Source organism: Patella vulgata, chromosome 2, assembly GCF_932274485.2.
Source record: "Patella vulgata chromosome 2, xgPatVulg1.2, whole genome shotgun sequence".
Taxonomy (NCBI): domain Eukaryota; kingdom Metazoa; phylum Mollusca; class Gastropoda; family Patellidae; genus Patella; species Patella vulgata.
This window is the reverse complement of record NC_065880.2, coordinates 79,010,179-79,152,678: the sequence shown is the minus strand read 5'-3', so window position 1 is coordinate 79,152,678 and position 142,500 is coordinate 79,010,179. Positions and strand designations below refer to the sequence as shown.

The following is a 142,500-nucleotide window of genomic DNA, read 5'->3' as shown; positions in this document are numbered from 1 at the left end:
ATGAAGAAAATAGGCCTACATCATTGCTAAAGACCTCTACGTGACTTATTAAATGAAATTGTCGAGTGGATGTAAAATTTGAATTGTTAAAGATACGTTATTCAAGAGCTAAATTTGCCTATTGCTGCTCTTTCTTTGGGCCTTAAATGTTATATAAATTATTGATTAGGCATTCATTAACATGACAAGATCGAACTAAGCTCTCAATGCCATCGGATACTCAAGATTTTAACTAGATTAGAACGATACGGCCATTTAATGATTTAATTTAAATATGAAAGATAGACTAAACCCCGAATATACCAGTACTGTGGTTATGATAATGCACAGTCAATATACACATCGTGTCAAAACTACAATCAGTGATAACTTGGCTCAGAATAAAGTAATTTGAATGATATTTTCAATATATTCATTTTGCATTATCTATTTTTGAACTATTATAGCAAGAATGGCGGGGGGGGGGGGGCACGGTGGCTAAGTGGGCGGGACGCTGGCGCTAGTCGATCCCTGCATTGGCCAAGAAAGTTCATCGGGATTTTCTGGTGTAGTTTCACCTTGTCAGTTGTGCAGGACGTGGGGCCTGACGTGGATAGTTGTCTAGTTGTTCGAATGGAAAGAAAAACCGGGGTCCTGTGTATACATTGGCATGCATGTAAAAGATTCCTTGGCAGTTGGAATTAGATATAAAGGTAAGCCATCGTGCCGCTCATAGCACACTGTATGGCGTATGATTGCCCGTCTGCATAATAACCCAGTCGGAACAGAACAGGAGGACGTTAAAGCCCATTTCATTTCATTTCAGCAAGAACGGACAGCTCTTTACCTAAATCTTACATAATTGCTTATAAAAACAATACGTTGAGTCATCGGATGGTGGGTGATAAAAAAAACTTCCTTGAGCCATTGCGGGTCAATGTAACTGTAGGGCCTTGCCTTCTTTATAGTCAGGAGGGTTGTGTGGCCGAATGGTTAACGCATGCTCGTTGGATAATAAGGTCTTTCATTGAGACAAGTGGCGTGGTTTTGATTCCCTGCTTTCCAAAATCATATCCTCCAAAAACTACCTCCCGACAAAGTTAAAACCTTATTTGCCACACCATCTTAGAATTTTCTTTTCCAACGGCTATATTTTACCATACTTAGATTACTGTTCCACGGTTTGGGGTAATGCCAATAAAGGTAAACTAGAGGTCCTGTATAAATTTCAAAAAGCGTGCGGCAAGGAGCATTTTGGATGAAAAACCTGATTCACTTTCGGCACCTTTATTTGAATCTCTAAATTGGCTTACAATCTACCAACGCATTCAATACAACCAAAGAATGCTCACCTTCAAAATTCTAAGAGACAAATTGCCATCATATTTATATAACACATTCTGTGAAATTTCTAAATTGACTGAAATTATACCATGACATTGAGATCAGAAAGTCAACATAAATTAGAAATTCCAAAAAGTAAGAAAAAGGCAATGACAAGAACATTCCAATATACCGCCTCTGTATTCTGGAATTAACTACCTCAAACTGTGAAACAGGCGTCCTCAAGTTTTATCTTCAGAAAGGAGTTAGTAAAACACGTTAATTACTGTTGTTCCCTGAATGTATGTTTATTTGCCTTTTTTTCCTTCTTTCTTTCTTGTTTGTGTGATATGTCTTTATTATAAGCTTATATATTATGATATATATGCACTTTGTAAATATTATTACTGTGTAGTTGCTAGTTTTATAGAGTAGAAAATTTATAGAAAATTAGAACTCGTGTACTAAATATGTTCCGTCAGAAAATAAAGTCATTATTATTATTATTATTATTATAAACAAATAAAAATATTATTGAAGAAATCTGACTGATCGGTGTTAATATCCCAGTGGGAACAACTGACCCACGCTACTGGTGTGGGATAACACGTTCGCCTGGCTCTCTCGACAGGATGGCATTTTATTGATTCTAAGAACTTATTCCCAGCTCATGCAAAATTATAAACTATACGCGCCTTAAGTAACCAAAGTACACATTGTCAAGAATATACATGCAACATTATTTAACATATGATAAAATTGACAAACAAAAGTATATTCTCATTTCGTTTAATAAGTCATAATTGTAATATAGTGACTCTTGGTCCATATATTTAGATTTCAGTTAATGACCAAGTAACTTTAGACTTGAGTATCTTTGAACCAAGCACATGATATAGGAATCTTGGTCATCAAAGAGATATGGGTGGTCTAGTAATTAAATCATTAACTGAGTTAGATAAAGTATCGTTAAACCTGAGTGTCTTATAACCAAGCACATGATATAGGAATCTGGGTCATCAAAGAGATATGGGTATAGTCTAGTAATTAAATCATTAACTGAGTTAGATAAAGTATCGTTAAACCTGAGTGTGTTATAACCAAGTACATGATATAGGAATCTGGGTCATCCAAGAGATATGAGTGGTCTAGTAAATAAATCATTAACTGAGTTAGATATAGTATCGTTATACCGGAGTGTCTTATAACCAAGCACATGATATAGGAATCTTGGTCATCCAAGAGATATGGGTTGTCTAGTAATTAAATCATTAACTGAGTCAGATATGGCCTTATCAACTTAATTAAAGTAATTAAGATTAAGAGAAGATTGGTTGTATTTGAATGTCTCTGTTCCCTAGAGCGGAGATTTTGCCATATAATCAGTACCGAACTGCCACCAAGGTATTCACACCCACTGATAACCTACAATCTAGAGGACCAAGACGAACGGCCAATTATACAACGTGAAGCATTATTATTGTAGAAGTTGAAGTGATTGTATTTCTTGTATGCAATAAACATATATTATCTCTAAGTACTAAAAGGAACCTGTTAGTATTCTAGGCTCTGCGTTACATAGTTGCATGCTATATATTCAAATTCGGCTATACAAGTAAATTTAAAGGGGATAATAATACTCAATAATATCAGACAATGTATTATGTTACATTTCCACTATAGATTATATAATAGGGATATAAACTAACTAATAGTACGATAAATAACAAGACGTGGGTTTCTTTCAAATTATAAAATTAAACATAATATATGGCAGATAGCAATATTATTATAATACTTAGAAAGAGTCTGTCAACATACTATTCATACAGTTATCAAATATCCAGTCCCTCACTATATATAAATAACAGTGACCTAAATCTAAATATAGCTGTTATTAGCCTCGACTATTTAGTCGTCTACAGACTATAAATAAAACAATACTAACAAAACGAAACTAGCCTTGCTACAACAACAAACTGGCTCGCCTATAACGAACAACGAACGACAAGCTAACTGGAACTGCAGGTCACGGAACACTTGACAAATCGATCGGGTTCACTCAGTGACGCTATAGACCGGGAGCCCAGGGGGCCAACCTAGTTGAAAAGTGTACCAATTTTTTCCTATATGTTATCAATGCATGTATATATCTGGTATCATCAGAATGTAAGTCTGCCGGGTTTCCGGTGGTGGGTGTGGTATTCCACGCCCAAAATGCCATGCACCCCAACTAGGCTAGATTAGCTCAAAAGTGTACCACATGAAAATTGTACAGCAGTATACCGTACATCTTCAGGTGTTACAAAAACACTCTAACAGACATTTCTAGTGGTGGGTTACAACTCCAAAGCTGTTTTAGGTGGTACAGATTTCAGCTTATCTAGCCTAGCTGCGGTCTGGAAATTAGATTACTCTTGTCAGGGATACTCTACCACTACAAATGTCTGACAATTACATAGCTCTGTCAGGGGTAACCCAACACTAGAAATTATAGCGGCATACTTTAAAATTTTAAAACTCGTGGAATAAACGAAGGCTTACCCTGGTCGGTAGAATCATTATCTTGGACGGTACAATCAGTTTTTGCTATGGTTGACTGCTGTGCCATTTCTTTATCACCCTGCCAGACGAGAACAGATTTCCAAATTTAGAATTCATTTAGCCTTTGAATTTATAATTTTCTATCCAAAATTGATGGATTTTCTCCAAATTGACCCAGATTCTTAACAATCTGCTCATCAGGTTATTAATTTAGCCCATTGGGTTTTACAATACCGAATACTGAACAGAACAGAGTAAAACACAGATCATATTACGTTTTTATGGTTTAAATTTCATCTTATGTGTACGTACTTGTCTTCACTACAGTAGGACAGTTACTGACATCTTAGACAATAAAATTTGTCAAGATGATACTTGGGGGAGAGGGTTGGCGCTGGTCTGGAGTGCAGCGACACCGTTTTTGTTTTTGTTTTTTGGTTGGCCTCGTATATGTTTTATAATCAACACCTCGTCTCTGCAGTGGGATATGTATGGTGGCTGTTAGCGGCCATTCTACATTCTCAACTTCTCGGGTTGTGAAGGCGACAGGTCGTGGCTCGACAAGTCTAAATAATTGTATTTTGTCGACGTGTCGACTAGTCGGATTGTGAAGGCGACAAGTCGTCAAAATCAACGCGACAAAGTCACAAAATAACCCGACAATCGTCGCCTTCATTGTGTCGACTTGTCGCCTTCTTGCTCATGTGCACTGATTGACATCCGTGGCGACAAGTCGCTACATGACAAGTTGAAATAATTATATTTTGTCGGGTTGGGAAGGCAACAAGTCGCGGCACGACAACTCGAAATAATTGTATTTTGTCGACTGGTTGGGTTGTGAATAAGTCGAATGCGAGAACACGAGGGAGCACAATTATTTTGAGTTGCCGTGCCGCGACTTGTCGCCTTCAGAACCCGACAAGTCGACAAAATACAATTGCCATTGCGCACGAGCATACATTCTTCGGCTAAGCATGGAACCTATTCCTGTAAGACCCTTGATCTTTTTGAGAGGGAGAGGCCTATTTATTATTCACAATTGCCAGGGTTATTGCCCTTGATGACTTTGAAAATCGTATGGTCACCATAAGGACAAAAGTTATCACCTGATCGACTGTAAATTTAAATACTTTGTTTAAGGTCTTGAGAAGAAATTCTGTTAATTTTCAACGATTTTTGATAACTTGAAAGGCTTATAAAGTGTTTAAGTCAAAGAATCCTATTGATTATTTTAACGACTGTCGAGAACATGAACAGTTAGATTCTAATGATTTCTTAATCAGTTTTTATTTGTCTTGTAAATTCTTTCATTACCGACAAAAAAAAACAAGTGACGACCCTTGTGGAGTGCGCAGGGCACATGTTTTTTTGCCTAGCAACCAATATTTTGTTTAAAAAGTTTATACAGATACCGTTCTGTTGTTGTTCAAAACGATCGATAAAACAGCAATTATTTAGCATTTGTATTTGCTTACCACACCCGATCTGATTGTAGCATAATGCCAATTGTTCGTTATCCAAAAAGCTATTTTCTAACACTTCGTAGCCGATGATTTTCTTTCAGATTTATTTTATTCGTCTAATTAAGATTGATTTCTAATATCATTTATTTTTGTCCCACTTTATATCGTCGAAAATCTCAGGGTCTGCCATTTAGTTAAGCGGTCTGGTTCAAGGAGTAGGGTCGCCCGACCAATCTCCTGGGTTTTCGCAGGATCCTCTGGTTTCCTATACCTAGTTTGACTCGAGGAGACGTTACCCCCCCCCCTCTCTCTCTCTCTCAAATCTATTACACCCGTCCCGCACGATACCCCATTGTGATTTTCAGTTGAACTGCCCGTTATTCAATAGAAGCTAGTCTCGTTTAAAGCCATAGCAACGTCCATTGTTCATGATCACAAAAAAAAAAGAATTCGACCAGCCAGGTCTACGACGATGATGTCACATATTTCTCTCCCTTCCTTGTGGATAACCGTGACTCAATTTAAACCAACCGGAACTTATACCTGGTATTAAAATTCTATACAAAATATCGATTTTTAAAGGCATTAGTCACACGAATAGTTTGACACTATAATTGATATCAGCGTGGTATCTCAAGTGTTAGTATGATGTACTACGTTACACAAACCCCCAGGGAGCCGCTAACTAGGAGGTCTCGTGTTCGATCCTAGTGTTGGTGGGAACAGTTCGCGAGAACGATTTTTATTCTGCTAGATTCCCATGCGTTACGATAGAATTGTCCCTATTGAGTCCACGATCTGGTACGTACAGATACGTTCGGATATGTTTCGATACGATCAATACGATTGCTACGACTGACCTCAATATATGATAAGTCCTGACCGGATCAGCACGATTACTCCTCGAGTTCGGGGTCAAAAGGCAACGATGATACGCGAAGCCGATCATCCAAGAGCAAAAGGATACGTAGGGGGTATGGTGTACCTTTTTCTAGAAAAAATGTGAAAGTGGTCCAAAAATAGCCCTGTTTATATGATTTTGCAAACGAAATCCCACCCTTCGCAGAATAGAATTCCAATCAACCAATCAATCAGACTGTTGCACCTACATTCACCGGCCACCAGAAAGTTAATTGTTCTAAATTTTACGATTCCCGAAAAGAAGATGAACCAAATAATTATCGATGCCCAGAAAATGTCGAAAAATAGAGTGTCTCTGTCGGTCTATGATATTCATGGCGAATCTCCATTCCGTATTATAATACTACTTTCTGTTTGTGATATAAACAACTATTATACTCTTCATAAATCATTACAGATTCCGCTTCTTAAAACAGGTTGATACTCACTAGAATTACAGCGGTCTGACTTTAATAAAATTAAATTTTAATGTCTTTTATAGGCCCACTAATAAGGAAGATGTTTTTAAAGGTTGGTTGCGTTTTCGTTGAGTGATGCCTTGACCTAATTGTTTTAGACCCTGGTCTCTTTCAAGGATCGGATTCTCAAACCCACAAACAACACTTATCTTATTACCTAATGCAGTCAATATGTCAAATAGATTTTAATCTCTATCATTTATAATTAGTATCATTCTTCAATATTTTGTTTAACGTATGGATAATTGTAATAATTGTAACATATAATATATACATTGTACTGTACATTTTCATCCCTTTGATTATATATTTATATGTGTTTGCCATTTTAACTGTGTATTAATATTATGTATATATATTATCTAGGGAGAGGGGTTTTACATAGGCTATGCCTGTTCCCCAATCCAATTCAGACATCCTGAATAAAAATATTGTTTAAAAAAAAACAGCAAGCAGTCATATAGGCGCGTTTGAATCATCGTTGAATGTGTATCGCCAAGCTCGTTAAGCTGCCGCGGAGTTATCGCCAGGCTTAAGACCGTTCTGCTGCTTACTTTTGACAGTATAGAGAAAGGCCAAACGAAGGTTACAAAAATGTTAGTCTTATCCACAGTCTCCAATCTCGCGTATTGAGCACGTAACCATAGATATAACAACATGTTTGTCACAAAAGTTCATAACTTTTGTCTTGTTGTGACATCTAACCCCATTCAATTTGATTCCATTCCATACCAAACAAAGTTCACCAACAAATCATTCAGATAATATAAACGATAGCTTAACGATAACGCGAACATCCAGCCAAAACTATCATTTTTTTTAATTGTCAGATATCCTCTCATCGTCTCATATAACTACTTTTCATCTTTAACGGAATTATCAGTGAAATGAAATTCGATCGTTTGTCTGTTACCGCTCGTTACTTCAGTCAGTTATATAGAAGGACAACTCATGTTTGTCATGTTTGACGTCACTTCCCGTTTCTTCACGTGCTTGTTACACAACTCCCGTAGCAATGATCTATGTGTTAAAATTATATTTGGGATGTATTTAACGAGCTCTTTCACATATTTTATAATGACTGACACCAATATTGTCCTTTAAAAGAGCGAAATCGCTAATATAACGCGAACATCCAGCCAAAACTATCATTTATTTTAAAGGAGCTAAATCGCTAATATTTGGGACCTAGAAATTGACAAAAATGGGTCGCAGAGCATATAATAATGTAATATGAATGTAAATAAACTGATTTACATTCAATGTTTCTGTTCTTACTGTGATTTCTAATTAGATATGTTCGGCGAAATACGCCAGAAGTCTCAATCGGATGGCAATCTCTAGCATCTGGTTATTCTAGTCTACGCCATTTATTGCGAATGCACTCCAGATAAGAATATGGCTTCACCATTTGACATGACCGTTTGACGTGGAATATGTCTAGCCTCGTTCTTCGAGTCCCTTGTTTTCCCGGTAAGATCAAAACATCAATAGTGATTTAAATTAACAAAATATTCGTATTTTCAATGTCTAAGACTTTGGCTGATATTGAGTTAGAGACTTAGCTACTTTAAACAAACAAACCATCTTGCAAATTCTTTAAAAACGACATTTACATGATAGAAGGCGAATGGTCAAATTATCAATTGCTGTAAATGTATTGTAATCTTAAAATACAATCACGTTATGCTGAAAATTGTAAATGACATTCTATTTAAAAAAAAAAAAATGTTTTGCCATTATTGTTTTTGGAATACTCTGTGCAATCAATAATAATCCCATTTAGTGATAACAATGTACCGATATTACCTGCCATATTTGTTTGATTGGGGGTACAACTTTCTAAAAGCTGAAAGAAATAGAAATTAGTTTCGAGAATCACAAAAGCACCAAATTTGTAATTGCCCTTGAGCATCGGGTGTCATAGAAACATAGGGTCTTGGTGATGGAGGGGTCAGAGAACACGACTCTCGAAGGGCAAATGGGACTTGTGCTTCGGATGGAACAAAAATACGCATTCCACACATGTACGTAAAAATACCGCGACAGAAGCGCTGCTGCATAGGCTCAATTCTCCTACCTGGCATCGCACATGTAACCACAGAAATATAACTTACAACCGTTACGTGCGTCTTAAAATAACCGAATAACTAACCATATACCTACTTTAGTGTCGAAATTACCGAATTATTGCGTTGACAAAACAGTAAACCCCACCCATTCGTTAAATAATATTATGGAATATGGTTTACCTGGTCAGACATGCTCTAAAATAGATTTCCTTGAACAAACTCTAGGCATAATATATCTGACTCACTATAAGCAGGAAGTATTGTTTTTAGTTAGTTTCGCTTTACTGACGTATAAACACTTATTATTCTATTTTTAGAGCTTACTTGATTGAAAAGGTACTTGCATTATATCCCAGGCATTTTAACTCAATTCCGTATCATCCCGGACAGTTGCTGCAATAGAATGAATGGAATGGAGGTTTATGGCACGTCAGCTCCAACTGGGCGGCTGCAATAGTAATGCCGACCACGGTTTATTATATTATTATTACAGCGTGTTTACAGTGCGCCCTTTCATGTAACATGTTCAGGGGCACATTACTATGGAAGCCTATAACTACCATTCATAATTTCTACTTTTCGCCTCTTCAAAACACGAAAGTTGAAAAGTCGAAAAGTAGAAATTACGACAAAATGTGAGGCGACAACACGCTATACAAGCCAAAATCAACTCGAAAATAGGAAATTAAGAAATAACACACAGCGATAATAGCGCCCCTCGTTTTTTCCTACTTTCTTATTTTCGACTTGCATTTTGGCTTGTATACCGTCTTGTCGACTTTCGACTTAGTTCGACTTAGTCATATTTTTGTATTTATTAATGTCAGTAAGAAGGCGCCAACGCGCTATACAGGCCAAAATGCAACTCGAAAAGTAGAAATTAGGAAATTAACACACCACGCTATTAGCGACTTTTCGCCTCGGATTTTGGCTTGTATACCGTCTTGTCGACTTTCGACTTAGTCATATTTTTGTATTTATTGATGTCAGTAAGAAGGCGCCAACACGCTATACAAGCCAAAATGCAACTCGAAAAGTAGAAATTAGGAAATTAACACACCACGCTATTAGCGACTTTTCGCCTCGGAAGTTGTTGTAGTCTCAGTTTTCCAGGTCGCATTTGAATACGTGCATTCAGGGCTCACACTGTATTTCATTCTTTTCCGTCAAAATGGATAATAATTTTTATATAAAAAAAATGTTCATATTTTTTTTCCGCCAACTGGGATATTTTATCTGCCAAAAATGTCTGATAAAAAAAGACACACCTTAGGCTACAACAATTTAATTTATTATATAGGCCTATTATAAAACAAATTTCCCGTACCGATATATACAATATACAACAACATGCATGGGGATTGGGTGGTCTAGTGGTTTAACACGTGCGCGTGAAATCACAAGGTCTGACATTGATTCAAGTGGTGTGGTTTCGATTCCCCGCTTAAACATGACAAGGGAGTAGGGTCGCTTGTCCAACCTTGTGGCTTTTCTCCGGATACCCCAGCTTCTATCTACTGCTCAAGATCCTTACGTGCAAACGAATTATTGAAATGATTTATTTTGCAACGAGTGGATGTTAAGTCAGCCTGGAGGTCGTGTGTTCGATCCCTGCATTAAATAAATGTGTTTTAATTTGTTGTTTTTTTTTTAAAAAAAAAGAATATAGAGATGTACAACATCTTAAACTAAATGGTAGATTATTCCATAAAACAGGTGCTTGATAACTAAAAGAGCGCTGAACATAAGAGACTAGTTTAACAGTTGTGGGTTTTAAAGTAGTTTATCACGTAATGTTCGGACAGGTCAATAAAGTTCTAAAAGGGCTGAGAGGTAAACAGGAGATAAATTATTTAAACATTTAAAAGTAAGTAATAAAATCTTAAAATCAATTCGACATTAACAGGTAACCAGTGTAAATTATATAAAACAGGAGTTATGTGGTCACATTTCTTAGTTAAATTAATAAGTCTAGCTGCAGTATTCTGTACTTTTTTGTAATTTATCTATAAGCTTTAAAGGTAAACCAACTAAAATTGAATTAAAGTTATCTAATCGAGAAGTGACCAGAGAATTAACAAGTGACTTAGTGGCCTCTACAGTTACACATTTACGTATTTTACCTATATTTCTTATATTAAAATAGCACAATTTTCAAATATTATTTACTTGAGCTTCCATAAGCATAAAACTATCAAAGATTGCGCCAATATTACGAGCAGAATAAGATGAAAATATATCACAATTACCAATTACAACAGGGGGGTTATCATGTGCAAATTTACTTAATTAAAGCCTATATATTATCAACAAAAAAAAGTCCCAGTCCGAAATCCGTGTCCAAATGGGTCAAACTGGCCAAAATTGAAAATGACCGCCAATTTCAGCTGGAAGATGCCAATTTTTCATGCAATTATCATAATTTGGTCGAGTTTGGCATCAAAATATATCCTTTCAGTGTCACTGAATCTATTTCCATATCAATGGTGGTCATTAGTTATACCTCGGAGTAAATATTGGAGAATAATTGAAGATGGCGGTCAGTTTTGGCTGGAAAATTCTAATTTTATAAAATGATCACATTTGGTGCCAAAATATACGTTATTAAGGTATTAATATAGGAGTAAATACCACTAGAGATTATAACGGAAAGATATCGGGTATTGGAAGCCTTAATAAGGCGGCTAAGCTGGGAAATGATGGTCGCGTTTTCGAGCTCGGTGATGAATACCATGTAGAATATCGCTAATTACTGCCACCGAACTAATATTGAAAAAGGTTGTAAAGCCATGGAAGTCGATGGACCGAGTGCTAGACGGTCCGTACGTTGTGTCAAAGTCGTTTTTGCGGACCATTGTTTATTAAATGGTCTGATGGTCGTTTTTTCGAGCTCGGTGATGAATACCATGTGGAATATCGCTAATTACTGCCACCGAACTAATATTGAAAAAGGTTGTAAAGCCATGGAAGTGGATGGGCCGAGTTCTAGAAGGTCCGTACGTTGTGCCAAAGTCGTTTTTGCGGACCATTGTTTATTAAATGGTCTGTAAGGGAAGAGTAAATGAAATGAAATGAAATGAAATGGGGTTTAACGTCCTACTGTTTTGCTCCGAACTGGGCTAATGAAGACGGGCATACGCCATACAGTGTGCTATGAGGAAAATTTTGCCCGGACAGCGGCACTACGGCCTACTCTTATATCGAATTCCAACTGTCAAGCGATCTTTTACGTGCACGCCAATGTGTACACGGGACCTCGGTTTTCGTCTCATCCGAATGACTAGACAGCTGTCCTTGTCAGGCCCTCCGCTGAAAGGGAAGAGTAGCAGACGGTGATCGCTGTTACAACAAAATGTTACAACAACTTTTCTTTAGGTATTCTTTCATTATCTAATGGTTCAATACATATCTGACAACCAGGCTTCAATAGGCATGACCAGCTTCCGCAGTGAGCTGGGTGGCCCTAGTCTACATGCCCGTTACGCTGCCAGAGAGTCCAAATGAAAGTTAGTTGATACAGTATTCGGTCGGTAATCCCTAATCGGTAACCAACATCCCTAATTGGAGTTCCTCCTATATATTGACACATGGAAATCACGTAATCACCAAAATATGTCCGAAATGGATTCAGCACCTCGAAAACACATAATTTGACACCAAGTTTGGTCCTTATGTAAAATTCGAATCCCCCCCCCAAACTGGCCGCCATCTTGAATTAGTGTCCCCCACAGGAATCTGCGCCCTTGAACTGGGGAGTACGGTTGGATGTTGGATTATAAACATAAATACAGAATCGTTAAAAATACATTATGGGAGATTCGATGACGAGTTGGCAGTTAAAAACTAGATAATCTAAAAGCAATTTGCTGAAAATTTTATTCAAATTGATCCACTATGAACCGAGAAATAAGGGATTGAAATTTCCGCCTAGCCTCGATCATCATTACTAAAGTCAGTACGATAAACAGCATAGTCTCGATTATCCAATTAATCGTTAAATCGTGAAGGAAAGTTAGGCAGTAAATCGGCCCATAATCTAATAAAGATCGCAGGCTAGCGATGCCATCTAGAGTTGATAATGGTCTGGTAGGTGAATTAATATCTAATTAATAATTTAGATAACATTTCAGGCCTAAAGAAAGACCTGCAATAGACAGATTTAGCTCTTGCATAATATATGTTTAAGCTGTTCCAACCTAGCAAAATTCTAATCCGTTGAAGTGAAGTGGACGCAATTACGCACACGCAGTTTACGTCATGGGTGTACAGTTTTAGCGTCCTTCTCAAATAATCTAAGCTTCATGATATCATAATCATACACCACGATCCAGATATGCTACAAATGTTATATTATCTACCTTAGTTATATTACAGTATAATGATGTGGTGGTATATGTCTACCTTAGTTATGTTACTGTATAATATGGTGGTATGTCTACCTTAGTTATATCACATTAACAGAACACAGTTTTTATGGGATACAATCACTAGTTTATTTAAAAGAACGACGTTTCGACAAGTATCCTCTTATCGTTATCAAGCACAAATGACAATTTTGTCGTCACTGCTAATGATACTGGAAGAAAAAAAAAACACAGACTAGGATAATGACGTCATCTTTGAAATCGTCCACGACTTGCATATAATGGTCTTTCCATATCTTGTAATGTGCATCAATCATTGTACCATACTCCAACTTCTTTGTAAAGAGAACAGATTAGGAAATGCAGCGTAATCTATAATCTATTGGAAGCAACATATACTTTATCACCCAATGTGCTCCTAAAGGCCCGGCCCCAGTGGCCGATGGACACAAAACGTATGCAAAAAAGGACACAGCGGACGGGCAAACTTTCGGGGGTGGCTACATCCGTTTTCATCCGCTCCAGAAATGGACAAAATTGACGAAAATTTGCGAAAACAGAACGGAAATGAACGAACGTGGGAAGTATGTAGCGGGGATGTTAAATGGATGTTCATGAAAGCGGATGGAAGTGGATGACAGCTCCGAAGGGTCTAGGCAAACTCCAGACATCCTTCAATATACCAGATACATCCCAGATACAAACGCTTTGTCCGTTTTGTTTTGAAAACTTTATAAACGAGATGCATACGCTTACATCCTTTCTATTTCCGTGCTACTAACGATGTATAGACGTTCCATGTACCTTATCTTTCCTCCCTCATTCCGTTTTCAGCTGGAGCGGATGTGAGTTGCGAGGATGCCCAGAGGATGCAGAGAGGATACAGTGGGCGTTTAATGGATGATAACGGACATGGAACGTTTGGTGCTCGTATATGTCGCGCATTTACATCGTACACGGCAGAAAGTTCATCCGTTATAAAAGTTTTGTGCGGCTCAAAACTTTTTGCGCGGATGAAATCAAAGTGAACAGATGCTCGATGGATAGAGCGTATGAAACACGTATGCAATGAGTACACAACGGATGCATGGCGTTTTCAAACGGAGGGCACGTTTATTTTCCCCATTTACATCCTCTTTGCATCCGTAAGTGCAGTGGGACCGGGCCTCAAGTAATCTATTCTACAATTGAAAATATACACACTAACACTATTTATGGAATAACAATTACTGGTTTATTAACATGCAACGTTTCGACGATGATACTCTCGTCTTTATCAAGCAAATGATACACCACCTATTTATTCAAATTTTATATTCCCAAATAATACGGCCGAAACTACATGGAATATAGATCTATAATCATATTATAGATTATCGTCGTTACACAAACTATAAACGACTGATAATCACCTCGATGTTTACCAATGCTAGTTCAGAGAACTATTTCCTATATTGATTAACATACTATGCGTTGAAATAAAATTGAACCAAATATTAGTCCCGAAATGGTCTAGTGTGAGTATATAGACATGAAATATAGCCACATATGGCCGACCCAACATACACATTTAAAGCGATAATTGTTGGTTATCTTATACAGTGACGCTCCAAAATGGTCACGCGTGGTTGTATTAAATAATTGAAAAGGATCTTCTGATTTTTGGGGAATGGTTCAAAACGTAAATGGAATGCAGAAGTATTATATGAAAATAATTACTTACTACAGTCATAATATATATCATGCTTTATGAGGCTAGGGGATACTTGATATACATCATTCGAATGTTGTCTAGCTTTAGTTTGTACTTAAATCGTAATTTATAGATAAATGAAACACTTTCAAACTTGAATCCGGAATAACGAGATGAAAAAACAATAACAAACAACTCGTTATTCGCTACTTGAATACCAGTCTGGTTTGTTTATCGGCTAAAAGCCATTTTGCTGTTTATGCTACTCGGTGATATCATTCTAGTGATATCTAACTTTATATTTGAATCCCTAATAACAAGCTGAATAACAAATAACGAGGCAAGTCATTTCGTTATTCGCAAAAAAACGATACGAGTCATCTCACTTATCGTCATTGGTGAATAACGAAAAACGATAAAACGTCACTCCACTAAAGGCTAGAGAAACGGAGTCGAAACGTCTCTCAATAATACACATTAACAATGATAAAGACTAGAGAAACCGAGTCGAAACGTCTCTTAATAATAAACATTAACAATAATAATGACTAGCTAGTGAAACAGAATCAAAACATCGCTCAATAATAAACACTGGTTGTCTTCTATAGAATTTCCAGTCAAATTTCTAAATGTCATTGAAATAATTTATAGATCTGATGGGGTTAACGAAAATATATTTTATCACAATATCACAGTCCAAAGTAAACAGTAAAAACAGATAACTCTAATATTTACAAATTCTTAAACTCCTGGAATGGACGAATACTTACCCTCGGTGGTAGAATCAGTTTTAGAGAAGTTTAACTGTGCCATAATTTCTCTATTACTCTGAAAGATGCGAACAGATTTTCAAATTTAGAATTCACTTAGCCTTTAAATTTATGATGTTCTATCGGAAATTGTTAGATTTTCTCTAGATTTTTGACAATCTGCTCATCGTGTTATCAATTTAGTCCATTGGGTTTTTACAATATTGACTACTGGACAGAGCAGAACCCAATATAATCAGAGTATAATACAGATCCTGTTAAGTTTTTATGGTTTAAATTTCGTTTTACGAGTATTTGTCTTCACTACAGTAGGCGCCGCAGATCCGGATTTTTGTCAATCATCAAGATGATACTTGGGGTTGGGGGTTCGCACCGGACGGGGTCTAGCGGCGCTTGGCCTCGTATCTGTTATAAGCCCCACATTGTTCCTGGAGTGGGATATGAAACAGTTTTTAAATAACTCAAGTTCTTTTTTTCTCTCAGAAAATTAGCCAATGTAATGGTCTGTTTAGTCTTAATTGCTTTACGCGAGCTGTGGGTTGAATTATGGGAGAGACATATTGCCCAGCAAAACAAAGGTAAAATATATTGGTTTCGGCATTCAGTCAAAGTTCAACGCAATCCGATCAGATATATATGTGGTAGGGCCGATTTAATATATAAAAAAGAAATAAAATTTATTTAAATCTGATTGCAGCATAATGGCAATTATTCGTTAACTAAAACGCCATTTTTCTTTCAAATTCTAAATTCATTTATTTTTCGTCGCACTTTATATCTCCAATGATCTTTCCCTTTTATTAATTAAAGGGAAAACAGGGTGAGGGTTCGATTTACAACATCCCATCCTAAAACTCAACGGAATCACTTATCTGCGCGTGGACTTTTAAATTCCCATGATTCACAATAAAACTTAGTCCTGTATACTAAGATGTTCTGAACACTGACTTCAAAAAGGGGGATTAGGTGGCGGATGGTTAAACACGTGCGCGTCGGATCACAACGTCTGTCATTGAGTCAAGTAGCGTCGTTTAAGAAGGGGATTCGCTTGTCCATCATCGTGGAATTTCTCAGGATCCTCTGGTTTTTTATACCACAACTAACGACCTCTCCCCCCACCCTCATTGCTTAAAGCCAGCAACGTACATTGTCCCCGATAACAATAAAAGAAATTCGAACATCCAAGCTTGCAAAAATGACGTCACAAATTCATTTTATTTCCTTGTGGATAACCGTGACTCAATTTAAATCAACCGGAAATTATACCTGGTATTAAAATTCTATACAAAATATCTATTTTTAAAGGCACTAGTCGCATGAACATTTTAAAGGAGCTAAGTCTCTAACTCAATATTTTCCATAATATTCGAAATTAATAACACGAATTAGAATTCAATATTGATCATTTAAGACATAATTAACATTTTATAATCAGTACACGAGTCTTGTACGCTAATGCACAATTAAAACATATCCCACAACACAATGTGGAAGTGATTAGTAAAGGTTGATTCACAAACGATGAAACAATAATTTAACCAGCGGCTGCCAGGCAGGATACGCCTACATTTTGCAAGAGATAGATAGAGAACAAGCTAAAACAAACGGGATTTTTTGTACAATCAGTGGCAATAATCCAGAAAGTTATGGTCTGAAATGCGCAAATATCTTTGGGATATAAAGATATGTTTTAAGTTTCATCAAAATCGGATAAAAATTGTGACCTTTAGAGGGTTCACAACCTTCGTATTGCATAACTTTAGAGGGTCCACAACCTTCGTATTGCATACTTTTACACAATTTGCGTACAAAGAGTGGACATTTTGTCATTTCGATTTTCCCACAACTTTGATATACCAGACGTTATACACTATTTGCGTATGAGGGCCGGCAATTTTGTCCGGCAGTTTTAGTCCGATTTTCACGAAATTCAAACTCAGCCAAAATTACGGTGCAACGGTGATATGTTTGAACGTTTTTATAAATCGGATAATTGTGATCTCTAGAGGGACGTGAAGCTAAAAAAAAGCGATTTTTCGTACAATCAGGGGCCATAATTCAGGAAGTTACGACATGATATGCGCGAATATCGAAAGGAACCAATATAGTTGGGTTATAAACTTACATTTTATCAAAATCAGAACAAAACTGTGACCTCTAGAGGTTCCACAACATTGATATACCACATTTTTACGCTATTTGAGTACGAGGGGCGGCCATTTTGTCTGTCAGTTTTGTCTGATTTTTACGAAATTCAATCTCAACCATCCTTAGGGTGTAACGGTGAAATATTCAAACGTTTTTTTAAATTGGATAAAAATTATGACCTATATAGGGTCCACGGGCTAAAAACGTGATTTTCCGTACAATCAGGGGCAATAATTCAGGACGTTACGGTCCGATATGTGCGAATATCGAAAGGAACTGAGATCGTTGGGTTATAAACTTATATTGTAAGATTCGTCAAAATCAGAAGAAAATTGTGACCTCTATAGAGAGTCCACAACCTTGATATGTCATATTTTTACGCTATTTGAGTACGAGAGGCGGCCATTTTGTCTGTCAGTTTTGGTCCGATTTTTACGAAATTCGAACTCAACCATCGTTAGGGTGTAACGGTGATATACTCAAACGTTTTTTTTTAAATCGGGTGAAAATTATGATCTCTATAGGGTACATAAGCTAAACACGCGATTTTTTGTATAATCAGGGGCCATAAGTCAGGAAATTAGGGGCCGATATGCGCGAATATCGAAATCAACCGATATCTTTGGGTTATAAACTTATATTTGAAGTTTCAACAAAATCGGATAAAAATTGTGACGTTAATAGGGTCCAAACAATTAATTGTAGACGTCCAGACGTACAGGGGCGACGACAATATACGTCCACATGAAAATATTGGCATATAAAAAACGTAGAATGCATTAAGCAGGCTTAAACACTGCAGTTAAATTTGAACTATTCACGTAATTCACCGAACATAACTCAGGGCCGGTGGAAGCAATTCTTGATGGGGGGGGGGGGCTTCCATCCTAGGTCCTTATAGGCGTGGGTCCAGGGGCCGCAATAACCTGGAGAAAAGAGTACTTGCGGCCAAATTATTAGCCGCCCCCCCCCACCCATTCCGCCGGGCTTGTAACTGATTAGAAATTATATTTGTTTTCAAAAATTGAATATAAATCACTTTACATACATTCATATTTCATTAATATGTGCTTTTAGAAACATTTTTGTCATACGCCCTTTTAACGTAATATAATAATTGATATCAGCGCGGTGTCCCAAGACGTTATAGTTATTGGCTCATCGGGATTTTCCAGCGTGGTTCCCCTGTCTGTGCTGCAGGACGGTAGGTCTGGCGGGGCCAACATATAGTCGTTCGGATGGGACGGACAAGTCAGGTCCTGTGTACACACTGATATGCACATAAAGACCCTTTGCAGATGGAATTCGATATAAGAGTAGACCGTTGCACCGCTGTCCGGACAAAATTTGGGAACAGTTTTCATGAGCCAATCCTGTGTGTGTGTGATGTCAAAAGGCATACAGTCATTCAATGCTCCAGTTTCATCCGCTTCAGTAACGATGAGTCCCGAAAACCCCACTTAATGAACTGATTTCAAATGTTCTAAATTTAAACCCATTAGTTTATAATTAAAGGAATTACGGTCCCCGACAAATTGATTAAAGATCGATGCCCGCAAAATATAGAAAAATAGAGTATCTCTATCGTGCTAAGATATTCATGCCGAAGAGTCACTTCGTGTTATATATACTACTTTCTATTTATTCAATAAACAACTATTATATTATTAATAATCCATTAAAGATTCGGCTTCTTAAAACAGGTTGATACTTACCAGAATTACAGCTATCTGTCTTTAATAATGTAAAGCTTATATGTCTTATATGGGCCCACTAATAAGGAAGTTGCGCTTAAAACTTTGTTTCGGTTTCGCCAAGTCATGTTTTGGTCTATTGTTATAGACTGTGGCCCCTTGCAAGTATGGGATTCTCCTGGAAATTATATGACTAACGCAGACATACACCACTTACCCATAAACAACACTTATTGTTAAAATTACCTAATGCAGTCGGTTTCATAGCTTATGAATTGAGTGCGCGTATCCTCTTTGTGTATGTGCAACGACGAGCAGTGATATAGGCGCAATTGAGTCATTGTTGAAGCTCACTCCACTTAAATTACGACGATATTTAAGCTGTCGCGTAGTGTGCGCCAGGCTTAAGACCGTTCTGCAGCTTACTTTTGACAACAAACAGAAACGTCTAACGAACGTTATAAACCCAGCGTATTGAACACATAGAAACAACAATATGGTTGTCTCAAAAAGATCAGAAGTATGGTGTTGCTGTGACCTGTAACCCATTCCATTTGATTCCATTCCACATCCAACTAATTTCACGAACTAATCTTAAAGATAAACGATAGCTTAAAGTTAGCGCAGACATCAGCCAAACTCATTCATTTTAAAGAAACAAATTCGTCTTGCAAATTCTTAAAAAAAACTCCCCCCCCCCCCATATCAATCTAATCTATCAGTTAATCTCATTTTTGACATATAAGCCAGCCCCTCTACAAACTGTTTAATTTCTTACAAAATATATCTGTATCTCCAGACGTATGGAAACAGACTATCGTAGTTGCAATTTTTAAGCAAGGCGACATTTATGATCTCTCGAATTGTAGACCTATATCTTTACTAAGTTTTCGTGGAAAGGTCTATCTATTAAGCCCTTTATAAACCGGGTTTAGAATAAATGACCGTACTATTTATCAATTGATATATATGATTATATTTCTTCGGAACTCGATAACGGTAAATAAGTAAAAGTCATCATTTTCGATGTTATTCGAACGTGTGTGACATAAGGGTTTGATTTACAAACAGACGGTAACGGTAAACTCTTATATTAGATTATTTGTCGAATAAGAAAAATATGTAGTTATTAAAGGCGAAAGTTCTAAGTTAAATAATACAGCTGCAAATGTTCCCCCAAGGATCAGTATTGGGTCTACGTCTTTTCCTTATTTATATCAATGATATTACTGAAAATATCAATTCTAATATAAGTTTATTTGCAGACGATACGTCGCTGTATCTAACAATTGAAAACCCAGGCGAGTGTGAAAATATATTAAATATAGATTTAAATTGTATTAACAACTGGTCGACTAAATAACAGTAAGATTTAACGCCCCAAAAACAGTTTCCATGACAGTCTCTAAAAAACAATTCCAACTCTCTTTTGAGTTGAATTTTCACAACGTAAATATTAACAAATCGATATACCACAAACATCTTGGTCTTATTTTACAAAGGAATTGTCTATTGGACAACCATATTGAATATTATGTAATATCTAAAGCTAAACCCCCAATTGATTGTCTCCGTGGCTTAAATATCCCATTGCTCGTAAGTCTCTAGTAATTATTTACAATGCATTTATCTTATCCTTATTTGACTACGCTGACGTCGTTAGTAACAACTGTAAACAAATTTGAGTTCTTAAAATTAGGTCTTGTTCGGGGTACTTCCCATAACATCCTTTACCATGAATCTGGATATAACCCACTATCAATGGCCAATGGTCTTAAGTCTTCTAGTACCACCTAAAATGTCTGAAGTAAATCCTTACCCTGTTTGTTATTACAATGATTTGAAACATTTCTGCTAACACTAATTATTATACATTTACCCTTTACCTCCAAAAGTTGAGCTTTGGAACAGCCTTTCTTATGATACTCATAACGCCTCGACTATACAAAATTTCAAAAATAAATTATGTGCGAATGACCATAAAATACCCGAATATTATTACTATGGTGAACGTAACAGATTCTCCATTCCAGGCTTTGCAACTGTAAAACTGTTCTAAATTTCCATAGACTTTTAATGCATATGTCTGATAATCCGACATGCAGATGTGGTCATATCCAAAAAGACAGAGATCACTATGTTCTGCACTGCCCCAATTATACGACTCAAGAGTATACCCTCTCATCTAAATCCAAACACACAAAAACGTTTCTTTATGGCGACCCGAACGAAAGTAACTCATATAACGCAGTCATTTTTAGCCAAGTTCATAAGTATTTTAAACTAGCTAAACGCTTTAAATAAATAAGGCGATAGTGATTAATGGTAATTAATATTAAATGATGATGATGATGATTATGATTTATTTTATTATCTATTTATTTATTTATTTATTTATTTATCAATGTAAATATGTAAGGTATACTTGTACATACTTGCACCAATGTAAATATGTAAGGTATACTTGTACATTTTGCACATTTTAGTAATTGTATTGAAATATATAATTTGCATGAAGATTATTTTACATAAGCTTCGGCTTGTTTTCTAACGCATTATATCAGTGTTGTAAATACTCATGTTGTACTTGAAATAAAGATATTGTTTAAACCAATCTAAACGACATTTGCATGATAAGAGGGCGATGGATCAAATTCCTTTATCAATTTTAATGATCAAATTTCTGTAAATGTACATTACAAGGAATGTGGCGGCCGTGAGTGACAAGGCCAATGTGCCCTGTGCTTCGGATGGGATAAAAATCCGCCTTCCAAACATATACGTAAAAGTACGCGACGGAAACGTCTCTCCAACCTGGCACCGCACCTGTAACTACTGAAATATAGCTTAAAATCGTGCTGTGCGTCTTAAAATAATCTAAAAACTAACCATATACCCATGTCAAATAAGTAGGAGATAATCAGCGACAATACAAAACTGCGGAAATGCACTGCTGTTTTTATTAGAGGTAATTTTAACCAGTGAATGTTAATAACAGGCCAATTGCCTACACATGAACATAAACAGTTCATATGGACGGCTTATCTGACAGCCCCATTTCACTCGCAAAGAGATACACAGTCAAAAATGAAAATAGACGTTTTTGATTATTGTCTTAATAATGAGTAATTGCTCCACCAATCCTCAGACATTCAGAAATTCGTCGTGGCACGCTCCTAATCAACCGTCCAATCACGATTTGGGGCAATCTGACCCACTCCTCTTGCAGTGTCTGCCGATCAAATTAAACGTAACATACTAAAGCAAAGATACGCAACCGTCCAATCACGATTTGGGGCAATCTGCCCCATTCCTCTTGCAGTGCCACGGCCAATTCTAAAGCAAAGATACGCTAAACAGTAAATCTTATGCAAGAACCGATAGGAATTGAAGTGTCAAATTTAACAATGAACCCCTCCCACGTGTATGCAGCTCAGTGGTTCTGTTGGGGCGATAAGTTCTTCATCTGTGAACATACTCTCAAAGCATGTCAAATGTCCATGACTATTTATCATATCGCAACCTTTATAGGTATTTGCATTTCAATATCCCCTACTTTTTTGAAGAGTATATTATACAACAATTTATGGTATATGGTTTACCTGGTCAAATATGCTTTAGATTGAATTACCTTGAATAAACTTAAAAATTGTAGGCCTAACATTTGTGACTCACTATTAGCAGGTAGTGTTTTATTTAGTTAGTTTCGTATACACTCTATGGTTCTATTTTTAGAGTGTTTGTATTTATAATCATACAACGTATGTCCCAGTTAAAATTTCAAATCAATAATTTCTTGTGTGCTCGAAATTTGAGACCAACTTGCGTCGACAACCTATAGAGGTCTTTGCACTTAAGAATAGGAGTAATATGTTATGTTAACGGATATTTGTGTGACTGATAAATCTGGCGGCAGTTTTATGTACGCGCTGTGGGCGATCAAGCTAAGTAAAACGCAGTCAAGAGTTGTTCGTTAAAATATAAAATATGGCGTGTAAAAGGAAAGAAAACAGAAAAAAATCAAATTGTTTATTTTCAGCTTTTCTATTATATTAAAGTTTATCTAGTATCAATAGGCAAAGCAGTGTCGAGCTTTTTGGCCATGTCGTTGTGTCCAGCGCTCCTCATTGCAGCTATTATTCTTGGTAAGACATCATGGCCTCTATGGAACAGTATGTCCACAAGATTTATAGCTGCACTTAGATTTCCATCGGTCGTCTTTTTTCTTTCTACTTGATCTTTATCGTCATCGCTAATGATACGACAAGTAATAAAATGACCCAGTATCTTGAGGAGGTCAGCTTTGTAATCATCCACCGGTTGCATATAATAGTCTGTCCATATTGTGCAATGTGAAGCAATCATTCGACCATACTGTACAGTCGCTGAAAAAGAAAAGAATTTAAAGCTTAATAATGCATTATGTAAGATTTAGATAAAGAGCTGACAGTCTTTGCTATTAAAGTTAAAACATATATAGATAATGAAAAGTGAATATATTGAAAATTTCAGTCAAATTACCTCAAGTTATGGCCGTTTGAAAAATATTTTCCTAGACTTTGAAGTGTTATAAACCAATTAGGCTCATAAAAAACACCCCCACAAGCTAACTTTACGTCGCTTCGCTGGAAATGAAATGGGGTTTAACGTCCTGCTGTTCTGCTCCGAATTGGGTTAATGAAGACGGGTATACGCCATACAGTGCTATGAGGGAAATTTTGCCCGGACAGTGGCACTACGACCTACTCATATATCGAATTCCAACTGTCAAGGGGTCTTTTACGTGCACGCCAATTTGTACACGGGATCTCAGTTTTTCGTCCCATCCAAACGACTAGACAGCTGTCCTTGTCAGGCCCTCAGTCCTGCATCACTGACAAGGGGGAACCACGCGGGAAAATCTGGATGAACTTTCTCGGCCAATGCAGGGATCGAATACCCGACCTTCGGGCTAGCGTCTTACTCACTTAGCCACCGTGCCCCCGCGCTTTGCTGGAACTGCATGTCACGGAACACTGACAAATTGACAGGGTTCATACAGTGACGCTATGGTCACGCGTGGTTGTATTAAATAATTGAAAGGGATATTCTGATTTCTGGGGAATTATGTGTGGTAATAGAATACGTGCCAATATATAAAATAATTGAAAGGGGTCTTCTTAGTTCTGGGGAATTGTGCATAACGGAATGCAAAAATATTTTTTTGAAAATAATTACTAACTAAAGTCATATTGTATGTCACAGTGAAAGCGTATTTCGGGAGAATGCTCTATTTGTTACCGCTTGGATATACGGTGTTTCCCACTGGCTGGCATTATGAAATTTGTTCTAGTTTACCTAATGATGATGGTATTTACTAATATACCACTATTCGTTACTCAACTTATTATAGATTCAAATATTAAGCTAGACATAAATAAAAAGATAGTTCGATAGATAATAAGCACCCCCCCCCCTCCCCCGAGGCAGCTCAAACTTAGAAAATATTACAGTCCATAGCAAACAGTCAAAAACCACCCAACTCTCAATTATGCCGACAATTTTTAAAATTCGTGTAATAAACGAAGGCTTACCCTGGATGGTAGAATTATTACCTGGACGGTACAATCAGTTTTTTCTGATGTTAACTGAGTCATTTCTTTATCACCCTGAAAGATGAGATCAGACTTTCAACTTTGGAATTCATTTAGCCTTTGAATTTATAATTTTATATCTAAAATTGATGGATTTTCTCTAAATTGATGGATTTTCTCTAAATTGACCCAGATTCTTAACAATCTGCTCATCATGTTATCAATTTAGCCCATTGGGTTTTTACAATATTGACTACTCGACAGAGCAGAACCCAATATAATCAGAGTATAATACAGATCACGGTTCGTGATAAAAGGTCTTGTATTTTGTCGCCGATCCGCATATTGTTTTTTTAATTATGCTGACATTTTCGACCATAAACAGGTCAAGATGGTGAGGGTGAGGGTTGGCGCCGATTTTTTTTAGAACCACCTTGTCCCTGCCGTGAGAAATGAAAGAATTTTTATGATTATGGCGAATGTCCATTCCGTCTATTATATATACTACTTTCTGTTTGTCTTATAAACAACTATTATACTCTTAATAAATCAGTAGAGATTCGGCTTCTTAAAAAGGTTGATACTCACCATAATTACAGCTGTCTGTCTTTAGCAACTGACTTATTTCTACCGACTAACAAGTTTATATGCCCGTGTTATACAGGCCCACTATAAGAAGATATTTTTAAAAGTTTGTTTCTTTTTCCCTGATTTTGTATAGGTAGGGGCGTATTAGCATATCTGAGTCATGACTTGGTCTGACCCAAACAACATTTATTGTTAACACCAGGCGCGTGGTGACGCTGATTTTACACCAGGAACAAGATCCCTTTTTCAGATTATGCCATTATTACTAATACTTAAAATATTAGAAAATATAATCTACTGGAATCAACACATACTTTATCACCCAATGTTCTCCTAAGTAATTGAAAATATAGACCACACCTATTTATTTAAAGTATATATTCCCAAATAATATGGCAGAAATTACACGAAATATGGGTCAATAATAATCTATTCATAAATCTTACCAGAATAAATCAATGTTTTTGTATAATTACACAAGAAAAGTAAAAGAATGGAAAAATAATTATACATATTTAATAAACGTTTCAAATACCAGAAGTTATATTTCATACTTAGAAGCGAAAACTAAAATAATTTTAATAATATACAACACAGTAGATGGATACAATATTTTAAAAATGAAACTAGACATTATGTTTCTATAATTTACAGGGTTTCAAATTGTATTATTACGTCTTTGTGGTCTTTTCAGTCTAGCTCATAACCCGTGGCAGCACGTACGGTCGGTTTTGAGCTATGCTTAAAACAACTATAAACGGCAGATTAGGTCAACATTTAATTAATCATATATATATACTGAGCGCCATGGTAAACGCATCACTTAGTTTTTCGTATAAAAAAATGATCCTGTAAACATATCTTATTTATTTTGCTTCTTATTGTGAACAATATTCAAATGGGAACACATCAATAACAACACATTTGTACACTTATGGATGTTTAATCTGTAATCAACGGTACAAAGTCAGAGGGGTCAAAACCAAAAGAGAGACACAGATGTCAGTAGCGCGTGTGTCCTCCACGGGCTCTTACGCACGCTGTGCATCGACATCGCATGGAATTTACCAATGTTTGAAAGAAGGCCTGGGGCAAATTGTTCCATTCTTGGACAAGAGCAGCTTCTAAAGCAGCAATGGTGTGCATCTGTGGTCTCCGATACAGACGGCGTCCAATCTCATCCCAGACATGTTCTATCGGTGCCATGTCGGTCAGTCAAAGAAATTGATGTTGTTAGCAGCCAGGTAGTCCATACTAAAACGGGCGGTATGCGGACGTGCATTATCCTGTTGGAAGTGCTGAAGTTGTGGGTGCATCATCACGGTAGGCTACAGCATTAACGCGACCCCTGCAAATGTGTAGGGCGGTCCGGTGATGAAATGTGAAGCCTCCCCACACCATTACACTTCCCCCACCCCATCGAATCGTTTCGAAGACACAGCAGTCTGCAAGACGTTCCCCAAGACGTCTCCACACACGTTGACGGCCATCAGCGTGACAAAGATGAAAGCAACTCTCATCACTGAAGAGCACACTTTGCCAGTCTACTCTTCTCCATGTCTGGTGTCCTTGAGCCCATATCAAACGCCGCTGACGGTGATGATCCCTGAGGATAGCTCCAACATAAGGTCGTCGTACACGGAGTCCTACTTCTCTTAGACGACGTCTTACGGTGTTGGCACTTACTGGTCCTTGTCTTCCGACGACTGCTGCACCTGTTGGAGTCGCTGGGCGGAATCTGTCACGCAGATGAGTGACCCGGATGTAGCGGTCTTGAGCCTGGGTTGTAACGCGTTGTGGATCAGGACGTTGACGGTCACGTGTACAGTACTTGCCAAATTAATAGCAATTTTTTTCTAAAAACGTTGCAGAATTAACTCACTAAAATTGAAGTATGGATAAAATCATACACCGTGAATATATTGAACATAACCATATTGACATCTACTTTACATTGCATGGTTGGTCGAGGTAATTGGTGACGTCATGACGTCGTAGCGGCTGATGACGTCATCGATGTCCGTCATGTTGGGTTTTTTTTGCCGTTTTTGGAATACAGTCATTAGGGAATTCTCTAATACAAGATCATCAGTTACGTTTTGGGGAGAATACAGGACAAGCACACTCAAAAAACAATGATTTCAATGGTCGTACATGACGTCATTACGACTGTGTGACCTCACAATGACGTCATCTCGCCGAAACAGGTGTTTTACGCCAAAACGCTTCAACTTGATTGATTTCCATGTTTTTGGTGTTTATTTATATCTTTTCTTGGGCGACGAATCGAACTAGGGCTTTTAAAATGTTCAAAAATCGACGTAAATTTATTTTTTCAACGATAGTTGGTATACAACGATGAGCACATGAGCGAGTAGACTGTGGGGAAAATTACGACAACTCATTTCCAGGCGCCATTTTGGATCCCAATTATGACGCCATAAAAGCTATGACGTCATGGCTTCATACAGGTTTACATACCAAAATTTGCCTTTTTCTTGCAGTATTACTAAGTATTAGGCGTTGAGGGATAATATAACGTTTTACCCTAAAAAAAACGCAAAAGAAACCAATGCAGTTTGGTTCAGTGATAAATATATCAAACAAAATCATACCCAAAATCGGGGAATTTTCTGAGAGCGATATCTCGTAATCAGTGTGTTTTACTATTTACTCGTTAGATTATAAATGATTTATTTTTAAATTCCTCAAACACAGAGTGGTTATGCAAGCGAAATGTGCCGAAAAATCGAATTTGACAAACACCAATTAAAAAAAAGAAGTATTTTTTATATGGTGCCGGGCGTTTCTTTCATAATGGCCGCCAAATTTGGTAATATTATTATTATTATTATTATTATTATTACAGCATATTTATAGCGCGCGCCCTTTCATAAAACATGTTCAGGGGCACTTTACAAAGTGACAATGTAATCATAAATAAACAACAAGATTATGGGCATGTTAACAATTGTATACAGAGTCAGTTAAAAGCCTCATTAAATAAATGTGATTTAAGTTGTTTTTTAAAAGAATATAGAGATGTATAACATCTTAAACTAAATGGTAGATTATCCCATAAAACAGGAGCTTGATAACTAAAAGAGACCAGTTGAACAGTTTTGGGCTTTAAAAGTAGTTTATCTAATGTACGTAATGTTCGACCATTAGAGACTTTTGGCAAGCGTAAATTTCTGGTCCGTATCGCGTATCCGTATGGATTTTGCGTGTGACGTCATCAATGTGTGTGCATTTCTCATACGTGATACGTCACACGGATACGGCAGCACGTATCGAACAGCTTTCATACGGAAAAGGTCCGTATATCATTGTCGTGTCCTTTTAACGTATTTTTTTGCTACTTTTAGACGCTGAAATGTTGTATCGTAGCGTTTTTATGAATCGGTGTGCATTCCAGAACACGAAGGTGTATATTTGATGTGATTTGAACCATGATGGTTGATCTACGTGCTAAATTTAGGGAACGGAACCTTGCAATTCTGTAAATGATTTTATTCTGTGGTAAAGGGGTATAAACTTTCTGAAATGATACATTAGTGAAACCAAAAATTGCAGTCGATTCGAAGATTTTTAATAAGATTCGACATTATTTTTTTTAATAGCTCAGCGTCGGCTCTAATAAGCATTTGACTAGTACTGATGGTGATCTTGGTAGATATCTGCCATCATGCTGTTATAGAACTAAGCTCAGTTGATCGACGCACACGTACGCGACGCGAAAATCTGCCCAAACTCTAAAACTACATTGACACAACGTATCACGTATACGATACGAATACGTGATACGGATGGGAAAATTCCGCTTGCCAAAAGTCTCTATTATATCGTGGTTATGTACGCGAAATGTGCGGAAATCGAATTTGACAAACATCAATTAAAGAAATGTATTTTCCATGTGGTGTCGGGTATTTCTTTTAAAATGGCTGCCGAATTTGGTAATATAAGGCAATTTAACAAAAAACCCATAAATTTGGTAGACTAAAGGGCATCTCTTAAGATACGTAAGATATGACTTTTGCTATGTCCTTTATATGGTTTTCGATGTCTCTGATTTTGAAGATAAATTTTGAAAATACAAAATAGCAGCAACACAAATTGGCGGATATTAAATTAATCGTCATTTTTTCTGTTGGATATTAGATAATGTCTCTAAAGCATGATGTACACTGTAGTTCGATCTACCCTGTAGTTCAGATACAGTCTCCAAACCGTGTTTACACTGACTGTAGTTTGGGTGTGGTTCGTCAAATGAAAATGAATTTTACGATATATCCATCCTGAAATAACAAAAAAAATGAATATATTGTAAACGCGCATTTTAAAAATATTTGGATGCGATAGACTTCGTGATAAAAAATGCAAGGTACATTATATCATTGGCAAAAAATAAGATCCAATTTTAGTTTTTAGTTACACACTGTTAACCACCAATAGATGACAATAAATCATAAAATGTATTCAGCTCGACGTAAGACTTAAATAAATAGATACAGTTGGTTTAACTTGAACAGAAGTTTTAATTATCTATGCTGCATATATTAGACTTGGGCAAATAGGAACCACTTTCCATAACCCGCTATAAAACGACTGTTTTCTATGGCCATTTTGGCCCCTGAAAACGAATCCGGCAAGTTCTTTGACCTAAGTCTGAGTTTTGACCTGGTTTAGTGACCTTTTTCAAAATGGCGGCCAAAAATGATATTTTTGTTCGATAAAACCGGAACTAAACACCTAACTATAGCTTGTAATATATCATTTTATATGTTTTGGGGGTCGCTGAACACGAAAACGTATACGTAAAAACATTATGATGGACCGTTTTTGTACAACTATGACATTTCACAAGGTTTCAGATAAAACTAGTAACTCTATACAAGTAAAACAAGCATAATACGATATTATGTGAGCTCCATACTAGTAACTCTATACAAGTAAAACAAGCATAATACGATATTATGTGAGCTCCATACGTGTTTCATATGTTAATAAAATAATCATAGTATACTGAGCGCCATGGAAAACGCATCACTTTTTTTCCCAAATATTTTATTACTAGGTGGTTTTGTATGTATAATATTATGCAATACTATGAACTATTGTTTCACACAATGCTCCCAAACGCAAAAAATATCGGCCCGTGTGCACAAAAAAAAATTGCACGAGATGCACATGAAAAACCCAATATTCACGTGCAACAATGTGTGTGAGCCCTTTAAAAGCATGTTTTCAACTTAATGTGCATAACATAATCTGTGAAATGTCAATCTGTCGTAATTTGTTGTTGGACGTGTGAAGGAATCGAGCTAGAGATGCCGAGACTTACTGAAAATCAACGGAACGAAGCCATGGGAATGTCCAGGGCTGGCATGTCTCTACGTGCTATTGCCAGACACTCCAATTGTCATCAGTCCACTATTGTAAGGACCAGTAAGTGCCAACACCGTAAGATGTCGTCTAAGAGAAGTAGGACTCCGTGCACGACGACCTTATGTTGGAGCTATCCTCAGGGATCATCACCGTCAGCGGCGTTTGATATGGGCTCAAGGACACCAGACATGGAGAAGAGTAGACTGGCAAAGTGTTCACTTCAGTGATGAGAATCGCTTTCATCTTTATCACGCTGATGGCTGTCAACGTGTGTGGAGACGTCTTGGGGAACGTCTTGCAGACTGCTGCGTCTTCGAAACGAATCGATGGGGTGGGGGAAGTGTAATGGTGTGGGGAGGCTTCACATTTCATCACCGGACCGCCCTACACATTTGCAGGGGTCGCGTTAATGCTGTAGCCTATCTTGATGATGTCTTGCAAACAATTGTTGTTCCGATGTTTCGAGCGCACCCACAACTTCAGCACTTCCAACAGGATAATGCACGTCCGCATACCGCCCGTTTTAGTATGGGCTACCTGGCTGCTAACAACATCAATGTCTTGGACTGGCCAGTCATGTCTCCGGACATGGCACCGATAGAACATGTCTGGGATGAGATTGGCCGCCGTCTTTAGAAGCTGGTCTTGTCCAAAAATGGAACAATTTGCCCCAGGCCTTCTTTCAAACATTGGTAAATTCCATGCGACGTCACTGCACAGCGTGCGTAAGAGCCCGTGGAGGACACACGCGCTACTGACATCTGTGTCGTACGTTTGGTTTTGACCCCTCTGACTATGTACCGTTGATAACAGATTAAACATCTGTTGAGCAATTTCTGCTATCCTACCAAACCTGTTTGAGACGAAACCTCTGAAACCATCACATTTCAGTCCGTTATTCACCATCCACGATTTGAAATCGTTGTATAGGGAGACAGAATGATGTGCATGACTCGGAGAGATAAGCTTAGCAATCGCAATCAATCTTTGTTTAAAAAAACACATTTTTTTCACTCAAATTTTCTCAATTTTGTACAGACAGCTCCGGGAACACCGCCAATCCCTTTCATTTGTGCATTTTTGGAATCAGCGACCCTCAAAACATATAAAATGCCATATTAGAAACCCTATTTTGACGTTTTCCGAGTTTTTTGGCACAAAATATCAGTTTTTGGCCGCCATTTTTAAAAAATATCACTGAACCAGGTCAAGAATCCATCCTGGGTCACAGAACTTGCCGGATTCGTTTTCAGCGACCAAAATGGCAATAGAAAACACTCGTTTGGAGAAAAAAGTTCCCATTTGCCCAGGTCTACATATATCACCTTGCAGCTGAATCCCATTACATATCTTTTTAGTTGGTATTCATATCGTCTTACGTATTTGTCAACATCAAGGTGATCTTGTTCTATGTCACATTAGCCTATTCAGACTTGTTACCACGAATTTACTCACCACACCCTCGCATAGTTATGAATTTATTGTTTCACTTGACTAAAGAAACATTTTTTAGGAATGTATGCTTTTATAGATTGGACACTTGTTTGCAGTATCATTGTCGGTGGAAACTGGCACTATACCTAAAGAATGATTGAGCAAATAGCGGAGACGGGGTTTCAGCCGGCTGATTTAATTTATTTCTTTAAATACAGTAAAGCTTGAAATATGTCAGTTTTCACTCTTTAGAATGTTTTTGTAAACAAGTTTTTATTGTAGTTTCCGTGACGTATTCCCAATAAGCGTTAGAAACAAAGATATAATATACCCATAATCCCGGTTCCGATAAATGTTGGCTTGTGTGGAACATGCTAACAAATCTCAGGTACGATATATATGTTTGATTCTGGTTGAGAACAGCATCAGAGCATCATTGGAGATGGGACGCAAATATTCAAAGGGGTCAGACAAACTCTAAACCAATTGCGTCCTTTTCACTGAATCCCTTCAAAGAGGGTCCTGTCTGTCTACCTGTGGAATAACATTCATTTGTATCTGTTAAATTTAAGTGGTAGACAGATTGATATTATTTATACATGGGCGGGGAGTGATAACGTCTTACCCCAAACAAATTGCAAATGAAACTATCCTGCAGGAAGTTTCGGAGAGCGATATTTCGTAATCAGTGTGTTTTAGTGGTGGGGGAATAAATAATTTCTTTTTAAATTTTTCAAATACAAACTCGTCATAGAGGCGAAATGTGCCGAAAACCGAATTTGACAAAAATCAAAAAAATTTTCAAATGTATGGCGCCGGGCATTTCTTTCAAAATGACTGTCAAATATAAAATAGCATTTTCTGACAAGACCAGCGATAATCTCGTAAGATATGACTTTTACTATGTCTATTAAATGGTTTTCGACGTCTCTTCAAGGTCACCGTCTTGCGCCAAAGTCGTGAAACGCACCGTCGGGGAATTTGTTGGGGCCTGTCTCCCCCAGAAAAATTTCTAGAAATTTCAAGTCGGTCTTGCCTGGCCGTGAATACGGCAACCTGAAAGTGGTCGATTTTAATGTAGACATCTGAACTCCAATCAACAAATCAATCAATCAGACTGTTGTCGTTGCATTCACATGACACCAGACGTGTCACCGATGAAACAAATATGCCTGAAACAAATGTCGCTGTTAGTGCGACCCATTTGTGACAATTTCAAGGTCCCAAATATTAGCGATTTAGTTCCTTTAAAAGCGAATGCAAGTTAAATATGTTTAATAGTACTTTTATCTAGTGTATCTTTTATTTTGATTTTTCTTATAGAATAAGGCTATATAACAATAATGTGCGCTTCTTGTTGTATAATAATAGTATGTTCAGCTATACTTTTCGTTTAAAAAATGTATGTTTTATGTCCTATAGACATTCGCTGAAATCTATGACATCCAACAATATAATAGGTCATATAAATAGATAATAAGTTTTCATGACGTCATATGAAATTCCTGGCTTCACAGTTGTCGCAACTTTATCTATACACCACAGAGTAAATATACACAGAGTGGCGACTGCTTCATTTGCATACAAAGTAGGTCGCGCACTGCATCTTGGGTTTTGTCTGTAATGTCACTAAACATGTCGGCTAAAGAAGACGCTTCGCAGTTGAACAGACCCTGATAACATTCACTGATGGGTACCATATGGGTACCATGTGTCATGTAATATGGGGCCATTATGGGGGGCCCATATGGGACCCCAACATTTTTGCACCCAACATTCATATGGGATCCATATGGGCAACCATATGGGTACTAAATGGGGTTTGTGTGGGATCTATATGGGTAAATCATTTAAAATAATATGGGTGTTATATGGGGCTTACATGGGACCTATATAGCAATGTTAAGAAATGGAATATGGGTACTAGATGGGACTCATGTGGGGTGCATATAAATGTAATATGGGACCCATGTGACCATGTTAAAAAATGTAATATGGCTACTATATGGGACTCATGTGGGCTGCAAATAAATGTAACATAGGTACAATATGGGACTCATATGGGATCTTGTACCAAATAAGTACAAAACTATTTATATTTGGTTTCATGTTTTATTATTATCCTTTCTCAATTAGGACGGTTGAAATTCGTTGAGATCTCCCACCATCCTGTCCCTTGAATTTGTCAGGAAACCAGTTCAAACGACTAACTGCAGCTTTGATTTCCTTGTTTGTGGTATTTCAAAACATTGGATTTCTTCTGACTGGATCTGTAATTCAAAAGGAAAGCACATTAGGTCTGTTGATGTGCAACCTGAGAAAGCAAAACAACTCTTTCCATATGATCTCCCCTTAGACCACAAAACACATACAATTTAAATCTAAAATGCACCTGAAATATGCAGACGGTTCAAAAAGACACTTGATGAACGATTGTAAAAACATTAAAATAAACCCCATCGTACCAGAACTATGCATTTATTTCCAACAATGACGTATCATCAATATTACTTACTAAAAACAATGGTAGCTTTTTATCCTGTCCAATTGTAAAGGCGTTGTACATAAGTGGCACTGAGATTCTTCATGATGTTGTTAACGATAGACAGGACATCTCTGCCACCTAATCGTCCAAGTCGGTTTATCTTAAACAGAACGAAAAAAACGAAAAAATAAGTAAGTGCACTATATATTACCTGCAAAATATCACATATCGAACGAAACTATTCTTCCATAAATTCACATTTATTTTAATGCGAGTTGTCACGTCCTAAAACATGCACACCCAAGCCCATCATAATGATCATTAATAAAAATGGTTACAGTTTTTTGTGAAAAAAGGGCACCAGACAAAAGCATATATCTATCAGTGTTGTTCTAACATACCTATATCAACAAATTTGACTAGTTGTAACTTTTTTGTTGTTTTTTTTGGGGGGGTGGGGGGGCATAATATAGAGTTCATACTAATATAGCTGTCGTTTGTTTGTCATTCTGTTCAAGGTTGGTAGTTTCACCAAGGCTGTCATCGAGGCTGGATATTTTGTGTATAGGGGTGGCCATAGGCGTACGAGGCGAGGCGGGGCGGGGCGGGGCGGGAGGGCACCGGCCCCCCCACCCCCAAATATTTTCATGAAAAAAAATTAGAAATCTGAAAATTTTTAATAATATGGAAGCGGAAAGAAAGCAGTCCAGTCAATGGTGAACACGTACGCAATCTGAATAGAACTAGCACGTACACATGGCCTTTCTCAGTTCTTGAGTACTGTGTTCCTGTATACTAGCATCCAACTCCATGCACCGGACGAGCCCAGTGAATAGTGAGATCTGGATAAAGAATGTGAAGTCTCATAAAATGAAAAATGTGGCAAAAGTAAATCGTTCGACTTGTTCTTGTTTTCGTAGTAATAGAGCTTGTATTTTAAAGATGACTTTTTACCAGTTTTTATGCTGCAACTGACATAATTTACTACCACTCCAAATTACTAGAAAGTATTCCAAATGCCTGGAAATCGCGTCTATGGCCGTCTGGTTTTCGCGGCTCTGGCGCTCGCGGGCGGACGGCTTCGCCGGCCGCGGCTCGGCGGACTGTAAAGAAATATATTTGTCGGGAAAATATGCTGCCCCCCCCCCAAAACAAGTTCGGCCCCGTACGCCTATGGGGGTGGCACCAAACTAGAGTTATACCAAATTCAGTTACAATGTCCTTTGTATGTATTTCCTTGTATAGCTGATAAAACTTTCCGACGTTTTGTCCAGCGAGAGCAAGAAACATATTTTGCCATGACACACATTAATATGTGTTATAAGTTGAAAATGTAAATAGTGACCTTTCTTGAAATGACATCTTTCTTGTTTCAGAGTTTGCCAATATTTTCAAAATAACTGAAAAAAAGAAACATCTATTCAATTCCATCCTCATATTATTACAAAACTTTTATATAAGTACTTTGATGCAATATATTTCCACACAAAATGATCAAGTCAGCTAAGTAACAGATATAGCCTTTATAGGTCAAAGCAAAAATTTTCCAAATATAGAAACTTTAAAAACTTTCATTTCAGTTTATTTTGTCGAAAAGTTTAGTGATACTCCAAAAACCATTAAGCATATTGTAGTATAGGAAGGATGGGACAAACTGATTGCAGAGATGTGTACCACATTGGCCTGTTTCTTGTTGGTACTAACTTCTAGCTGCTATAAACATATACTTCTGTATTTCAGAATCTAAAATTAAAGGACAATATTGGTGCCAGTCATTATCACATATGTGATAGAACTGGTTAAACACATTCCAAATATATAATTTTAACAGAGAGATCACTGCTACCATAGCTGAGTAATACAGGATGCGCGAATCGGAAGTGACGAACGCCAAAGGAAAACACGGGACATACCTCTATATAACTGGCGCTGAAGTGCCGACTGATAACAGATACATGGGCGAATTTCTGCTAACTAATAATTCCTTCGAAGACCAAAAGTTGTTATATGGGACTGTAAGAGGATAGCTGACAATTCAATACAGTAATTGAATGTCATTAGATAAGAGAACACGAGAAAAATAGAAATAGTCCGTACATTCCCTTGTTTATATTCATTCTATAGAGGAGAGCGGGGCTAGTTCGCACCATTTTTAATGACACCAACATATCTCGATAACTTTTGAAGCTACGTTACCGTAGACCAGTGATTCCCAACCAGTGTGCCGAGGCACACAGGTGTGCCATACTATGTGTCTATGACTAGTCTGTGGCTACAGTTGTATGCCGTCTATGATTTGCCATGTTTTTTATTTTGCAAAAAAATCAAATATTTTTCATATATATTAAGTCGGGTGCGTCGCTGTTTTTTTATGTGTTTCAAGGTGTGCCGTTGGCACAAAAAGGTTGAGAACCACTGCCGCAGACCATACTAGATTAAAGACAGTGGAGTTGGCTAATTTACGGCATACATTAAATAGTTTTATTGACAGGCGTATACAAGTAATTTCATCTCAAAGTCACCATGTCCGAATGTACCTACGCCTATACAATTGCGATGCGGCACCGGTTTACTTATGTCCCCGTCAGACCGGGTGGCGTCCTTACTGCGCTGCTGCGACCGTACGGCGACCAGAAAATGCACATGGTCGCCGGCAAACGTGAACACAACGGGCGAAAATGTCCCCAAAAACCACAAACTTGAAAAAAAAGTCGTATTCTCATAGTTTTACAGTTCAGAGCGCAGAACCTTGGCGTTTGCTTTGAACATGCTCAAAATAAACGCGGTGACTCGGCGATCATTGGCGACCATGGTGACTACAGCACGATAGCTGGCGTTTCCACTACGCTTATGGCGATCTTAACGCGCTCTAAAACTATTTTCCATCGCCGTAGCAGCGAAGTAAGGACGCTACTCCGGTCTGACGGGGGTATTATTAGGAAAACTTGCCGCTTTTAGAAACAAGTTCTCAAAACTGCGTCGTTCGAAGCGTATGTAGACTTTCCAATTCAAACTGGTCCGTGTCTAAAGGAAATAGGATAAACTTCAGACTTTGAAATCTTTGTATGGTAAAACATTCTTTAAATGCGTCGTCATGGGCAACGGCGTTGGTAATCCGGAACTTGAAAGTAGTCCCAATGGTGGACTTCGTCATACAGCCGAGGCTAGATGTAGGGTACTGGAATCTGCTGAGGTTTGGCCGAGTGGGCGCCAAACAGACTAAATTGGCTGTTAAGGATGACGCCCTGACAGGTATTAACGGTTGACTTGATCTCTGCTGTATGGTCAGATATTATATAATTTGAGTACAGAATCTGCTATAGTCATTAAAATCTAACTAGCAAGATATTCATAATAAATGTTAGTAAAGATAGGTTGCCAGGCAACGAAACATACGACCACAGCAGCTAAAACGTCCGGGCAGTCAACAAGAGTTCTCGCATATTGTTACTTTTTTTGGTAATGAAACATTTATAATACACTAAAATCTGATTAAGAGCAACATCTCAGAAAACCATTAGAACTTGTTTGGTTTTTATAAAGTTCTGCCCCATGCTAACGTTTTGTATACAAAACTTTTAATATCATGGATTTAGCTGTTCCATGTCATAAAAATTCATTGAAAATCAATATACTTGTTCGTCTCAAGATCTTAAACTCTGTGTATCAATCTGAAGTCAATCGGATGATAACTTTAGCCTTTAGAGCGTCACAAGATTTTGCAAAGTGATCAAGGGCCATAATTTTGGCAGTGATTATCGGAAATCGCTGAAAATCAATAGGATTCTTTCGTCCCATGACCTTAAACATTGCTAATAATCAATAAGCTTCTTCGTCTCATGACCTTTAACACTGTGTATGACTTTAAAGTCAATCCATTATTAACTTTGGCCTATAGAGCGTCCACAAGATTTTTTGAAGTGATCAAGGGCCATAACTCTGGCAGTAATTATCGGTTATCGCTGAAAATCAATAGGCTTCTTCGTCTCATGACCTTAAACACTGTGTATATTTAAAGTCAATCGGATATTAACTTTGGCCTCTAGAGCGTCCACAAGATATTTTAAAGTGATCAAGGGCCATAACTCTGGCAGTAATTATCGGAAATCGCTGAAAATCAACAGGCGTCTTCGTCTCATGACCTTAAACACTGTGTGTATAAATTTAAGATCAAGGGCCATAACTCTGGCAGGAATTATCGGAAATTGCTGAAAATCAATCGGCTTCTTCGTCATATGACCTTAAACACTGTGTATAAATTTAAAGTCAATCGGATATTAACTTTGGCCTCTAGAGCGTCCACAAGATATTTTAAAGTGATCAAGGGCCATAACTCTGGCAGTAATTATCGGAAATTGCTGAATATCAATAGGCTTCTTCGTCTCATGACCTTAAACACTGTGTATAAATTTAATATCAATCGGATATTAACTTTAGCCTCTAGAGCGTCCACAAGCAATTGTGGACGCCAGACCGACAGACCGACGGACCGACGGATGGACGGACGGACGGGGGCGACGACAATATACGACCACATTTAAATGTGGGCGTTTAAAAACCGGTCCTGATTTCTTTGACTTTTTTCTTTAAAGAATAATGTATTACGATTCTTTTGCTTTAAAGCTCTACAGAGACTGGCATTTATTTTGAATGGTAGAGTGAAGTACATATTTCTTAAAATGAAAATATGTATCACAATTTCATTCATAAACAAACTCTATTTTTTATTCATGGTAAACTTGTTATAGTCTGTGATAAGGAGAATTCTGCTGTAATCTGTTTAATCTCTGCAAAGTATATATTAGTGCACCACTTAATTATATAGTAAGCTAAAATATTAATAAAAGATCTCCATTTTAATTTTATTTACAATATAAAACAAATTTCAGTACGGCAGTAGAATAAAACATCTACCTATGGAGTACCTATTTATATTGCGCGTAAAGGCTTTAGCAGCTTTGCAAATATGGCTTCATAATATTATTAATATATGATATACTTTTTGAAAATTAATTTAATCTTAAGTTATATTTTTCTGATTTGTTATTACTGTATTGGTTTTAGAAGTGCAAAAGTGTTATTTTTTTAAATGCTGTTTATTTTGAGTTTGATATATATGTTGGTGATGAATTTGTTCACCTATAATTTGCATAGTCGCATCACCATGAATATAACCAGTTACGATTTCAACAACTTTACGCATTTTTTGTTTTTAATTTATTGATAATGGCCGACATCGTGAACAGCCGGTATACATCGAGTGTCGATAGAACATGCCTTGTACCAATTTTCAGCAAGATTGGATATTTTGTTCAGGTATTATATCAGTATGTGCTTCCGATCCATTGCTAATTCAAGAATTTTGTGCCATTGACCCCTGTACGTGATCCCTGTGTTACAAAGTTACGTTCATGTTCAATATTATAAATTAAAACAAAACAAAGAAAAAAGACTTCATTTCTCAATTTTATTAAATTCTAATCTCTTACTTCTCAATTCCTACAGGTTACATACAAAGACGGTATCATCATTAATACATCTAGGTTGCTACAAATAATTTCAGGTTATCTGCCCTGAAATTGTTTGACTTAAAGATACATTATGGAAGATCAAATAAAGAGCTGATAATTCTAGATATAATAGTTAAAAAATGGATTATAATGTAAATGGGAAATGTCGAAAATTTCAGTGAAATTGCTTAAATCTGATTCATATACACTGCAGTAGCCTCGATTGTCATTTTTACCGCTGTTACGATAATAAAAAGAAGACTTGATTATCCATTTTTGCGGTTAATCAAAGGCGTTGGGCAGAAAATAGGATTCAAATCTAATGAAAATCGGACCCATAAGATGCCATCGAGGGCGTTGATTATGGTCTGTTTAATAAATGTCTGATTAATAGTTTATATAATATTTTAGACCCAAAGAAAGACCTACAATAGTCAGATTTAGCTCTTGCATAACGTTTATGTTTAATTAAGCGAAAACATTAAATTTTAATGAAGGAGAAATGGGAAATTGAAAATATTTTTAAGTAAAGTAGACCAATAAAGAAATTGCAAAAAGGCCTTACCTGTAAAAATTCTTATGCTCTTTAACAAATCTGTGTAGTTGTATATTACAGTATAAGCGACATGGTTTAATGTATATCGCACCTGTATGTGCGACTGTTTACTTGTCATGTAAATGTAACTGTTGAGGGCGCAATATTTTAACGCATCCCAAATAAACACTTTAATGATATTCTTATTTTAATTTTCTGAATACTTATTAATATCTACTAAATGCAATGGGTATGATTCCACGCTGAAGCCGATACAGGTGTGGCTAATCCCACATGGGTAACATATTGGACCCAGATGTATTATTTTATATGTGGTAGATTCCATATAGATAAGATATTGGCCCCAGATACACATGTGGGTAATCCCATATTGATACCATATTGAACCTATATACATAATATACATGAATGTGGTTATATCATATGCATACCACACAAGCTTCTGGTGCACATATGCGTAATCCTTTCTGTGCAGATAGGGTCACAAAACTAAAAGTATGGATTCAATAATGAACTTATACATACAAATAAGTAATCCCATATGGATACCATATTGGCCCCAGATATACAAAAGTTATATGTAATCCCATACAGATACCATATTATCCCGAGATACACACATGGGTAATCCCATATGGACACCATATTGGCCCCATGTATACAAAACAGAGTTGTTAATGTGGGTAATCACATATAGACCCCAGATACACACACTATAAGGTCAGATTATCAATGTAAGAAAGAAGTAAGCATTATATCATTTGGCTTATCTCTGTAATATTAATATGTACACAACTAAAAGTATGGATTCAATAATGAACTTATACATAGACTAGTAACTAATCCCATATGGATACCATGTTGGCCCCAGATATGCAAAAGTAATATGTAATCCCATACAGATAGCATATTATCCCCAGATACACACACAGGTAATCCCATATGGACACCATATTGGTCCCATGTGTACAAAAACAGAGTTGTTAATGTGGGAAATCCCATATAGATCCCATATTGGCCCCAGATGCACACACTATATGGTCAGATTATCAATGTAAAAGAGAAGTAACCATTATATCATTTGGCTTATCTCTGTGATAATAATATATACACAACTAAAGGTATGGATTCAATAATGAACTCATACATAGACTAATAAGTAATCCCATATAGATACCATGTTGGCCCCAGATATACAAAAGTTATATGTAATCCCATACAGATACCATATTATCCCCAGATACACACACGGGTAATCCCATATGGACACCATATTGGCCCCAAGTCTACAAAAACAGAGTTATTAATGTGGGAAATCCCATATAGATCCCATATTGGCCCCAGATACACAAACTATACGGTCAGATTATCAATGTAAAAAAGAAGTAACCATTATATGATTTGGCTTGTCTCTGTGATATTAATATATTTATGAAAATAAAGTGTATTTGCGTACATTTGTATGTGGTAAGATAATATGGGTCCTATATGGGGACCTTGTGGTATCACCTGGGCCCACAGCCAATTTTTTCCCCATATGGTCCCCACGTGGCAATGTTTATGGGGGACGAAAATACTATTATTATTACAGCATATTTATAGTGCACCCTTTCATATAACATGTTCAGGGGCACTTTACAAAGTGACAATGTAAATCATACATAAACAACAAGATTATGGACATGTTAACGATTGTATACAGAGTCAGTTAAAATAAAAGCCTGATTAAATAAATATACTATAATATATACTATAGATAATAATAACAGCAGTATATATCATCAAAAGTTTTATTTTGTACGAGTACATATTTGGTGAAAGGTGTTTTCATATTTGATTAATTAATTGGCATTATATTGCATATTATGATATATTCCAATGTAGAGTACTGAGTACTGTAGGCCTAGAAGTAGATCTATAGGTATACGTCTTTAGGCTATCTAACTTATGATAATATGACCTCTCGCTCTAACTTGTCTAAGCTAAATCAAAGCAAGGTAATTTCGGGACTAACATGGTTCAGTTTTATTTCAATAATTCAATTGATGGGTCTTTTTTTTAGCAGTGACCGAGTGAGAGGAGACTGGAGGACCCGGAGAAAACCCACGAGGTTGGACAGGCGACCCTACACCTGTCGCGTACAAGCGGGGAATCGAAACCACGCCACTTGAATCCATGACATGTCATAGTCATAGGTCTAATAAACGTATTAATATCCGGTAATTTAAATTGTAGATCTTTTTTTAGTAGTTGCGCTTTCGCGAGACAAGAAGTAGTTGCGCTTCGATGTAAACCAACTCATTCCTTGCATTCTTTATCGCATGCTATCTAGTATTTTCGTAATTTTAGAATGACATGTAGTGATTTTTTAAAGGATCAAATTTTAAATCGTAAGCTTTACCCATTAAGTCTGTAGTTGCACATGTTCTTTTTACATTCTATATTTTGTGTATCGAAAAATGTGATTTCATAACAAAAATATTATTTTGCTCACTTTTCAGTTGCAATAAGCTTTTAATACAGTAAGCCTAATACTGTTATGCTATTCAAAATCACATTTCCCCTTTTACTGGTAGGCCTTAATCCGACCAATAAAATATTTAAAGAAGCGCTGTCACTAATTTTAAACCATTCAAAATAATTTTAATTTACTCTGTCATTATCTAGTAATAGTATGCTGTATGGTTAACTTCAGTTTTCATGGCAGATAATTCCATAAGTACACAGTATAAACTAAATTTTCTATTTCTAAATAATCAGTTGACAAAAAAAATCACAAAATAAAAGTAACTCTGAACACAGATCAGACCTAATGTCATGGATATCTAGAGCAAACTTCAGATTTATAATAATTTAATATATTCTTGTGTAGTAGTGTAAAAATGGATAATGTCATAGTATTAGGGGGCCTATGAAGTCCGTCAAAACATTACATGACACCCAGAGCAATATGCAAAGTATTCATTCTAAAGTTGTTTTTGGTTTATACTTGTTTGTAAAAAGAGAAACCAATCAACTCAAATAATGTTTATCGAAAAATTTTATAGGCCTATTTCAAATAGAATTTTAATATCGTTAATTATTTATTTTTAAATGAAAGCCTACATTAAGTAATAGAACAAAAATCATAAAAGCACACAGTGAGTTAACGTTGGGGCCAAAGGTATTTTATCTTGGAAAACAACCAAGGGCTCAAATCTGTTTATTGGAAAACGTTGAAATTCGATTTTAATATTCTTAATTTTTTTATATTTTAATGAAAGCTTACTTTATTAACATAACATAAATAAGAAAATCACACAGTAATAAGCTCTAGAAGACAAAGGTAAATCATGTTGATGTTGAGTAAAATAGGCCTTATCCAAAAAAGGGCGTGTCACTTTGACATTTTCAAATGGTCCATTTTAAGGTGTAAGGAAATTACATTTCAAATCTGGGAATCGAAACAACAAGTATATGGTGGATTAGTTTTAAAGTTAATAAAAACTTTTTAAAATCGACAATAATTTACGGCCTTATAGACCAATTCATAAACCGTCACAAATGCCGTCTCTAACTTCATTCCGGGCTGTACCACGCTTTATCTATGCATGTTTTAAAAATATGAATCATGTTTTATAAATTCCCGAAAAACACACACAACTAACATATGATTGTATGTGATAATTCTCGGTAGTTTTGTTACCGAAAATTCTATAAAACTACGAAATTAAAGAGATTTAGTTCATCGATATAGATATCGTAACGTCGTTGAGCGAACTGTCAGTGTGTGTTTATTACAGACAATTCCCAAGATGCATTGCGCGTCGCTGTGTGACTATGGGCCGTAATGCGAGTCGCCACTCTGTGTATTTTTACTCTGTGTATACGCGGCGTTGCGTCGATCCACCAGGCAATGTGAAGTAGATGGGTGCAGGCTGTTTCGTAACCTGGCTGTTTCGTACTTAGTTCATTCGTACCTCACTTCGTACCTCAAATTGATTCGTACCTTTTCCCCATGTTGTTGAAATCAGTTGAAAGAAATTGATTATGCCGAACCAGAATTAGAATATGCACGAGATTTGTACCTCGAATTGATTAGTTTGTTTTCCTAAATGTGTTTGAAGGAAATTGAAATAAAGATGAAACATATTAAACGATTTGATCAAATCCAACGGCTGCGCTAAATTTATAAAAATGGCTGCCGACGGGCATTAGCTACGATGATTTGATAACAAAAAGCGAATTTTAGGCATCTGTAATTACATAAATATGAAAAATTTAAATCATATACCACGGCCTGTTAAAATATTAAAAAGAACATTTTTTTTTACGGAGTGGATATTCGAGAGCCATAAGGATGGTTATTCGCCATTCGTTTTAAATAATAAACCTAACATTCTTGCAGATTGTTTGTGCTTTTATTCAAAATACAAATCCCTATTTAATTGTCATGTGTTATTTGAAGCTTCATAGTGCATATGAACACCTTCGTTCACAGCGAAGCGTAGACACCGAAACCGACATAATGTGTAGATGGAAGTAGCACACATGTGAAAAGTTCCGTATTCTGCAGATGTGAAATTTTGTATTTTTACTAATCCAGAAACATTGAAAACGCTTTTCTTTGCACTTTTGTTTATCACAAAGTAGATAAAATACAAACTCAATCTAATCTCATTCCTGCGAAAGCAGTATAGAGGCTTATTGAAATTGTTCTACCTGGTCTGCCCGCCCGCCTACCACCAGGAGTAGGCTACCCATTTTATTTCATTGCCAACCGCATGTTCTATCTACATACCATTCGTATATTTCATTTCCTACCAATACTTCATTTCCAACTGCGTGTTATGGAGGGTCTGACAAGGACAGCAGTCTAGTCGTTCGAATGGGACGAAAAACCGAGGTCCCTTGTACACATTGGCGTGCACGTAAAAGATCCCTTGGCAGTTGGAATTCGATATAGCACACTGTATGGCGTATGCTCGTCTTCATTAGCCATGGTTAGGAACAGAACAGTGTACTCCATTTCATTTCATTTGCAACTGCGTGTTATATTTGCCACCCGTATATTTCTATTTGTACCTTCCATTTCAAACAAGAGAGCTAGAGAGACCTCAATGACAGACCTTATGACAGGGCACACGTGCTAACCATTGCCCCCCCCCCGCCATTTCTTTATTGGCATCAGGTATTCATTTGCTACTCATAGCCTACATTTATGGTGGCTGTTAGCGGCCATTCAAATGAACTAAGTACGAAACAGTCAATATGGTTATGTGTAAGAATATTCAGTTCAATATATTCACGGTGTATGATTTTATTCATACTTCAATTTTAGTGAGTTAATTCTGCAACGTGTTTAGAAAAAAATTGCTATTTATTTGGCCAGTACTGTAGATCCAGTAACTCGAACACGTTCAACCAAGCTTACAATAGTGGACTGATGACAATTGAAGTGTCTGGCAATAGCACGTGTAGACATGCCAGCCCTGGACATTCCCATGGCTTCATTCCGTTGATTTTTAGTAAGTCTCGGCATCTCTAGCTCGATTCCTTCACACGTCCAACAACAAATTACGACAGATTGACGTTGCACAGTTCATGTACTGCACATTAAGTTGAAAACATGCTTTTAAAGGGCTCACACACTTGCTGCACGTGAATATTGGGGTTTTCATGTGCATCTCGTGCAATTTTGTTTTGTGCACACGGGCCGATATTTTTTGCGTTTGGGAGCATTGTGTGAAACAATAGTTCATAGTATTGCATAATATTATACATACAAAACCACCCAGTAATAAAATATTTGGGAAAAAAAGTGATTCGTTTTCCATGGTGCTCAGTATACAATCACTCTCTCTCTCCCTTTTTAGCTGGTTTATTAAGAACATAATAGTTGTTTATAAGACAAACAGAAAGTGGTATATATAATAGACGGAATAGACATTCGCCATAGATATACTAAAAATTCTTTATCTCCCACTGCAGCGACGAGGTGGTGCTAAAAATACAGATACGAAGCCAACCAAAATTCGCCGCCAACGCTTACCCTCACCATCTTGACTTATTTATAGTCGAAAATGTCAGTATAAATAAAACAAACAATATGCGGACAATTTGGGGAAAATTCATCAATTTTGGATAGAAGAGAGTAAATAGACAGGTTAAATAAATTCTAAATTTAAAAATTATTTTCTCATCTTTAAGGGTGAAAAAGAAATGGCACAAGGTAAGTATTAGTTTATTCCACGAGTTAAAGAATTTTAAAGTCTGTTGTTATAATTGAGAATCTGGTGTTTTTTGACTGTTTGCTTTGGACTGTAATATTTTTCTACATGTATCTTTTATCTACTGGAAATGGGAAGGGTGGGGGGGGGTCATTATCTATCAGATATCTAGCTTCATACTTGAATCTTTAACAACTTGCTGAATAACGAATAACAGGCAGTATTATAGTGAACTAACGGTTGACCCGGCCTAGCACGGGTATAGCCATGAACCGGAAGTAGCATAACTCCTAACCCGGAAGTGATAGTCCATCGCCAGGTTGATTTCTGCTCATGTCGTCATAATGTTCCGGTTCAATGAATTTCGAGAAATGTTTTTGGAAAAATGTTTTGCAAGATTTGTATTTGGAGATTGGTATTTGCAAATTCGTTGTTCGAGATTTGTTTTTCGTTGTATGCCTCTGATGAAATGTAAATGTAGGCTAATTTTGGGATATTCTAACATAAATTTTATCTTTATATTAAACTGCAATAAAATGAAACAAAAATACAATTTACAAATATGACAAATGTTTGATTTGTGAAACAAATATTGATTTTAAGATACAAATGTTAATTTTAGCGTACAAAGGTTAATTTTAGCGTACAAATGTCGAAATACGACAACAAATGAAGAAATAAGAATTAAGGACATTGAATAAAGAGCGGTTTGAATTCCCAAAGAAATGGGGTTTGTCATTCTACTGTGCCGCTCTTATTGGGCTAATGAAGACGGGCATACTCCAAGCAGTGTGCTACGAGGGATATTTTGGTCGGACAGCGGCGCTATGGCCTACTCTAATTTCGAATAACAACTGTCAAGGGTTACTTTACGTGCACGCCAATGTGTACACGGGACCTTAGTTTTTCGTCCTATTCGAACGACTATACGTTGTCCCTTGCCAGGCCCCCATCCTACAACTCTAACAAGGGGGAACCACTCCGGAAAGTCCCAATGAACTTTCCTGGCCAACGCAGGGATCGACCATTGGACCTCTAGGTTTGCGAGCCAACGTCTTACAAGAGACTACACTTTTCTTCAAACGGCCATATCTCCGCTCAGAATGAAGTAATTTGACTGAAATTTTCAACATATTCATGTTTCATTATCCATTTTCTAACCATTATAGCAAGAACTGTCAGCTCTTTAACTAAATCTCACATAATGTAATTATACTCATATGTCATTTACAAACTACATATGACTTCAAAGGAATATGATGCACTGGCCAGTAAGCATACCATGACGTGATAAAGAGACAATTGCATGTATGAACATGAGTTTTATATATTCTTCGGCGCTATATAATCAGGAGTTGACTGACAGTTAGGAGACAGAGCGGGGAGGAGAAGAGAGGTGTGGACGAATGTATGGACTCGCCTGAGTCTAGTTCTTCTATAATCTAGTTTCTGTATTATTGACGTAGTTGTGTTATATTCTGTTCCGATGTAAATAAACCATTTATTTACGAAACTGATATCTGTTATCACTAAAAAAGTGTTACAAACCCGACAAGTCGAGAATGTAGAATAGAGGCTAACAACCACCATATCGCACGTTTTATTTCATGTGTAGAGAGATCCCGCTCACACTTGACAAATACGTAATACGATATGGACATCAACCCATTAGTCATATAATGAATAGCTACATTTAAGTTAAACCAACTGAAAATATTTATTTTTAAGCTTTGCGTCGAGCTGAATAATCTATATGATTTATTGTAATTAAAACGTGAATGGGTGGTTAACAGTGTGTAATTAAAAACTATAATTGGAACTTTGTAGAAATAATTATATTAATTTATTTAAGGTGGCATGCGGTTGCACATACCCCAGCTCTCAAATCAATGGAGTAAGAATATCGACCGGTGACCCATGCCGAAATACCTCCCAGGTTACAGACAGGGATTCAAAGACATAATATGAACTAATTGCAATACTCAGTAGTGGGAGATTATAATTTATTGTGTAACATTGTGATTATAAACAAGACAATTAATCACATTCTACACAACAATTAACGCGCCATAGCAAGAAATCCCTCCTATTGCTAACATTTTAATTTTCCTAGAATTTTCTACACCAACTCTATTGCATCTCTTATTTTACCGCGCTTTTACAATACATTCCTTTCAGAGAAACTATGCCATTTCGGGATTAAGATATCGTACAATTCCTATCCTCCTATGTACAAAACTATGGTAAATACGAACTACAGTTTAAACATGGTTTAGAGACTATCTGAACTATAGGGTACATCATCGATTATAGACTCTATTCGAACTAGAGGGCACATCATGGTTTACAGACTCCATCCGAACTATAGGGTATATCGTGGTTTAGAGACCCCCGGTATCCTCTAGACCTATAGTTATCACGGATTCAGTTCTCTCTGTTATTGCAATTGCGACAGTTTTTCATAAGCAAAGCACACTAGGGGACCGAGGGTCCCTGAACATAGCCTCGCAAGAGGTTCCCACTCTATAACTGACCCGGTAGGATTCTATCCTTGGTTTTGAAAAACTGACGGTAAATAACATTTTCTGCAATTTGTCCTGATGCACAAATTTGGTGTGTAACAATCCTATCTAAAATTAAGTTTTCAACCCAATATTTGCTTCAGTGACCCTAAAAACCTTATTTTACAAGCATTATCCACAAGAACAAACATTGCCATTCTGGTTTCTATTTTGATTGTCGTTTTAAATTTACACTATCTGGGCTATTTAAAATTAGTTTTTTTAAGGTAGAAATTGAACCCAACGAGCCCCAAACCCATGTATTACAAGCCATATCCAACGAGAAAAAAATGACGATTAATTAAAATTTCAACATTTTGGATTTTATTTTTTCCGTTCATTTTGAATTTCTGTCATGATGAATTCTCGAAATTTATTTTTGAGATCAGAATTAAACCCAGCAAACCCAAATCACATATAAGAGACCAACGGAAGAAAATGACTATTAATTAAAATTCATTTTTGGGGCTTTTTTGAATTTCTGCCATCACGGATTCTCGAAATTCAGCACTGAACCCGGCGCCATCTTGAACCATGTAAATGATATGTTACAAGTCATATCCAGCAGGAACAAATTACGATTGACTTAAAATCCGCCATGCTGTATTGCTGAAATTTAGATTTCGAAATTTATCTTTGATTCAGAGACATCCGTACCATATAAAAGACATAATAAAAGTCATATCTTACGAGATTATCGCTGATCATATGGGGAAAATTGACATTCTATTTCCAAATTTGGCAGCCATTTTGAAAGAAAGACCGAACGTTTTAATATTAGTTGTTAGAAGATTAGGACAACAGATAGTGGGTCAGTAAGTTCTTCAATGTGGAAAAAATTTCAAAGTTTAACCGGAAGTAAACAAAATCGAAATTCTAAAAACGGCTTCATAAAAATTGATGCCATTTGGAGTAGGTTCAAAACAATACAAGTTTACCAAAATCGGAAGAAAAGGAGCGGCTGAATATCGATTTCAGGATATTTTTTTTTTTAGTAAAATCCAACATGGAGGCCAAACAGTCGAATTTGATATCGATTCTAAACGTAATACAGTGAATTTCCGAATTCGAAAAACCGTCAGTGAGAGCCCGAATGGGATTTGTCCGAAAAATCCAAAAATTAGACCCGACGACTATCCGTTGAGATATAACAATATGTACGCTTGTAGAATGCTTGCACTATGCACAGTTTTGGCAGCAACATCTGACTAAAATCAGCAAAAAATTAGTAATAAAACCCATTTTGAAAATAATGAAAAGATATTCTTTAATTTAAATAGCTGTTATAAAATGTTACTTGGTTTAGGGTTAAAATTTTAATTCACACACTTCAAATATTTGAAAGAAAGCATCACAACAACTGAATGCTCTTAAAAGAATTGGAAGATATTTGAACAGGCTTGGCGAACTTACTCTTTATGATTCATTTATATTATCAAATTTTAATAACCATTTCTTTATCACCCTGAAAGATGAGAACTGATTTCCAAATTAAGAATTAATTTAGCCTTTGAATTTATAATTTTCTATAAATTGACCCAGATTCTTAACAATCTACTCATCATGTCACTAATTCAGCCAATGTATTTTACAATATTGACTACTGGGCAGCACAGATCACAAAGTAAAACACAGATCCTGTTACGTTTTTATTGTTTGTATCACTACAGTTTCTGACATCTTCGAAAATAAAATTAATCAAAATGATATCCCTGGGGTAGAGGGTTGGCCCTGGTCTGGGGTGCAACGACACCGTTTTATGGTTAGTCTTGTATAATAAATATATTTTATAAGTCACACCTCGTCTATGCAGTGGGATATGTTTGGTGGCTGTTAGCGGCTGTAGGGAGTAAACTGCCATTGGGGATACTGCATCACATAATGCATTGACAATCAGACAAATGAAGATCTAAATGTTAATATAAGTGTTCTTTAATGAAAAGGTTATACAAAATATGATGATGAGGAGGATGCAATATGATGAGTAAAGTTGTCTAATGTTGTCTAACCTTGTCTAACGATTAACTGAAAAATACAAATATAAATTCTCTCAAAATAACAGTAAATTTCAGGGAATAGACTACCACTGATAAATATTCTAATTACAACTAACACTGGCAGGTAATAAACTGTTCACGCCAAAGGGATGGGGTTAAAGATGCAAAGACATGGGAATATTTGCTATAAAGGCTTTACTTAGTACGAAACCACCAGGTAAATAAAAAATGAATGGAAAATAGCATACAAAGAATATAATTACATAAATCATTCAACTCTTAATAAGAAGACTGACAGTTCAAAAAGTAATTCAAGGGAGACAACTAGCTTTAACTGATCATGCCATGACAAAATGTAACAGAGATCCGACTGACAAGCCTGACATGCAATATCAATTAAATAATACAAATGATACAAATACCGTGATTTTATGCCCCTATACTCTCTAACACTGGCTGACAATGACAATATACTGACAAAACCATACTGGTTGGTACTCGAATGACAACAATATTAACTGACAACCACGAGACCAAAATGACTGCCAAAGTTACAATTGCATGTACAGTTTTCTTTTAGCGGGAAAATAAGAGTCACATGACTCTTTGGGTAATCAAAAAATCATGAATATAATTAATAATGAGGCGAAAAATGAAAAAATTAAAATGAACAATAAAAATTACTTTTAAGGTTTTCTGGCCATAACAGCGGCCATTCTACATTCTCGACTTCTCGGGTTGTGAAGGCGACAAGTCGTGGCAAGACAAGTCTAAATAATTGTATTTTGTCGACGTGTTGTGAAGACGACAAATCGACAAAATCAACCCGACAAAATAACCCAACAATCGTCGCCTTCATTTTGTCGTCTTGTCGGTTCAATTCTGCCCACTTGTTGACTTGTTGCCTTCGACTTATTCACAACCCGACAAGCCGACAAAATACAATTATTTCGAGTTGTCGAATTCCCAACATGACAAGCCGAAAAAATACAAATACTTCGACTTGTCATGCAGCGTTTTGTCGCCACCGACGTCAATCAGTGCACATGAGCAAGCATTCTTCGATTAAGTATGGAAGCCTATTGCGGCCATTTCATAATCTCGACGAGAAGTCATAAGACGAGGGAGCGAGAACGCGACAAAATACAATTGTCAGTGCGCATAAGCATACATTCTTCCGTTAAGTATGGAAGTTATTGCTGTATGGGTTGTGACCCTAGATCTTTTTGAGAGGGAGAGACCTATTTATTTTCCACAATTGCCAGGATTATTGCCCTTGATGACTTTGAAAATCGTATGGTTACCATAGGGACGAAAGTTATCACCCGATTGACTGTAAATCTATATACTTTGTTTACGGTCTTGAGAAGAAATTCTGTAGATTTTCAATGATTTTCGATAACTTGAAAGGCTTATACAGTGTTTAAGTTAAAGAATCCTATTAGTTTTTAACGACTGTCGATAACATGAACAGTTAGATTCTAATGATTTCTTAATCAGTTTTTATTTGTCTTGTAAATTCTTTCATTACGGACAAAAAAACAAGTGACGACCCTTGTAGAGTGCGCAGACAAATTAGTTGCTGTGGGCACATGTTCCGTTGGATGGGAACCAATCTGTTAAAAAAACGTTTATACAGATACCGTTCTGTTGTTCAAAACGATCGATAAAACGGCAATTATTTGGCATTTTTGTTTTTGCTTGCCACACCTGAAAATAACACAGATATAATAGGATTGAGAAGAACGTTTGGTTAAATTTGAAGCTACTGATCTATATCATAGTTGTTTTAAATATTTCAGAAGACGGTCAGTTTTATATGCTGATATCTATTCTAATGTATGCTTTCAATATATCGTTCATAATTTAGAATGAACTAAGCTAGCTTTGCTGTTATAAAAGAAAATAATCAAAATTTAAGTTCCTTCTGGTATCTCACCCATTGGCACTAGTATGAATATTATGCCAATATAACGAGAATAAGACAAAAATCAGCAATATTGATGCCCAGAAGCGGGTGGTCTTAAACCTTGTTAATGACTTTAGATCTGATTGTAGCATAATGGCAATTGTTCGTTACCCAAAAGGCTATCTTCTAACACTTCGTAGCCGATGATTTTCTTTCAAATTTATTTTATTCGTCTAATTAAGCTTGATTTATATCATCATTTATTTTTCATTTCACTTTATAGCGTCAAAAATCACTGGGTCTGCCATTGAGTTAAGTTGTGTGGTTCAAGGAGTAGGGTCGCCTGGCCAATCACCTGGGTTTTGCGGACCATTGATCTTTTTACATGGTCTGAAAGGGGAGAGTAACAGACGATGGTCGCTGTTACAACAAAATAAGCTCGCAACAACTATTCTTTAGGTATTCCTTTCATTATCTAACGGTTCACTGCATAATTATCTGAAAACCAGGCTTCAATAGACATGACCGGCTTCCGCAGTGAGCTGAGTGGCCCTAGTCGACATGCCCGTTACGCAGCTACCGCAGTGAGCTGGGAGTGGCCCCAGTCGTAGGCCAGAGAGTTCAAATGAAATTTAGATGATACTGGATGGATGTCATGGTATTAGGTCTAATGTAGGGGTATCATTAATCCCCAATCCCTAATCGGTAACCTAAACCCCTGATTGGAGTTCCTCCTATTGACACATGGAAATCACTTAATCACCAAAATATGTCGGAAAATGGACTAAGCTACTTGGAAAACATATAATTTGACGCCAAGCTTGGTCTTTATCTAAAATTCGAATTTTCCCTCCCAAACTGGTCGCCATCTTGAATTAGTGTAGACCCGTCCCAGTGTCCCCAACTGGATCTGCGCCCTTGAACTGAGGAGTACTGTTGGATGTTGGATTATAAACATAAATACAGAATCGTTTAGCTGTTCGAAATGTCAACTTGTTTCCTTCTTAGTACAAGCTGAACAATCCTAGCAAAACTCTAATCTGTTAAAGTATAGTGGACGCAATGACGCGCTTTACGTCATGTTTACGACCTAGAACAAATTTCATAATGACAGCCAGTGCACCTGAATACGATAAATATGATGTTTACTACTTCATAATGTTTACTACTTTATAGTGGTGAACACGGTATATCCAAGCGGTAACAAATACAGCATCCTTCCAAAATACGTTATCACTTTGATATACACTATGACTGTAGTAAGTAATTATTTTCATATAATACTTCTGCATTCCATTTACGTTTTGAACCATTCCCCAAAAATCAGAAGATCCTTTTCAATTATTTAATACCATAACGCGTGACCATATTGAAGCGTCACTGTATAAGATAACCAACAATTATCGCTTTAAATGTCTGTGTTGGGTCGGCCATATGTGGCTATATTTCATGTCTATATTCTCACACTAGACCATTTCGGGACTAATAAATTCTGGACCCCCCCCCCCCACACCCCCAACCAAACGATATAAATATTACACAGGTCACAATTCCATGGAATATTATAACTGCTATTACTGCTTAAAACTCCCTAGTCTTTACCATATTAAATATGACGAGAGAATATGTGCATGTAATAACAATATTTGGTTAAAGATGACCGATTCGGGGGAATCTGTTAACTGTAGGGATCTTGTTCATGGTGTAAAATCGGCGGTTATCTACGTTAGTGGTGGTATATCTGCCTTAGTCATATCGCTGTACAATTTTGTGGTATGTCTACCTTAGTTGTATTACAGTGGTGGTATGTCTACCTTGGTCATATCACAGTATAATGTGGTGGTATGCCTACCTTGGTCAGATTACTGTTTAATTTGGTGGTATGTCTGCCTTGGTCAGATTACTGTATAATATGGTGGTATATCTACCTTATCACCCAATTCTACAGTAGATATCGCTTGTGTGATAAATTTCATAATAATCTACTGCCGAGGTGTGTTTTTTTTTTACTTTATCGACTTGTGTTGATATTTTTTGATATCAAAAAGACGAGCAGGAGATTCTCTATGTAGTCATATTGTTGTATAATATGGTGATATATTTGCCTTGGTCATATCACTGTATACTAATGTGGTGGTATGACTGCCTTGGTCAGATTTCTGTATAATGTGGCGGTATGTCCTTTAGAATAAATGTTTCCTTTGCTAAACCTGTGGGGTTTGATCAACTATCAAAAGAGTCGTATAAGAATTGTAGCAAGGTAGATAACAGGGATGTAATAAATAAGCATACATATGTATTAACAAATATTAAAAAAAAGTCTGAAATATGGAATACCACAAAGATTATAAATTCATATAAACAACCTCCAAATTTACAAAGAATACTTATACTTCTTCAAAATTTGATTCTAAGGTCACAGAACCGAGTGTCACAAAGTGTGGCGACAGTAGATGTAAAACTTGTGTCAACATTATTGAAAATAAAACAGTAAAAGTTAATGGAAATGTAAATTTTAAAGTAAATCAATCTATGACATGTAAAAGTAAAATTGCTATATATTTGATAATAATATGTCCAGGTTGTATTGAAAACTATATAAGCAAAACTGATCACAACTCAACATTAGAAAGAACCTACACAGATTCCCACATTGCTAATCCCACAAATAGAAAGATGCCACTAAACGAACACTTAGATACATGTAGAACGGGAAAATTTAGGGTATTCTCCTAATATATTCTCAAATGGTCGGATAATAATTTGCTAGAAAATAAAGAACGACATTTTATTAAGAAGTATCACCCTAAATTAAATGCTGCATAATTTTATATGGTATTTGATATTCTAAAATATTTATATTTGATATTATTATTGTCATGTACATATTTATGTATTAATAACGCCATGACGTTATGTAATTGTTTACTATCTAATTATTAAATGCCTGATGATCCCCGTAGTGGGTGAAAGCGCTAGCTAAGATGAAATTAGTTTTTTCTTTATAAAAGCCCCATACTTTTATCTGAGAGTAGAATCTTTTATTCATTTTATATATATAAAAATGAATAAAAAATTATGTGTATATATATACGTAAGGAGGGTCCGGAGAAAACCCACTAGGTTAGACAGTCGAGTCTACTCCTTGTTATGTAGACCTACACGTGAGAGATCGAACCCACGCCACATTACTCAATGGCAGACCTTATAAGCTTTTAACGACTCTTGATTCAAATTACTCAACAATTCCCACCCCACCACCCGCCCATGGGTCAGTTTTTTTAAAATACGTCTTGTAAACGGAAAGAAAACTGAAATAGATTTAAAGAACAACTGGGCTTTATCTGTTGTTTATTGTCAACCATTTGGTAATATTAAAGTTTATCTATTATTAGTAGGCAAAGCAGTGTCCAGCTTTTCGGCCATGTTGTTGTGAGAAGCCTCTTTTATTGCAGCTATTATTCTGGGTAAAACACAATGGCCTCTTTGAAAGAGTATGTCCACAAGATTTATAGCTGCATTACGATCGCCGTCGATATTTTGTTTTCTTTCAAGTTGTTTTTGTCGTCACTGCTAATGAGACTGGATGAAAAAAAAAAGCCACAGACATTATTTCTGAACAGCTCCCCAGATGTATTGAGCGAAAAATACTTTAAAACTGTTACTAAACCAGTGTTGAAACCAGTTTGTGTAGACACATATCTTCCTTTTCATCGATTACCGTGCAAAAAAACGTAATGCAGATTTACAGTTGTGTTAATCAATCTACAGTAAGATATTTCTGCTTTTAACGCATCAGATTTTATAACTAAAACGTCGAGTTAAAACATCCGATGTAATGCACGAAACGAACTATCCTATATTTTTATAATACAAAATCCAGCAGCTGCCAGGCAGGATACGCCCACATTTTGCAAGAGATGGATAGAGGACAAGCTAAAAACAATCAAGGGCAATAATCCAGAAAGTTATGGTCTGAAATGCGCAAATATCAAAAAGGACTGAGATCTTTGGGATATAAAGATGTGTTTTAAGTTTCATCAAAATCGGATAAAAGTTGTGACCTCTAGAGGGTCCACAACCTTCGTATTGCATACTTTGACACAATTTGCGTACAAAGAGCAGACATTTTGTCGGGCAGTTTCATTTCGATTTTCCCGAACTGAGGGGACAAAGATGTCGATGCTTTTTCGCTCTGTAAATTCGTTTCGTTTTGTTTTTTCAAACTTTAAAGTGTTTTATTTTTTATTAATTTTTTTTTTTCGTTAATTTAAGGATTTATTTTGTAAATTTATGCTAACCATCAAATACAAGCTAAAAACAATCAGGGGCAATAATCCAGAAAGTTATGGTCTGAAATGCGCAAATATCAAAAGGGACTGAGATCTTTGGGATCTAAGCAAGAAAACGTTTATATTTTTACTCATGCTACGCATTCGTGAAAATATAAGTTTTCTTGCTTCTCGATGAAATAAAATATGTTATTCACGACAAAACGACAAATATCCTCTATGTTTTAAGTTTCATCAAAATCGGATAAAAGTTGTGACCTCTAGAGGGTCAACAACCTTCGTATTGCATACTTTTACACAATTTGTCAGGCAGTTTCATTTCGATTTTCCCGAACTGAGGGGACAAAGATGTCGATGCTTTTTCGCTCTGTAAATTCGTTTCGTTTTGTTTTTTCAAACTTTAAAGTGTTTTATTTTTTATTAATTTATTTTTTTTTTTCGTTAATTTAAGGATTTATTTTATAAATTTATGTTAACCATCAAATACTTTGTAAGTTTTGTTCAATAAAATTCTTTGTCAGCAAAATAACAAGTGACTGTATTTTCTTCGTGACGTCACGCTATTCTTGCAATAAGCGGTTGGTGGAAAATGGTATCGTCCCAACAAACTAGACTCGAGCCATGTGTCGAGGCCAGAGACACCAAAATCGGAATGGATCTAGTACGAAAAGATTTTTTGCCAGACTTGTGTGGGGTAATCAACCGGTCAGCTTCTGGTGTGGGAAAGAAATAGGGAAAACCTATCATTGACGGAGCAAACATCTGCTCAAATGCCAGAAAAGACCAAGGTATTCGGACGCACTCGAAATGTTCCTGCCATTGGGAGGACAACGGCCTTTTTCAAGGCCAACATATTCAATGCAATGAGATAATTTCCCATGTCTGTCTTTCTTCTCCTCCTTCTTCTATCTTTCTTCTTCGTTCTTCTCCTTTCTGCCTTCTGTCTTTCTCTACTAGGTCACGATGGTTATCCAGTGGAAGGTCACGGGGTCATCAACAGGTCACGACGACGAAATACGACATAAGGTCACCAGGGGGTCATCGCGAACTAGGTCATAGGTGTCATCCAGTGCAGTGTCACGGTCAGTGCGTCGCCATACATTATTGCATTTGAGAATTTTCACAATAATGCAATGTAGTGTAGACACATCGGTATTTTAATTCTGGGGCTGCCACGCTAATACATATCAATACCGAAATTTTTACCAGTCAACATTACTTCTTGTGAAAAATATAAACATACACAAAATATTAAGATAAACCTTTAATCTGGGAATGATACTGCCGAAATTTTTACACTGGTGACAAGAACAAAAAAGATAACGGTAATAAAATCGTGATTCTACTGAAGATTTATCGAAACCATAATGGCAAACAAAACTATTACTTTACTAAATTGCCACCTAGGGTCTGTTAAAATAACCAAACGGTCGCCTGGACCAACAATTTACCCACAAGATCATCCAACCAGATATTATCAGTAGCTCCCTGTCCACTCATAGTTCCAAACAGAAAGCTCCTTGTACATTCAGAGTTATTTGCAAACCACCAACCACCGCCAAACTTGTCAGGACAGCGGTTATTGCCAGTATAGTCAACATCGTAGGTAGAGAAGGGTCTTCCGGATAGATCCAGGTTTCCGCTAATAGAATTACCACAGTTGTTGTTTATAGGTGGTTTGAAGTGAAGCGATAGCATGTAGCCTTCTGATTGGTTGCCAAGTTTCATAATGTCGTAATACACCGTGCAGAGGGTCCACCCTGACTGAATTAAAACAAGTTGCAGGTAATATTCCAACGTCGCATTGTTGTTAATTATAGCTTGTATGTTTTTAAAACCTAGCCAACGGTTGTTTGATACCTCCCCAAATCCTCTTTCATACTCCGCTAGTGACCGATTGAAGCTTTCGGGAACACAGCTGCTACTGCGTTTCAAAATTTGAGTTCGGCCACCGTTACGAAGATAGCATTTAACCTCAAAAGGTTCTGGTGATGATAATGGTTTAATATTTACTAGCGCGCTTGTAGACGTGGTGTTCAATGGTCTTTGGGTAGCCTCTTTACAATCTGTAAAATGATATTATAACAAATATATTTTAACAGATACGTTTAAAATTTTGGTGGGAAGCATTGGAACCACGAGTGGTGGGGGCTCTATTGAGATTCTGCGTTTTGCGACGTTACGTTCCAGAGTTAACCGCCACTCTCTTTCCCAAAACTTTGTGAACGCGATAGAAGCTATAGTTTGTTTTCACTGATTCCTTTCAAATTTGTCCGGGGTTATCCCCCTCCCTTTGCCGAAAACATTTTTAACACGATAGAGGCCATAGATTTTAATGGATTCTCAGATTTGGTGGGAAGCATTCGGGTATGGCGACACATGTCTTCAGTGTTTGATATGTGCACTTAGACCGACTTTCACCCACATATTCTATCATATGCGTTTGAAAAATCAAATAAATCCTTCTTACCCTTCACTATAGTTTGACAATGTTCACCATAATATCCTAATCTACAAGTTAAAACCAGTGACGACATACGGCCAACATCCTGTGTGAAAACAAAACATTTAATAACGATAAACAAAAACCACGAAAGGTATATTGGTTTCTGCTTGCTTTTCTCTAAAAGAAACGCCCATTGTTTTACTTAGCAAGATTTAAATCAGTTGTTCTGTTGATCCTATCATTTGGTCGGTTGGTCCTATCAGTTGGTCGGTTGATCCTATCATTTGGTATGTTGGTCCTATTAGTTTGACGGTTGGTGCTATTCGTTGGTGGTATGTTGGTCCTATCAGAGAGTAATGTTAAAAGTTAATTCTGGTTTAGTTCCATTCAAGTTTCGCCGGATCCACGGTTGTTCTGCGAGTACGACGTTGTTTCACTAATATGGAGGACCCGTATTCGATCCCTGCATTGGCCAAGAACGTTCATGCGGATATTCCGTCGTGGTTCATCCTTGTCAGTGGTGTCGTACGAAAAACTGCGGTCCCGTGTACACATTGGCGTGTACACATTCATATGCAGAGGGAATCTGATAGGAGTAGGTCGCAGCGCCGCTGTCCGACAAAATACTATTTGGCGTTTTTGTATTTATTTATTATTATTATTATTCTTGCGTTTGTTTTGTTTTTTTGTTGTATTATGTATTTATTATTCTAAGAAGCAAATATATTCATGACGCAAATATAAAATGATTGTATTATGATACAATGAAAACCATCAAATATTGCACAATTCCAACAGTAGGTCCCTAAACCCCTTATTGATATCATTTCAAGTCTCTACAGCTGTACAAAGAGAGAGAGAGAAATGGGGTTTAACGTCCACTCGACACAAACTAGGTCATTTCGGAACTAACATACCGGGGATTCGAAATCACACCTGTTGACTCAATGACAGGCCTTATGATACAGCGCTTGCACGTCTTACCATTCGCCCCCCCCCCCCCTACAACTGTACAGTACAACATGTGCATATTTAAGTATAAACAATAGCCGATACTGATCAGCTATTTGTTCGCTTTAAAGGAGCTAAAATTCTTTTATTTATGTGGAATCAAAGTACTGAATTTGATTTATCTGGTGTGTTATAGTGACTTAAAAAGATTTAAACCATACAATATTAACCAAAGATTAAACCGAGGCCAATTTTATATGTGGCTTCCTGTGTAGACCGTGGAATACAAAATCTATTGTATCTCAACGTCAAGGTTTCCATATAAACAAAACAAATATATGTAAAATTCAATGATAACAATAGTTATTTTTGCGAACCGCATTAGCGACGTTCAGTTGACGATTTAAAAAAAAAGTGAAATAGTATTTATTGCTACTGACCTTTCTAAAGCAAGAACAACTTGCAGAATCATCTGACATAATACAATCATTACCATCTTCGTATAAATTACACGAGGAATCAGATGCGCAGTAAATAAATCTTCTACACTGGGGATCTTGGGTACAGGAAATCCAACAGTCGGTCTGTCTGTTTACTTTACTGAATGAAATATGCTTGGAATCATCGCAAGTATTTTGTAAAATTTTCCTTTTGGTAAATTGAGAAAATTGTAGGACTTCAGCATTGCATTTGTACAAGATAGCAAAGGCAAAGAATAGAAAAACACGCACTCGTCTCATAGTTCTTACTCGCAAATCGCAATAAAGTCCGCTCCGAAAACTTATTTTAACATAAATTTAAATCTACGCTTTACAGTTGTACAGCATAGTAAGGTAAATGAATGGAAAAACACACAATCGTCTCATAGTCGTTGCTCGCATTGAAGTCCATCAATAAACTGGTCTGAATTTAATCTGAAATCTAAGCTCCCCAGTTCGTCGTTAAGGTAACAAATAACAGGAAATCGTGTAGATTAGACATAAAAAACAACTGCTTTCACAACATCTATCATTTAAAATTAGCGTCCAATTAAAATGTTACTGGAGATTTTCAAGGTTGAGACTACACAACGAATCTTTTTTAAAGCATTGAATTACTTTAAACTATTTTTTGTACAAGCCATGGATAACGAGTCCCATTAATTTGAAAAACAGAATAAATGAAAATATCATTGAGATGCCGTCTCTCTCATAATTGTTCTAATGATGAATCAAAGTCCTAAGGTCAGAACAATATGAAATATCAAATTCCAACTGTCAAGAGCGTTTTTGTACGAGACGCCAATGTGTACACGGGACCTCGGTTTTTCGTCCCATCCAAACGACTAGACAGTCGTCATTGTCAGGCGCTCCGTCCTGTATCACTGGCAATGGGGAACCGCGCCGGAAAATCGGGATGACCCAAGGTCAGAACTAAAGCCCTATTCGCATGCATAACATTTACCATGTATGCAAATTTGCTCATACATTTCTTTGCATGCGTATTTGATAGGATATTTACTAAGCGGTGGCACGAGTTTTAAGTAAGGTGTGTATATATCAAGCGGCATTTTGAAATGGCACCCCAAATGTCTCCATTCGATTTTGCTATTTCATAGTATATAGCCTAATATAATACTGTCGAAGGATAAGACAATTCCTTATCTCTCAAGTCTTGGGCTAATGACGAAAGAGTTCGTATCTCCATATATTGGCTAGCATAAACAGCAGAGTGTTAAAATATGCGAATATTGATTGTTGTTTACAGATTCACGATCCACCCAATAATTCGATCAGACAAATCTACATAACAAACGATTCAATGGTAAGTACGGTTTTAACAACGTTGATCAGAATCAATGTACAGGATTACCCATGGTATTCAGTTCATTTTTACCAGTATTCGGTTGAAATCTTTTATGCTCTCGTGACTTCTACTGCTTTAAAGTAGTAGTTGATAGACCGTCCTTCACATTCTTCTCGGCGATGCCGTAGTTATTCTCAAATTGGCAGAATTACACAGGATCCGACGTGATAACAATCCACATCAGTAATCTTATACATGGATTACAACAGAGTGATCGTCTCTCAAAACAGCACAATGTATATTGTATTTTTCATTTTTTCCTCTTCTTTCTTTGTCAAATGAACACACGGACATGCTTGCCACAACAACTAGATTTCGTACACTGAAAATGAAGCATGTGTATTTAAAACATACATGCCAGCATAAGGAAGATATAAAATTTAAAAGCATGTTACTGTATTTTCTTAGATATAAGAGCACTTCTTTTTATTCAACGCACAGAGAAATAATGTATTATAATTATTATTTTTCGATACAATTACGTTCTCAAAACGGGCTTCCCGACATACAGATCTATCATCTCCTTCAGAGCTTCAAATTTGTTTATTTACTTTTAAATAATATGGGGATCACGTGGCTAAGTGGGTAAGACGCTAGCTCGCTAGCCTGGAGGTCGGGTGTTCGATCCCTGCATTGGCCGAGAAAGTTCATCCAGATTTTTCATCGTGGTTCTCCCTTGTCAGTGATTCAGGACGGAGGGGCTGACAAGGAAAGCTGTCTAGTCGTTCGGATGGTACGAAAAACCGAGGTCCCGTGTACACATTGGCGTGCACGTAAAAGATCCCTTGGCAGTTGGAATTCGATATAAGAGTAGGCCGTAGTGCCGCTGTCCGGGCAAAATTTCCCTCATAGCACACTGTATGGCGTATGCCCGTCTTCATTAGCCCAGGTTAGGAGCAGAACAGTAGGACGATAAACCCCATTTCATTTCATTTCATTTCTTTAAATAATATTAAATGACGTCTATTAAAGTTCTATCCATCAATGTAAGAGGAATTCGAATTGCTTTAAAAAGAAAAAAGATATTTCATTGGTTAAACGAACAATCATGCGCTATTAATTTCCTTCAAGAAACTCAAAGCAGTGTATGCGATAAAACCGATTGACAGCGCGAATGGGCTGATCGCATATTGTTTTCACATGTTAGAACTAATTCAGCGGGGACAGCTATTTTTTTAAAAAGTAATAACAACATAAATGTTATTAAAGCGAGAATTTCAAATTTTCTAAGAAAGTCAAAACATAATTATTTCTATGTCTTTTGCTCAATAGGTTATCAAATCACTATTATACGATCATGGGCATTATTTCCCACCCTTAAAAATCTATGTCACAGGAAATAACACAATTACCTCCCCTGTTTTGCTATTGACAACATGGGGCAGCCATTTTCCAACGTTGGAATTTGAAGTAAAAAATGATATTTTTGCCAATTTCTCAGCTGGCAATAGCGAATTATAGGATTATTCTTTAACAAGATAGGACTGTTTATGGATACCATCTATTTTAAGGCTTTATTTTAATACATTTTAAAAATATAACTTGAAAATTTGCAATTTCCGCTTTAAAAACCAATCGACGAAAAAGGTTATTTTAACATTTTAATAATAAGTATCTGTAATGATATCTTAGTTTTAGTCAATACATATAGCCCTATATCTGACAATGACCAGTGCACTTATTATACAATTATTACTTAAATCTTTACAACAGCTATGTGGTGAACTTGACTCGTTCTCAATTGTAATTGGTGGAGATTTTAATAATGTCCTAAATGTTCAACTTGATAGATATGGCGGAAACTACAAACTGAAACGAAAAGGCCAAAATGCCATATTCAATATAATTAATTATTATAACCTCTTAGATATATTCAGAATTTTAAATCAAAATAATAAGCGTTTTACTTGGAAACAAAAGAAGCCATTGATACAAAGTCGAATCGATTTTTGGCTCATATTGGAAAAACTCCAAGATTGTATAAAATCATGTACAATAAAACCAACTTCTTTTACTGATCATTCATCAATTCATATACATATCAAAATAACTAATTATCCTCGGGGACCAAATCTGTGGATATTTAATTCTTCGGTAACGAAAGACAAATCATATACTAAATTCATAAAATCATCTATACCGATATGGAAAAGTAAATATTTTGACAAACAAAATAAAAATGGTTTATGGGACTTCATTAAATTTAAGATAAAGGAATTTTCTATAGAATACTCCAAAAAGAAACAAAAACTTAAAAAATCTGTAAAAAATAGCCTAACTGAGGAACTGATGGAGCTTGAATCCCTTATCAGTAAACAGGAGCCTAGTAACAACACAATTATCGAAAAACTTTATGATCAATATATCGAGGTTAAAGGGCCAAACCCGATAATATTTTGGATAATAAAACTGGTTAATTTTGTGTTAAAATCCCTTAAAATCCTCTACCTTAGGGCCGAGCAACTAACTCAGTATATTTGATACGTTTTCAAACAACTTAAATCCGTCAGTCTTAATCTGGAAGTGGGGACCGGTGCCCCAAGCTGTATTATGAGGTGTCTGGATAAAACCAGACTTTTACTTTATAGAAATAATGTGTAGGTGAAATTTACCATTCGTTATCAAGTACAGCACATGGGTCATTCACTATATAAACCTCTAAACGAAGGGGAGTCGATTATCAGGTCACCCAACGAAAGAATTGACCCAAAATCTTAAAAGGGTTACGTGTCCGGATAAGCAGTTTTGACGTTCACGTCCAAGTGACTCAATATTTTGAGCTGAAATTTTGAGGCAGGGTACATACACCATTCCTCTATATTTTGGCGCCTAAATTTCATACGTACCCGGACTTTTATTTTTGAGACTCTGTTCAATTCGGGATAGTCCCTTTAAACAATCATAAGACAGTATTTACATTGATGAGACACAAGGAGCAATTAATCCAGTGTCGGATTCTATTATTCAAAAATTAAATTCAATATTTTACAAATTCATATGGAACGGACCTGATAGAATAAAGCGAGATATTCTTATACAGAACAATAAGAATTGCCGATTAAAAATGATTGACTTAAGAGAATTCCAAATATGTAAAAGCATTTTTTGGATTAAAAAAAAATATACCAGTCACCCGTCCAAACATGGCTCATACCATATAAATTCATTATGGCTGAATATGTTGGAAATTTATTACCTGCTCGCAACTTTCCAGAAAAGCTAAATTCAAACATTCCCTTTTATAAAAACCTCTTTGCCAACAAGTATAAAATTTACAAAACGCATATAAAGAACATTGCGCAAGCTGAAAAACAAATTTTTCCATAATGATTAATAATAAAATTATATTTTCAAAAGTTTTTTAACAATAATATTCGGTACGTTAGTGAATATTTAGAAAAACATCGATTTATCTTAAATGGAATAGACTTGAGGTATGTACAGGAACCGAACGAAGTTGAAAGTGCGATACACACAAATTTTAATTGTAATATAACTCCTTTGGAAGATATAAATACTAATTCTTACAAAATATATAATACCGATTTTCACAACGTAGATTCAAAAGATATTGATGATAGCCGGATAAAAGCAAAGTTCAGCAGGCCAAAAGCCATTGAAGAATGGGAAAACAATTAGATACAGAGTTAAGCGATCTAGGCGTAGAAAATACATTAAAAATAATAAACACTGTATGTCTTAGTACAAAACTGAGGAGCTTTGAATACAAATATCTCCATGGGATTATATTCACAAATGATAAATTAGAAAATCAGATAACAGACTCTGCACTTTCTGCGAATCTATAATATAGAGAATGTAGAACATCTCTTTGTTTTCTGCCCATTTTCACAAATAATATGGAATTATTTTCATACTATTTTAGATCGTAGTAATATAAAGATAAATATAAAAACACATATAAAACATCTTGGATCTTCATTAATCATGTAATTATTTTAACTAAGTTCTATATATATCGGGCTAAACTACGAACCGAAATACTCAATATTAATAAGTATGAAAGCCTTTTTAGTAGAACATGTTAAATTAGAAATTGAGATATCTCCAGAATTATACATAAATAAATGGAAATGTCTTTTTAAGACGTGATGGATTTATGTACTTAGATATGTGTAAAGTAGGAACCCTTGTGATTAACCGTTTATACACAACAATCTATTTTAGTTTTTATGATATACTATTCAAAAAAAGTAGGGGATATTTGATTTTTAAGTGTTATTAAAGTCACCTAATGAAACTGACGAAGAAACAAATGACAAAATGAAATGAAGTTCACATTCATCGATTTATTCCAAATGATCGTTAGACACAGACTGACCATTATAAGGGTAAAATGATACCCGGGGTCAAACAGCAAAGTTACCACAGCATCACAACCAAGTCAGTAACGGGTAAATCCTCCTCTGTTTGCCAAACAAGCATTGATCCGACGTGGCATACTCCTAATGAGACGTCTAAGGTCATTTTGGTCCAGATTGTCCCATTCCTGTTGCAACGCAGCAGCAAGTTCTTGGACATTGGCAGGACGTTGTTGACGTTGACGTAACCTCTGTCCAAGCATGTCCCAGACATGCTCGATGGGGGAGAGGTCGGGACTCAGTGCTGGCCAAGGTAATGTGGTGATGTTCTGTTGTTGGAGGTAACCTGTAACGATCCTGGCCCTGTGACATCTTGCGTTGTCATCCTGGAAGATGAAACGGCGGCCATGACGTCGTGCGAACGGCACAACATGGACTGCCAAGATGTTGTCCCGGTAGTACTGGCCTGTAACACGCCCTGCAACAACATGTAAAGCCGTTCTTCCAGCAACAGTGATGCCTCCCCACACCATAACAGAACCACCCCCAAATCGATCATGTCTGACGACGTTAACGTCTTGGAAGCGCTCGTTTCGACGACGCCACACCCTCCTACGTCTGTCCAAAAAATCAACAGTGAACCTTGACTCATCTGAAAACATCACATTGCTACAGCGTCGATTATCCCAGTGTTGACGATCCCTACACCAACGACGTCTTGCCTGAATGTGATGATCTCTCAAACAAGGGATCACGCGAGGACGTCGGGCGCGAAGGTGACCCCTATGCAGTCGATTCCGAATCGTCTGGCCACTCACTCTCACACCAGTGTCTGTTTGAAGACGAGCGCTGATCTGATTTGCTGTGATGACACAATTTCTCAAGGCCAAGGTACGGATAAATCGATCCTGGGCTTGAGTTGTCGACCTGAGCGTGGTCTGTCCTGTACAGATTGTGTATCACGGTATCTGGACCATAGCCTGCTTATGACAGACTGAGAAACATTCATCGTCCGCGCCACAACCGCCTGTGTTGTGCCGATCTGTAGCATGCCAAGGGCACGTAACCTTTCATTTTTGGTAAGCCGACGCATATCAAAATTTGTTTTCTGGTCACTAAAACAATTAAACTGATGTTTCCACCCTGGAATTCAATGCCACAATGACTGTAACATTCAAAGTCAGAGTCGTGCAAATCTTGGGTTGGACCCCCATGATGATCCCAAGCATCACCTGCATTCCATGCGGTAGCTATTGGTGCGTTTGAGCGTCACATGTAACTGGAAATGTTTCTTCTGTTAGGTTCTATAGTGACTTTTTTCGTAGTCATTTGCATATTTTAGTATTATGCCCCCAAAATCAAATATCCCCTACTTTTTTTGAATAGTATATAAATATACGTAACATGTGCTTGTAAATATTAACGTAAATAAAAAAATAAAACAATAAAACAGAGATGATTTCTCTCAAAACAACACAATATAAAACAGAAAGATAATTGCTCTCAAAACAGCCCAATAAGTGCAATAGCATGAAATGGCAATATAGCAACACAGACCACAAATAGAAACTTGCGATAAACGCTGAGCTCTGTACGAAATGCTAAGAAAGTTCTGCACGAAGTTCTGCCCTCGGACTGGTCTGGTCAGGGTTATATAGTTTTAGGATATTCTAGAAATATTTCTAAACACTGTTTCCAAAGGTTTCCAAGATTTCTAGACATTTTGAAATAATTATTCGAGAAAGTTTAATCGCCTAAACGATAAATTTTGAGAAATAGTTATGATTTAATCTCAAGAGTAGATACACGGAGAAAAAAGTATAGAAAATAAAATGCTAGTATTTGGATCAGATATGTTAGCTATTTTATTTTCTGCAAGGTATTCCATCTTTCTGGACTGCCTCAAGCAAACACTTAAAGGAGCTAAATTCACAAAAGTGGGTCGCAACGCATATAATACTGTAATATGAATGTATATAAACTGATTTACATTTAATGGTTTCCGTTTTTACTCCAATTTCAAATCAGTTATGTTCGGCGAAATAAATCAGCAATCTCAATCGAGTGCAAATTTCTAGCGTCTAGTTATTCTAGTCTACATAACTCCATTTGATTTGGTGCAATGTGTCTAGCCTCGTCCCTCAATACAACTGGGGCTGAAGCGCATTATGGTACACGATTCGTGTACCAATGTTAAAAAAATTATTTTATCTTAAATATCGGATATCAGAGGCTCATCTTTTCCCGGTAAGTTTACATCATCAATGTTGATTTAAATTGACCAATAATTCGTGTTTTCGATGTCGAAGATTTTGGAGGATTTTGAGTTACGGACTTAGGTCCTTTAATGAAAGACACAAACTGAGTGGATCCGTTCTGATTGTTTGTTGGGTTGTATCATTTGAGCTCTATTACTGTGGTTTGTTGACAGACGTTCTGATATATATCGGCATAGAATGAAGTGAGCACATTATCTGAGACTAACATGGTTTATTGTCATAATAATATACGGGTCGTGTGCAATGCTAAGGGAGTTAATGTTTCCGCCTACTCTTCGCCGAATTGCAACTGTCAAGAGTTGTTTTAATTACCTGTACGTGAATGTGTACCTCGGTTTTTTTTACATTCCGAACAATTAGGCACAATTTTCAGTCCCACATGTGCTAACCCCTATGTGTGGGATGGGGGATGGCTCAGTCAATGCGACGCTTGTTCGTTAGTCTGGAGGTGTTAGCAGAGAAAGCCCATCGTGATTTTCCGGCTTGATTTCCCCCTTGTCAGTGGTGCAGGTCGGGAGGGTCTGATGGGACGAAAAAACGTGGTCCCGTGTACACTTGGACATGAACGTAAATGAAGCCTTGGAAGTTGGAATTCGATATGGACCGCAGAACCGGTGCACAGGCACAAGTCCCCTCAAAGCACATTGTAGGGCGCATGTCTGTCTTCACTAGTCAAGTCGGAGCAGAACTGTAGGACGTTAAACCCCATTTCATTTAATTTCATTTCTTGTAAAGTTCACGTATAGGAACCTTCGATTTTAATTCGAACATGGAAAATCACCAATAAATAATTGCTGTGTATTGAACTTAAGGTACAAATAATGTTTTGGTAATACGGGATTGTGGAGATTACCTTTGCCAGTCATTACATCAATTACTTGAATAATCGGGTCTAAGGCACTATACGTTTTAAAGGAGACGGTTTCTATTATATTTTTATTTTAAATATTTATATGCATAGTTATCTTTATTTTTAATTTCAAAATGAAATGAAATGAAATGGGGTTTAAAGTCCTACTGTTCTGCTCCAAACTGGGCTAATGAAGACGGGCATAAGCCACACAGTATGCTTTGCCCGGACAGCGGCACTACGGCCTATTCTTATATCGAATTCCAACTGTCAAAGGATCTTTTACGTGCACGCCAATGTGTACAAGGGACCTCGGCTTTTCGTCACATCCGAACGACCAGACAGCTGTCCTTGACAGGCCCTCCGTCTTGCATCACTGACAAGGGGGAACCACGCCGGAAAATCTGGATGCACTTTCTCGGCCAATGCAGGGATCGAACACCCGACCTCCAGGCTAGCGAGCCAACGTCTTACCCACTTATCCACCATGACCTCCATTTGTAATTTAAAAACCTTGTGATAATTGTTTTTATATGCATATATAAATTGGTTGTGATATATTTTTGCCTATTTCACCATATGTTTGGCGCAATATAGCCCACTTGGAGCTTACGTGCCATAAAACTCCATTCCATTCGTTATACTGATTGGTATTATTTTGAACTTTTTCCGCAATGTGCGCCACCGTCCAAAAGTATTGTTTAAAATCTGTTTTAATATATAATTTGTGTTGAACCACAAATCGTTTAAACCTAGATTATGCAAGAGTTAAATATGCCCATTACAAGTCTTTCTTTAGGCCTTAAATGTTATCTTAATAATTATTAATTAGTCATTGATTAATTTATCAAGACCATAATCAACTCTCGATGACATCGTTAGGCTGTGATATTTAGTGGATTTGAATAAGTTTCGTTTTGTCATGGATGATTTAACGTTAAAATGGATAATCGAGACTTTGTTTATCATCGTACCAACGGTAGTAATGACGATCGAGGCTAGCCTAAAATTGAATATCTAATATCTCGGTTTACAGTGAAGCAATTTGACTGAAATTTTGTTTTCATTATCTATTTTTGGACGAGGAACTGGTCGCTAACCGATACTCATCTTGTTCTTCCTGTTCTTGGGGTGGCGCTCTTCGAAAAAGAACAGAAGGCTCCGTCATTTCAAGTCCCATCGACATGAAAAAGTGCATGCTTCTTCTTTGAACAATTCTGCAGTGATTTGGCAAATTCGAATTTCATCCAACAACATGGTCAGATCCCGGTCCACATTACGATGTTTAACTAATATAGCGAAAAGTGTCAGCTCTTTATCATATCTTACCTAATTCCCCTTTGAACCACAGATCTTTTAAGTAATAAAGTCAATATTAATGTTCCATATCTATTGTAAGAACATACTCTTAGAAATATAGATCCCCGTTGTATATGCCCTGGGCTGAAAATAATTGTTAACAAAATTGTTTGAATAAAATATTACAAAGTCAGATATTATCTTTTATTTCAATAAACCTGGCGCGTGCGTCAATGTCAAAAGAAATAAAAATGAGGAAACAGGCAATAAAAAATACATCTATTATATATTTTTACAGTAGTAATTACATGACATAATTATTACAAGACCGTGTTACCTTTTACAATTAATTCAGCCAGGCTAGATAGCTCAAAGCACAAAATAGTACAATGGATTTCTAATTATGAATTAGGTTTTGTGTTTTGTCAATTGGCATCTTCATCCAGACAATATTCTTCAGTACCGAAAATAAATAAGAAATGAAAAGTGGATTAACGTCCTACTGTTCGAAAAGTAATAAAATGAGCGAGTGCTCCGTCTTCGACTCAAGTGTTAACCGATACAGTTCATCGGCATCTTCGGGCGTGCCCCGCCCCTCCCCCCTCCCGTGTTCAGTTGTAATTCATTATGTATAAGTGTTCTTAATATAAAGGTATTGTTTCCCAGCTGTAATATATAATATGTTAAATAGTAGCTTCTTGCAGGGTTTGGTGTTGTATTTAGGGCCTACTGAAACATCCGTATGTTAACACGGACCGAAGTTTGAATTACTATAAATTGGCTCACGCTCATCCACCGGACAGAAGTCGCTGGCAGATTTAATAATATTTTTATAAAAGGAGTACAATAGAACAAGGGCAGAAATATATTTGTTCCAGTAAATCGGGAAGCACATTTCTTTCTTTAACGAAGCCTTCATCTGGATCAAAATGACCTGGGTTTTTTTGGGTTTTTCATTTGGCATTTGGCAAAACGAACCCACCGACGTTTTGTCTGGCTTTACATTTGCTATGTGTATGTTTCTCACATTCAAATGTATCAAAACCGTTATCAATGGTTCGTTCACAGATGTACAAATAATCCTGGTAGGAAAACTTTCACTGACCTCTCTGTCTTGTAATGTATATGTTTATAGGGAAACAGGGGCCAGCTGAATAGGCACCAACAACGATAAAGTCGAAATATCTACGTATTTACAAATAAGAAATGACACTAAAATCAATATGTTGATGTACAGAACATGTCATTACTCAGAACTATCACTAACTAAAGAATCCGACACCAGAAACTGATTGGCTGTTGATAGAGGTAAACGACCGACAGTCTTTAATGTTTTAACATTAAAATGTTTAATGGAAATTTCCTGAAAAGCGTATAATCTTGCCAAACTATTTAATAAATCTTTGCCGCTTTTCTTGGCTTAAGGGGATTAAAATTGTTGAACCCATTACAATACAAGATAGTCGCTACTTTTAACATTTCCACAAGAACTACGAGTCTGAGAAATAGCAGATTGATGGATGTGTTAAACATAATAAGATAGTTTATGCTGATCAAGTAAAGTTCCGTAATTTATCACATCATAGGGGGATTAACACGTTCTTTAATACAATGAAGATACGACTTCTTCCAGTCAAGGTAAAATTGCTTATGGGTTGATCCCCATATTCCTGAAGCAATATCCCGAGAAATCCCTTTCTGGACATTGCTGGATTGTCTTCTAATACTTGAGCTTTTGAGGGATTGTGTCTAGTCTTCCCGTTCAATCTAACCTCTCCCAAGTACAGTAACATGGCAGTCCTTTTTTTAATCTAGGGTCTTCCCTAAAACTAAGGTATTCAAAACGGCGAAAGTATTGTTCGTCTCCAAGCCGTATTGTAGTCGTTTTGATAGCCTCGTTTATCACGCAATTAGTTTTTTTTTTTTTGCAATATTCTGCTACGCACTGATAAAAATATCCGGAGCTCTGTTACGCAATTAGGTATTGATTGTTAATCGGGCTATTGACCAGTCATAATCAGAACAGAAATTTGCTTTCATTACAGCATTGTTTGATTGGGATTAGGTCTTATCAAACGAAACACCGCGAGGAGTATGATTGGTCCCCTACATATGATTTTTTATATTCGTATTGGTTTATTTGGGTGGCGCGTCTTATTAAAACATATGAACCAGTATTTTCTCTCAACTCTTTATATTTCTGGTTGGATGACTTGTTCGTTTCTGTAATTCATACAATTTATTTCCACAAACTGGTAAGATATTTTATGACTTGTTTTATTTATGAAATCAAATGTATGTACAATGAATGGTTCTATATTATGATTTTACGAAATAATTTATAGACTTGATCCAAAGATGAAAGTCAATCATTTGGTTTACTGCGACATGGTCGAAATTGTGTTAGATTGAATTGTATCATTACAGTTTAGTATGGAATGTATTTTTGTTAATTCCGCGGGTACATATCTTGGTGGCTGATTTAAAGTAAATGTCAGTGTGAGTTGGTTGATAGGACCAATACATTCATTTTAAATTAATTCATTCGCATCAAATTAAGAAATCCATCATTACCACATTAACCAGACGCGCCAAAAGATATCTGACGAAGAAAATTTACTCGCAGAATTAGAGCAGTTAAAGAACGTATTCATGAATAAGAAAGAAAACCCACGAGGTTGGACAGGCGACCGTACTCCTTCTCACGCACAAGGGGGGAATCGAAACCACGCCACTTGACTCAATGACAGACCTTATGATCCAACGCGCACGAGGTGAAAATAGCGTGCGCCAACCGAAAAAGTGACGTCACTCATTGGCCGTCACAAATTTTACGCGAAAAGTAGATCTTGCATAACGGCCTCGTATTGGTTTCCTGCAATTGATACCGGTTCCTAGTTCAACCAGATTTTCCGGCGTGGTTCCTCCTTGTCAGTGATGCAGGACGGAGGGCCTGATAATGACAGCTGTCTAGTCGCTCGGATGAGACGAAAAACCATAAACGATCCCTTGACAGTTGGAATTCGATGTTAGAATAGGTCGTAGTGCCGATGTCCGTTTGAAATTTTGTAACTTTTTCAGTGGAAGATGCGGAGCTAAAATATTATTTTCATAATGACGTGAAAGATGGCAAAATTTAATTTTTTTTTTTTCAGATGACCGAACCGAAATTCTGTCGGCCATACTCTAATTGGAAGGGGGGGGGGCAAAAGTACAATTAGACTATTAGGTAGACACGTGTCAACAACGAGAGAAAATATTTGAATATATTTTTCAGCTTCGTTGAAAAGAGTGAAAAAAATCACTATTGGACAATTCGCAGCATTTCTAGATACCTGCAAGAGAACCAACAAAGACAGGAAAACGAGGAGATGAGGTAGAAAATTTAATGAAAATATCGGAAATCAAGAAACCTCCACACCTGTTGCAAAAATGGTTATATTTGAAATGTTTGAAAACCAAACTCTCTGGGATGAAATAAGAAAACTAAGCAGTGATATGAAAGGAAAAGAAGAATTGTCTTCATTAAAGATTAATAATATTCATTATATAAACAGACCTTAAACATGTCTGTAAACTTTTGAAATCAACAAAATCCCAGTTGGTCAAAAAAAAAAGGAAAAATTATTTAAAACTTTTCTTTCGAAAAACGTAATATGGAAAGACGAAATATTTCTGAAATAAGGCGCACATTAAAAGCCAGAATTCTAAGGTTAGAAAAAGATGAAAGAAAACAATCCTGCAACACTGAAAATACAATCAAAGAATTCCCAGAACTTTTGACTACACAACAAAGTATTGACTATTTAGAATCGTCGTTGAAGGATCAAACAAGTACTAATGCGAAAACACAAACCGAAGATAATATATACACAACAGACTTTCAACTATGTAACTTGCTGTCTGAAGGTGTTGGAATATATGATATAAACAAAGTAATCAAATGTCCAGTACTAAGTGCAATACGTCGCATTAGTGACCAAAGAACGAGTGCTTCTCTCATACACATAGGAACTGAACTTAAGAGACCAAGAAGAAACAACCCTGATGTCGGATGAAACGAGAAAAGTGGGCGAATCCCATTAAATTTTTGGACGGGGGGATAATGACAATAAGAACTGTGTACTTGGGTTATGAAGAAACATGTACTGCAAATCATCAGGGAGTTGCTTCAACATACTGCAAACAATTATCTCTGACTTAAATGACACATCAACTTCTTGCAACAATATTATAAACACCATGTTTGATAGTCGTGTTGCCACAGAGAACAAAACACGCTCTATTAAAAGAATACAGAGTGGATATTTTACCATTGATATAATCAAATTTGGAATCACTTACCAAATCGCACCAAGAAAATTACAGTAGTATAAATAACTTTTATTGTGGACTTCACTTGCTGGTAAATATGGCAGAAACAGCTCAGAAAATGCTGCTAACAGTTGCAAAGGAAGAATTAGAAAACCCATGAATATCTGCTAGTGCAGAAACAAGTAAGTTTATTCCAGCTGGGGAAAGTAGGACTGCACGGATGATACGAATAATTACCAAGTGCCAGTGCCTGGCCCGAGGTGGACATCAGAAAAGTGACCGTTACGAAGATTTTAACTCTTTTATTCTTCGACAAGAGAAAGAAGATGGATATACTGGCCCATTATGTGAACACAGACTCATAGTTTCATTTAGGGAAAACAGATTAAATATTTTGTTTTATGATGCCGAGGCCATTTTTACGTGTCAAAATATGTCATAAGACTTTTTATACGCCCAGTGCAGAAAATAGTTAACAAGAATTTGATGTACTCGGATTATGAGGAAGATACAATAAATGATAAAACACTTTTCAATTTCGAGAGACAAGACGTCATTGAATGTACCAACAATGCCGTACCCATAACTAGCTGGTCAGTGTGGCGGAATAATAAACACGATAGTGAGCGAAAACTCCAGCGTGCTTTGGAAGATATGAGGATATAAGATCTTATTGTTTGGATGTCTTGGAAGTAAGTAAAATAAAATGTTGAATATTACCCACCGAGTTGTGGGAATAGTTTTACATTTACTGATTGCAAGTTCTTGATGGTCAGATGAAGAAACTAAGTTACAATCGTTTGACAACATTGTACAAAAAATGAATGATGAAATGTTAAACGAAAGAATTTGTGTGCTTTTTCGTTGCAGACTAATATAAACTTTTGTGGCGTCATAAGAGGGTGGTATCTGATATCGCCACAACAGGTTGCTAAAATACAAGGGCGATCAAAGGAAATAACATCCCAGGGTGTGTAAACGTATGTAATGCCAACATTGTGGACCCTCTAGGATTCGCAATGTTTATTCGATTTTGATGGAACTTGAACTTTGATGTTTGAAAGCCAAAGATCTCGGTTCCTTTCGATATTCACACATATCGGACCCCAACTTCCTGGATTATGACCCCTGGTTGTCCGAAAAACACAATATTTATCTGATTTTAAAAAAAAAACTGTTTAAATATATCACCGTTATACACTAATGATGGTTGAGTTTGAATCTCGCGAAATCAGACCGAAACTACTCGACAAACTAGCGGCTACTTGTACGCCAATAGTGTAATAGTATGTAATACCAAGTTTGTTGACCATCTAGAAGTCACAGCTTTTATCCGATTCTGATGAAAATTAAAATGTTTATATCAAAACGATCTCGGTTCCACTTGATATTCATGCATATCGGACAACAACTCTCTGGATAATGACCCCTAATTGTAAAAAATATCACATCTGATTTAGTTTGTTCTTGACAAGTGTGGCCGTATCTTGCCTGGCAACCGCTGGCTCCTGACGTAATGATTCTCCGGCAAATCTATTCACGACTGTATGTTTAGATGTAAAGGAGACATTAAATTGCTTCATGTAAGTCACAGGGATTGTGCTCAAAATCCATGACGTCACCACCATGAATGATCATTGAAAGCACCGTTTCTGTTCAAGAAATCGGGGATACCTATATAGCCAAACACTACAGTCGTTTTTTTTTCATATTCTCAGAAAGATGTTTCTGGATTCATGTGTGGTGATGAGATACCATTTCCTGATCAAGTAGATAAAGATGATTTGTATGGAAGGTTAATCATGCCCGATGACAATGATGCAAAAACAGCGATAATTCTTCAACATCTTTTTACTGTTTGGTTAACATTAATCAATAAATCTGTAGCTAATCATTTAGAGTGTGGTAAATATATAAACACATTTCTCATTCTTTGGCCAAAGAAGTGTAGCAGGGTATCCTATAAATATATGTATATAATTATCATTCCAGTTATTTATACATTTCTTTTTGTCTTTCAGAGTTTTATCAGTATACTTATTATTGAAGAACGAAAACACCATGTCGTAGGTTTAGATTTTTATTGCGAATGGTATAAATAAGTATACTGATAAAACTCTGAAAGACAAAAAGAAATGTATTAATAACTGGAATGATAATTATATACATATATTTTAAATGAAGAGGGACCACATTTATTTAAAAACGGATATCAAAAGGTAATGAATGACTCCGAGCCTGTAATGATACGATGCAGTGTTTCACTGAAAACATGACTAGATCCGGGGGCCACAGCGCTTTGCAGTCCCGGGCCTTTAATAATACAGGTTTCACTCAAAAATGAAAAAACAAAACAATGATTTATAAGAAGGGTGCAATAATGCGACCGGTCTTCATGGTGATCGTCTCACGAATGGTGTTTCTTGGGGGCGTAAAGAAGTTGTTGATTTTTAACATTTTTCGATAATCTTGTCCACAGATAGGTCCAGTGTTACGAAATCTTGTTAGTGCTCAATAAGTTGCAGTAACTGTTATTGACTTATCTTTCAGAAATTTAACCTTCCCGAAGGATATTATTCTAAATAAATTGCAGAGTTATTCCCCTTTATTAGGAGGACTGCAATTTTAAAATAATAACACATCAAGTTTTAAAGATAAAAATGAAGCCCGGAAAAGTTGGTGAGAGAGAGAGAGAGGTGGGGTTTAACGTACACCCGACACAAACTAGGTCATTTCGGGACTAACATATGGTTCAATTGTAATCGTTGCCGGGGCATAATTTCACTTAAACCAACTACATGACATATTCCCCTGTTCATTATAGCTTAGTTGGTGCAGAAAAGTAAGACGTCAAACCCCATTTCATTTATTGAGCGATGGATGTGCCACACTATTATTTGTAATATGCATGGTTGCACAAAGAGCCGGTCGCGGGGGTGGAGTAATTATATTTCAACTATACCTCTATTGATCAGTATATATATTATTATTATGAACACAACTCCATTGATGGCTGCACAAAGAGTCTATTCTTCCATAATGCGAGACCCATATTGAAACTTAATCGACTACAGGTATAATAAATCCGATGGTTCATAGATATCACTGACGTTATAAATATGTTCTATATCTTTTATTATTATCAATGTTGAGTATATTGAACTTTTATTTCGACATGTTCCGGCTTCAGTGGAATGACATATTAGGCCAGATATTGTGACGTTACGGAAATTTAGACACTTATATTAGTCTATATGTCCACTTCCCCAGTTTTATCTGATAGTTCTTAATTTATATCAGCTTATACCAAGATCATTTTATTATCCAACATACAATTTTTGTTCTGATCTTATAAAATATGTTTGGTGATCCAGATAATAAGGTCTGCCATCGAGTCAAGTGACGTGATTTCGATCCTACATTTGTACGTGACAAGGAGTAGTGTTGCCTGTCCAATCTCTCCGGTTTCATTTCACTGCTAAAGACCCCTACAGTTGTGTCATGTTTCATGCCTTCTTTTATGTGAATAGAAACTAAAACAATGCCATTTTACGCCGATCGGTACCAAATAATATTAATTTTGACACTTACTTATTTGTCAAGTGGGAACGGGGTGGGTACAACATGAAGGTGAACTTGTTCTATTGTTCCATTAGCCTGATCAGATTTGTTCAGGTGAATTTACTTATCCCCACGCCGCCCCGAATAGATATGATTTTTTTGTTTGTAGCAATGTAGGCTTTTATAGATTGAACACTTGCGATATCATTGTCGGTGGAAACGGGCACTAAGTCAAAAGATTGAACATAAAGCGGAGAAGGGGGTTTCTAAATCTATTTTTTTTTCTTTAAACCTAGTAAAGCTTAAAATATGTCAGTTTTCACTTTTTATTATGCCTTTTGTAAGCAAGTTTTTATTGTAGTTATGGTGACGTGTTAACAAAAAGCGTTAGAAAAAAGATATACCCCCTTAATCCCGGTGTCGATAAATGTTGGGTTGTGTGGAAAATGCTAGAGGCGATTTGTGGCAAATCTCAGACACAATATAACGTTTGATAATGGTTAAGAACAGCATCAGAATAACATGATTGTTTTCATTGGAAGTGAGTCGGAAATACCCAAAGGAGTCGGACAAACTCTAAACCAACTGCTTCCCCTTCACTGGGTCCCTTCAATGGGCTCCTGTCTGTCTACCTGTAATAACCTGTATTTGTATCTGTTAAATTTGTTTGGTTTAAATATTAGAAGATTAATATCATTATTTACACATAGGCGGGGAGTGATAGCATCTTACCCCAAACAAATTGCAAAAGAAACCAGGAAGTTTAGGAGAGCGTTATCTCGTAATCAGTGTGTTTTAGTGGTGGGGGAATAAATAATTTCTTTTAAAATTCTTCAAACACAAACTGGTTATACAGGCGAACTGTGCCGAAAAACGAATTAACACTTGGCATTTCTTTCATAATAGCTGTCAAATTTGGCATTAAAATGGCCCTTTTCCGCTAAGACCTGTACAAATCTCGTAAGATATGACTTTTACTATGTCTTTTAAAAAGGCTTTCGATGTCTCTGAATTAATGCTAATTAATATTGAATAATGCTAATTACGTCATTTCGCCTTGGCCATTTGAGTATGATGTCGTCTAACATAAGTATAATTGAACCCAACTGCATTGTTTTCATTTGCAATTTGTTTGGGGTTACTCCACTTTTGAGATTAGCTTGACACATCTATCAGTTTATCAGAGATGTTTAATTATTAGTCTGTTTTTCATCCAGGAATGTTTAATTATCAGTCTGTTTTTCAGGAAAGTTTGACGTATAATTATTATCAGTCCGTTTATCACACATGTTTGATCATCACCCTGTTTATCAGATTAGAAATGGATTTTTATGATAAACAATAAATAGTTGTCCATCCCAAATAATTTTGTATCAGTAATGGTTGTTTATAAAATTTAATTGTTTATAATAGTAATCATTAAATGGTAAAGGTGAAACTGTTTTATTGTACAACCACTCTGATAAACACTGTAAACCAAGCTGTTGAAAATCCATTACAAATTTATTAGCAAATAATTCATTCCTGCTAACTAAGCTGTTGAGATCCCCTACTCCAAAAACACAAACACCCCTCATCCATTTTCCAGCACACTTATCAGCACCCGCCCATGATGCATACGCTGCTAACCATTTCTTTTTATCGGCCTGTCCTGTAAAAGATCAACAATGTATAATTGGGCGGTGTTATGCAAATATGTCCTAACCCTCAAATTTCCAAAAATAGTTTTAGTACATGTTTCGATTAAAGAATTCATGACGATTGATATGCAATATTGTTTTTTAACTCTCCTAAGATGAGGCTCAGTATCTGCCCTACAGACCAAGAATCCACTAATCAGTGAAATCATTGTAACAGCGTAGCAATGATGGGGTTGTGTCTGCGTGGAATTCTAGATCGTGGTTGAGAGCGATGGAGACGTTGCTGTCGGGCGCAATGGGTGTGTGCCAAGAGCGTAGCGGGGGCATTGTGTACGCGTAGTGAGAACGTGAAAATGCCTTCACACCAAGAAGCTTTAATGAGGTGAAGGCGGCATGGCGTCATTTTAGTGAAGTCATCGACGCCATATTGGTTAACCCAAAACAGCGTCTCTCTAATTATTTTGACAATTTGCCTGGCCTCAGACCGCCAGACTTAAAAAACCTAATTTGACATATTTTTTTTTCAAAATAACTAAAATTTATCTTCGTATCCACTGCAGGAAAAAATAATCTACGTACATTGAGAGGGTTTATTCGGAACAGAGGGCACATAGTCACACGAATTCCTATACCCTAGCTGGGAATCTCACCGGATTCGATTGTTATCAACAATTTCCAGATTCTTTTGTTTTTGCAAACACCACCTACCCTGCCTACTCACCCAGTACGCTTTTAATAAAGTCGCAGATATAACTTCTGTTACAAAATATTCTAATAATACGGTATTTTAATATATCAATCATTCATTTCATCATTCATTGTGTAATCAATTCTAATTTTCATAAATCTATACAATCTGCTGTATATCAGCTACTCTGAGATGATATTTTTAATACTAAAGGCTTAACTTTATAGATTTATTATAACTTAATAATTTATTTCATATATAATATGTGTTGCTTTTCAATGTGTAAAACAAATTTCCCCTGGGAACATTAGGCATTACCTTATTCTCGTTTTAAAACAAAAGAAGATTTATATTAACTCCACACAACCAATTATTCTTAAAATGTTTTGGGTTAACCAAAATGGCGTCACGGGCTTCAATCGTAATAATACGGCTTTGGTCATAATAGTAAAATGACGTCATACCGTCTCCAGTTCATCAAAACTTCTTGCTACACGCTTAAGAGGGTTTTAGTACATTTTAGTGCTATATTGTATTTCATGATGTTAAGGTAATAAAAGTTTTCTGGAAGTTTTTTCTTTATTTGAATGACTTCTATTTTCTATTTTCGGTGTTTTCTCAAAACTTCAAATTTAGGATTAAATTCCATTTGCATAACACAGTCCAATTTAAGTACAATAATTGATACAGCTATGAAATGCAATGGGGTTTAACATCCTACTATTGTGCACCTAGCTAATGAAGACGAAGAGAGAGGGGGGGGGGCTTAACGTCAACTCGACGCAAACTAGGTCATTTCGGGACTAGCATATGGTTCAATTTTATTTCCATAATTCGCTTGCGCGGAGGGTTCTTAAGCAGTGGGAGGAAACCGGCGGAAGACCTGGAGCTACTCCGTCTTTAGCGCTTGCGCATTGTATCATAAGGTCTGTCATTGAGTCAACTGGCGTGGTTCCAATTCCCCGGTTGTACGTGACAAGGAGTATGATTGCCTGTCCAATCTCGTTAGTCTTCTCTGGGTCCTCGGGTTTCACCTCACTGCTAAAGACTCCTACGCGCAAGCGAATAATTGATATAAAATTTAACCATATGTTAGTCTCGAAATGACCTTGTTTGTGTCGAGTGGAGATTAAACCACCCCATTTATCTTTACATACTCTAAATTCAGACAATCGACCTTTTCATTTAGAGGTGACACAAATATACGCTCGTAAACTGACTAAATGCGAATAAAGTGTATTTTTTTACTTTGCAATCACCTGTCAGCCAGTTTTTTGCGCTGTATACCTAAACAACAGGCACTATTGTCATTTGATTTCATAAATAATACCTGCTAGTTATATGGGGTAAAATTTAATCAACTGGGTTACTATAATATAATTCAGGGTGAGGGTTTTATATTTCAGTACAGTCAATTAAGCCGCGCATCCATGACGAATATCACACCATAACCAGTCATATGATCTTCTCCCACAACCAAATTTATAAACTCGTAGTTATAACGTCCTATTTATGCAACTTTTTGTAATTTTAATTGCCTTATTGGTGATCGTGGGGTTGAATGGCCGAATGGTTAGCATGTGCGCCCTGTATCATAAGTACTGTCAGTGAGTCAGCTGCCGTGGTTTCGATTCCCCGGTTTCTACGTGACAAGGAGTAGGGTCGTTTGTCCAACCTGTTTTCTCCGGGTCCTCCGGTTTACTCCCAATGCTAAAGACCTCTACGCGCATGCGAATTATTGAAATAAAATTGAACCATATGTTAGTCCCAAAATGAACTGTTTTTTTTTTGTCGAGTGGACGTTAAACACCCTCTCTCTCTCTCTCTCTCTCTCTCTCTCTCTCTTCCTCTCTTTTGGTAATCCTGTGATCCTGTAAATATATCGATGATTGTCAATAAACTGGACCGTTTCATAATTGTGAAGATTATCTGACACGACATCGACCCAACCACGACCCCAGGCATTATTTCTGTTGCATATGATTCCAAAAAACCCAGAGGAACTTTCTCGACCAACACCGAAAGCCAACCCGAGACCGGTGGGTTTCACGATGAAAATATCGAATAATAATTACCTTTGTAACTGCCAGGAACTTTCAAATGTGGATTATGATTCAATGTTGACCAATAATATTCATCAGGGGAGAGAACCCCACGACACCACTGTAAGAAATCTTTAGCTATTTGATTGTTGACGACATAGTTTACAAATTGTCGTGTAAATATACCATAGGCACTTCCTTTTACTACACGAATGTCATGCGGTGGGTTTGGGTTCTTTTCGTTAGTTTTTTCAATAGCGTAGGTCCCGGATGTTGTGTTTTTATATTTATGTTTATATTTAAATCTATTGGTCATCATTCTGCTACCAAGGATACCCTCTATGTCATTACTGTTGTTATAAATAGTCAATATTTTAACGATTTCTAAATTTGTTTTAAGTGGGAACTCTTGACTAGGAAGGTTTATTAAATATTTCCATTTTTCACTAAAATCTAAATGATCACTCATGCAGTTAATGTCTGCTTGGAGTCTTTGAAAACTTTTATACACAACTTGCTCTGTTTTAGAAACTATGAAGACATTATCAAAACAATTAGCTAGTGATTTAGCTGCCTTGTGAACATGATCTGGTGAAAACCCATCTACATGTAAACAGTAGTAATTTTGAGGTCTATAAATAGCACGAAGAAGCATTTCAACTTGAGCCACGTCTTTATATAAAAGTATATTAAAAGCGATAGGAAAATTCTTTTCTTCTTCGGTATTCACAAAGGAGTCATAGGCATATTTATTGCGGAAATTGACACAGTCCTGGGTGGCGTTTGTTATAAATTGATCACTCGGCACCCTATAGCCAGTTTCTTTCATTTTAGTTTTAGCTCGAATAATTTCATTCGGATCACCTTCGATTATCTTAGAACAACTGACTTCATGAACTTGACGTCGTCCACAACTATGTCCGGTGTGCCTCATACCTTGAGAATTAGTTATACCCGAATTCATCTGATGCTGGCTGTCTGTCAGACGTTCTTTGGATAAAGTATATTCCACGGGTGCCGATCGTTTTCTAAGCGTGTCGATTTCCATGGTTATTGATGATAATCTTATATAGGTATACAATACCATCACAGACAACAAAGAGATTATAACCGACGATGTATGCATGCCTCGATATTTTCTAAAAATAAATCCACCCATCACATCTACTTCAAAATGTGTATAATGATTCAGTCAAGCCCAATAGTATATTTGATAGGCGATAACTACTGAACACCATAACCTAATTCACACGAATTTCGCTCCGAGATTGGTAACTAAATTCTCCTTTAGATTCTTCGGGTGAATAATCGAATTATCTTCATATTCTGAAACATATCAAGCATATAAATACAGTATATGAATACACATATTGAATTACAATTTTAAGAGAGCCAAGCTGACTAAGTGGTAAGGCGCTGGCTCGCTAGTCTGGAGGTCGCGTGTTGATCCCGGCATTGGCCGAGAAAGTTCATCGGGATTTTCCGGCGTGGTTTCCCCGTGTAAAGGTTGCAGGACGGAGGGCCTGACAAGGACGGGCCTGACAAGGACAGCTGTCTAGTCGTTTGGATGGGACAAAAAGAATACGAGGTCCCGCGTATACATTGGCGTGACCGTAAAAGATCCCTTGGCAGTTGAAATTCGATATAAGAGAAGGTCACAGTGCCGCTGCCCGGGCAAAATTTCTCTCATAGCACACTGTATGGCGTATGCAGTGCTAGGACTATCTAGGAAAAAGTGCTAAATTTTGGATGTTTGGGTTTGGTCCGGTTCACTGATTTTAATTGCTTGGTATGCTGATCTAAACAACATGTCCGTCTTGAGTAGTATTGCCCTAATATAAATTACATAAGCGTTGACAACTATTAACCTGCCAGTGGGAGTATCAAATAACTTAACATTTTAATTTCTAAAATAAAAATCTCATTTCATATAAAGTCTTTGATATCAGTTGTTTAGTCTTCCAAAAACCAAGTTTTATCATGCTGAGCTATTTTTGTACGCCCATATTTTCAAGTGGACGTGTATTGAGTCGCCCCTGTCAGCCCACAATTTATTTGTGGACACGCGGTTCCTTTTGATATTGGCATTTTATCCAATATTAAAAGCTGTTCTAACATATCACCATTCCACTCTTATGATGGTTGAGTTCGAATTTCATGAAAATCGGATTGAAACTGCCCGCTCCTCGTTCGCAAATAGTATAAAAGTATATAATACCAAGGTTGTGGACACTGTAGAAGTCACAATTTTTTTATCCGATTTTGATCAAACTTAAAATATATGTCTATATTCCACGGATTTTTGTTTCTTTCCATATTCGCACATATCGGTCCGTAACCTCCTAGATTATGGACCCCGGGTGTACCAAAAATTACAGTTTATACCCAATTTTAAAAACCGTTTAAATATACACCGTTACACCCTGGGTTTGAATTTTGTGATAATCGGATCGAAGGCTGTGGTCCCTCTAACGAGTTGTATCCGGTTTTGAAAAAAACTTAATATTATATGTTTATGTATCAAAGATCTCGGTTTGATGTTCGCGTATATCGGGCCTAACTTCTTGCCTTGTGGCCCCTATTGTACGAGAAATTGTAAGAATAATACTACGAGTTCTTGATGTGGAAATTTACACCGAAATATTTATTTATGGCTAGGGATATGATATCATATCTTTCTTATCTAAATTATATCCTGGTTATATATATTATATCCTGGTTATATATATATATATATATATATATATAAGCAGGATCTAATTTCGATAAGAAAGATATATCATATCCCTAGCCATAAATAAATATTTCCGTGTAAATTTCCACATCAAGAACTCTGTGGTGACAGAAATGAAATGAAATGAAATGGAGTTTTAACGTCCTACTGTTCTGCTCCTAACCTGGGCTAATGAAGACGGGCATACGCCATACAGTGTGCTATAAGGGAAATTTTGCCCGGACAGCGGCACTACGGCCTACTCTTATATCGAAATTCAACTGCCAAGGGATCGTTTACGTGCACGCCAATGTGTACACGGGACCTCGGTTTTTCGTCCCATCCGAACGACTAGACAGCTTTCCTTGGCAGCCCCTCCGTCCTGCATCACTGACAAGGGAGAACCACGCCGGAAAATCTGGATGAACTTTCTCGGCCAATGCAGGGATCGAACACCCGACCTCCAGGCTAGCGAGCTAGCGTCTTACCGACTTAGCCACGTGATCCCCCTTTGGTGACAGAGAATATAAGTAATATTGTTATAATACATTATTAAAGGTGTACTGTTTTGTTGACATTGACAATAAATTCGCGTTAACAAAATAGTTTATAAAGTCTAGTATTGATGGCGATATTAGCGACCTTTGATTTTGACTTGCTGTCGTACTGTTGTCTTTTCGCGTCAGAAGTTGATGTAGTCTCTACTTTCAAGGTCACTTTTCGACTTTCGTGTTTTGAAGGGGCGAAAAGTAGAAATTATAAATGGTAGTTATAGGCTTCCATAAGATTGTAAGACAAAATAAACATTTTACCATCGGTTCACGAATGCCTTTAAGTGCCATTTATAACAAGAGACTAGAAGGACGGGGCTAGATATATTCCACAAGTAACTCAAACGGTTACGTCATATTCCTATCTGGAGAGCATGCGCAATAAATACTAAATCAGTTTATGTACATTCATATTACATTATTATTTGTGTTGCGAACCATTTGTGTCAATTTCTAGGTCCTAATTTTAGCGAGTTAGCTCTTTTAAATAACAAATACATGTAGATTGTTTTGGGGTGACCTTTTCCCTGTATGTAAATAATCAGTAAATGTTCATATTTTTGCACCAAAATAGATCATTTTGGATCAAATTTTCTTTTACTGATAATTGATAAGTTCGTAAATAGTATTGTACGATGGATCAATAGGCCATTAATATTTCGATATTGGCCCCTTTCTATAGAAATCAATATATAATTGGCAAGAGTTAAACAATCGTAATGTGCTCAACAACCCTTGTTTTACTTATGAATATTTATCTCCCCAAGAAAACGTTCCAAAATCATTTAATTGGTTAACATCAAATTGGTCAATATCAAAGTATATGAGTAAAATAATGTAAGATATTTTATACCCTGGCTTAGACAAGCTGCTGTAGATATTACATCAAATTAATAAGCTTATTATTACATTATGTAATATTTGAATCAATTTTTTTTAATTTTATTAAATTGTTATTAAATTTGTTTATTTCTGTGTTTAATTTGATTAGTTTTTCTTATTCTCTTATTCAAATTTCATAGAATCTGATTCCAAACCCATCTAGCTTTAGTGTTACATTCTAAATATAGAGCAGTGTAATATGACACTTATACAATACACCATCTGAATAGATAATAATTGGGCTACAATTTATTGTCTTTGAGAGGTTGATGACAGGATTCTCTTCAACAAATCTTTGAGGTCACATTCCCAAACTTGAAGAAATCTGGCTGATTTCTAGTTGGTCTTAGGACTGTATGCCCGTTTTCATTGGGTCAGTCGGAACTGAACAGTAGGATGTTAAACCCCATTTCATCTAATTTTATAATTTTAAAGATGTGGTATATTTGGTCATATTCAGCAATTGCGCGAGGTGTGACACTACCCTGAATTGATGATTCTGCACCCAGATAACTATCTTCTTTGACACATTATTTCACCCACACCAAGACTTAATAATCATTACCAATTACATATGAAAATGAAAGCCGAATAAATACTTTTCAAAATTCTCAATGTACATGTATATGTTACAGTCAATTTGTGTAATCAGTCATTTCATGTAATGACTAAACGAATCAGTCATTACGTGAAATGCCTGTGAGCATCAGGCAATACGTGCAATGACTAAAAATTCCAGTCAATACACGAAATGACTAAAAATCATGGTCGGGGATTACGCGAAATGACTGAAGTGCTGTTAAACCTATAAAAATACACTGTAAACCATTTTTGACGTCAAATCAAACGTTAAATCATACATTGCAGAAAAATATGCATATAGTTGTCAAATCTCATTTTATTTCAAACATTCTGACTGGTTCATCTCTAAAGTCGCATGTTTTTGCATAACATACTGCTATGACAGCGGTTGAAGAATTTTGATTTTGATATTGTTTTTGAAACATTTGCATCTATTCGTCCCTTGAAACCTGCATCATTGATAACCAGTGTAAGTTTCTATTCTAGAGGGTTTGGCGTTGGGGGAGCTATTCCAATTTCTATAGGATGAAATTCTATAGTGTTCTACTTAATATTGGGGGTCTGTAGGAAATAATGACCAGAAATATTCTGTAGTGCAAATCTCTTAATTTTTCCTACAGATTTAAGCTATAGTCATTTCGTGTAATGTCTGGATTTTTCAGTCATTACACGTATTGCCTGGTGCTCACAGGCTCTTCGCGAAATGACTGATTTGTTTAGTCATTACGTGAAATGACCGATTACACAGGTTGACTGTAACATATACACTTATATACCGTTTGTTCAGATGCTTATTTTCAAACCAGTTCAAAATCGCCGGTTTGTGTTGCTTTCACAAGTATTATAAGCCAACCCAGTTTAAGAATTCTGACCTTTTCGGTCGCAGGTTAGAGTTAACTACGCATGGGTAGCTTCATATTCTTCATTCGATAAAACTGGCACTGCATGTCGCCGCTATTTCCCAGGAATGTAACTTACTGCGTACTGCGCATGTCCAAAGCGGACTGGAGCCTGTTTTTTTTAAAGTCAATTCGTTCAGACGGCCAAGATGAACCAGGTTTTTTTTTTAAAAAAGCCTTCTCGAAGACAGATCGCGAGCTGGGGCTTTTAAACTAGTTTATTTGCCACACACTGCGTCAAGACGACACATTTATATTGGTTTAACGATTCACAGTTTTTTAAAAACCAGTTCAACTTAAGCGTCTGGACGGGCTATTAGTGTTTTCAACTAAAATCGTGGAAATTGGAATTAAAATGTCGGTCAACTAGCTTGGTGTCTGTTCTCAAGCGGAACTAATTGTAGACAGATATCTTAAGTTACGTATGTAAATTGGTTATTATGCAGCTTTCATTTGAGTCCAAACTACATTTATGGATGTTATTGGATTTTATGTTTTGATTTATTTTCTTGGAGGACAACAATCCGTCTTACTGAAAATATTACGTCGACAGAGAAAGGGATAGAGGGCACTCGGCAAATCTCGACAGATTCCGGTACCCTACATCTAATCTCGGCTGTATGACAGTAAGTGATATGTGCCTACGCCCATACATTTGCGATGCGGCTACCGGTTTACTTTAAACAGGAAAACGTGTCGCTTTTACAAAAAAGTCCCAAATTGCGTCTTTTGTAGAATGTATATACCTAAATGAGCAGAGATATTGTCTCAAGGCTGCTGGTTTGATACAAAATCCCTGGTAATTCCCCAAACCCAATGCCAAACGTGACGTTTGTTGATATAATACACTCTCCACAGAAATCTCCATGGGGGCAGCCATTTTTCATTCGGAACCTTTAAAATAGTTCAAATATGGCGGAAATGGTCACACAGCCGAGATTAGATGCGTAGAATCTGTCGAGGTTTTCCGAATGGGATAGAGGGTGGTAGGAGTAGAGGGGAGACCACTCGACACAAACTAGGTCATTTCGGGACTAACATGGTTCAGTGGGAGGACTCGGAAAAATACCGCGAGGTTGGACAGGCGACCCCACTCCTTGTCATGTACAACCAGAAAATCGAAACCACGCCAGCTGACTCAATGACAGACCTTATGACGCAACGCTCACGATAACCATTCGGCCATTATGGAGTGTGTCGCGTGCAAGCGCCTGGGACCCCCCACCCCCACCTTCTTGAATGTTCAACATTGACCATTTCCCAATCCAATCAAAACAATTGCTTAATTTATTCTATGGTGTCAGTAAATTGTTTAACTGAAAAGTATTACATAAACCTGTCACTATAGAATGTTTAATATGCAATAATACCACCAATCTGGAAGTGCAATTAAATTCACGTCACTAAAAACTAAATGACTGATTGATTGGATTGTAATACCATGACCTTTATTCACAAAAAAACTCAACTAAAATATTTGATATTTGATGTAATGCTATATGGTTTTGAACTTTACGAATAAAATACTTTAAAAGGATATGACATTCACAATGACAATATTTTTAGCCTTTAAATAAAAGTTACGCGGAAAATGAAGTTCAAAATTTGTTTCTCAGCAAGATTTGTGCATTTACATGTCTATCAAGATGTATCAACTAAAAGTTCTCTAAAAAGGTAAATAAATAATACATGTGTTCTGGGAATTGCGTCACTTCCGGTAGGAATTTTGTTTTAGGCATCATATGCCGTTAATTTTGGTTCAATCGGGTGATTATTAATCAGTTTAAAAGCCGAAGGGAAATATTTTAAAGACGGGTTGATATTTGTGTACAGATAATAGATGCCTATGACACCACAAAGTTTCAAGTATACATTTTCAAAACTGAAACGATATTTTTCAAACATATTACATTAACGAACTTGTGAACAAGGTACGTAAATATGAATATGTCATAAAATATTTTACAATTTTGAAAATGTATTCGGACCCTTTAATGGTAGGCCCTATGCATCTCGATATCTTGTATTTTGTGTTATGGCCCGTATTTTGACGTTAAATACGCCCACCCCTTCCTCATTTAATACATGTTAGAGCTATTTCAATTTTGTTCTTTTTTCAAGGTATGTAATTACAAATGTGCAAGAAAATAATTTACATTTTGTAGCAAACAATAAACATACTTTCCAGCTGTATATGAACAGATATCGAGCATTTCTTATTAAGATCTTTTTTTCCCGCCCCTCCCCTCACTTAATAAAGTTTAGCACCGTGGAACTTTGATCTCTTAATGTGCCGGAAAATAACTTGAAAAGTCATACGCTATTAATATCTAATAATTGATTGGGGGGGGGGGGGTCTTAAATGTCAAAATATGGGTCATACTACGACATTCCAGATATCACACAGAATACCACCGAAAAGAAAATTCATTTACCTTTACAAAAATGTAAATTATATTCTGGCACATTTAAATTTACATAGCTTGAAAAAGGTATTACAGTTGGATGACGCTAAATACTATTAAGTTAGGGGGTCGGGTGAGTGTGTGTGTGGGGGGGGGGGGTATTTAAAGGTTAAAATACGGGTTATCGTGTAATGCTTAAGCGGAAAGTATTTATGTATTTATCCCTCTTTCAATATATTACTTATTCTCTGGCACATCCATGATTACATGATTTAGAAGAGATTAAACACTCTTTCTTTTGAGAAGAGAAATATGACAAAACCTATATTTCTGAAAATAGACTACTTTCCGTTTATTTTCTTTCTCGAAGGCCCGGCTCAATTAGCCATACTACGCACGTGGTTTCACTAGAGTCGCGGTCATCGAGCGAATTTTCTTATTGTGTATATGCTTGCTCGATTCCCCATTACTGTATGGTGGCTTATTGTATGCGAGGTTGATTTCCGCTCATGTCGTCATAATATTCCGGTTCGATGGAATTCGAGAAATGTTTTTGGAGAAATGTTATTGAAGAAATGTTTTTGAGGAAATGTTTTGTAAGATTTGTATTTGGAGATTTGTATTTAGAAATATGTTGTTCCAGATTTGCTTTTTGTTGTATTTCTCTGATGAAATGTAAATGTAGGCTAATTTCTCTGATGAAATGTAATGTAGGCTAATTTCTCTGATGAAGTAGGCTAATTTCTCTGATGAAATGTAAATGTAGGCTAATTTCTCTGATGAAGTAGGCTAATTTCTCTGATGAAGTAGGCTTATTTCTCTGATGAAATGTAAATGTAGACTAATTTTTGATTTTCTAAAATAAATTTATCTTTATATTAAAGAACAATTAAAATACATTTTACAAATCTGATATGGCAACTGTCTGATTTGTAAAACAAATATTGATTTTAAGATACAAATGTTAATTTTGGTGTACAAATGTCGAAATAAGACAACAAATGAAGAAATAGAAATAGACTATGATTTGAGAAATAAGGACTAAGAACACTGAATAAAGAGCTGTTTGGTCTTCCATATTCTCGGGCGATTGCTTCGGGAATATGATAAAATGTGTAATATAAAACTCTCGTATCGAGTAGTTGGAGATTATTTACAGTTACTTGAAATTTCTTACTGTATCTTTTCTAGCATACTACAATACATGCACGGTATATCACGCGCCAGATTGTTTTGACTCGGTGAGGACATTTCTTCCTCGATTATCTCAAAATACTCCTACATGTAACACTCCCCTTCCGTTTTATTGCCAAATAAGCTTTGTTTAATTCTTATTCAACCCCTTATGTCACTGAATTGATCATTCCAGGGCGTTATTACTGTATTTACAAATCTAACTTATTATAATTTTTTCTTTAACAGTTGTTTAGATTGTTTGGTCATATTATAAATATTTAATTAAACATTGACTATATTGTAAATATTTAATTGGTTATGTGATACACTAGTAATTAATAATTGCCTATATTATACCTATTTAATTAACAGTATTAGGCCATGTTATAAATATTTAATTTAAAGTTGGCTATATTGTAAATATTTAATCCACGTTTCGCTATATTTTAAATATCTAATTATCTATGTATATTATTTCTAAAAGTAATATTTGCTAAATTATACATAGTTCATGAACCATATTTGTATATATTATAAATATTTAATTAAACATGCATTATGAAAGACCTAAATCTGTCTAATGCCGGTCTTTCTTTAGGCCTGAAATGTTATATAACTTATTAATAAGACATTAATTAACTTACCAAGACCATAATCAACCCTCGATGCCATTGAATTCCATCTGTAAAGGAATTGGGGGAGGGGGGCTGAGACACTTGTCAAAGGGGGGCCGGAGGTATGCCGAGTAATTTTTAAATAAAAAACTATTAATAAAAAAACCAAATAAACTGTTACTAGATCCTAAAGTAGAAGGAAACCAGTGACTTTTCTGGCGGGGGTAGAATTAGAACCGGATTCCGTCAGTTCCCTAGTTTGGAAAAATTGGTGAATTAAAAACTGTAAGCCTTCAGTCCGTCTTCGTTACCGCCAGGGTATCCGGACCCCCTTCCGCTTGAATCCAGTTTAACATGATTTGGTGTATTGCAAAAAAAAAATTGCTTATTTGAAAGAAAATTTGTTTTTGATATTTTGGCGTCTGATTGTCACGGTTCTTTTTTTTTTCCTTAAGCTTGCTTACTTAAAATTTCCTGACAAAATCGTGTACATTTGATTATTATTTCATCAGTAAAATTAAAACGTAGTATATGTATTTGGTTTGTTGTGTTAAATCTCCAGTTACCCCAGATATACGCCAAAATGACGCTAGAGGTAATGCATCTTTCAAAATTGTCTGAGCCGGCTGGTAGATAACCGCCCCTCACCCCACCCAATACCGGTTACGCCTAGGGCTCTGTTGGCCATAATATAAGGAACATTTTGCTAGGTGGCCCGAAAATACAAATATTTTGGGTTCACCGATAAAAGGAAGAAAGTTAAATTTAACAACAGAAAATTTATTACCAGAATTACTATAAGATTATAGTAGCCAGATTACAACTTTGTTAACTTTATATTTCTGTGGCCTGAAATTTTTGCTGGCCTTAAAGCACGGGCCTTATTTGCCTAATGGTTAATCCGGCACTGACTGCCCTCCCCCGCCCACCATCGTCGAGTTGCCAGGCCCTCCGCCCTGCACTACTGAAATGGGGAAACCACCCCAGAAATTAGTTGAATGCTAAACAAGCTGATATCAAATTGATATCAAATTTTTATCGTATAATAGTGCCGCTGCCCGGGCAAAATTTCTCTCATAGCACACTGTATGGCGTATGCCCGTCTTCATTAGCCCAGTATAGGAGCAGAACAGTAGGACGTTAAACCCCATTTCATTTCATTTTATCGTATAATGAATCACTACCTGAATAACAGATACGCCGAATTAGTGCCGGGTTTTTTTTTGGTTTTTTTTTTTGGGGGGGGTGGGGGGGTATTTTTATTATTTTATCTTTTAAAATAGAAGAGGTTTACCTTCTTTAAAATTCAAAATTCCAGTTTGTCTCATATCTGCACAAATTCATTCAAATCGACAAAACAATTACGTAGTGATAGGACCTCAAGCGCGTAATTTGTTATGTATATCCAGTATATATATTCGTATCCCATATTGGTCGACAAAGGAGTCTTCGGGATGTTTAAAGGCTGGAATTTACTTCAGTCAGAGTTTGAACCTGCGAGAGTGTCTTGTCGTTGGGTTAGGACGAAACCCGGGGTAAACTCGTGCACACATTGGCTTACATTAATGATATGAAATGGGGTTTAACGTCCTACTATTCTGCTCCGACTGGGCTAATGATGACGGGCTTACGCCATACAGGGGTAAATCTTGACCGGACAGCGGCGCTACGGTCTACTCTTATATCAAATTCCAACTGTCAATGGATCTTTTACGTGCACGCCAACATGTAATTAACCATGGCAGTATAATGGCTGTTGGAAATCGAAGAAGGAAGACGAAAATTCTCCTACCTTTCATTCATTACACACGAAACCATAGAAATAAATACAGACCACCGAAGCGTTGTAATAACGAGACCTTATACAATTCAGTATCGGGTTCCATGAAGTCATCGAACATTGTGGGGCATTATATAGCCTATCAATGTGACGTACAATGAATCCATAATTCATAATGCTCCACATGTAGTAGTATTGTTATTATGAAATACTATACTATACTGATAAATAACAACGCGATAACAATGTGTGACCTTCGACCTAGTCCATGTTGTTAAAGGATTGAGTCGCTATATTTAAAACCAATGGTGAACGTTATCATAACACTGCAATATTCATAAACACGTATTAAAGAGAGGGTGATATTGAGTCTTACCTAGAAATCATTTTGCTGGTAGTCTCCTCAAACTGACTTAAATCAAATCATCGTCTGTCTCGGCTGCCGGGTGCGTCATATAGCCCGTCAACCAGCCACTAGGCCCCATTTTAAAATGAGAACACCCTTTCCTTTCACTGCATAATTGTGATTATAAGAAGGCGCGATCCTCAATTGGACGAGTCCATTCGTTATATAGGGAAGATGAATAGTCACGCAAGATAATCAATGTAGCCGTTATCGATCTTGTGCGCGAAATAATTCCTTAGGAATCATTACAAGAGTTTGTGACGTAAAACCCAGAAATGCCAGTAAAATCAATACGGTAGGAAGAGTTTATGATCAAAAGTGCACGCGTTAAACCACCTCTGGACACCCCAACCCCTACGTACCCATCTACTACTCTGTCCATCATCCCAAATTACATAAAAATCTAAAATGGGAAATGTGTCTAGTGGCGAAGATGGGAGGAAACATACTTTGATATAAAGAAAATTGAAATGAAAAGGAATGGGGTTTAACGTTCTACTTTTCTGCTCCAACTTCGTTAATAAAGACGGGCATACGTCACACAGTGTACTATGAGGGCAATTTTACCCCGACAGTGGCGCTACGGCCTACTCTTATATCGAATTAAAACTCTTATGGGTTCTTTTACCTTCACGCATGGGCGTGGATTAAGGGTCCCCCCTTAGAATCGGAAGGAGGACGAATAGGTCTCTGCCCTCCCCCCCCCCCCATGATTTTGATCGCCAGGACAGATTTTCAGGTTTATATCCACATGAATGTCCCGTTCTGAAGGCTATCTAACCACTGCCTTGGGTCTCGCCACAGTAATTCATCTTCACGATATCTTCCTCCTTAATTGTAGGTAGTCAATTTTACCATATCGTCATCATATTACCCCTAGTTACAGCTTTCATCGAAATAACACTGGTAAACTGTTCGTAATTATTATTTTGGTTTGGTAATGAAAGGTACCAGGGTTCGTCCGTCCCCCACAAAAGCTATGACAAATCCACACCCTTGCCTACACGCCAATGTGTATACGGAGCCTAAGTTTTTCGTTCCATCCGAACGACTAGACACTGTCCTTGTTCGGCCCTCCGTCCTGTTCCAATGGCAAGGGGAAACCACGCCGAAAAATCCCTAGGAACTTCCTCGGCCTATGTTGGACTGATTAGCGTTCCAGCATCTTACACACTGAGCCGTCGTGGCTCATGAAACTACTTGAGCAGAAAACCGCAGGTAATCTTAAACATAACTAGAACTGCGATGCAGTGCTGACGGATTTCATTGTTGACCGTTTGGGGGCGGGGGGTGGGGGTGATTTAACATCATTATTTGAATATTGTAAGGAAGGAATTAGGCCAAAAAAGTATTAAGTGATATTCCTCCGCTTTTCGCACCCAGTGAAAGGATTGCTTGCTCAACTTTTTATGGTGGATATTATGACGCAATGTCTGAAGTAATTTAAGTCGAACAAATAAAGACGCATGGGTTATATCGTAACATTCATGGAGGTAAATCGTATGAAATTAAAAATGTATCACGGCATTAGAGAGAGGGAGAGAGAGAGAGAGAGAGAGAGAGAGAGATGGTTTAACGTCCACTCGACACAAACCAGGTCATTTCGGGACTAACATATGGTTCAATGTTATTTCAATAATTCGCTTGCGCGTTTGAGTCTTTAGCAGTGGAAGGAAACCGGAGGACCCGGAGAAAACCAATGAGGTTGGACAGGCGACCCTACACCTTGTCACGCACAGCCGGGGAATTGAAACCACGCCAGTTGACTCAATGACAGACCTAATGATGCAACGCGCACGTACTAACCATTCGGCCACCCAAACCTTCTACATGTACTTAGTGTCCATATAATCAAAAATACCATACAAAATGCTTTTCTGTAAAGATATATATTATCGGCATACTTGTAGATATGTACATAGCCTTTTCTCTTCATTTTATTGATATATTATTCAGATTGATTTTATCCTAATTTGGTTATATAGCCTTTTTGTATATATTTTCTGTAATATAGGAGAGAGGTAATATAGGCCTAGCCCGTTACTCAATTCTTTTTCTGGGAATAAAATATTGTTTATAAATATAAAATTCGATATTCAGTACAATAAAATTCAATGTCAATTCTCCAGCACAGTGAATCTCCAATTCGCGCGTCCTTCGACGTCACGAATTCCATGTAGATATTAGTATTAGTATAACAAAACAACTGTTATGTAAATAGCCATTGAATAACCCGAATGACAAAACACCCAATGTTCAGCTGAACAGCGAATAGTAATTCCAACTTACCCATGACACGTGACATGCATATATCACGTGTTTAGCCGTTGACTATTGTTGAACAGCGATTCAAGATTTACCGTTATAATTTAGTTTGTCGTTGACAATAGTTTATATTTAACAATAGTGTCCTTATTAATGATGACTCCGGCATAGAATTGTGACTTTTTAGTTTATGAAGCAATTTAACTTTTAGCTGTCACGGACACATTGGGGAGAACGAATGAATGATCGAAAGGAACGAGAAAAACAAATTACGATAGCTTTGTATTATACGATATATGACCACATAATTAGTACCAGAGTAACTGAAAATCATCATAAGAATATCATATCAATGAATGAATTCTATTATATAGGCTTATGTCACGTGATAAATTAGTACCAGATTAACTAACACTAAAAATCATCGTAAGAATATCAATGAATGAATTCCATTATATAGGCTTGTGTCACGTGATTAATTAGTACCAGAGTAACTAACATTGAAAATCATAGTAGGAATTCATATCAGTAAATAAAGTCCATTATATAGGCTTATGTCACGTGATAAACGCAGCAAGAAATCCAATTGTGCGTAGAAGCTCATTTTAGCTACGGTACGTTATTTTCTAGGGTTTTGGTTGGTGGTGGTGTGGAGATGGTGTTTTTTTCTGTTTCTATTGTTCAAGCTTTAACCGATATATAAATCCACTGTAAACTACAATATTAAAGTTAAATCCCTTATAGGAATATCAATCCAAAAATACCCACTGGCATCGTCATACACGTAGCCAGCCGGAAGCAAAATGGGGGTGGGGGGGCTAGATCATTCACTACAAATGCTAATAATGTTTATTATTATAACGGTTCAACGACAACAGTTAAACATTTTTATCATGACATCATAATGTTCCCCTGTCTTGTCTCTATGTTCATTGTTCAGAGTTCGCTAGAGAACGATTTTCTGGGCTGGAAAACGCGTTTGCGGTCGTCCAATTTTCAAAATTTTCCGGGAGAGGATCTCCAGATTCCCCCCCCCACCCCCACTTTAAAAAAGTTCACAGCCCCTCCATAGTCAGCATCTTTATGTTTCATGAAACGTAATTGATGGGCCTGTTTTTAATCCAATTGAATCCATGCCGGCGGGGGTATTTTGCTTTCGTAATTAAATATTACAATTTAATCTGAAAACATATTAGCGAGGATTAAACCGTGAGAAACTGAACATCTACCGAAGAATGCAAACCACGCACAACAATTCATGGTAATATCGACAATAACGATTCACACGGTGTCAATATTTGACTAAGGTTGTAATCTACTCATATTATCAACCGTTTAATAGAATATGCAGCACCCATCCCCATGTGAAGTTCAAATATATTTCTTAAAAATACTTTTTAAAAAACACTTGTTTTGCTGGTTCGACAGACAGAAAGGCTGTAATCTACTTTGCTTATATTATCATCTGTTCAAAAATATACATCAACCATGAAATTCAAGAATATTATTTAAAGATATATTATAGGAGAGTAGATAAAGAGCTGGCAGTTCTCACTTTAATATTTAAAAACTTGATAATGTAAAGGCAATTTGCTGAACATTTCAGTCAAATTGATTCACTCTGAACCCCGATTTTAGCGATTGAATTTTCGGCCTAGCCTCGATCATCATTACTAACGTCGGTACGATAAAAAAACAACAACATAGTCTCGATTATCCATTCCATGATTAAGTAGAAGAGCAAATCGGAACCTAATCCAATACACATCGCATCCTAGCGATGACATCGAAAGTTAATCAAAAGAGAGAGAGAGAAATGGGGTTTAACGTCCACTCGACACAAACTAGGTCATTTCGGGACTAACATATGGTTTAATTTTATTTACATAATTCGCTTGCGCGTAGGGGTCTTTAGCAGTGGGAGGAAACCGGAGGACCCGGAGAAAACCCACGAGGTTGGACAGGCGACCCTACTCCTTGCCACGTACAACCGGGGATTCGAAACCACGTCAGTCGACTAAATGACAGACTGTATGATACAGCGCGCACACGCTAACCATTCAGCCATCCAACCCCCCCGAAAGTTAATCAATGCCTAATTAATAACATTTCAGGCCTAAGGAAAGACCTACAATAGGCAGATTTAGCCCTTGCATAATGTATGTTTGAGTATCATGTTTTAGTATAATATTGTTTCTCTCGAACAAAGAATACATTGATTAGCTAAGTTTTCGATAAAACAGATAAGGATACCTATAACATACCTTTCCATTAAAGGTCACCAGAAAAGCTTCATAAATTATTTAAATAATGCAAGTAATTATGTCAACATATCCTTTCCATAAGTATAATACGAACCCGAATGTCAATATTACCTGCAAAGGGTAGATTTCAACGTTAGTAATTTCCATCGTTCTCCGTGGGTAGGCCGTGACGTCATTTTAGTCCTACTGCTCATAGAAATATAGACTAGAGTATACCCCGTTTCTCTATATTGTAGAGGAAACCGGAGGAACCGATGAAAACCCACCAGGTTGGATAGGCGACCCTAATTTCAATAATTTCCTTGAGCGTAGGGGCCTTTAGCAGTGGGAGGAAACCCGAGCACCCGGAGAAAACCCACAAGGTTCAACAGGCCACTCTACTCCTTGTCATGCACAAACGGGGAATCCGGAGCAAAACAGTAGGACGTTAACCCCCATTCCATTTCAATTCACAACCGGGGAATCGAAACCACGCCTGTTGACTCAATGACCGCCCTCCTGATAGACCGCACACGCGCTAACCATTCGACCATACATCCCCCCCTCCCGCCGCAGCCCCTCTAAAAAATAAACCCAGCAGTCTGTAGGCCAGGAATTGGTTGTTGATCTTTGAGGCGACACTCTACGAGAGAGAGGGGTGAGGGGGGTAACGTTCACTCGACACAAACTAGGTCGCTTCTGGACTAACGTTCCACTTTTATTTCAATAATTCGCTTGAGCGTAGGGATCTTTAGCAATGGGAGGAATCCGGTGGAACCGGAGAAAACCCACAATGTTGGATAGGCAATTCTACTCATTGTCATGCACAAGCGGGGAATCGAAACCACGTCACTTGACTAAATGACAGACCTCATGATGCAACGCGCACGCGTTAACCATTAGGCCACCCAATCCCTCTCGATTGATGTACGATCGACATGAGCTGACGTCAAAGTCATTTCCTGATCCATAGTACGGTGGTACTTGTTGGAAATAAAATGAACTGAAATGAAATGGGGTTTAACGTCCTACTGTTCTCTTCCTATACTGGGCTAATGAAGACGGGCATACGCCATACAGTGTGCTATGAGGGAAATTTTGCCCGGGCAGCGGCACTATCGCCTACTCTTATATCGAATTCCAACTGCCAGGGATTCTTTTACGTGCATTCCAATATATACACGGGATCTCGGTTTTTCGTCTCATCCGAAGGACCAGGCAGCTGTCCTTGTCAGGCCCTCCGTCCTGCATCACTGACATAGGGGAACCACGCCGGAAAATCTGGATGAACTTTCTCGGCCAATGCAGGGATCGAACACCCGATCTCCAGGCTAGCGAGCCAGTGTCTTACCCGCTTAGCCACGTGATCGGTACTTGTTGGAATAATAGCTATGATAATGCATTACAAAAACATATGTATGTGACATTCGCTTGTATCATATCGGAAAATGTAGATCAAATTTATACATAATCTCACTTTGAGTTTGCATTATTGATTTTCATTCAAGATAACCCTTGCAAAGATGACAGCCATTAAAGGAGCACTGTAAAAAAAAAAACCCAAAACAATACACACTCTGTTTATCTAATCAAGTTATCTATTTTTTTATATATATATTATATGATGGCTGCACGTTTACTTTCTTCTGTATGGAAGCGTATTGGGGTCAATAGCGCGAAACATATTGCGATATCAATAAGGTAATATGTCTACATATTGTGATCGTTGTGATCGTTGAGATGATTTTAACTCTAAAAAGACAAGTTTTGCTGAGTTAACTGAATCAACGCGCCATGTTGTGTGTCGTCATTTCGTTTTAAAAGCGCACGTATATTGCTATTCTGAAGCATGTCAACATATTCCATTTCGCCGTGGTATATGTCGACATAGCGGATAGTCATAAATGGAATATGTTGACAAAACTTCAGAGTAGTAATATCTTAACGGAATGGCGACATACAACATAGCGCGTTGGTAAAATTAACTCGGCAAAAATGGTCTTTTGAGGTGTAAAATCAACTCAACGATCACAATATGTAGACATATTACCTTATTAATATCGCGAAATCTTTCGCGCTATTGGCCCCTATACGCTTCCATACTTCTCCGATTGTTTTAATTTTTCATCGCAATCGATCGTCTCTAACGGAAATGTTAAGCGGTATGAAATACACAATACCAGTCACGGATATCATAAAGGGGGGAATTTGTCGATATATCACTATATACCTCAGTACGCCTCGTTTGCTTTTTTTTCCAAACGAGGTAGACACGAAGTGGGTTTTTACCTTAATTTTACCGCGCTGTAACAAGGCAAAAATAACACCTCGCTTAAGCTTGTTGGGCGTGTCAAAACGAGGTTTTTGAGATCGCCTTGTTGTTGAAACGAGGTATTTTTTTCCAGCACGAGGCTCGGTTAAAAAAAATATGCCCCGTTTTCTAAACGCGGTTTTCTTCAAGATACGTTTTACCGGTATTTCCCATCAAAAAATAGCGCCACACAAATAATGTTCCGACCTTCACGTTATAACATTGTGCTTTATAATATGCTGATGATTGCAGATCTACAAATTGGAAATATTGATTTTAATATTACAACCCTCATGTATCATTAAATTACCAGACGAAAGACGGTAGATAAATAATACGGAATTATGTAAAACAATAATCTGATGGATGCAATCATAATTTGAGTTTCAGTTACTATACAATATGTTGTAATAAGACTTTGTGTCTGCCCTGTGGGTCACATGACAATAACAATGGCGGTTCATCATATCACGCCATTATCCAGGTATTTATTGCCTGCATTCGAATATTGTGGGTGGGTAGATAGAGGGGTGTAGTATGTGGGAAGTATTTAATTATTGGCCACTCAATACAATGCTGTGTATTGCGACTGGCGTATGGATTGGAACTAGGAGAGAGAGAATCACTTCTACATGAAGCCGGGGAGTTGTCCCTATCCCTTAGAAGGGAACTAGCGACGATACAGGGTTCAAATCTAAAAACAGGCAATAGATCTACAACTTTTGCCAGCATACAGAACAACACTTTTGTGTGAGATCCAAAAAAGAAGAGTTTCGGCGAGGATATTAAGTAAATAGTCCGGGAACTGAAACTGGAAGACCTCGTGATTACGATCGCTCCTTGGACACCTCCAATGCCGCGGGTCAACCTCGATCTACCGAAGAAAACCGACAATACGAAAAATGCAACTGCTCCACGGGCTTTCTCTCAAGAACACTTGGAAGACAACTGGCCGTCTGTTGCCTGTGATAATGTTTCCGGGTGCATCACGCGACCCTGAAAGGAACAACAGCTCGTTTGGAATATACCTATCAAACGGGGAACAGGGAATAAGCAGGAAACTGCCCAATAGCTGGTCGGTGTATACTGCTGAGATTGTGGCAATCCGTAATGCCATATCATGGATCTCCCATCAAAAGACTAGTAAGTTCGGCATACCAAGCGACTCATTTCGCAGTCTGATTTCAATCCAGAATGACAACCCGGACTCAAGACCAGAAGTCATTTTGGAAATCAGGAAGCTGTATCAGAGAGTCCTAGAAAAAGGAAGCCAACTATAGATCTCGTGTGTATTCCATCAAAGGAAACGAGCAGGCAGATTGACTCGCAAACGGAGGTCTGAAGGTCACAGTAGCATCGTTCCGCATCATAGACTACAGTATCACAGAAATCTACAGTATGGTTAAAAGACAGACCGATTCAATATGGGAATTGAACCACCTTCATCTTCACACACGTAGCCAGCCAGCCCGGGGCAAGAGGTGGGGGTGTGAGGGCTAGACCATTCACTACAAATGCTAATAAAGTTTATTATCATAACGGTTCAACGACAAGAGTTGGATCTGGAAGAGTTGTTACCACTGACGTGTTCTGGGTGATGTGGGGTGAGTTCTTGACCTTTTGATGCACGGGACTGTGGGTAAACCACTATAGAAACGTCAACGCTGATTGATTAATCAATGGCTGACGTCATAGGGTCAAAAGCCGTTCGTTTGACCCCTGACGTGAACTCCCACTATAACTTATCAGATCTTCATGTAGTGTAGGCCATCGAAAGTTTAAAAAAAAAAACGAAACGAAAAATAGATCTGGATTTTAATCAGATTGAATAGTTATAGGCTAGTTTAACTTACAATCAATGGCCATTTATATCTGGGACTGACTTGTGAACCATCTACGCCCATTCAACACACCACATCCTCCAGCTGTTATTCGGGGGTAGGGATTCGGGACAAAAAATAACCCCCAAGCTCCTGTATACACATTGGCGTGCACATAAAAGAAACCCTCACAGTTGAAATTTGAAATGCCACTGTCCATTGAATATTTCTGCCATAGCCCCCTGCATATAACAGATGCCTATCTTCAGTAATCTGATTAGCGCAGAAAAGTAGGAAGATGAAACGAAATTAAATGTGGTTTAACGTCCTACTGTTATGTTCCGACTGGGCTAATGAAGACGGACATGCGCCATACAGTGTGCTATGATGTAAATTTTGCCCGGGCAGCGACACTGTAGCCTACTCTTAAATCGAATTCCAACTGCCAAGGGATCTGTTACGTGCATGCCAACGTATACACGGGCCTCGGTTTTTGGTGCTATCCGAACGACTAGACAGCTGTCCTTGTCAGGCCCTTCGTCCTACACCACTGACAAGAGGAAGCCACCATTGATCCCTGCAGAAAAGTAAGAAAATGAAAAGAAATGTCATGGGTTTCAACACCCTGGTGTTCTGCTCCGACTGGACTAATGAAGACGGGCATACGCTATACAGTATACTATGCGGGAAACTTTGCCCGGACAGCGGCGCTACAGCCTACTCTTATATTGAATTTCAACTGCCAGGGGGTCTTTTGAGTGTAAGGCAATATGTACATGGGACCTCGGTTTTTCGACTATACCTTATCACTTGCCGGTCCTGAATCTAGGACATCTGCATCATATCAATATTATATGGGTGGCATTCTTGTGAACTTACTATTGTGAACGTTCAAAAAAACAAATTAACATTAAATATCGTAAAGAAATAAACTAAAATAAGGCGCTCAAGACAAAATCTTAACAGCGAAAAGGGAATATATAGTAAAATTAAAAAATGCGAGAGAATCTGTAGAAAATGCAATTTAGAAGATGTAGAGGTGAATATCATTTTATTGTAATTTGCCCAGAGAGAGAGAGAGAGAGAGAGAGAGAGAGAGTGAGAGAGAGCTTAACGTCCACTCGAAACAAACAAGGTCATTTCGGAACTAACATATGGTTAAATTTATTTAAATAATTCGCTTGCGCATAGGGGTCTTTAGTAGTGGAAGGGAACCCGGTGAAAACCCACGAGGTAGGATAGACGACCCTAATCCTTGTCACGTACAATACTTGGATCCTTTAAATAACAGATGTTACAAAATGCAGGTGTCCCCAATTTATTTTTGCATACAATATTTTCGATAAAAACATATGTAAGAAACGAAAGACTGTCATGAGAAACGAACTAAAATATTAATTTAGTTCTTTGAAGCGTGGTTAATGCACTCGCGTTTTTTATATAATAAAGAATATGCTTCATATACCTTACGGTATTTACGCGGCTGTGTTAAAATTTAAATTATCCACGAAACGAATTTCCGAGAAATAAAGATAAACCCAGGCAAGAAAAGAAAGACAGTCGTGCAGAACGAACAAAATAAATTTCTTCTAGCTATTTGAAGCTGGGTGAGGCAAATAATTTTATTACGTTTTTATATATTAATGGTTTATATAATTGACACTCAGTTGTACAAAAATTGCTCATTTATTGTTTCTAAACAATGACCAGATGGGCGAAGCGATGTGAAAAACATTCTTAAAAATAAGTTACATTTTAATTTTCCCAGTGATCGGGGCACGCCTGGAGTCTGATTTATTATGGAAGCGTATAGGGGTCAATAGCGCGATAGATACCACAATATTAAGTTGGTAATATGTCAACATATTGTGATTGTCCTGGTGATTTTATCACGGAAAAAACAATTTTTGCCGTGCTAATTGAATAACTCTCTATGCTGTATGTCGTCATTTCGTTTTAAATGCATACGTCGACATAGCGAATGGCGATATTTCGCGAAAATGTCGACGTATGCTACGGCGATATGGAATATGTCGACAAAGCTTCAGAATAGCAATATCTTAACGCAAACGTGCACATTTAAAACGAAATGGGGACATCTAACATAGCGCGTTGACTCAATTAACTCGGCAAAAAATGTATTTTTAGAGATAAAATCATGAGAACAATCACAATATATTGACATATTACCGACTTAATATTGCGGTATCTATCGTCGCCTTCGACTTATTCACAATTAAATGGGGTTTAACGTTTTACTGTTTTTCACCGACGGTTCCAATTAAGACAGGCATGTGCCATAAAGTGTGCTACGAGGGAAATGTTGCCACGACAGCGGCTCTACAGTCTTACTTACTGAGCCACAGTGGCTATCCAATTTAAAATCAAGACAAACATTTACCCAAATAAACGTTTACTATTCAAGTAATAATTTATTCGAGCGAGCATACGATATAATAGACTTCGATATTATAACATGTTTGGTATAAATGTCTTGGAACCTTACTCGTATTTCGCTAGCTATAATCCTTTTTTCTCTTTCGCTTTTTTCGTTAAAGATGTGTAACTGTTATAACCTAAAATCCAATCGCCTAATTAAGTTTATCACCCAATAATACATTCTACAGTAGATATCGCTTCTGTGATATATTTCATCATCTACTGCGATATCTCATTACATGAATTTGATTGGTCACTTGAAAAGGAACTACTTTTTTATTTTCAAAGAACAGTTCATTTCTTATTAAAAGTAACTTTTTTTTTATTAAAAATGAACTATTGTTACTCAATGGACCTTGATGGAAAGACTGGGTCAATATAAAGGACTTTGCAATGGTTGAATTGGTGTAAAAAAAATGATGTATCACTACGCCGTAATGTTCAGTAAAAGTGAAATACCCCAGTTTCTATCCACTGCTAAAGACCCCTACGTGCAAACGAATTATTGAAATGATTTAGTTTGCAACGAGTGGATGTTAAGCCAGCTTGGAGGTCGGGTGTCAGATCCCTGCATTGGCCGAGAAAGTTCATCCAGATTTTCCGGCGGATTTCCCTTTGTCCGTGATGCAGGACGGGGGGGGGGGGGGGTTGCTGACAAGGACAACTGTCGCATACCAAGCCAAAATGCAACTCGAAAAGTAGAAATTAGGAAATAAACACACGCGCTATTAGCGACCTATCATTTTGGCTTGCTGTCTTACTGGCGACTTTTCGAGTTTCGCCTCGGAAGTGGTTGTAGTCACAATTTGCCAGGTCGCATTTAAATATATGCAATTTCCGTTAACAAAAAAGTCTGTATGATAAAGTCTAGTACTGAAGGTGATTAGCGACCTATGATAATTGAATTTCATTTAGGCCTACTGTGGTTTCATACCGCATATAAAATATATAGGTTTTCCCGATTGTATATTATTATTTTATTTCAAATTATATTATCACCATGGGTAGGAAATGTAAGAACGAGTCGAATAGTGACGTTTCATACCGCCGCCAAAATTCTCTAATGATTGTAAGCATGTCTTACAAACAAAATGGTAATTTCTATGAGGATTCAGATTCGGGGTCATTACGGTACCTGCAATTAAGAATAGGTTAAAAAGGGAAATTATTGGATGAGACTGGCGTGTAGAGGCTGAATATATATTGTTCTGTACGGGGGGGGGGGGGGGGGTAACGTCCACTCGACACAAACTAAGAGTTATTCAGTGACTAGCATGGTGCAATTTTATTTTAAAAATTGGCGATGAGAGATAGAGAAATTAAATATAATTGGGGTTTAACGTACTACTGTTCTGCTCCGAACTGGGCTAATGAAGACGGGCATACGCGATACAGTGTGCTATAAGGGAAATTTTGCCCGGACAGCGGCAATACGGCCTACTCTTATATCGAATCCCACCCTGTCAAGGGATATTTTACGTGCACGCCAATGTGTACACAAAACCTCGGTTATTTTGGTCCCATCCGAACAACTAGACAGTTGTCCTTGTCAGCGCCCCCCCCCCCTTCCACGTCCTGCATCACTGACAAGAGGGAATCCGCCGGAAAATCTGGATGAACTTTCTCGGCCAATGCAGGGACCCGACCTCCACGTCTTGCATCACTGACAAGGGGGAATCAGCCGGAAAATCTGGATGCACTTTCTCGGCCAATGCAGGGATCGAACACCCGACCTCCAGGCTGGCTTAACATCCACTCGTTGCAAACTAAGTCATTTCAATAATTCGTTTGCACGTAGGGGTCTTTAGCAGTAGATAGAAGGTGGGGTATCCGGAGAAAACCCACAAGGTTGGACAAGCGACCCTACTCCCTTGTCATGTTTAAGCGGTGATCCGAAACCACACCACTTGAATCAATGTCAGACCTTGTGATTTCACGTGCACGTGTTAAACCACCCAATCCCCATGTATGTTGTTGTATATTGTATATATCGGTACGGGGAATTTGTTTTATAATAGGCCTATATAATAAATTAAATTGTTGTAGCCTAAGGTGTGTTTTTTTTTATCAGACAGTTTTGACAGATAAATCATCCCAGTTGGCGGAAAAAAAATATGAACATTTTTTTTATATAAAAATTATTATCCATATTGACGGAAAAGAATGAAATATAGTGTGAGCCCTAAATGCATGTATTCAAATGCGACCTGGAAAACTGAGACTACAACAACTTCCGAGGCGAAAAGTCGCTAATAGCGTGGTGTGTTAATTTCCTAATTTCTACTTTTCGAGTTGCATTTTGACTTGGTATGCGTGTTTGCGCCTTCTTACTGACATCAATAAATACAAAAATATGCCTAAGTCGAAAGTCGACAAGACGGTATACAAGCCAAAATGCAAGTCGAAAATAAGAAATTAGGAAAAAACGAGGGGCGCTATTATCGCTGTGTGTTATTTCTTAATTTCCTATTTTCGAGTTGATTTTGGCTTGTATAGCGTGTTGTCGCCTCACATTTTGTCGTAATTTCTACTTTTCGACTTTCGTGTTTTGAAGCGGCGAAAAGTAGAAATTATGAATGGTAGTTATAGGCTTCCATAGAAACGGGCAGTAAAGAATGAACAAATAGCGGAGATGGGGTTTCAGCCGCCTGATCTAAATTATTTCTTTAAAAACAGTATAGCTTGAAATATGCCAGTTTTCACTCTTTAGAATGTTTTTGTAAACAAGTTTTTATTGTAGTTTCCGTGACGTATTCCAAATAAGCGTTAGAAACAAAGATATAATATACCCTTAATCCCGGTGCCGATAAATGTTGGCTTGTGTGGAACATGCTAACAAATCTCAGGTGCGATATATATGTTTGATTCTGGTTGAGAACAGCATCAGAGCAACATGATTGTTTTCATTGGAGATGGGACGCAAATATTCAAAGGGGTCAGACCAACTCTAAACCAATTGCGTCCTTTTCACTGAGTCCCTTCAAAGAGGGTCCTGTCTGTCTACCTGTGGAATAACATTCATTTGTATCTGTTAAATTTAAGTGGTAGACAGATTGATATTATTTATACATGGGCGGGGAATGATAACGTCTTACCCCAAACAAATTGCAAATGAAACCAGGAAGTTTCGGAGAGCAATATTTCGTAATCAGTGTTTTAGTGGTGGGGGAATAAATAATTTCTTTTTAAATTTTTCAAATACAAACTCGTCATAGAGGCGAAATATGCCGAAAAACGAATTTGACAAAAATCAAAAAATGTATTTTTCAAATGTATGGCGCCGGGCATTTCTTTCAAAATGACTGTCAAATTTAAAATGGCATTTTCCGACAAGACCAGCGGTAATCTCGTAAGATATGACTTTTATTATGTCTTTTAAATGGTTTTCGACGTCTCTTACAGGTCACCGCCGAAGTCGTGAAACGCACCGTCGGGGGATTTGTTAGGGCCTGTCTCCCTCAGAAAATTTCTAGAAATTTCAAGCCGGAAAACGCGTTGTCTTGCCAGGCCGTGAATACGGCAACCTGAAAGTGGTCCATTATAATGAAGACATCTGAACTCCAATCAACAAATCAATCAATCAGGCTGTTGTCGTTGCATTCACATGACACCAGACGTGACACTGATGAAACAAATATGCCCGAAGAAAATGTCGCTGTTAGTGCGACCCATTTGTGACCATTTCTAGGTCCCAAATATTAGCGATTTAGCTCCTTTAAAAGCGAATGCAAGTTAAATATGTTTAATAGCGCCTTTATCTAGTGTATCTTTTATTTTGATTTTTCTTATAGAATAAGGCTATATAGCAATTATGTGCGCTTTTTGTTGTATAATACTAATAATAGTATGTTCATCTATACTTCTCGTTTAAAAAATGTATGTTTTATCTCCTATAGACACTTATTCGCTGAAATCTATGACATCCAACAATATAATAGGGCATATTAATAGATAATGGACTAAGACTAGTAATTATTTCCCCTTATTTCATGATGGACGAATGTAGTGCGAGTTATAAATAGACAATTTTTCCCTTAATTTTTTCTCCCCTCTTCCTGCATTTTTGGGTTGACTTTTTGGTCTAGAAGTGGAGAAAAGGGATCAAATTTGCAATTTCATAGCAGTTTTGGGTAATACTGATGATATAACAGCGGAGGGATAGGGGGTGTAAAGTGTCTTTCTGCAGAGCAATCATTGTGTCGGAAGTGAGATTTTCACCCCTGTCAACTTCAAATCCGTGTAGCAAAAAATCTAAATGGTCAACCCCCTACAAAATTATGATGAGGAGATTGCCAAATGTTGTCCCCATTGAGCCTATAAAGATTGGAACCAACGGAATGTTGAGCAAAAAGCTACAGCCTGTGATGTTACAGTCATTTAACATTGAAGTCAATGGGCAAATAATTGCTAGTCTGAGTCCTGATGATATAAAGAAGCATGGCCGACTCGGGATGTTGATATTTTTTCAACGGCTTATTTCCTGAAGTTTTGAATGGAAAGTGTCAGAAATGGTAAGAATACTGCTTTTTTATTGCCCAGCACTAAGTTTTTTGACTATTTGGTATCAAAATAGCCATGATTGGGGGTATCCGTTGGTTGAGTGTGAATTTTGGGTTGTAAATGTGTAACATTTTGTTCACAATCATATCAAAACATGGTTAGGTCTAAATATTAAGGCCAACTCAACTGCAGATTTGGTCTAAAGTCACGAGATGTAAACAAGACTGACCCTAACCCAAGACCCAGTCCTTACCCTAACCCACAATCTTGTCAAAAAGCATGTAGCCTAGGCCTAAGCCAAGACCTAGTCCTGACCCTAGCCCAAACCCACAATTGTGTCAAAAATTCATGTGCCCTAACCCTATTTACATGTTGCGACCTTGAACCAAGTCTGCAGTTGGCCTTAACATTTAGACCTAACATGTTTTTGACATCATACAATGAAATGTTAACATGTACACTCCAAAATTCACACCTGTGTGACTTTTGACCAAACATGCAGTTGGCCTTAATATTTAGACCGAACCTCAAAACATGGCATTTACCTTTGAGATTGGCTTAGACTGAGTTATGTGACACTCAAGGTTTACTTTTTTACTGACATTTAACTGGTTTCTTTTTGGAGGGCCAGTGACGGACTGTTCGCTAGAAATAAAGAGGTTTATTTCTATTTCCAGTTGAAACCATATTGAGATTGGCTTAGACTGAGTTATGTGACACTCAAGGTTTACTTTTTTACTGACTGTTAACTGGTTTCTTTTTGGAGGGCCAGTGACGGGCTGTTCGCTAGAAATAAAGAGGTTTATTTCTATTTCCAGTTGAAACCATATTGAGATTGGCTTAGACTGAGTTATGTGACACTCAAGGTTTACTTTTTTACTGACTGTTAACTGGTTTCTTTTTGGAGGGCCAGTGACGGGCTGTTCGCTAGAAATAAAGAGGTTTGTTTCTATTTGCAGTTGAAACCATATTTTTTTCTTATTTTCTCACTGTTTTTTATTGCATATTTATCCCCAGCCTTCTATCATTTCAGGTGCCAGGGTAATGTTTCATAGAGTGGAATGATTGACCTCAACACAAGTATTAAAAAAAAGAGAAGCAAAACAGGTGAGATAAATGTGGATTTCATACAATTTAAGAAGTACATCCAACCTGATCCCCACTTCTGCTCACTAATAGTAATGGGCTGGAAATTTGGTACTGCACAGGCCTGTCTTCTCCCCTTAACATTTAACTGAATGACAGAATTCCACATTTTGACCATTTTCTGGATGTCAATGACCGTTTCCCTGGATAGTATTCGCCCCAGAATTCTCATTCTCATCCAAATTTAACATTTCAGGTCTACATCTCAAAACCTGATGTCTTCCTGGACTGGCTTTAGGAGAACGATGATGCATATCAATTTCATCCCTGATCTCTATGACACCTGTGGTGGAAGTGGAGGGCAAATCGTAATCAGTTTGGGTTCCAGCCCCGAGGACCTCTGTAAACTTTGCTTTTTGGTGATGACTTAATTTCCGAGCTTGAAAAGGACGCCCGTGTGTTTATCATGGCCTCTCATATTGGAAGATAACATTAATGGCTTGTGTGTTGATCGACGGTTGTGCATATCTCTTGGTCAGGAAAGTTGTAGGCACCATCGCCATTGTAAATCTTTTGACAGGCCCGAGTGAACAGGGCGACCTATGATTGGTCAGCAATGTATCAGATTCCATACCGGGGGGTGGGGATGAAAAAACTGTTGTAGTGTTACATAATCAGATTATTTCAACTTACTTATCCTGTGGAAATACAGCTATATAGGAGATATTTTGAAATTTATAGGCACTGCATGTTTCAACATTTTAGATTTGACCACAATTTGGCAATTGAAACTATGTTAACAGAGAAAAACTGTGTGGTTTTCGATGAAAGTGTTAAAAGTCTAATATTGCATCATGATTAAAGTATTTTCGTGTTTGATTTATATTGAATTCATCTCATCTTTTTGAAGAATGCATTTATGTTCAAAAATAAAAATGTTCTGTGGAATTCAAAATTCATGTGCTTTTAAATTATCAGATTCCAAACTGGGGGGTGGGGATGAAAAAGCTGTTGTAGTGTTACATAATCAGATTATTTCAATTTACTTATCCTATGGAAATACAACTATATAGGAGATATTTTAAAATTGATAGGCACTGCATGTTTCAACATTTTAGATTTGACCACAATTTGGCACTTGAAACAACGTTAACAGAGAAAAACTGTGTGGTTTTCGATGAAAGTGTTAAAAAGTCTAATATTGCATCATGATTACTGTTTTAAAGTATTTTCGTGTTTGATTTATATTGAATTTATCTCATCTTTTTACAGAATGCATTTATGTTCAAAAATAAAAATGTTCTGTTTAATTCAAAATTCATGTGCTTTTAAATTTCTGTCTGAAATTCCGCAGTTTTCTGATGTATTGTAGTGTTTGCAGAATGCCGCACAGCTCATCTGAAAATGCATAGATTTTCATATTCTTTGGCCAGGGAATTGCATATATGTTTGTTTATTAGATAATAACAGATTTGTTTAAACTGCAGAAACATGTGAGGTATATAGGACTAAGACTAGTAATTATTTCCCCTTATTTCATGATGGATTTTTCCCTTAATTTTTTTCTCCCCTCTTCCTGCATTTTTGGGTTGACTTTTTGGTCTAGAATTGGAGAAAAGGGATCAAATTTGCAATTTCATAGCAGTTTTGGGTAATACTGATGACATTACAGCAGAGGGATAGGGGGTGTAAAGTGTCTTTTTGCAGAGCAATCATTGTGTCGGAAGTGAGATTTTCACCCCTGTCAACTTCAAATCCGTGTAGCAAAAAATCTAAATGGTCAACCCCCTACAAAATTATGATGAGGAGATTGCCAAATGTTGTCCCCATTGTGCCTATAAAGATTGGAACCAACGGAATGTTGAGCAAAAAGCTACAGCCTGTGATGTTACAGTCATTTAACATTGAAGTCAATGGGCAAATAATTGCTAGTCTGAGTCCTAATGAGTTGGTAGAGTTACTTGGGACCCAAGATAGCGTCTTTGAACAATTGACGTCATATGAAATTCCTGGCTTCACAGTTGTCGCAACTTTATCTATACACGGCTTTGATATAGCTTTACTTTTTTTTTCTTGGTATAACGTTTTACGAGCTACAATTTATCCTAAACAAATTGCAAAAGAAACCGATGCAGTTTGGTTCAATGATAAATATATCAGACAAAATCATACTCAAAATCGGCCAAGGCAAAATGACATAATTAACAGAATTCAATTTATCGTTCTCCAGGAATTATCGGAGAGCGATATCCCGTAATCGGCGTCTTTCAGTGGTGCACCGAAAAAACCCTTGTGTTGGATCTCAACACAAGAACTTGTGTTAAAAATATTTAACACATGTTTGTGTTGTATTGCATCGCAATGACACAAGTTTGTGTTTTTTTCAATGTCTTAACACAAACTTGTGTACATTTATAAAATCTTATGTGTTTTTTTCCCATATAATTTATTACGTCGACATTAAAGATAACATTTATTATGTTCCTTTATCACTAGCCTATATGTAAAACCACTCTTCCTGAATTTGAATGTCGAGTAATTCACTTGATTTATTTTTTAATATTTCTAATTATCTAAAAGGATATATTAATTATTACAAACATTAAGTAGAAATCGCAATGTATGTATCGTGCGATGCATTTAATATCTCTTTTAAAACAACGTATTTTATAACAGTATACTGATATAAGAGATCAAAGTTTTAGTCAATTATTATCTAAATATAAACTATTTATTTAATTAGATATAATAAAAGATTATTCTGATTCTACTCTTTGTATATTTTCACATCTTGTCTCAGACAATATACAGAGACAGGTTATTACAATGTCTGCATTTGGAAGTGTCTGACTGATATCGCCCCAATAAACTTGACACATCAAAGACAATTACAATTGTGTTATATCTACGTTTTAAAAAAATGTTTGAATGGGCGTGGAAATAGTCGAGTTAATCTTTTTATTTAATTTAATTGGTTCATTAATCGAAATTGGAAATTTATTCTTACCTGTAAATGACCAATTAAAATGAATTACTCTTAAAACAAAGAAAGAAATATTTATTGAAGTAATTTTGCGGTATTAAACCCTGTGGTACTGCAAATGTTAACTGTATTATTAAGCATTAGTATCGAAAAAAGTGATATTGTTGTGAAAAAAGTTTGTTCAGAAAATAAGAATATCAGGTTTGTGATTTTGGTATTTTTTAATACAATGTATTTATAACGCAAATTTTTCGTTTCGGTTAAAACAAAATATACGTCCATTTTAATTGGCCGAAGGATGTGTGACTAATAGAAATATGGCGGGCGGACAAACTGACCAAACAGTATATTTCGAGGTATTTGAGGTAAGCTAATTTAATATTATATCATAACTGCATGTGCATAATTGTGTTTCTGTTTGATTAAATATTCAAAACATCATTCTTAGGATACAACCTCGACACCAGTCCGCCCTGAATTGCAATGTTTGTTTTGTGTTCTGGGCGCCATTTTGAATATAATACAATCCAGCGATAGTGTAGTCTAATTCCTTTAAAAGGGAATCCTAATTTGTTAATTTTCTGCAATACCACTTCGGTGGAAGCGGACGTTAAATAAAGCTATTTCACGTACAAAGACCTACAATAAAATCCAGGTGAATTGGGAAAAATATTCATGTATTTTCTTGATGAAGAGTAGCTATTTCAATTTGTAAATGCCCAGTCATCTTAGACAAATAATAATTCCAACTTCAAATCAGTTGTATTTATTCAAATCATACCATGAAGAATTGTATTTTTCCACTTGCATAATAATAAAAACCTGACTTTTATTATTTTATTTCTTCAGGCCAAGAGCATGGAAAATTGGTAATTGCCTTGTATCACTGCTAACTATAAATCACAGGGAGCCTTGGGCAGAAATGATAATATGGTTCTCAGATATGTTACTGTGTACAGACTGAACAGAAAATATTTATACACTTGCTAATACAGTACTGGCCAAATTAATAGCAATTTTTTCTAAAAACGTTGCAAAAGTAACTCACTAAAATTGAAGTATGAATAAAATCATACACCATGAATATATTGAACTGAATATTCTTACACATAACCATAGGCGTACGGGGAAATTTTTGACTGGGGGGCGGTGGTGGTTGGTGCCCCAAAAATGTAGTTAGGTTCTTAATATGTTACATAATAATAATAAATTCGCTGTTAAATTGCACACATTCAAGAACACAATATGCAAACTTATTATCTATTTATATGACCTATTATATTGTTGGATGTCATAGATTTCAGCGAATAAGTGTATATAGGACATAAAACATACATTTTTTAAACGAAAAGTATAGCTGAAAATACTATTATTAGTATTATACAACAAGAAGCGCACATTATTGTTATATAGCCTTATTCTATAAGAAAAATCAAAATAAAAGATACACTAGATAAAAGTACTATTAAACCAGGGGCGGATCTAGGAATTTTGAAAAGGGGGGGCGCTGCAAAATGAAGGCATTGACCGCGGAGACGGGGCTTGCCGCTGAGGGGGGGGGGGGTCCCCAAGAAAATTATCCGTCATTTCCTTGCATCTGTAGCCATTCCAAGAGCTATTTCCCAGACTGGTGTGTTTGAGTCGATGGTTCGAGTCATTTGGGATCCCTACAACGGGTTGGGAACGGACATATTTGAGTCTGAGAAACGGCACTTTCAGCCGTAAAAAAGGGCACTGTTGAAAATTAGGGGGGGGGGGGCGCCCCTCGCGCCCCCCATTGAATCCGCCTCTGATTAAACATATTTAACTTGCATTCGCTTTTAAAGGAGCTAAATCGCTAATATTTGGGAACTAGAAATTGTCACAAATGGGTCGCACTAACCTTGATGTTGACAAATACGTAAGACGATATGAACATCAAGGTGATATATGCATATATACAGCATAGATAATTAAAACTTCTATTCAAGTTAAACCAACTGTATCTATTTATGTCTTACGTCGAGCTGAATACATTTTATGATTTATTGTCATTAAAACATCTATTGGTGGTTAACAGTGTGTAACTAAAAACTAAAATTGGATCTTATTATTGCCAATGATATAATGTACCTTGAATTTTTTATCACGAAGTCTATCGCATCCAGATATTTAAAGCGCGTTTACAATATATTCATTTTTTTGTATCGTAAAATTCATCTTCATTTGACGAACTACACCCAAACTACAGTCAGTGTAAACACGGTTTGGAGACTGTATCCGAACTACAGGGTACATCGAACTACAGTGTACATCATGCTTAAGAGACACTATCTAATATCCAACAGGAAAAATGACGATTAATTTAATATCCGCCAATTGGTGTTGCTGCTATTTTGTATTTTCAAAATTTATCTTCAAATTCAGAGACATCGAAAACCATATAAAGGACATTGCAAAAGTCATATCTTACGTATCTTAAGAGATGCCCTTTTAGTCTACCAAATTTATGTTTTTTTTGTTAAATTGCCTTATACATGTATTACCAAATTCGGTAGCCCTTTTAAAAGAAATGCCCGGCACCACATGGAAAATACATTTCTTTAATTGATGTTTGTCAAATTCGATTTCCGCACATTTCGCGTACATAACCATGATATAATGGTCGAACATTACGTACATCAGATAAACTATTTTTAAAGCCCAAAACTGTTCAACTAGTCTCTTTTAGTTATCAAGCACCTGTTTTATGGGATAATCTACCATTTAGTTTAAGATGTTGTACATCTCTATATTCTTTTAAAAAACAACTTAAATCACATTTATTTAATGAGGCTTTTAACTGACTCTGTATACAATTGTTAACATGTCCATAATCTTGTTGTTTATTTATGATTACATTGTCACTTTGTAAAGTGCCCCTGAACATGTTTTATGAAAGGGCGCGCTATAAATATGCTGTAATAATAATAATAATAATAATATTACCAAACTTGGCGGCCATTATGAAAGAAACGCCCGGCACCATATAACAAATACTTCTTTTTTTAATTTGACGTTTGTCAAATTCGATTTTTCGGCACATTTCGCTTTCATAACCACTCTGTGTATGAGGAATTTAAAAAGAAATCATTTACAATCCAACGAGTAAATAGTAAAACACACTGATTACGAGATATCGCTCTCAGAAAATTCCCCGATTTTGGGTATGATTTTGTTTGATATATTTATCACTGAACCAAACTGCATTGGTTTCTTTTGCATTTTTTTTAAGGGTAAAACGTTATATTATCCCTCAACGTCTAATACTGCAAGAAAAAAACAAATTTTGGTATGTAAACCTGTATGAAGCCATGACGTCATAGCTTTTATGGCGTCATAATTTGGACCCAAAATGGCGCCTGGAAATAAGTTGTCGTAACTTTCCCACAGTCTACTCACTCATGTGCTCATCGTTGTATACCAACTAACGTTGAAAAAATCAATTTACGTCGATTTTTGAACATTTTAAAAGCCGTAGTTCGATTCGGCGCCCAAGAAAAGATATAAATATACACCAAAAACATGGCAATCAATCAAGTTGAAGCGTTTTGGCGTAAAACATCTGTTTAGGCGAGATGACGTGTGTTTGGTGTACATGAGTAAGCAATAATGCTACCTGACTAAAATACCCCCCCCCCGCCTTTTGCATTCGCATGTAGTCATACATATGAGTCTCAAAATAATATAATATATTGTTAAATTATGCTCTTTTCAACTCCCCCGCCCCCGCCGCCGCCCCCTGCTCAATGAGTTATTTTACTTTTATTCTGCCATCTAAATAACTCTATACCCATGACTGGTGTACCAAGTTAAATCCACATCAAAACCCCATTTGTCGATAAGTGTATTTATAATAATCACTTGAACATCCTTGGAGAATTATATCTATTTAGTGAATATTAATACCAAAGAAAGAAAACAACTCTAAATTCTGAATATAAAGTCATCAAATTCTTTTACAGATCTTATTGTGGAAACCCAAAAGTTATATTGCCTTTTTAATCACATTTTTGTTTTTAATGTCAAATACCAAACCATCTCTAATATTGTTTCATTATATAGAATGCAGTGTAATCCTAAACACTAAAGATTTGGCCTGAAAACTTGAAATAATATAGAGGGATCATCAATAATTAATAGTAACATTCGATAATTATAAAAATGTATTATTGTAGGATGAAATCAACCTTTATTTTTAAACATTTAGTGAACATTTCGGATGTTAATGCCTCTTTTATATAAAATGGTTTTATTAATTAATCAATTTTTGTTTTACAAATTTTTAATTTTCTCCATTTTGTTTGATTTTTATGCTATATTTATTTTATCTATCTATAATTATTTGCCTGTGCTTTATCTATTAGTTCCCATTTATATACTGTAGAAAATTTTGAATTCCTAATCTGTTAAAGGGACTATTTTTTCTTAAAAGTATTTCAATTTAGTGCATTATTAATGTCTTTAGTGCTTGGTTTAGTTGATATTAAATTTAGATATATTTAAAATGTATGTTTTGGGACCATGGGGTAGGGATATTGTGAACATATATATTATATTCTCAGTTCTTTTTAAGGTTAATTGTAAAAAAAAATTAAATAGCTTTTTTTGAGGGGTGGGGGGATATTGTTACTATTGAACACAATTTTATTAGTATTGAAATTAACTTTGTTGATTAATATTCCAAATGTCTCGGTGCTTTATTTTTCAATTTAAATAGCTACTTTTTATTTAATAATTGGGAATGGGGGGGGGGGGTATTTTTTCATTGTATAACACAATTTTATTAGTATTGGAATTAACTTTGTTTATTAACCTTCGAGATGTCTGTATTGGTATTAATTAGGCATTAATTTATTTTTTCATATTTATTGAATAAATAATAATTTAACAAACAAAATTATTATGTCATTTATCAATAATTACAGTTTAAACAGAACGAATGGAAGGGGTTGCATTCGAAAGGTTGCTATACTGGATATAAATTGGTAAAATACAACACACGTTTTTGTTATACACAAGTTTGTACGAAACAACACGAGTTTCAGAAATTTCAACACAAGTTTCAGAAATTTCAACACAAACAAGTTTCAGAAATTTCAACACAAATAATGTGTAGATTTTCACACAAGTTTTGTGTTGTTTCAACATTTAACACAAGTTTTGTGTTGTTTCAACATTTAACACAAGTTTTGTGTTGTTTCAACATTTAACACAAGATTGTGTTGTTAAATAGAGACACCTAACTTGTGTTGAAAATAACACAAGTTTGTGTTGTTTCAACACAAGTTTTTTTTCAGTGTGTGAGGATAAATAATGGTTATGGTTATGCAAGCAAAATGTGTCGAAAAATCGAATTTGACAAAAATCAATTAAAAAAAATGTATTTTTCATTTGATGGCGGACATATCTTTCAAAATGACTGCCAAATTTGGTAATATAATACCATTTAAATAATAATAATAATAATAATAAAAACAACATTAATTTGGTAATAAAAGGGCAACGATAATCTCAATAATTTAATTTCGAGAATTCTTGACGGTAGAAATTCAAAAATGGCAGGCAAAATTTTAATTAATCGTCATTTCTTTTCGTTGGGTATAACTTGTAATATGTGGTATATTAATCCCAAAATGGCTTAGTTGCTCTTAAATGAATATATTGTTAACGCGCTTTAAACATCTAGATAATTGACTTCAAATTCAAGATTCATTGAAATGTTGGCAATAAAGATCCAATCATAGGTTTTAGTTACACTTTGGTAACAAATCTCAGACACGATCTATATATTTGTCTGCGATATCACCTCGGTGGAAGCGGACGTAAAATACAACTAACTAACAACTATATATTTGATACTAGTTGAGCATCCGAACAACATGATTATTTCATTGGAAATTGGACGCAAATACCCAAAGGAGTCGGACAAACTCTTAACCAACTGCGTCTCCTTCACTTGGCCCTTTCAATGTATATATATATTTAATAATATTAAATGCATCATAATGAATAAAGAAAATACAAAATACATATTACTATAACAATAAGAGATATAAAATGTCGACTGATATATCATTATATATATATATATATATATATATATATATATATATATATATGCAATAAAGCTAACGTACTTTATGTAATAAAGTGAACGTTAAGGATACCATACGTAGCGCATGTGCATGCAATGTCCTTTATATGGAGCATGCATGTGTGCGTGTAATATTTGCAGAATATTTACATTATTAATTCTAGATGTAATCTATATAATCCATTTATATGTCACCCAATACACTCGTGGATATTATTAACGAAACAAAGATTTCATTATTAACGCATACACTAATTATGTGGTCTTTAAAATGTACCAACATTGTATGCTCAATATAAGAAACTATTCTATTTGCTCCTCAATATAAAGTAATATACATAAAATATAAATATCAAAATAGACATAGTGTAGTTTATACTTACCTAGAGGAAAATAATACCTTTAAGAACAACTGACGTTTATTTCGGGTGCTGGTATATACAATGTGAGTGAGTAAAGAGAGACGGGACTCGCTCCCATATATACCTTCACGGAGCTAACCCTCATCGTCAGTGTTAAGTAACTTTTAATCCACTTAGTTTCTAAACTTGGTCTGAGCCTATAATTGCAGGAAACCGCAAGTAATGTTTCGACTCTAACTGTATAAAAGTTGTATAAGAGATCTTGAAAACCATTAATAAATATTTAAATAATTATAATGTAAATGAAATGTGCAGGACAAAGGCTTTTCGGGGAGATTTTATAAGACATGTATGACTAAACATCTGAACGTAATATATGTATACTATAACAGTTACATGATAAAATTATTATACAGGCAAGGGTAGTTATTTACAAATATTCAATCCCACCACGGTCTTTATTTTATTTAATTTAATTATTTTCTTATTTAGAATTCAGTTTCGGGTGGTACATCTCAATAAAATAGCTTTCTTTTGACGCCAAGAGGTCGTTGTTTTTGCTATTAAGCCTATATAAAGGAAAAACACTAAGATCTACACAAAGTCAGCGATCAACAACATAGCTCTCAACACCAGGAATATACTCTTTCTGAGGCCAGATCTAAAACTGCGACTCTTCGAAATAATCCACGATCTAATGACCACTTTTGGATTAAGTAGATTAGTGAAGTAAGAGGCGGTCACGGTTAGACGGGCATCTAAACACTAAACTACATAGGGTAGATAGGGGACATATATCAAATTAGCAGGGTAGTGGAGTAAGGGAGGGACACGGTCAGACGGTCCCGGCATCAAAACACTCTTCCGCTAAAAAGACACAAACCCTGCAGAGTAGGAAAGTGGAATAAGGAGAGGTTACGATAATACGGGCATGCCATCTAAACCCATACAGATGACATCTATCAATCCAGAGAAGAGGCGCTGTAGGATAAAGCACGAGACTGAGGTTATGCTGGGGAAAGAAAGACTGGAGAAAATAACCCGAGAAAAAGAAAACCGAGGCCGACCGGCCGAGGGTTTTTTCTGAAGTCTTTCTTCCCCAGCATAACGAAGTCGAGGACTTTATCTTGCTTATAAACCGTCTATGTTTACATGTACCCAAGATGAGAATATCCCAGGATTCCCGTAAGAAAAACCTTATATCATGTTTTCTTATGGAAAAAAACCTACCCTGGAAGAATAACCCGGTACAGGTTTAAAGAAAAACTTTCAGAAGAATAACTGCAAATTTCCCTGTATATATCCAAAGCCGCCCCCGACTTTCAGACCGCAAGTTATTCCGGGCATAGAATATACCCCAAAGATCAAATAGATTTACCGTTACAGGTTTATAAGTCCGCATAAATGCTCTCTCTACAGATTAACTACCGAACCCACTAAACCCACCCAATGGCCTAAGGCCGTAAATGAAAAGATTGCAAGATCATATTCTAAATAAACCGGAAGAAGCTTGATCGGCTCCCCTACGTTTTGTCTGCGATATCACTTTAGTGGGAGCGGGCGTTAAAGAACCAACTTCTATGTTCTGACCTGTTCGAGTTAATTAATCTTGTGATCTATTGAACCAAACATCAAAGCTCATTCGGACCACCATCTGGCTCATATGATAATAAATACTAGAAACCGAGATTTAGACATCTAACTAGACTCTATCATGACTATGACTGTATGTGCTTTTATTTTCGTCAATTTAAGTTAATTTCAGTATGTAGTACACATTTTAAAACCAATACCAGTCCCGGTAGCTAGCATGATGGAAAATTTACTTGCGTATAAATGATGCATAGAAAAGCAATCAAAATATTTCGCTCATCTTGTTCCGAAAATAAACACAGTTTTACACGTTTGTCAACTAATTTAGTGTATTGTTTCGATCACCGGCTAAATGAGGAAGAATGTGTTCAAATGGCTGAAAGCATAGGAGAGTTACTGGCCCTATTAAGTTTAAACTGAACCAATTATTGGCGTATTTTCTGAATTTAAAGTACCAATATGTCTAAACAAATTATATAGAATTATAAAATAGAATAGTATCTACATGTTTATTCGTTTTCCCGGTGCATGACATAAAATGTATTTAAAAGGTACGCGTCTTTAATAGTTTATTTTAAAGCAGTAAGCGCGGACCTCAATAAGTGTTTTACAGGTGAAATAAACACCGAAATTGTGTTGAATCTTAGATGTATTCTTTATGAATATACTACACACTATTCCAGAGCGTGTCCGTTTTATAATGACATTTCGGGTTCAATCACATATTGATGCTTTGCCAATATTACTTCGCAAATGGATGCTTTGTTGTTTGAAATGTGAGAAGTTAGAAATTGTATATCCTTGTCCGGGCATTCATTTTCATTAACTGATAAATGACACACTATGAGTAGAATGCAATGAGTTACGATAAGCCCCTTGCTGGGTTGCGCCGTTGAAAGCTGAAATGACTGACGACATGACGATGCTCCGATCCACCTTTTTCTACCAATAAATCATTTGCTGTCAGTCGAGTCTAGTCCCGGTAGTCGCCACAGGTTGCGTTGCGTAGTAAGTGCTAGGAGAACCACGATTAAGGCTGCTGTAAGCGATACATTACAAAATTGTCCATGGAATCTCTGGAAACATGAGTCGACCTCGAAATTAAGTTTGCATTAACCTTAAATGGGAATAGGCCGCCAAAGAGTTAATAGTCTTCAGATTATGTCGCCCACGGCCGTTGGTGCTTACGATATGTATTCAAATCATGGTACATTCGAGTAGTAGCAGTACAATTATTGATTCGAATTCTCAGCAACACCCACAGTTCCACGGTACGCTACAAATATTAAAAAAAACCTGTCCAATTGATTACTTCCGATACGCGTCAAATTAGCTCCGAGCGGGCTAACGAAGACCGGTATACGTCATACAGTGTGCTATGCGGCAAATTTTGCCCGGACAGCAGCGCTATGACCTACTCTTGTATTAAATTCCAACTGCCAAGGTCGTTTACGTGCACGCCAATGTGTACACGGGAGCTCGTTCTTTTGTCCCATCCGAATGACTATACATTGTCCCTGTCAGGCCTACTGTCCTGCACTATGGACAAGGGGGGAACCACGCCGGAGAACACCGATGAACTTTCTCGGCCAACTCAAGGATTGATCAGTTTAGCGAGTCAGCGTCTTACCCACTGAGCCACTACGGATATAGCAAATATTGCAGTTGGGTGTAATAATGACAGAATGGTAAAGCGTGTTCAATATTAAAGGAATTTATTGGAATGAAATAATGAACGCAATAGGTTTAAACTCATATTCCACTTCTCCGGGCAGGATTGAAAATAGTCGTTTCTGGAAGCTTTGTAACTTGATCATCTTCCTCCGAACTAGAATGACAGTCTTTATTCATTCGGATAAATGATTGGGATTTTTTAACTCGAGGATGTTTCCACGATTTAAACGTGATGTAAAGATCGTCAAATATTTCCGTAATTCTTTCAGTCATTTCCGATACTGAAACCTCGTAAAATCCCACACAACCCATTTCACATGCGCGACGTCTGCCCTCATCAAACGTCACCATTCGATCCCTTGTTTTGTCTATCTGATTGCCTACTAATATAACTGGAGCTGTGGCTATTGTTACTTTAGAAGATGGATCACTGGTCATTCTTAATGGTCTTCTTTTTTTGCAATAGGAGTTGATGAGGAACTTTAGCCTACAGCACTCGTTGAAGCTACACGTGTCGGTGACCGAATACATCAAAATAAAGGCATCTGCCCAACGGATATTTTCCTCCATACAATTGTTTTCATACTGAAAGAAAGCGGGAAAATGTGTGAAATGGTTTAATTCAAGACATAAACATCCTTTATATTACACTATCATTCGATCCATTGGTTAATTAATACATACTGTACAGTGAGTAAGGCGCTGGTTCTCTTAAGGAGAAAGGTCTTCGGGATTTTCCAGTCAGGATCACAGAGTGCAGTACAGAGTGCATAACTAGGTCCCGTTGGTGTTCACATAAAAGGGTCCCCCCTTATCAGCTGGAATTCGATGAAGAGTAAGCCCATACGCCGCTTCGTGGGCAATATTCCCACACGACACACTGCGTGGTGTATGACCGTATTAGCTCGATTGGTGAGGAAATGTAAAACGTTAAATCCCTTTTTATTAAATAATACATGCACAGGTTATTGATTCTCTCCGAACAAGATTTGTTAATTGAAATACACCCAAAGATTGCAAGTGTCGTGTTTCCTTACATTTTCTTTGATATTTTTACTTTCAGTAGGACGTATGACCAGAGTATTTGTCTTAGGCTTCTTTAAGGACAATATTGGTGTCTGTCATTATCACATATGTGATAGAGCTGGTTAAACACATTCCAAATATAATTTTAACACAGAGATCATTGCTACGATAGCTGAGTAATACAGGTTTCCTGAATCGGAAGTGACGAACGCCAAAGGAAAACACGAGTCATACCTCTATATAACTGACTGATGTGACGAGTGATAACAGATACACGGCCGAATTTCTGCTCACTAATAATCAAGTTGTTCAATTGATTTCAATTCATATCAAGGTACAGTTATGTGTAGGATAAAGCACGAGTCCGAGGTTATGTTGGGGATAGGAAGACTGAAAAAAATAACCCGAGAAAAAGAAAACCGAGGCCGGAAGGGCAAGATTTTTCTTTCGAGTTTTTATTTTTTCTTATGAGAATATCCCAGAATTCTAGTAAGAAAAACCTTATAACATGTTTACTTATGAAAAAAAACCACCCTTGAAGAATAACCCGTTACAGGTTTACAGAAAAACTTTCAGAAGAATAACCCAAAATTCCCCTGTATGTATCCAAAGCCGCCCCCGACTTTCAGACAGCGAGTTATTCCGGGTACAGAATATACCCAAAGATCAGAGATATTTACCGTTAGAGGTTTCTAATTTACCTGAACTGCTGTATCCAATATTTCAAAGTCCACATTGCTTCCATGTACTGATTTATGACATCGATAAACTTGTTCTATAGAAAAAAGAACTATGTTACAGAAATCCACATAGGGTTAAATTATTATATATGATGTTTCAATACAGTTTCTGAAATAAGTCCTTAAATGTCACAGATCGTCATTTTAGGGTGTCAATTGCCTTGTAAATTACGTGTACCATATTGTGAATGTTACATCTCCATTCCTTTCAGCTCGCTAGCCTGGGGTCGCGTGTTCGATCACTGGATTGACCGAGAAAGTTTATCGGGATTTTCCGATGTCGTTTCTCCTTGTCAGTGGTGAAGAACAAAGGGTCGGACAAGAACAGCTGTCTATTCATTCGGATGGCACGAAAACTCGAGGTCCCGTGTATACATTGGCTTGCACGTAAAAGATCCCTTGGCAGTTGGAATTCGATATAAGAGTAGGCCGTAGCACCACTGTCCGGGCAAAATTTCCTTCATTATTTATAAAAATGTTAACATTCGGCAACCACTGCAGATGATGATCAAATCAAGCTAGCGCCGCCTATAATAATTTGAATGGACAGCTTTTTAATCCGATTGCATGTTTGGTGATTGTGATTTTGGATATCAGCAATTCTTTGAACGCTACTGCCATAGTATCCTTTTTGGTTATTGGTGGTGATTAAGTAGTAGGCTAAGGCCCATTTATTTCTACTTTATGTAAAGTTACAGTCATTTAACTGAAACACGTTATTTACTAATTGATGTAAAGTTACAGTCATTTTACTGAAATACGTTCTTTACTAATTTATGTTATTGGCGGTGATTAAGTAGCAGACTAAGACCTGATTATTACTAATTTATGTAAAGTTACAGTCATTTAACTGAAACACGTTCTTTACTAATTGATGTAAAGTTACAGTAATTTAACTGAACACGTTCTTTACTAATGTATGTAAAGTTACAGTCATTTTACTGGAACACGTTCCTTACTAATTTATGTAAAGTTACAGTAATTTAACCGAAACACGTTATTACTAATTTATGTAAAGTTACGGTCATTTTACTGTAACTCCTTCTTTATGTGAGGTTACAGTGGAGATCCGTTCTTTAATATTTTTTATAAAGTCACGGTCTTTTAACTAAAACCCGCGTTTTACTACTTTATGTAAAGTTGGAGTCATTTAACAAACACCCGTTCTTTACTATTCTATGTAAACTTACAACCATCTACCTCTTTCTTTAATTTATAATTTATTATCTTCAACATTGGATCGTATTCTCCAATCAATGATTTTAGAGACTGCAATTCGAGCTTGTAATACTACGTCTATTATTACGTACCAAGAGTTGGATCATATTCACCAATAAATCTTCTAGTCAGAAATCGTACTGTTAGAGCTGCAAACACATAAAACAAAGTATTATATGATTTTTATTACTCGTTTTCAGTATGTATATATATTATATCATTCATTCGGATGGGACAATTGGGACATTGGTGTGAACGTAAAAGAACTCTTGATACATGGAATTCGAAATAATCGCAGGCCGTAGCGCCGCTATCCGGGCAAACTTTCCCTCATAGGACACTGCATGGCATATGCCCGTCTTCATTAGCCCTTTCGGGGCAGAACAGTAGGATGTTAAACTCCATTTCATTTCATATATATAACACCAAGACCAGAGAGAGAGAAAGAAATGGGGTTTAACGTCCACTCGACACAAACTAGGTCATTTCGGGACTAACATATGGTTTAATTTTATTTACATAATTCGCTTGCGCGTAGGGGTCTTTAGCAGTGGGAGGACACCGGAGGACCCGGAGAAAACCCACGAGGTTGGACAGGCGACCGTACTCCTTGCCACGTACAACCGGGGGATTCGAAACCACGCCAGTCGACTCAATGACAGACTTTAAGAAGAGTCGACTGGCGTGGTCGGGTGGTTGGATGGCCGAATGGTTAGCACGTGCGTGCTATATCGTACGGCCTGTCATTGAGCCAGGCTGTTTTTCTTACTCGCCATATGTACAGTAGCACATGATGAAAATAAGAACCAAAATATACTTACCCGATTTTCCGACGCCATTTTGTCCTAATATGGCCACTCGAAAACACCTTTGCTTTTGACGAAGAGATATTTTCTTCAGTGTATATTTTGAATTATTTGAAGGCAAAGACATCACTCTGCAACCTGATATACTGCAATCTATTTTGTATTCCTGTTCTGTAGAGTCCAAATATTAAAAAATGTGAGATAAGAAATCTGTTATGACTTTCTCTAAGAATGGTAAATGAAATGAAATGGGGTTAAACGTCCTATACTGTTTTGCCCCGTTTGGGCTAATGAAGGCGGCAAATGTACATAATATTCGTGTTGTTCTCAGAAAGACAACGTACAATAGGCTAATAAAGGTGTGTTGTGGACGGATTAGATTGACAGGTGGGTAGATCTAGATAGTAGATAATTAATCTGTATATAGAAGTTCTAACTGGCAACATGTGCATTTGGGACGGTGTGAACAATACCTTAATTAGTTCTACTACCTATAATTAACATGTCAGGTCTCGTGTATTAGTAATTAATAATTATACCCCTTTCAAAAAGAACAGATTAAATATAGTTTATTTAAAGCCCATCATAATTATTTAGTCTGTCGTCTGTTAACCGATTTGGGGGTCACTGTGGCTAAGTGCGTAAGACGCTGTCTCGCTAGCCTGGAGGTCGGGTGTTCGATCCCTGCATTGGCCGAGAAAGTGATGCAGGACGGAGAGTCTGACAAGGACAGCTGTCTAATCGTTCTGATGGGACGAAAAACCGAGGTCCCGTGTACACCTTGGCGTGTACGTAAAAGATCCTTTGACAGTTGGGATCCGAGTAGACCGTATTGCCGCTGTCCGGGCCAAATTTTCCTCATAGCAAACTGTATGGCGTATGCAGTTCGGAGCAGAACAGAGAACGTTAAACCCCATTTCATTTCATTTCGTTAACCGATTTGTATATTTTGCTTAATGGGGGCAAATTCGATCTTTTTATTCAAATTTGGTTGATCTATTTAACTGAGGATAGTCAGCCCCACAGGCTTACCTTGACGCCCCCCCCCCCTCTCCATAACAAAATAAAAAAGACCGAAACAAAGAAACGAGTTGTCTTTATTTAAAGATACATTGTGGGAGATTAAATAAAGAACTGGAAGTTCTGACTATAATATTTATAACCTAGATAATGTAAAGGAAATTTGCTGAAAATTTCAGTCATATTGATTCACTCTGAAACGAGAATTTAACGATTGAATTTTCGGCCTAGCCTCGATCATCATTACTAAAGTCGTACGATAAAAAGAACATAGTCTCGATTATTCATTTCTTGATTAAATCATGAATGGAAGTCCAACAGCAAATCGGAACCTGGTCAAATAAACATCACACTTCCCCAATTCCCCCTTAACTGTTTAAGATTGGTGTCATTTAATGTCGAGTCGATGTTGTATCAAAGAATTTTATTTCGATTTGTCTATGATTTTTTACGTCTACATTTCACGATAGCGTATTTTATCGTCAGATTACGACCGTGGTCCGTCATCACATTTATTGTCGTATTTTTGTTACCATTTCGCCTGTTAATATTAATATTTTTCATATTAAAACATATTTTTCATATTAACATCTACGAGACAAAGTGAACTATGGCGTGCGTGTATACCAAACATTTACAATATTGGCTACGTGTCCCGAAATCCTCTAATTATAGGCTATATATATATAAACTGGGGGTCACCTGTATTCTGTAACATCTGTTATTTAATTAAGTTGTAATATTGGATGTCCAACTGGACATTGCAGTGATTTAATCATCTATCAGCTGTTTCGTCAATATTTATATATATCTCTTGACGAATTTGGGTTAAACTTGGACCATTATGGTGATCCTGACCATAAAAAAGCTGTTATATCAATTAGAAGACTGGTCACTTGTAATAAAATGAATATCAATTGTATCGTTCTACAATATTAATTACTTATGTCGCCCATAGCAATATAAAGGTCTGGTTACGATTAATTTCAGTATGCATACTCTACCAACTATACAGGTAAGACCAGCAATAATTTAATTTTGGTTTTTATTTATGTGGAAGATTTTTGGTCTAGAGATTGGCTACTGATAATACTGATTCCAAGTAGTTATTCGCTGACTATTAAATTAATTAACCTTTATATCCTATACTCATAGAATAAAAAGTATTTGATTTAAACAATATTTTATTCAGATCAGATTCATTTTAAGTACATGCAATTTCAAGAATGTACTACTGGACTTCTTTGATGAGTTTTCTTTGTGATTGAAATGACAACTACAGGTTAAGGTACATTAAGGTACATTAAGAGTTGGCAGTTCTCACTATAATAGTTAAAAACTAGATAATACAAAGACAATTTGCTGAAAATTTCAGTCAAATTGATGCATTATGAACCGAGATTTAAGCGATTGAAATTTCGGCCTAGCCTCGATCATATCATTACTAATGTCTGTACGATAAAAAAAAACATAGTCTCGATCACCCATTTCATGATTAAGCTATGAATGGATGTCGAACAGCAAATGGGATCATAATCCAGTAAATATTGCAGGCTACCGATGCCATCGAGAGTTGATTATGGTCTGGAATTAATGTCTAATTAATAATTTAGATAACATTTCAGATCTGCAATTGGCAGATATAGCTCTTGCATAATGTATGTTTAAATCGTTTATACAAGTGTATTATTAAAACCGCAGATTCATTGTATATGCAATGTTAAGAATGTTGTAGTACTATTGGACTTCTTTGCTTTGAAGTGTTTTCTTGGCACCAATCTTCCTCGTTCTCAATAAAGTGTATATAGTCTTTGATGTTTACTCTGGCAGACCTGGTGAACCCTAATGAATTTCGCTCAACACCCTCTTTTACAACCCCCCCCCCCCCAATTCGTTTACGTCATAGACTGACCTTGGTGTTAATTTCCTTCCCAAATATTGAATAACCATGCCCCATACCCAAAAGACAGAGAGGGGAATATTATTTTATTTGGTTTTACCAAAACACTTTATAAACAAGATAGTATTTGATAGATATTTTGACAATGGCAAGTACATAACCAGTGTTTTTACGGGGACATCTCACTGTGCCCCCTGCTATTGTTCTCATGGGGGGATTAATCAAGCAAGGGGATTATCGAATACAATGGTGTTAAAAGTATAGTCTGTTTTTTTAAACTACTAGGTTTAAACTAATTAACAACTTTATTCACAATAAATTTCATAAAAGTAACAACAAATACATGTATCAAACATAAATCATAACCCTACTAAATGTGATATGGCGTCAGTATATTCAATTGCACTTTTTACTCCATTTAACAGTTTGATTTTTAGATCATTAATAGATTCTTCTACTCTTTTATATTTTCGTCTTTTAGGGGGCAATCGTCCCCCGTTATCCAATTGAACTATTCTATTTTCATTAAAAGTCTGCTGGTGCTATTGGGTTTCCTATTTTTTACTCTGTACTTATACCCCAAATTAACAAAATTTTGACCTCCTTAAGAATTAGGAATAAATCCTATGCGAACTTGAGCCATTTTTAAAGATATATGTAATTGGGGGTGCAACTATCCTTATATAATGATAGTGAATTTCTAATCATATATTTGATTGATTTATGAGTACTGTCTGAATGAAAGGTAGGTGAATAATATTTAAGATACTCGTTAACCGATGACACGTGAATTTAACTTATATATTTTAATCATTAAAATAATTAAATTTTAACTAGGTGAACAGTACTAATAAGGATACAGTCTATAATCCTTTGTTTACTTAAATTTTCACACCACTACCCTATAACACCAGTTGATTGGGGGGCACAGTGAGATTAAAACGTTTTTACCAACCAAATTATAACCGTTTTTTATATATAAACCTACCGCTCAATTTAATTTGAATGCGTGAGATAATTATGGCTCTATACAATCTCTTAATCCAATAATAAGTTAAAGATACAATATAGTTGCAGAGACCACAGTACTACAATGTAAGGATTCACAAACATGCCAAAGGCTTATATCAATTCGTCACACTATAATAACCAGCGGCTGCCAGGCAGGGTACGCCCACATTTTCGAGAGAATAAATGGATAGAGAACAAGCTAAAAAAAAAGTAATTTTTCCTACAATCAAGGACCATAATTCATGAAGTAACAATTCGATATGCGTTATAAACATGCATTTCAAGTTTCATAAAAATTGGATTAAAATTGTGACCTCTACAGGGTCAACAACCTTGATATACCATATTTTTACACCTTTCGCATACAAGCCCCGGCCATTTTGCCCGGCAGTTTTGGTTTGATTTTCAGGAAATTTGAACTCAACCTTTATTATGGTGTAACGGTGATATATTCAAACGATTTTTAAAATCAAATAATAACTGTGAGCTTTAGAGGGACCACAAGCTAAAGAAAGGCGATTTTTCGTATAACCAGGAGCCATAATTCAGGAAGTTACGATCCGATATGCGACAATATCGAAAGTAATCAAGATCTTTAGGATATAAACATGCATTTTAAGTTTCATCAAAATCGAATTAAAATTGCGACCTCTACAGGGTCCACAACCTTGATATACCATATTTTTACACTATTCGCGTACAAGCGGTGGGCAATTTGGTCCGGCAATTTTGGTCCGATTTTCACGAAATCCGAACTCAACCTTCATTACGGTGTAACGGGGATATATAATCAAAGGTTTTTTGTTTTTTTTTAAATCGGATAATAATTGTGACCTCCAGAGGAACCACAAGCTAAAAAAGGGCGATTTTGCGTACAATCTGTGGCCATAATTCAGGAAGTTACAATCCGATATGCGCAAATATCGACAGGAACCATGATCATTAGGTTATAAACATGCATTTCAAGTTTCATCAAAATCGAATTAAAATTGTGACCTATACAGGGTCCACAAACTTGATTTACTATATTTTTACACTATTTACGTACAAACGGCGCCATTTTGTCCGGCAATTTTGGTCTGATTTTCACGAAATTCGAACTCAACCCTCCTTAGGGAGTAACGGTGATATAATAATACGGTTTTTTAAATCGGATAAAAATTATGACCTCTATAGGGTCCACAAGCTAAAAAGGCGATTTTGCGTACAATCAGGGGCCATAATTCAGGAAGTTACGGTCCGATATGCGCGAATATCGAAAGGATCGGAGATCGTTTGGTTATAAACTTACATTTCAAGTTTCAACAAAATCGGATTAAAATTGTGACCTCTATAGGGTCCACAAGCTAAAAACGTGATTTTTCGTACAAACATGGGCGTACGTGACAAGTCGTGCATGTTACTAAAGTTGGATGGTCAAATGCGCGCTTCGATCCCCTGGTCGTACGTGACAAGGAGTAGGGTCGCCTGTCCAACCTCGTGCGTTTTCTCCGGGTTTCTCGGTTTCCTCCAACTGCTATTCACTTAATATTTTCAAATGTGTGTAAATTCATGGACTGTATCAAAAATGTTCGTAATTATTTACAATCTATTATTTCTATCACTGGTGATTAGAGGATCTATATTAATAAAATACTTTGTGCCTTTAAAGATACATTCCCGGGTACAAACTGGGTGATTTGATGATATATTTGGACTAAAATCATATTCAGAATAATTAATTTATCATAATTTTGCTGCAAACCCTTCTCAAAACATTGCAATTGTCGGGAATACACTGGCTATAAAAAATCGATCAAAAGAGGTCATGTTTGTGTCACGTGACTTACCTCTCTCGGTACCGATGCGAAGTAGGAGAAGAATTCATTGCGTACACAATACGATGTTGTCTTTAATCGCTGACTATTTATTACAAATATCGAAGCCTAATTAAATTCTCGGATTATCCACCGCCCACGTCTCTTTCCGTGAATTTTATCTCAGAAAGTGTTGTACGTCTAATTTTATCATAAAGTTTATCAACATGTACATCAAGCGCTCAGTCTCCGCTTGTAACCTTCGACATCACGTGTGCAGACACTCCTAATCGTCAGGCTGTCGATTAGGGAAACCCTTACATTTTTGTCCTGTATACGCTCCATGAGTGTTTTTCAGGGAATTTTTCTAGTAAGACTGGATATCTCTACTTTCCATATACCAAAATTGTTCTAGTAAGACTGGATATCTCTACTTTCCATATACCAAAATTGCCATACTTTTATTGGAAATACCCACCCGATAAATACTTTTCTGGGAAACCATCTTTAATACCAATACAGATTCTTCATATATTTTATATTTCGATGGCATTGAAATGAAATGGGGTTTAACGTCCTACTGTTTTGCCCCGACTGGGCTACTGAAGACGGGCATACGCTATACATTGTGCTATGAGGGAAATTTTGCCTGGACAGCGGTGCTATACCGTCTACGCTTATATCGAATTCCAACTGCCAAGGGATCTTTTACGTGCCAATATGTACACGGAACCTCGTTGTTTTCTCCCATCCGAACGACTAGACAGCTGTACTTGCCAGGCCCTCCATCTTGCACCACTGAGACAAGGGGAAACCACGCCGGAAAATCCCGATGAACTTTTCTCAGCCAACACCGGGATCGAATACGTGACCTCCAGGCTAGCGAGCCAGCGTCTTACTCACTTGGCCACCGTGACTCCCATTTATATTATTAAGGACTGTGTGTTGTGTCCTTTGTATTGTAGTGTAGACTATCTAATTGTTCTACAATAAAGAGTTTATTTGCTTGTACCCTATATATTAAATTGTACCGTTTATATTTTGTAGAAGGAAGTGTATATTAAAGGTACATTATGGGAGATTAGATAAAGAGCTGACAGTTCTCACTATAATAGTTAAAAACTTGATAAAGTAAATGGAATTACTATGAAAAACAAATCGGATCAGGCTAGCGATGACATCGAGAGTTGATTATCGTCTGGTTAAGTTAATTGACGTCTAATAAATAATTTAGATAACATTTCAGCCCTAAAGAAAGACCTGCAATAGGCAGATTTAGCTCTTGCATAATGTATGTTTAATTAACTTATACCGTTTATAATTTATAGAATGAAGTGCTTATTGATTGTTAGTTTGGCTGTTTTCTTGCTTCTTCAACAAGATGTGGATGGTTGGTGGCTAAGACGGCGGATCCGTGTTGGGAAACGAGGCACATCTATGGATGACTTTGTCTATGAGAACCCATTATCTTCAGTCGATGTTGCCATACTCTTAGATGTAGATCTCATATTTGCTGCACAACTTGTTGCTGAATTTGACACAAACGGTAATGTGTTATATAGGGATAAAAGCATCATAAGTCATACAGAATGGCATTTTTTTAAAAAGATTCATTTCTTCGTTTCATTGTGAAATTTCCGGTTCTAATTTTCTATAACAGAATGAAAAATATGTGGGAAATAAATGAATCCCAATAACCAAGTCGCACTTTTTGGTGACTCGGTGGTCATACACAACATTATAAAGATGCATCATATAAGGTTTAGATAAAGAACTGGTCGTTTTTGCTACAATAGTTCAAAGATTTGATAATGAAAAAAGAATATATTGAAAATTTCAGGCAAATTACTTTATTCTGGGCGAAGTTATCAGTTTTTGAAGTTTTGACGCGATGTGGCGTAGGTTGTTTCATATCGTAAAACGGTACTTGATAAGGCTGGACATGTGAATAAATGAGTAAATAATAGTTTATTTGCAAAAAAAACATAAATACAAGCAACGGCCAGATTTAACCCTTGTTTAAAATTAACTCGTTACTTCAGTCAGTTATATAGAAGGATAACTCTTGTTTTCCTTTTTGGCGTCACTTCCGTATTTTTAAATCGTCGATACGCATCTACCGTAGCAATGATTTTTGTGTTAAAATTATATTTGGAATGTGTTTAACTAGTTGTATCACATATGTGGTAATGACTGACACCAATATTGTCTTTTAATGCATCTTTAATATATTCATTAATATTCACAACTCATTATTATTTTACCGGGAAAAAAAGCTAAATAGCGATTGAAAAAAAAATATTAATGAAACATTGATAGTAATTTTCTATCAATTAAGTGCTGATGTATTTCATTTATATTCCAGATGATGACTTGCTAAATGAGGAAGAATGTGTTCAAATGGCTGAAGGCATAGAAGAGTTACTGACCCTGTTAAGTTCAAACTGAAACAAGTATTGATATATTTTCTTAAAGATACATTATGGGAGATTAGATAAAGAGCCGGCAGTTCTCAGTATAATAGTTAAAAACTAGATAATGTAAAGGAGATTTCAGTCAAATTGATCAACTCTTTGCCTCGATCATCATTACTCAAGTCGGTACGATAAAAAAACATAGTCTCGATTATCCATTTCATGATTAAATCATGAATGGAAGTCGAACAGCAAATCGGAACCTAATCCAATAAACTTTGCAAGCTAGCCATGACATCGAGAGTTGATTATGGTCTGGATAAGTTAATTAATGTCTAATTAATAACTTAGATAACATTTCAGGCATAAAAACAGACCTGCAATAGGCAGATTTAGCTCTTGCATAATGTATGTTTAAGTAAAAGAACCAATCTGTACTTTACAAAAATGTGTTGAATTAGAAAATAAAATAGTATCTGTAAAAATACGTCTTTAATAGTTTATTTTAAAATAGAATTTCCGACAGTAAGTCCTTTGCAAGTGAAACAAACACCGAAATTGTGTTGAATCTTAGATATATTCTTTATGAATATACTACACACTATTCCAGAGCGTGTCCGTTTTATAATGACGTTTCGGGTTCAATCCCATATTGATACTTAACCAATATTACTTGGTACGTATATGTATGCTTGTTTTCGGAGGACGTTTATCGATTCAATCGCAAATGGATGCTTTGTATTTAATGAATTTATATCCTTGTCCGGACACTCAATTTCATTAACTGATCGACATTATAAATGGCACATTATAGTTGTCCAGGTAGAATGCAATACATGACCACCAAGAGGATGTTGTTGCAATTATTATTAGTCCGGTAAAAATAATAAATAGCCTAGAACAAATTGCAAGAAAGGTCTCCCAATCAAAAATCGCCCAAAATAAAAAATAGGTTTTCGAGTAATTAGCATAAATCCAATATGGCCACCATTGGCACCTTAAAACTCCAATATCACGGGAATGGTTGAGTTTGGAGGGTGTAAATGTATGACGGGTAGATAGGAAAGTGGTACAGATGACTCCGAAAACATAGCTAAAAGACGTTCCCGTGACGTCATACGGCCAATAATTAGAACTAGAAAAACAATACCAGGTGACGTCCTAGTGACGTCATTATTCATACCTTGAAGGTCTGCCAAATAAAAATCGCCCCCCCCCCCCCAAAAGATAGATTTTCGAGTAATTAGCATAAATCTAATAAGGCCGCCATTGGAAACATGCGGGTAGGTAGGAAAGTGCTAAATCAGAAAAACATTGCCAAATTACGTCCATGTGACGTCATAACGCCCTAGTCCAATTATTAGTATAAATCCAATATGGCCGCCTTTGGACTCTAATATTTTATGTATTATGGGCAGACAATGTGAAAAGACGTAATGATTAAACGAAGAATCGAGACAATTCTTCGATAATGTTAACCTGGACCAGAAACAAAAAAGTTTTTGAGTGCATTGACAAATTGCTGTAGAATACACAATCACGTTCAACTGTTTAAACGATCCTTTGGCTCCATCCTATTTATTCGATTTGATTAAAGGAATGCTCCACTCATCAGAAAACAAATAAAAACATGGTCACTAGTTAAAACATTATTAAAACAATATATCCAGAAAAAATCAGTGATATTCATTGACGATTTATGTTTTTATTGCCATTTATTAAATGAAACTGTTCAAATGATGCGCGAGTCGCCATTTTGAGCGATCACATGACCAGGAATAGGTTCATGACGTCACATGTGCGTACACGGCTGGTAAACAAGTCAATCAGCTGTTCTAAAAACATGGCGGAATACTTCTCGGATTCGTCCTCAGATGCTGAAATTATTTGCGATATTCAAACGTTAAATGGGGGAATCCAGCCTTACAGGTTCGAGCCAACAGGAAAGAGTAATGCAGAGCTCAGTGATAGTGATGTCGGCGGGAATAATGCGGAAGAACGGGGCAACGAGGACGGAGAAGATGAAGGCCCTCACAACCACGCCATAGATTTTGAGGCACGGCTCGATCAACAGGCTAGCGATTGGTGTGTATGCGATCGCTGCATTTCCATGAATAACCCAGTGATGAACTTCTGTTGTCATGAACTGAATGCACTTGAGGGGAGAATATACACAGAAGACCTGGATTGCATAACGTTGCACAGCGAATTCGACATGGTTGTACTGCAGAAACCTATTCTTAGGACTGCACTGGTTGCAATGAAAGACGTGAAACGAGGTAGTCTCGTAGAACCCATCAGTGAGAGGTAAGAAGATACAACTTCATTCATTAGGCCTACCACTCAAGCCAAGGCATGAAAGACCAGACTCCGAGACAAGTCCATTAGTCACCACCAACCCAGTCAAGGTGGGGGTCAGTGTCAACGACGACAGTGAATTGAAGAAGGAAAACCATGTTTTAGACACACATGACATGTACATGTAATTGTAATCATGTATCATGTAGTTTTATATTTTCACTGATGAAACACATGAACATAAAATAGATACATACATCATATTTCTTTCAAAACATTTTTACCAATTTCTTTTTCCCTTTTCAGAACCTTCCGATTGGCTGCATACCGTCAATTCACCTGGTGGACACACGATCGGCTCGGAAAACGTGTGCGGAAGGTTATCCCCTCATGTGTTGTCGATAAAATCAGAGCGACTTACCCAGAGCCCAGCGGAGAATATACAGGATTTAGAGACGCTGATGAGACTGACACTGTGTACCCAGACTAGCATTGCCCAGCTACGACAAATGTCCATTAGTACATGTACATTTATAAAGATTGTTATTAAGGCTCAAGAACAGATTTTCCAATAGTGATTTTCAACATGAAAGATGTTAGTTTTGAAAATGAATTTCTGATATAATCTAGACTTTTTGGCACTAACTTTTTGGTAAACTCATTTCAATATAACATTTGTACATAGTTACCAAAATATAATGATTTTCAAATACAAATAAGTCCATGCAGCTCTTTTATATGGTTGTTTTTCTGAAACGAGTGTTCTGGTGGGTCGCAATGATCACAACACTTTTCTCTGGCTTTTCACCTTTAGCCATATTTCTATTCACCTCGGGAAGGACAGCATGCGACTTTTCCAGGCCATGTGTTCGCATGCGACTTTTCCAGGCCATGTGTTCGCATGAGGACTACATCCCTAACCATATCCTCCCTATAGCTGTGGTCCTTCTCAACCATGACTACCTTTGCAACCCATTTGGAACTGTTTATGAAAGACATCGGGTTGACCACATGATATCTTGGCTGATCAGATTTGGTTGTGGCCTGCTGGCGACGAGCGCCATAATTCTGATCAATGGCTGCCAACTGGGTGCGACAAACCATGCCCTCATATGAAAAATGCTGCCTCTTAGGGGTATACTTCAGTATCAAGGAGTGGTACACCTCAAGATGTCCAGTGTGGCAAAAGAGGGCACAGTACTTCAGGTCAGCTTGAATGACTTTGTCTTTCACAACCTTTACAAGTACATCATGGGCAGCAGAACCAACTGTAAGCCACGCCTTCCCCGACCTTTCCTCATCACTGAGAGGAGCATGCTGACAGGCATGAAAAAGCTCCTTGTCCCTCCAAGTATGGATGTTGGCTGTGTGGTAGATAACCGACTCCCACTTCTCCTTGAAGAGCTCCACATTCCCTTCACATGACTCGGCACACCACCAGAAGTGGTTGCTGATGGACTGCAACCAGTCAAGCAATGGGGCAAGTGCTTTCTTCTTCCCACAGGCTTTCACAATCTTTTTCACAATGCTCTTACAAAAATGCCAAAGATCAAATTGATGGGTGATCTGTGGAAATTCCACCCGCATGATTTTTCGAATAGTTCTGTGTCTGTCTGTGGTCAGGATAGTCACACTGATGCCCCATTTCTTAACATTGGACAGACACTCTCTAAGGCCCATTGGTTCCATGGCATTGGAATTCTTGACGCGGGGGTCGGCCTTGTTGAGGACAACAAAGTCTACAATCAACCCCCTCTCGTCATCCATGAGGGAATAGGTCCCATACTTGGCGCTGTGCCCTGGACTATCACAACGTCCATCCCCAGAGAGAACAACCCGGGGCTCTCTACTTAGTCCATCAAGCACAGCAATCTGACATGAAATCCAGGTCTCATTCACCACAGGAAAAAGATAGCGCTTCTGCAGGGCATAAAATTGGCTTTTTCCCAAGACTGGCAACTTTAAATAGTCAGCCATATCTCGTACCTTACCATAGGTCTTGCCAGAAAACAGGACTGCTGCTGAGAGTAAAAGATTTTCAGCCCCCATTTTGTTTAATGTTGGTTGGGAAGACCAAGTGAAGGTGCATCCCACTGCACATTTTGTGCATATTATAATCCTTGACCCAGACAAAGTTCTTTTTATTTCCCGGACCTCAGCAGCACAACCTTGTTTCTGACACTTCCTAAACAAATCAATAATACAAGACTCAAAAACAAGCAATTTTCTCTCATCTGCAACATTATCTGGTGCAGAGAATGTTGCAATGTCTTCAAATACAGATGAAGCACATGTAGTGTCCTCCACAAGTTCATCAGTGTCACTGTCGTCAGTTTCACTCTCTGTTTCACTTGGAGGAGCAAAGTCCAAATCATTGGCATCATCTTCCATAGCACCGTCACTGTCCTCAGAATCAAACAACTCATCCATCTGGTGTCCCTGGCTGGTGATGTCATTTGTTGCATCCTGAGTGCGTAGTAAGGGCTGGCTTGCCTCGTCAGATACTGCCAGAGTAGTCATGCGAGCTGGAGCATGTTTCCTTCCCACCACATTTTCTGTTGCTGCATACGTGTGGTCCTTGGCAATGGCAGAAAGCAACTGATCCATATCAGTCTGGATGGATTTATCTGTGTAATAAATAAACAAATCAGTTTGGGGAAATATGATAAAAAAGTAATACAAGTTTTATGAATGGCATAATGTA

General features: G+C 36.8%; 3 protein-coding genes across 5 annotated transcripts; all 3 read right to left on the bottom strand.

Annotated features, from left to right (window-relative positions):
- Nucleotides 1–80,110: 80,110 nt before the first annotated feature.
- Nucleotides 80,111–122,448, bottom strand: LOC126811876 (beta-1,3-galactosyl-O-glycosyl-glycoprotein beta-1,6-N-acetylglucosaminyltransferase). Of its 3 annotated transcripts, none has more exons than XM_050537904.2 (3): nt 122,322–122,448; nt 84,202–85,494; nt 80,111–81,449 (listed from the first exon to the last, which is right to left on the bottom strand). In XM_050537904.2, the coding sequence occupies exons 2-3, from the start codon at nt 85,325–85,327 to the stop codon at nt 81,172–81,174; spliced, it is 1,404 nt and encodes a 467-aa protein (XP_050393861.1). In that variant the 5' UTR covers nt 85,328–85,494; nt 122,322–122,448; the 3' UTR covers nt 80,111–81,171. The 3 variants fall into 3 exon arrangements, with proteins under 3 accessions (XP_050393861.1, XP_050393859.1, XP_050393860.1); XM_050537902.2 differs by lacking the exon at nt 122,322–122,448 and adding an exon at nt 96,147–96,316; XM_050537903.2 differs by lacking the exon at nt 122,322–122,448 and adding an exon at nt 95,783–95,922.
- A 2,546-nt stretch (nt 122,449–124,994) lies between these two features.
- Nucleotides 124,995–129,484, bottom strand: LOC126812510 (ras-related and estrogen-regulated growth inhibitor-like). Its single transcript, XM_050538933.1, has 5 exons — nt 129,373–129,484; nt 128,644–128,700; nt 127,295–127,368; nt 125,797–126,152; nt 124,995–125,010 (listed from the first exon to the last, which is right to left on the bottom strand). Exons 1-5 carry the CDS (start codon nt 129,482–129,484, stop codon nt 124,995–124,997), a joined length of 615 nt encoding a protein of 204 aa, XP_050394890.1.
- Nucleotides 129,485–139,990: 10,506 nt separating this feature from the next.
- Nucleotides 139,991–142,187, bottom strand: LOC130010639 (uncharacterized). The gene is made up of 4 exons (XM_056098385.1): nt 142,136–142,187; nt 141,540–141,889; nt 141,235–141,326; nt 139,991–140,018 (listed from the first exon to the last, which is right to left on the bottom strand). The coding sequence occupies exons 1-4, from the start codon at nt 142,185–142,187 to the stop codon at nt 139,991–139,993; spliced, it is 522 nt and encodes a 173-aa protein (XP_055954360.1).
- Nucleotides 142,188–142,500: the final 313 nt, after the last annotated feature.

Coding starts and splice junctions, on each gene's coding strand:
- LOC126812510 (XM_050538933.1), bottom strand. CDS start 129,484: ATGTCTTTGCCTTCAAATAATTCAAAATATACACTGAAGAAAATATCT. Junction 128,701..129,372: donor AAATGGCGTCGGAAAATCGG/GTAAGTATATTT, acceptor ATGTGTTTGCAG/CTCTAACAGTACGATTTCTG. Junction 126,153..127,294: donor TATTGGATACAGCAGTTCAG/GTAAATTAGAAA, acceptor GCTTTCTTTCAG/TATGAAAACAATTGTATGGA.
- LOC126811876 (XM_050537904.2), bottom strand. CDS start 85,327: ATGGGTGGATTTATTTTTAGAAAATATCGAGGCATGCATACATCGTCG. Junction 81,450..84,201: donor AGTTCCTGGCAGTTACAAAG/GTAATTATTATT, acceptor GATCTTTTACAG/GACAGGCCGATAAAAAGAAA.
- LOC130010639 (XM_056098385.1), bottom strand. CDS start 142,187: ATGGAAGATGATGCCAATGATTTGGACTTTGCTCCTCCAAGTGAAACA. Junction 141,327..141,539: donor ATGACGAGAGGGGGTTGATT/GTAGACTTTGTT, acceptor CATTTTTGTAAG/AGCATTGTGAAAAAGATTGT. Junction 140,019..141,234: donor TCCATCAGCAACCACTTCTG/GTGGTGTGCCGA, acceptor GTGTTTCATCAG/TGAAAATATAAAACTACATG.